The 121,896-nt window shown below is 39.0% G+C and overlaps 4 protein-coding genes and 1 long non-coding RNA gene across 10 annotated transcripts in view; 2 read left to right on the top strand and 3 right to left on the bottom strand.

The window, feature by feature from the left end:
- Positions 1 to 526: 526 nt before the first annotated feature.
- Positions 527 to 92,650, bottom strand: LOC137183590 (carbohydrate sulfotransferase 8-like). 4 transcript variants are annotated; one of them, XM_067590749.1, is made up of 4 exons: positions 92,338 to 92,650; positions 64,766 to 64,977; positions 5,430 to 5,470; positions 527 to 3,894 (listed from the first exon to the last, which is right to left on the bottom strand). In XM_067590749.1, exons 2-4 carry the CDS (start codon positions 64,950 to 64,952, stop codon positions 2,824 to 2,826), a joined length of 1,299 nt encoding a protein of 432 aa, XP_067446850.1. In that variant the 5' UTR covers positions 64,953 to 64,977; positions 92,338 to 92,650; the 3' UTR covers positions 527 to 2,823. The 4 variants fall into 4 exon arrangements, with proteins under 4 accessions (XP_067446850.1, XP_067446851.1, XP_067446852.1 ...); XM_067590750.1 differs by lacking the exon at positions 92,338 to 92,650 and adding an exon at positions 69,437 to 72,342; XM_067590751.1 differs by lacking the exons at positions 64,766 to 64,977; positions 92,338 to 92,650 and adding an exon at positions 56,063 to 56,281.
- Positions 64,989 to 66,841, top strand: LOC137183591 (uncharacterized). Its single transcript, XR_010928508.1, has 2 exons — positions 64,989 to 65,849; positions 66,495 to 66,841. It is a non-coding gene; the product is annotated as an uncharacterized lncRNA (long non-coding RNA).
- Positions 92,651 to 104,986: 12,336 nt separating the features above from the next.
- On the bottom strand, positions 104,987 to 110,237 carry LOC137183587 (proteinase-activated receptor 3-like). Its single transcript, XM_067590748.1, has 2 exons — positions 109,255 to 110,237; positions 104,987 to 108,000 (listed from the first exon to the last, which is right to left on the bottom strand). The coding sequence occupies exon 2, from the start codon at positions 107,985 to 107,987 to the stop codon at positions 106,992 to 106,994; it is 996 nt and encodes a 331-aa protein (XP_067446849.1). The 5' UTR covers positions 107,988 to 108,000; positions 109,255 to 110,237; the 3' UTR covers positions 104,987 to 106,991.
- Positions 110,238 to 110,249: 12 nt separating this feature from the next.
- si:ch211-218c6.8 (apoptosis facilitator Bcl-2-like protein 14) lies at positions 110,250 to 118,333 on the top strand. Of its 3 annotated transcripts, none has more exons than XR_010928507.1 (8): positions 110,250 to 111,718; positions 113,263 to 113,482; positions 113,800 to 113,838; positions 114,008 to 114,106; positions 114,956 to 115,014; positions 115,329 to 115,655; positions 116,262 to 116,602; positions 116,843 to 118,333. XR_010928507.1 is itself a non-coding variant. In XM_067590747.1 (8 exons), exons 2-8 carry the CDS (start codon positions 113,272 to 113,274, stop codon positions 116,292 to 116,294), a joined length of 735 nt encoding a protein of 244 aa, XP_067446848.1. In that variant the 5' UTR covers positions 110,250 to 111,718; positions 113,263 to 113,271; the 3' UTR covers positions 116,295 to 118,333. The 3 variants fall into 3 exon arrangements, 2 of the variants coding, with proteins under 2 accessions (XP_067446848.1, XP_067446847.1); XM_067590747.1 differs by having other exon boundaries at positions 115,329 to 115,451; positions 115,485 to 115,655; positions 116,262 to 118,333; XM_067590746.1 differs by having other exon boundaries at positions 116,262 to 118,333.
- A 775-nt stretch (positions 118,334 to 119,108) lies between these two features.
- Positions 119,109 to 121,896, bottom strand: part of tph2 (tryptophan hydroxylase 2 (tryptophan 5-monooxygenase)) — a 12,335-nt gene continuing 9,547 nt past the window's right edge. Inside the window, exons 9-11 of the mRNA XM_067590745.1 lie at positions 121,119 to 121,214; positions 120,656 to 120,789; positions 119,109 to 119,584 (exon numbers count right to left, since the gene is read on the bottom strand). Coding sequence (XP_067446846.1) covers positions 119,410 to 119,584; positions 120,656 to 120,789; positions 121,119 to 121,214 — 405 coding nt within the window. The 3' untranslated portion in view covers positions 119,109 to 119,409. The remainder of the gene's footprint in view (positions 119,585 to 120,655; positions 120,790 to 121,118; positions 121,215 to 121,896) is intronic.

The following is a 121,896-nucleotide window of genomic DNA, read 5'->3' as shown; positions in this document are numbered from 1 at the left end:
TTTAAAGCTACAATACTATTAATGTAATTAAAACTGCAGTATTTAATATATCATGTTGTATTTTAGTTATAACACTAATTAGTGTAACAAAAAATACAGTATTTAAAATTACTACGTTTTATTTTACAATTACAATATCATTAGTGTGAAGCGAAAACCTGGGAAACACTAAAAACACGTAATTTCTAATTTGTTTCAAATGTATTTATTATTATTTGTTTTTCATGCAAAACAAAGAATTTTAATATTTATACAAGAGAGCAGATATTTGAAGGTTATTCTAACAAGTTTGAAAATGATGTGTATCTCTTTAAATCTTGTATGAAAAAGTCTTAAGATAATGTGAACAGATGGCAGTGTACACTTATTTATTTTTAAAAAATGTGTAAAATCTTTCTGTTTTCTTTTGTTTAATTTATTTTTTTGTTTTCTTGTATTTGTTAGTTTGTTTCTGCTGCTTGGATTATTTTATAAGATGTTTGTGGGTTCATAAAAAGTAAAAAAAAAACAACAACAGACGATTCAATTATTAACGACTCTCACACATTTATTTGTAGTCACAGCAAACATTTTAAACAACTTAATGCATCGGGTGAAATGGCAGTGTTAAGGCTTAGAGGTCACACAAGAGACTCCAAAAGGCAGAAAGTTTTGATTCATGAATGAAACTGAATGTTACCATCAGATCTTTCTCTCGTTTCAGTTTTAACTTGGCAGATGTTAGCTTCATTTATACAACAGTCCAGATTTACACTTGTCTCTCTTCTTCTTCTTCTTTGTTGCAGAACAACAACTTTAAGGTGACAATATTTATATGATTGACATGTTTAGAGAAATTGATTTAAATAAACTTCACAGAAGTCATTACATTTGCATGTTGTTCGCCTCTCGGCTGTTTAATGGAGTTAGAATCAAGTCAACTGAAGGCTTCAGCAAAAGAAAAGGCAGAGTGAAGCTTTTATCTTCAGATGTTTGCAGACATCATATTCAAACTAATCAGAAATCATTTATAACTCTTTCTGCTCTACCAATCAGATGTTTCACTGGTTAAAAAAAACCCCATCATCATTGGTCTTCAGATGACGTTGAGGGACGCAGACTAACACCTGCAAACCAACTGTCCACGAATTTATAAGGAGACGACATTTCAGTTGCAGTTGGGTCATCAGGTCAAAAAAATCTTTAAACCTGCATTCAGTGATTTTTGTGGCCACAAGGGGGCAGCGGAAACAAGTAGTGAACACAACTATATCTGGCTCTTTAGCTGCTAAATGCTCCACTATGTTCACCAGCTAGTCTACAGCTAACTATGTCTGTTTAGTGCTGAGCAGGTAGTGTACAGTGACTTTCTTAGAGCTTTTTCTCTGAAAACAGCTGCCTGCTGCGGCTGAAAACAACACTATGAGAGCACTGAGAGTGAACCAAAACAGTAAAGTTGCAGCCAGACAGATAAACAATGAGCTGAAACTCACTATAAAGCTCCGTAAAGCCGAGAGGAGCTGCAGAGTCTCTGATAATCCTCTGTAGGTTCATCACTACGAGCCATCACGCATTGTCATTTTATACATTGCTGTCATGAAAAATTGATTGTAGCCTCTTTAGAGATGCAGCTGAGATCAAAAGGTTTTAAAACTTTTATTTATATATAGAGAGGATGAATCCTGCAGAGAGTTGTGTCATGGAGCAAGAACCTAAATATAATGAGTGGATACTTACCAACTAAACCAACTAATTTATACCAAATTACACCATCCTCTCTGTAAAATGTTCTAAAAATTAACTGTTAAATACCTGCAAATTACTCAGAAAATTTCCAGGAATTTGTAATAAAATAAAATTAAAATTAAGTGTTACCACCTTTTTTGTGATTTGTGTGATTAATTGGCTTATTTTGTCCCTCAATTTAGTAATTTTTCTATTAGTTGTTTCTCTGACTGAGAATTTTTTATCCATTTGGTCCCAACCGCAGCTGCCCGAGTCCTCACAAGATCTAACATGTTTGATGATGTGACATCTAAATGGCAAGAAATAATCATAATTACATAGCAGCATGAGAAGAAGTTAAAATCAATTAGATAGATTTTAATATTTTATATATTTTGTACGCAGCGTGAAGGATTTCATACATGAAACAATGTAAAATATTGTCGAGTGCAGTGGATTGTGTCCGACATCAAACTCTATCTGCTGATCGAACAAATCTTCTATAAAGCACCATTTTCATCATGACATCAGCCTTTTTTGTTAAATTTTTTGTTTTGTCTAGGTTGACGTGACGCAGCGATGTCAGGTGGACATTCAGACTATGAAGAGAAGAGCTTTGATTGGCTCCAGCAGCCAGAAGGCAACACGACGCGACACGAACCCTAAAAACTGTGGATCAAAGTTGGTGTTCAGACGTTATTCTGATGAGCCTCGAACTTCACTCTGCTGATCAGAAAAATAAAAACCGTCACCTCCTTTTAAAAATGATTTTTACAAACAAATCATTGAACACACATCTAACGTGACTATAGTGCATATTTAAAGCTCACAGGAACACGAGTTCATCCTGAAAAACGTCTCAAGGGCAGCATAGAAAACAGACAGAGGCGGACGTGTTCCTGTCACATCAGTTGCGTTAACAGAGTGTCAAAACGAGCTCTGTTTGTTGGATGCTGTCGCGCTGCAGTGCATTATGGGCTACAGCCATAGTCTGTGCACCTCCATAAAAACAAGAAGGCCAACTGTAAAAATAATAACTGAGGCGATGAAGTTCTTCACTGCAAAGAAACTTGGCTTCAGACCCCCCCCTTCCTCCTCCTCCTCCTCCTCCTGCACAGCTCAGTGCAGGTCTTTGAAGGGTTTGGGGTAGTTAAACATCAGATAATCCATGTAGTAGAAGTCGTAGGCCTTCTGCCTCTCCGTGGAGTTCAGCTGTGCAAAGTATTTCTGGGTGATGGAGGAGGAAGTCCTCTCTGCGAGGGGGTTTCTGTCTTTGAAGTCGGGGAAGGTGAGGTTCATCGGCGCTCCGACGCTCTGCAGCAGGAAGTTGGCTTCTTCTTCCAGCCTCTCAAACTTACCGATGAAGTTGTATCGGAGCAGGCAGGGGTTACACAGCTGACTGACCGGCTCCCAGTGGATGTCCATCCCCACCGGCCGACGCACATCCAGCAGGTACTGCACGAACTCCCTGAAGGTAACGCCGGCACCGGTGCGCAGGGCGGTGCGCGAGGCGTTGGCACGGTATCTGGAGATGATGGGGCGTCCGAACACGGGGTGGTAGTACGAGTTCGGACTCTCAAACTTGTCCCGGAAGGCCGACACCAGCCGCTCAAATGGCTCGCGCACAAACAGCACCTTGTTGTAGGAGCGCAGTCTCTCGGCGATGCCGGCGCGGTCGTAGCTCTCAAGTCGCTGCAGGTGGTTGGCATAATGCGCCACGTCGTGGGGAATGTCTCGCGTCGAGACGGCGCTACCGCCCAACACCATCAGCACACGCTTCCAGTTGGAGCAGCCGGCCTTGGGCACCTCGCAGTACAGCAGCCTGGACCGGTCCTCCACGTAAACCCGCGACACCTGCCGCTGCGAGACCAGCTGTTCAGTGACGCTCGGCTGGTATTTGGCACAAACCTCACTCAGCAGGCGGCGACGGGACTCCTGCGTCCTCGCCAGCTTCTGTCTCTGCTGCAGCAGCTGTTGTTCAACCTCGCCAGCAGGAGCGCTGGACGACACAATGCTGCTCTTTAGAAGCAGCTTCCTGTGGCGTTTGGTGACCGGCTGTTTGGAGCCGACCGCTGCGTCTTCAAGAGGGTCTGATAACCGATCAGGAAGAGATGGCTGAGAGTTTTCAAGCTTTACTGCAGCAACGTCTTCACTCTGCTCTGCATCAGCTGTGCTGCCTGTCACCAAATCCTGAAACACAAAGAGACAAAACACTGAGACACGAACACAAAGAGATTTAAAGGTTCAGTCATAAAAAACTATCACCTGCTTTTATTTAACACCTTTAATATACAGCAGATGTTTTATTAAATGTTGGCTGAACTTTATCAGGTCTGTTGATTCCTCCAGTTTATGTGAGTGAATAAAAGATGGAGGATGACGCGTCATGACGACGTCAGACTGGTTAAAAACCAGAGAACATGACCTGTTTTATTTTAAGTTTGACATTGTTGTGATGAAGTACTTAGATTTCTTGGATTTGCCAAAAACAGACACTCCTGTTTAGTCATTTATCCATTAACAATTTCTCAATTGATTTACATTGTGATAAAACATTTAGGGCTGAAACAATTAGTTAAAATATAGCAAATACTTTGATAATTGATTAATCGTCGCAAAAATGCCACAAATTCTCTGTTTCATCCTGTTAGATGTGAGAATCAGCTGCTGCAAACTAAATATATTTATAATGTTGGTTTAAAACATCACTTTGGGCTCTGCAAAATTATACTTCATATTTCAGTTTTATGACATTTTATAGAATAAACTATACAATGAAAATGAAATAATTAAAATAGTTGATAGTTTCAGTCTTAATGAAATGACATACTGTGATAAAGGGTTTTATCTCTAGTTTGTGTTTATTTGCATTTTATATTTTTAATTTTGCTTTCATTGTTGTTAATATTTGTTAATAATTGTCTTTGACTCTTTTAGAGGATCCATCTCAGGTCTTTACAGGACGGGTCAGGAAGCCAAATGAAGATTGTGACATGTTTTTCTTGCTGTAATCATTCCTCCTGTTCATACTGACCATTAGAAGATCCCTTCATAATGACCTTACAATGGAAGTGATGGAAATCCACAGTCCTCCTTCTGTACAAAAATGTATTTAAAAGTTTATCTGAAGCTAATATGAAGCTTCAGCGTCCAAATGAGTCAAATCAAGTAGATATCTTTCAATGTTACAGTCTTTTTAGTGCCAAAGTCCCTCTTTTTGTTACTATACTTCCACCTGCAGCTCAACAGGGAAACACTGTCCGAGGAAACACAAAGAGGGAATTTGATGCTAAAAAGACTGTAAATGTGTCAGATATCCACTTGATATGACTAACTCAGACTGATGAAGCCTCATATAAGCTTCACATCAACTTTTAAATGACTGTGTGGACACACTGTGGATTTTGGCCTCCATCACTTCCATTGAAAACACATTTGAAGGATCTTTTAATATCAGGTATGAACAGGAGGAATGATTACAGCGAGGAAAACCTCTTTCACTGTTCATATGGACACCTGACTGCTGGTTTAAGACACACTTGAAGAATTGTGAACCCGTCCTTTAAGTTTTAAATGATAAAAAATATCAATTTGCACATCACAGGACTAAAATGTGCAGGTGTTGTGATGCTGTGACAGTCCAGCAGGTGGCAGCATCTCCCTGTTGTGCAGATCTTGTGTTGGAGCAGTTTGTTGAGATCTGGCAGAGCTGCAGTTTGGCTCACCTTCTCTATCGGCCACCTGGGAGCCACCACGACATTCATGCCTGCAAAGAACACAAAGACGAGACAAACAACATGTAAGACATCCGATGACAGCTGATAATAACAGACAGCAGCTGTTCAGGAGTCAGTGTGTCCTTCACCCTACTTTAAATACTTTGTCATTGAGAAACTGCTGGTTTGAATCCTAGATTGGCTTCAAACATTTTCTGGTATTTTTGGAACATAAGACACGTAACACAGAATCAGCAGAGGGTGTTAATCAATAGTGAGTTTGTGACTGACACCTGTGAGAAAAGTTTATTCTAATAAACGTTACCTCTATTACACATGCACAAAATTATTAAGTATAAAAGTAAATTTACAGGTAAATTTACAAAAAAACCCAATAAAACATGATAAAGTTGAAGGAGAAAGAAATGTTAAAAAGATTTACTTTAATTCTTCACTAGAGTAGCAACTAATGATTATTGCTTCAATTTATTGATTAATCATTAAGTCTATAAAATGTCAGAAAACTGTGAAAAATCTCCTAGTTTTTGGAACAGTTAATTGATCATCAAGACAGTTGCTGATTCATTTTCTGTTAATTGACTAATCAATTATAGACAAAGGTTCACTTATGAGTTTGTGGATTTTTTACTAGAGCTGATCAGGAATTATTTTTACTATATTGATTAATCTGATATTTCTTGAAATTAAGTGTATCTGTTAGTCTGAGTATAATCTGTTTTTAATAAACATTAATATTAACCTGATCTAGTTAAAGCTGCAGTGCAGGACTTTTGTCTCCCCCTTCTGGCAGTGAGAGTAATTACAAAAACACTGTCGACACATGTTTACGTTATAGGCTCCTCCGTCGCTACTGTTGTGGCTGTAAAACAGTGGATCAATTGTGAAATGACTCGTTTCACTGTCAGAATTTGATTCGATTTGGTCTGATAACATTTGGAAAGTCTAGAAGAGTTGCAGTATGTATTCATCCAGCCAGCCACCAGATTAAAAACTCTGTTATACTGTGAAATACAGAGAGATTTATCTGGTGGCTTAATCAGTACTGTGTGACCTCGTTAGGTCTTGAATGTAGAGGACGTTCATTTATATGTAAAAATTCCACACTGAAGGTTTAAAGTCACTCAAAAATGTGTTTTTCTTCTTGTTCCTCCAGTTGAATGTTCGAGCTTCTCTGTGCAGAATGATGTATGTATAGAGGTTGTTTTCACTTTCATCTACTGAAGGTTGAAAGTTTTGTTTGTGCTCACTGGAAATCTGATTTTTTTGGGGGTTGGTTTAGTTTGGAAGCCGATCTCAGTCCAATATTCAACTTACACAAGTGTGATGTGGAAACCTGAAGCCTCCAGTGCACAAACACTGAGACTGGACTCTACAGAGACGTAGGAGACGTCTTGTGTCCAGTAGTTCAACTTTTGAAATCAACAACACTGTATTTGCATATTCATAGATTCAGGATTGTTTTTAATGAGGAAGGAGATGTCATTTTAGGGATTCTAAAGTGGTAATTATGCTCTTTTTTTGGAAAAAAAAACATATCAGACACACATTATTGTTCCACACAGAGTATTTTTATGTCCTAAAACATGTCAGGAGGGGATCTCTGAATTAAATTAGATACCAACCAAGCAGCTGTTGATTTCTGGCTTTCAATACTCAGTACATACTACATATTTCCTGTTTTGGAACAAGCGAAGAAGCTCAGAAGTTTAAATTAAGACTGGTGACTTTTGACTTTCTATATATTTCTTATTGTCAACAAGTTTCATGTGCAGAGCCAAACCAACAATGAATTGATCTGCTTACAAGTACTGTTTGTGTATCCAAAGGCTGATATTATGTTACAATGTTAGAGTTTGATTTAGCAGACGCTTTTATCCAAAACCACGTAAACACAAGAGTTAATACAACATATGCAAGGATCTAGTCAGGAGAGAACAACGCGAGGAAGCGCCATAAAGCAAAGTTCAGGTCTGATAGGATGTTGGTGCCAACAGGCAGCGCGTAGAGGATAAGTCCATCAGGTGAGGTGTTCGCAAAAGAGCTGGGTCTTTAGCTTTTTCTTAAAGATTGAGAGGAACTCGTTCCACTACTGGGGAACTACAGAAGGGAAGAGTCTGGTTAGCGACTTAGGGCCTTGTTGTGGTGCCAGGCACCTTTCATTGGCAGAGCGTAGTGAACAGGACGGAGCGTAGACCTGAATGAGGGAGTTCAGGTAGGTTGGAACAGTTTTATTTGCTGTTTTATAAGCCAGCGGAGGGACGGTGGGCTGGTTGAAGACCAGCTGTGTTACCACATTCTGGATCATTTGCAAAAGTTTGAACATGCATGGAGGAGGGCCTGCCAGTAAGGAGCTGCAGTAATCAATGTGTGATATTACGAGAGCCTGTACCAGGAGTTGTACTGCATGCTCAGACAGGTAGGGTCTGATCTTCTTAATGTTGTACAGGGCAAATCAACATGACCGAGCAATCGAGGCCACGTGAACCTTAAAGGTTAGTTGGTCATTGATCATGATGCCCAAGTTTCGGGTGGACTTTGTAGGCATGAGTTGAGCTGGATGGTGATCTGTTGTTGTATAGAGGGACTGGCTGGGATGACGAGGAGCTCAGTCTTAGAGAAGTTAAGCTGCAGGTGGTGTTCTTTCATCCATGCTGAGATATCGCCAAGGCATGACGAGATCTGAGCCATAGAATTAAGAGACTTGATTAAAGACTGTGTGCTCAAGTATTTTTGATAAGAAGGGCAGGGGTGAAACAGCTTGTACTTTTCAACCTGGGCTGGGTTGAGTGCGAGTTTCCTGAGCAGCGGGGAACACTCCCATTGTAAGTGAGGAACTGATGATGTGGATGATTGCTGGGTTAAGCGTGGGGGGAAATGGTCTGTAGGAGGTTGGATGGTATCGGGTCAAATGGACGAGAGTCCAGCAGAAGCTTGGAGACTTCCTCCTCGGTCAGAGGGGAGAATGAGAGGAGAGCAGCAGTAGACTGAGTCGGTCAGGCTCAGAGAACTGGATACTGATGGCAGAAACCTTATCAGTAAAGAATGAGGCAAACATGTCTGCAGTGAGCAGAGTGGAGGCTGGAGGAGGAGGAGGAGGCGGATGGAGGAGTGAGTTAAAACATATTATTCCTCTGTGCTGTGGAGCTCCGTTTGTTGTCCAAAAACTATTAAAAAACATGTCAATGAGTGAAACTGCTGCACTGGGTGACACGTTCCTTCATTATGAAGAGTTTGGTCATGCTGGTTTGTCTAGAAGCAGCTCCAAAGACTAATAGCAGCGATGACATTTTCACTCACCAGAGAGTAGTTCTGTGTAAGGCAGACGCCACTGAGCACGTGCAGGAACATAATTTGTATTGTAAACAGCTATTTAGATATTCAGATATTTTTCATGTCAGGCAGATGTTGGTCTCTGCATGTAAATCAGGATGGGGCTGCAGAGATTGTATATTATACAAGGAATGAAAGAAAAATGATCATGTTACTAATCTGGATGCTAAATGCGGAGGTTGCTGCTATCCGCCACAGTTAAACCTCGTATCAACACAGGGGAAACCTGTTTGTGCAGCCGAGCTGAAATATTCTGGAGAGGCAGCCGCGGGCCTGCAGGAGAGACGGTGTGCATTACAGATGCTGCTGCAGACACAAGAGCTGAGATTAGGTTTTGATAGAGAGGCCAAGTGTGTGTGTGTGTGTGTGTGTGTGACTGATGGTGGAGGGGGAACAGTGTAATAAATGTTATATCCGGTTCAAGGTGTGTTTCCCCACAAGACTCAAAAACTCATCTTTTATCATCTTCCTGCTCACCTTCACCTGAATATTCAAGAGCCATTGCAATATTTATTATATACTCAAATACTCTGAGTGGTCGTGTTGTACTTTAGTGTATTATACTGAAATTTGTAAGACCAACAGTCCGAAACTTAAAGATATTCAGTTTATATCGATACAAAGCAAAGAATGACGTCTTTATCTTTGATTTAAAAACGATTGAAACAGTTAATTATCAAAATAGGTGCAGATTATTTTTCGTACACATCTCAACATCCACATTAACTCAACACAATGACATGTTTATTATTATCTTAAAAAAATATGAAGAAGAGAACATCTTAATAAACTGCGGCTTGTTGAAAAGCTGCTGCAGGATCTTCTTCAGATCTTAAACTGACTTCAGTTTGTCACAGAACAGAATTCATCATCTCACTGCTTCTTTATGAACCTCTAAACGGCCCGAAACGTGACCGACATGCCTGTACAGTTTTAAACAGACCAGAACAAACATCAGTGAAGCTTCATTCAGTCACACAGGTGGAATAAATGAATAGAGGATCTGCAGCGTGCTTTGACTCTGACTTCTTCTGCTGCCTTCTAATGTTTATCACTTTTATTTTATGTCTTCATTCTCTGGTTCATATCAGCGTTTCCTCCAGATTTGTGCACGTTCACACTTTCTTTTATTCCGTCTATTAGTCAATTAGCTGCCTACTATTAAATTAATTGCCAATGAGTCATTTTTTCAGAATAAAATGTCCAAATTCTCTGATTCTAGCCTCTCAGGTGTGAATATTTTCAGGTTTCTTTAGTCCTCTATGACAGTAAACTGAATATCTTTGTGTTGTGGACAAAACATGATATTTGAGGACGTCATCTTGGGCTTTAGGAAACATTTTCACCATTTTCTGACATTTTACAGACCAAACTAATTGACTAATTGAGACAAAAAATCAACAGATTAATCAATAATGAAAATAAAGTTAAAAGTTTGTTTCCATTTCCTTTTAAAAAGCTCTTTGAGACTTTCTCCTGCATCGGTTGTGCTATAGAAACACATCTGTCTGGCCTGTATGTATTTATCATTCGGCTGCTGCAGCTTTAACTCAGTTTTAAGACTTTAATCAAAGTGTTAATAATTCACAAAGTTCAACTTGTTCTTGTTATAAATGGCTCCGAGTACGACTGCCCCAGTGAACGCTCCTAATTGCTTTGTCTTTTGTGCTCACACTGAAACTAATTATGAAACGTTTCTGTTTTGACAAACAATAAATGCTGAATTATTCTCCAAAATAAACACATTTGAAAAAAAAAAAAAAAATCACATGAAACCACGCAGGAGCCAGTAGAGCATAAAAAATATCCATAAACAGATTTCAGCTGAATCTACAGTCGCTGCTCATTTGGTGCTGAATTACATCAACTATCAAACACAAACATTTATTACAGAACTGAAACTTTGCCTCAAACATGATTTGTCTTTATTGAACTTTTTGATCCTTTTGTTTATTTGACATTTTTAAGTAAAGTAAAGAACGATGAGATATATTTGGTATTTTCTCAACATTTAAAAGGCATCTGCAGCAACAACAGGTGCAAAAGTTCACAGGTTAAAGGTCACCTGAAGGTCAAGTTAAAAGGTCCAACATGTGCGTTTCAGATCAATATATCACTGTCCATTAACCTGACCTTCCTCTAACCTTCTGCTTTTGTTTCATGCCAAACTTAAAAAATGAAGCCAAGACCACGTTTCCCATAAACCCTTTCTGCTTCTGGCTACTTCAAAGCTTTTCCATCAGTATTTGTGCTTGTTCGCTATCTGCTTCCTGCCTTTGTGATATGAAATATTTTCCTTTTGTGCTGCAGAAGAAGAAGTTGACACAACACTGAGATCATTATAAACAGATTTGGAACCAGACGCTGGTACAACTGTCGTCTTCGGCTGACCGTGATGTCAACAGCCAATCAGGAGAGACTCTCAGTGCTGCGCTATTATAACTGAACTAACACCAGGATGCACACTTTTTATTTTCACGGCTGTGTGTAAATATGATGCTTTTACATCACAGATGATGAACAGCAGCATTAAAGTGAGAGTCTGCAGGCTGTAGAGGAAACATCAGTAATAATGTTGAGTATTTATCAGAACTAAAAATAGAAGAAGAGGAAGAAGCATGAAACACAAGTTCACTCCGCTCTGAGTCGACGGTGAATATCAGTCAGTGTTTATTCAATCTGTTCTTTTCCTATTTTACTCTGTTTTTTTGTGGTGAACATGGAAAAACATCCGCTGCTTTTCATAAATTGTTGACGATTAACAGACTACTGTTAATTAACAACTAATAATTAAGGAAATTGCACTGCCTCCTGACAAACATCCAATCACAGAGCTTCAAATTCTGTCACGTGACTCGCTAATTGAAGCTAAAGACTACGATGTTGAGAAAACTGCAGATTAAATTAATTCACTTTGGATCAATTTTGGATGAATTCAGTAACCATGGCGACGTATTTTGTTCTCAACTGCAACCAGAAAGCGTTTTGAGTTTGCTACACCGCTGGCTGGCTTCTTCTCCATAGCAACAGCTAGCTGAGGCTCATGGGTATTGTAGTATTCAGAGTCGTCCGCCAAAACTAACAGAAAAAAAACAACAACTGATTTGTAAGAAACAAAGTGTAAAATAATTAAAACTGGTGTCAGAACATAAACATGTATGATGGTCACATGATCCAGATGAGTCTTGAGTTTCTGTGTTCAGTCACATTGAGGAGATTATTTAAAGAAATGTTTGAAATGTGAGAACAGAAAGAGGAAAAAACAAACGGCGACTATCACAGCTTGAGGCTGAAGGACCAGTTCAGACCAATGATTCATAACGAGACTGGATGCAACTTGCAAAAGAATCCCAAGATGTCTGATTGTAAACTAAAACAACAGACAAAGACGACTGTTTCCATAGCAACAACACACTAGCATACCACACTACTTCTGCATTGATACATTATATTAAGTGGCTTGTTTTTATAGCCTACAAGCTACGTTAGCATCTAAGAGCAGATTAAACGTTACCACTGTTTAGCTGGCGTTTTGTTTGTTAACGTTAGCTAACTTATTACATAAACATTAGCTTAACGTAAATGAAAAAGAACAAGACGTAGCTTACAGGACACAAACAGGGCGCTTGCAATTGAGCAGAGGGTGTTATTTTTGAATGCTGTTCTTCAAGAAGTTGGATGAGCCGGTCCTCCTTGTTCTCTGTCCATGAAATCCGCCATGTTTCCGTACTGGCCTGTGCTGTTTCCTGATTGGCTCTTAAACTGCACTTGGCGGTTTGACAAGGTAAGTCTTTTGAGACCCCGGGCAGCAGCTTCAGATGCTCTGCAACCAACCAGATCACACAACTACAATTTTCTCTGCGACATCATAAAACCGTTTTGTCTCGTTGTGAATCATTGATCTGATCGAGGCTGCTGAGAGACACCAGACGCTCCAACTGACTCCCGTTCAAAAAGCCTCAAATACTGAGTCAGTCATTGTTTTTAATGAGTCATTCTGGTCTCAATCTCTAAATTCAGACCCTCTAATAAACATGCTGGTGGTCATTTTGGAAATTATTGCTCTGTTAATAAGATTTGAAGACTTATAATAGCTTTGACGTGGGTGTTGATTGACAGCTGTGACTGACAGCCGGCTCACCTGCTGCTCTCCTCGGCTCACACTGAGCCAGACTATAGTCGCAGTATTTCCCAGGCTACCGGGAAAAACTCTCACTCTCAGAGATTTTTGGATCTTGAGTTTCTTGAGTGAAAAACCCCTCAAACAAACAAACAAACCCTGCAATGTTTTCATAACTTTTCACGCTGCATTACAAACATGAGCCTCCATAAGACTGTATGTGAAGTTTTCTTATTTTGAATGAAACTTCCTTCCTGTGGTGTTTGTTTGAGTTTCTGCTCTGTGAAAGGACTCGACGATGCAAACAACACACTGTTGACAGAACTCAACAGGAGGCAAACGATGCTCTAAATAACTCTGGCAGCATCACTGAATCTTAAATAGGAACACACACACACACACACACGCATGCACGCGCAAACAAAGAGAAAGGACTGCTACACACACATATTTTCACATTGTCTCACACTAGAGGCAAAGTCGTGATCTCAAACACAAAACACACACACACACACAAAGTCATGCGCACACACTCCAGATGGCCTCTCAGCAGCTTCCTGACACCGAAGGTTAGCAGCACCCTGCTCCGGACTGTCAGCCACCGCCACAGCCGCTGCCTTCTTCTTCTTCTGCTGGTTATTTATTACCCAGCCTGCAATTCACCACCAGCCGCACACGACACGAAGCAAACTAGAGCTGCAACTAACGATTCTGTTTATTATAATATAGTGAAAAAAAAGCTTCCTTATAGCTCAAAGTTTTGTCTTCAAATCTGATTAACAGTTAAAAATACAAAGATATTCAGTTTACTGTCATATATGATGCAGAAAAGCTTCACATCCTCATATTTGAGAAGCTGCAACCAGCAAATATTTTGAATTTTTGCTTTAAACTTTGACTAAAACGATTATTCACTTCTCCAAATAATTGTAGAGCCATAGAGCGACTATTCAATTAATCAGCAACTCTTTTGATCATCGATTCATCGTTTTGAGTCATTTTTTAAAGAAGAAAATGATTCCAGCTTCTTAAATGTGAATATTTTCTGGTTTCTTTGGTCTTCTATGACTCTAAACTGAATATTTAGTCATTTGAAGACGTGATCTTGGCATTTTCTGACGTTTTATGGACCAAACAACTAATCAATTAATCGAGACAATAATCGACAGATTAATCAATAATGAAAACAACAGTTAGTTGCAGCTCTATGTACGACACAGGAAAGCTTCATATCTGCACATCTGAGAAGCTTCAACCGGCAAATATTTGGAATTTTTGCTTTCAGAAATGATAATTATTTGCTGAGTGAGTGATTAATCGACTAATCATTGCAGCTTATTTTCATTATTGATTAATTTGTTGACTATTTTCTCAATTAATTGTTTGGTTTTTGGTCCATAAAATGTCAGAAAATGGTCAAAAATGTTGATCATTGTTTCCCAAAGACCAAGGTCAGGTCCTCAGATGTGTTGCTGTTTTGTCCAAAACCCAAAAATATTTGGTTTACTGTGATAAAAAAAACAAAGAAACCAGAAAATATTCACAATTAAGGAGCTGCAACCAGAGAGGTTCAGCATTTTTTATTAAAAAATGGCTAAAAACAATTGATCAATTATCAAAATAGTTGGTAATTAATGTTCTGTTGATCAACTAATTGACTCTAGTTCAATGCAATAAACTGTGTTCCAGTGTATTACATCATTACATCATACAGATGTCTTTACACATGCAAAACAAAACCTTTAATATTTAGTTTTACATTAATTATTACGAGTCAACACTGATCCAGTATCAGATCTGTGAATCAGGAACAGAACTGGTTAAATGTTGCAGGAAGTGAAAGTAAAGTGAGGATGTTTTCAAAAATAATGTCATAAATAGTTTTTATCAGTTGACTTGATCCAAAGTTGAGTGAACAGCAGGAAGTAAATCAATATTTGCTGTGAGCGGCTTTGTCTTTAAAACAGCAGCAGTTCTCCTCAGTGTATCAGGTACTGGGCAGGTCGGTTGTTCCTGCGTCTCGGAGACGTTGCCGCAGTTCTTCTTCTTCTGTGGATTTCGGCGTCTCGGCTGCTTCTGTCTCTTCATGTTAATCCCAGACTGACTCCGTGATGTTGAGATCAGGACTCTGTAGGGATCCTTGCTCTTCTTGTAGCTGGAGATAGTTCTTTATGACTCTAGATGGATGTTTGGACATTCAGGACCAATCAGACGCCTCTCTGCTGGCGTCACATTATGGATACAAATCTAAACATTTAAAGTACCTGAAACTTTTGCACAGTTCTGTCTATTAACCAACAAACTGGATTGTACATTAACCTAAATTGAGATTTGTGTTGGTATTTATGATGATAATAAACATGTTTATTGTTGAGCAGCCTGTTTCTCTCTCTGTACCTGACTGATTTTCATACAGTAATAAAACCTGTAAACATCAGCAGGCCGAGATTCACTGCAGCTTCCTCAGAGGAAGATGATGCACTGTCGACTGAATCCAGAGGAAATCCTTCAGTTTGAAAACTGCCTCTGAGCACAGACTGCAGGAATGACCATGATGTATCGCCGAATGCTCCTGCTGCCCCCCCACCTCCACACATAGACACACACACACATTCTCACACACACACACACACACACACACACACACACACACACACATATACACACACACTCTGTCAGCTTGACTTGGCTGCTTTCTGAGTTCAGTCCGTCAGCAGCAGCAGGATCTGGCATCTAATCGATGGTGGACGACCTCCGTGTAGGTCAGCATTTGACACACCCAACGCACACACACACACACGCACACACGTTTACTTAGGTCACTTCTGGGGACATTACACAGACTTACATTCATCTCCTGGAGACTTACCCTAACCAATAACCACTACCTGCCTAACTCTAACTCTTACCCTGACCTCAACCACTGACCCAAAAATCAGCATTTTCCCAATTGGGGACACAGTTTTTGTCCCCAAGTAACAGGTCTTTAGTGTCCCCGAAAGTAGGAAAAGTCAGCCTCCCTCCCACCTCTCAAGTTTTGGTTCCTTGAAGCAAAAGTTCCACATTTTGGGAGCATAAAGAATAGAAGAAGAAGAGTAAAAACAGGAGAAAACAGCTATAATGGCTCTACCCAAGAGGAACAAAATCCACCTACCAGCAGTGGTGGAAGAGTTCTTCAGACCCCTTACTGCAGTAAAAGTACATAAGTATTATGAGCTTGATGTAGTTAAAGTATTGCAGTAAAAGTACATAAGTATTATGAGCTTGATGTAGTTAAAGTATTGCAGTAAAAGTACATAAGTATTATGAGCTTGATGTAGTTAAAGTATTGCAGTAAAAGTACATAAGTATTATGAGCTTGATGTAGTTAAAGTATTGCAGTAAAAGTAGTGGTTTGGTCCCTCTGACTGATATATTATTATATATGACATCATTAGATTATTAATAGTGAAGCATCAGTGTTAGAGCAGCATGTTACTGTTGTAGCTGCTGGAGGTGGAGCTAGTTTACACTACTTTATATACAGTTAGCTAGTTTAGTCCAGTGGTTCCCAACCTAGGGGTCGGGCCCCTCCAAAGGGTCAGCAGATAAATCTGAGGGGTCGTGAGATGATTAATGGGAGAGGAAAGAAGAAAAAACAAAGTTCTGATACACAAATCTGTTTTCAGTTTTTGGACTTTTTCTCTAATCTTTGATTTTTGCTGAAATATTGGATCATTTGAACATTTATTGAAATGAAAGCATGTGAGAAGTTTAGAGGGAAAAATCACTATTTGGTGGAGCTGTTAACAACTCATAGACATGTGAAATGTGACCCCGACTACACACTGCTTTTTGTAAGACGTCAAAAGCCAAAAAGGTTGGAAACCACTGGTTTCATCTTTAACAATGTGTTGTATTTTAAAAGCTTGTTATATTATCCATTGTGTCAAATCTTCATCTGAAAAGTGACTAAAGCTGTCAAATAAATGTAGTGGAGTAGAAAGTACAATATTTCCCTCTGAAATGTAGTGGAGTGGAAGTATAAAGTAGCATCAAATGGAAATACTCAAGTAAAGTACAAGTACTTCTAAATTGTACTTCAGTAAATGTAATTAGTTACTTTCCACTACTGCTTAGCATTACCTCTAAAGCTCACATATTAACATGTTATATCTTAAGTTCATTCTGTTCTTTGGTGATTATGTGTTATTACGTTTAAAGGCCGTTTGGTTTCAAACTGAAATTGCACTGAAACTGCTGCTCTGTCAACATTTCTGATAAACAGGACGCATGTAATAAAAAGAGGATTTGACACCGTGTGTGTGTGTGTGTGTGTGTGTGTGTGTGTGTGTGTGTGCGTGAACACATTTAAAAGCAGCTGCAGATTTTTGAAGCTCCTGGCTCAGCGGAGGCTTTGAAGAAGGGTGTGTTTGGTTTTAGTGTCTGTGTGCGCAGGAGGAAGAGGAGGAAGAGGAGGAGGGGGTGCGGGGTGTGTCGGCAGGTGCATCCTAAACACAGAGGTAAAGTTTTCATCTTCTCGTCAGTCGGGCGACAGCTGCTTCAGAAAGAGCAGGGCAGCAAATGATTGTGAGCAGGAAAAGATTTAGACCTGCAGCTGCTGCAGTGAGGTGGTGAATTTAAAGAAGGGAGGGATTTATAATAACATAAACACAGCTCTTTTCTAAACTACTGAACACTTTCAGCATCACAAATTTCCTTTACTGTCTTTTTTCCTTCTTTTTAATATTCTTCATCTCTTCCTCACGGAGTTCAACAAAGCAAACAAAAAACTGATAATTGTTTATTTACGCTTCTCTACACAAAGAATTATTCTGATCGGCTCCGTTTCCAAGTTTCCAGGTTTTAAAATGAAAAAGAAATGAAGAGCTCTGATATCAGATCCGTTTAGGTTCAAGTTTGCATCCCTCATTTTAAACTCTTCTCTGATCATATTTTCTCTCAGATCCTCAAATCTGTTTTTGGACTTTTTCTCTAATCTTTGATTTTTGCTGAAATATTGAATCATTTGAACATTTATTGAAATGAAAGCATGTGAGAAGTTTAGAGGGAAAAATCACTATTTGGTGGAGCTGTTAACAACTCATAGACATGTGAAATGTGACCCCGACTACACACTGCTTTTTGTAAGACGTCAAAAGCCAAAAAGGTTGGAAACCACCGGTTTCATCTTTAACAATGTGTTGCATTTTAAAAGCTTGTTATATTATCCATTGTGTCAAATCTTCATCTGAAAAGTAACTAAAGCTGTCAAATAAATGTAGTGGAGTAGAAAGTACAATATTTCCCTCTGAAATGTAGAAAGTAGCATCACATGGAAATACTCAAGTAAAGTACAAGTACCTCAAAATTATACTTAAGTGCAGAAATCAAGTAAATGAACTTAGTTAATTTCCACCACTGGAAGTGTGACTCCCTTTACATGTTGCATTAAAATGTGTTTTAATGCAACGTCTCTGTCCACCTCTGGAGGTGGACAGAGACGCGTTGTGACCCCACTGAACACACACAACAACAAACATACAAACATACAACAACTACATCGGTAAACCAGTGAGGTAGCAGCCATTAGCCAGTTAGCATGCTCAGCTACTAGCAGGAAAGCAGCAAGAAAGCTTTGGATATTCATGACACTCATGGATGGAGTCAAAACCAGACCAAGTGTCGGCTTCTTCCCTCGCTTCCAAAAGCAAACAAAAGCTTCATGGATGGCTGCCATCTTTCTGTTTGTTGTTTTTTTGGACGTGTGTAAACAAGAGGAGGATGTGACGGTGAGTTGTTTGAGCTGGACACTGGAGACACATATTAATATCAGGTGTAAATGTAATCAGGTTAAATCGTTTCTAGATTATCAGGACCTCTAATCTGGATACGAGGTGTGAAGGGACAGTGTGACGAGCAGCAGACTCATGTGAGGACTGCAGCACAGATCCGCAGAGCAGCAGCGTACAGACTCTCTTCCATTGTGTTATCTGAACCTCACTCTCTCCTTTCTCTCGTCTCATTGTGCTCCCGATTTCCTCTCCTGCCTCAGCGAGTCCACAAAGTGCTTCTGACGACAGCTTTACCCGAGAAGTGCTAACTTTAGCTGAACGGCAGCTGAGTGAGGACAAAGCAGAACGGTGCGGCTCTCGGGTCGTACAGGTGTGTTTACTGACTCCTGACCCGGACCGGCGGTGGCGCTGCCTCCCACAGGAACCCAATTAATTACCCAGCCTGCTGAGCTCAACACCTGCTGCAGCCAATCCCCGGCAGCCGTGGCGTAGCACAGCTGAGGCCGGGGTGACCTGGGAATGTAGAGCGCTAATGATAGCATGAGGAGGATAGCTGCTGCTGCTGCTGCTGCTACTGCGGTCCTCCTGCTCTGCTTCCTACACACTCAAAATGAAAATACTGCTCTCAGCTTTTATTTTGTAAGACAGTATTTCTTGAGAGTGTCATAACCCCAAGAGATTAAAATAGCAGGTAATCCTTCATCTATTGTTATTGATCCTTTATTTAAACCTTTATTTAAACCTTTACAAAACCAGCAGGAGCAACATGCTCAGTGATTTACACAGTATTTTACAGACAGGAAACAGCTGCAGCCATTAGCCAATTAATCAATTAGTCAATCAACAGAAAATGAAGATTCCTGTTTTGTAAAATGCTAAATATTTGCTTTTCTGTTTAGAGTTTTAGACTGTTGATCAGATAAAACGGGTCATGTGACGACGTCGGCCCATTATAACTACATTATAATGGGCCTTTTTTCATTATTTATACTATATTATTTATTATTTATAGTCTTAAAACTTGAAACTTGTGTTTATTTATTTATAGTGTAACATCACCTGCTCACGTCACAGGTCGAATAAGAGCGACAGACACAAAACTGAAGACGTTTAGACGTAATAACTCATCGTGAAAATAGATTTATCGATAATGAAAATGATCAGTAGTTGCAGCCCTTCACAGGATCATAAAGGAAAAAAAAGAGATACATGGACAAAAGTATGTGGACACCCCCCACGTTACACCTGTAGACAAACTTGTAAACAAGCCTCCATTGCTACGAATTGAATAATTGCTTCTCCAAATTCTCTGATTCTTAAATGTGAATGTTGTCTTGTGACTTCAGTCTTCTATGACAGTAAATTAAATCGATTTGTTATGTTTTATGGACTGTTGTTCTGGACAAAACAAGATATTTTAGGATGTCACCTTTCTGAAACAGTGATCGACAATTTTCACCATTTTCTAAACAGAAAGAAAGAAAATAATTGACATATGAATCTGTAACAAATATATATAATGAATTACAATCTGAAACCAAAAAAATATCTATGGAGCTGTGTGTACGAGGGCAGTGTTTGAAACAGGAAAGAGACAAAAACTGGTGTTAAATATTCTATGCTTCAGATTTCTCTTCACTGGAACTAAAATCAGACTAAACCCTGCGAGGCCAAGGTCGTCCACATACTTCTGGCCATATAGTGGCTCACTAGTGGCCCTGTCAGACTCACAGGACCGTGTACAATCAAATATAAACTCATCTTGCCTGGTCTATAACTCTGAGAGTCCCTCTGGGATCAACATCAGCTCCTGTTTGGACACATTCAAACTAAATGACTGACTTCATGTTACTCTCACGGTCCATTTCAGAAACCTGAAACATCAAAATCTCTCCTGAAGCATGAAATTATAAAACATTTATTTGTTTTTTTTTTTTAAATCAACAAACAGCCAGAAGCTGCTTTTTTCACCTTAAAGGGGTAATATCATGCACATTTCCAGGTTTATATTTATATTCTGGGGCTCTACTGGAATATATTTGCATGATTTACAGTTAAAAACTCCTTATTTATCTTATACTGGACCTTTATGCAGCACCTCAGTTCAGCCTCTGTCTCAAACAGGCTGTTTTAGCTCCTGCGTTCTGATTGGTTAACTTTAGGAAGCTGTGTCACGGCTGACATCAACAAACTATGAAACAATCTATAGTAGCAGGATTTCACTACTTTTTCTTTACTTGGAATGTCAACTTCTTAAACACGTCTGTACATGTTCAAGCCGAAATATGAGAGTTGACAACGTGAAGAACACATGGAAAATCCTTAGCAACAACCTTAGCAACCAAGGCTACAGAATGGACGACTGTTTATGGGCATCCGAGACAATCTGACATCAGCTCATCGGCAAGGTAGAAAAAACTTCGAAGCGTTCAGAGCAGGTTGAAGCCCTGACTTTTGACCTTCAGAGAACATTTCAACACACGTTTTGACCTCAAGTTTTGGAAATTTGACCACGATCTGACATCATAATGGTACATAAACGACCAGAAAATCACAAAAAGCAGAATATGGCCCCTTTAAACATGTTCTCAACACACAGCAGCTTTTCTAACAGAGAGAGATGAAAACTCAGAGGTTTTAAATCCAATCAAACACAATCACACCGTAATAACCGACCAGTGCAGCTTCACAGAGATTAACAGCAGCCAGTCTGAACTCAGACACCTGAAACATATTAACCCTTTGAACCCCAGGATCAGGAATTAGGTTCAACACTAGGCAACATTTGATAGGCTTGGAGAAACTACAAACCTGCATGTTTTCAATACGTTTGTCTATTTCTTTGAATTCATTGAAGAATAAAATTAATTGGCATCTATGTTGATAATCGAATAATCATTTTCAGTCATTTTTTAAGTAAAAATGTTAATATTTTGCTGCTTTCAGCTGCTCAAATGCAGATTCAGATCCTCATTAGCGAGGCCTAACAGAGTTACAGCAGTTTATCTTAATACTCATTTGGTAAAACATGACTTGTATTTTAATTTTGTATTATAATTTACTTGTATTAATATTTTTTGAAGGTGCAGACAGATGATGTGGTCCTGGCGATAGGGGCATCAGATCAGAAAACACTTATATGTGTCGTTCTTGACTTCCTGAACAAACCACAGATTAGTCCTTTCATTTAGATGACTTGTTGCATTTCTGACAACGACGTGAAGAAGTTAAAAATCCTGCAGAGAGATAAAACGCAGCAGAAGTCGTCCTGAATAAGGTCAAAACCAGGAAACGACTCAAATCGGATGCACGTTAATGTTCTCACAGTAAGCCGAGCAAATCTGCTCTGCCAACAGAAAACAAACAAACAGCTCAGGACATCTGGACCACATCAGAGGATCTGGCATATATTTTATATTTGATCACACTGAAAACCGTCTCTGTTCAGCAGAAATATAACTTTAGTCTCAATGTGACGAGTGTGAAAATCGAGCATGGCCTCTTCCTGACACCGAAATACTTTCCAGAGAGTGAAAACTTGATGCTTATTAGTCTTTGGAGCCGTTTCTAAACAAACTAAAGTAACCACGCTCTTCAGAGATGAAGGAACACGTCTCAACTGAGGTCTACGGTGCAGGGGGAATAAGATATATCAGGCTTTGGATACACACAGATCAATTGTTTGGTTTGGCTCCGCACATGAGAAAAACAGAAAAAATCGCCTTATCATTTAACAGGGATTCTGACAGAATTAAATACTGTAATTAAACAACAAACATCCAAACTTCCCTCTTTAGTCAAGGCTCAATTTATTTGAAACACAATCAGGAGTCGAAGCTCTTTGAAGCAGCTTCGTGCCAGGATCTGTCTGAGATTTGAGGCCGGATCCACCAAAAAAAACAACTTCAGCTCTTTCCACCATCTAAAGCTTGAGCGAGGTGTCAAAACTGCCAGAAAATCCCCAGGAGCTGCTTACTGTAATTTCACAGGGATTAATATACCTGCACGGTAAAGGCCGTGGATCTGTTTAACGTCTTAATCCTTCAACCAAACATAAATCTTACAAATGCTCGCCAGATCTTGTTAAGATAAGAGCCACGTGCTGCAGGAGGAACATAATCAACCCCCCCCCCGCTCGCTCACGAGTGCTACCAAACATCCTCTATAATGTCTTCAGCTGTGGTCCGCTGGCTTCATATTTGCTGAGGTTGGCGGCGGCGGCGCCTCGATGCTTTTGCATCAGCGAGTAGAAATAAAGAGGTCCTTAGTGATATTTCACCGCAGAGAAATGAATCCCTCTGCATGTCCTCAGCCCGCCGCTCGATTGGTTTCTGCCTAATCACAGTCAAGATTGAACCTTCTGGGAGTTCTTTGTTTCCCCTCTGCGGCGAGGATTTCCAGTTCCAAAGTCAGATTACGTTGAAACTGTGACACACATTCAAATCTTCAGTAGACTTTTTGTATTAGTGCGTTCACCCTGAATGTGCAGGAGATTACAGCAGCGGTGTTTGGAAGGATGCTGAATACGGGAACTGAATTTCCTCCCAATCCTCTGAAACGTGGTCGACTCTCCGTGTGTTTGTGTTACTTTATTGTTTTTTTTTGAGGGATTGTCCGGAGGCTTAAAGAGGCTGACACAAATCTCTAAATAACCTCACAATAACCAGATGACCTCCTTCTTCTTCATATCAATGTAAATCTTCAGGATGAAACCACATGTTCATCACTTTGGACTGTTTTTTTATTTTTTTTTATTTTTAATATATTTTTGGGGGCATTTCATGTCTTTATTGGATAACAACAGTTGAAATGACAGGAAACGAGGGAACAGAGACAGAGAATGACATGCAACAAAGATCCGCTGCTGGAATTGAACCGAGGACGTCGCATTTATGTGACATGCGTCTTAACCAGCAGGCTACCTGGACTATTTGTGGATATATTGCCCCTGTATATGCTTTTAAAACCTTTAACAATACAATACTGTAACATTTCTGGCTTCATCTATCTGTTCAAGTGATGCTTTTTGTTGTTGAGACAAAGGAGACTTTTACATTAAAGTTCTTCACACTTTCATTCAGACAATGACAGGATGTTTATAGAAAAAGATATTTATGTTTGATGATATTTGGCAGACAGAGAGAACAGCTCTTAAAAAGTTTAGAGATATAAAAAGCAGCAGAGAGTTTCTTTGTTCTCTTATTTTGCTGTTGAAACGCTCTCCAGCGCTCCTCAGAGTGAATCCACTGATATATTGTCAGCTACATCTTTTAATGTGAAGAGTTTTATTAAGTCCCACATGCACATGACGTTCAGTTTCCGTCCTTTTAGCTCAGATGCTGTATGTAAAGCTGGATGCTCATTTATTCATCCGTGCAGCTTTTAGGAATGAAAATGTAAAATATGGATTGTGGTTGTAGGATCAATCTCCTCAACGCCTTCAAATTGGTTCTTTCACAGCGTTCGCTAGTTGATTAAACTGATTTTGTGCAGAAGAAATGATGATTGAGATTTTACATTTTATGTTAGAAGGCAAAACACATTTCTCTCCCTGCATGTTTTATCTTGTGTGGTCTTTACGTTCATCTGACAGCTTTCACTTCAGACTTGTGTCGTGTTCAAAGTGTTACAGAAACGTTTCAGGTCTCGCTGAGGAAGATTGACTCGAGACTTTAATGTGAAAGTGATGTCGAGCGTTTAGTCGGAAATAGAGACTGACATGTTGAACCGTCATCGGATCAAAGTGAAGGGCTGCATGTCTGAAAGGGGCTCTGGTGTCTAAACCACAAATATCAACCTCATGGTGGCGCTTGAGGAAAAGTCATGAGGATCACCAAAATCAGTAGGATTCATCCTCTGAGGAACATGAACGTCTGAATAAAATTTCATAACAATCCATCCAATAGTTATTGAGATATTTCAGTGTGAACCTGTGCTGCTAGCTGCCGGCTAAAAAGCTTTGTTCCATGAAAAGTGAAGCTCTCTCTTGGAGACCACACCGCACGCAGCTGCAGCTCGAGTTTATTTAAAGTATCTTCATATCTTTGAAGTCGACATGCTGTGTACCGTCACTGACGCTGCCTCGCTCCGTCTAAGTGCTTCAGCTCATTCCCCTCTGCACAGAGTGAGACAAAGTGTGACAGGATGGCTTCTCTCCACCAGCTCGCTCTGGAAGACTTTCAAGTCACGCTGAAACAGCTTCAAATATTCATAACCTTTCCATCAATAAAACATGGCCTTTGGTGAAGATAGAAAGGAGAGCACAGAGAGATGCGGCCGGGGGATTCAGAGGGAGGTAAAGAGGTGAAAAGCCTTTCCGACCACTCTGGAGACTATCCCCCTGCCAAGAATGATTCACCAAAACACCCCCGCATAGCAATGCTACAGATTTCTTTCTAACAATCAGATGGCAGCTCCGACCTTCACGTTCACAGCCAGCACCGCTCAGTCTGCAGGAAATGTTCTGTAAACAGTCATCTGGCTGACATTAAACTGCTCTGTGTCTGTTGTCATTCTGTTCACTTGTAGTTTGTGATATTCATTTAGAAAACTGGATATTATCTGCTGAGGTTTGGCACAGGGAGGAACAATCTCTGATATGACAACATTTAGCTCCTTTATCTCACAGTCCTGATTATACTGTGTTATAAAGTTTCATTGTTTAAAGCTATAATATGTAATTATTCCACATTAAAATGTCTAAAAACAACTAGACCTATGTTATATATGTTTCCAACAATTTTCAAACTCAGAGAAATCTGTAACTTAATCAAAGTAACGGATCGTTTCATTTGGTCGCCTGTCAATGGCGTCATACCTCCTCTACCAAAGAGTACCACCAGATGCATACGGCGGCGCTGTGTTTGTCCGCTACAATGGCGTCTACCAAAGAGTAACTTACACACATACAAGATAATACATCGGTGTTGTGGTTGTTCCACAGAATCTGTTATAAATTAACTTTTATTCAGTTTTAAGCCACATTTTCATGGTAAATTTAGGTCGTTTTTAACTATATCTTTTAGCCGGAAGAAGTATTTTAGTCATTGGACGTCTGGATCTTAAGTTATCAGAGAAATAAACTGGGCAAACGTTAGCAGCAGCTCGGCTAACAGCCCGTACTGGACGTCTGGTGGTCGCCGTACATCGTCGGAGAAACACTGATTTTTTTAGGTGAAACAGCTTTATTCAGTGTTTTTACCTGTAATCTCCGGGTCCTTTTGTTCTGGAGAGGAGGAGACCTCTGCGGGTAAAAACATCCTGAATGATGAACACCGGAGTAATCCTATCCCGCTGAAGCTTGTTATTTAACAACGAAGACAACAACTCCCATGATCCCTTGCTACTTCATACTGTCATCACACTCCGTTTTGTTATTGTTTTGATTGAGACCCCTAGCGACTGAAATTACATATTGTGCGTTTAAGTACTACTTCATTTACTTTATTTAAAACGTGTTTTTCCCCTCAAAGTCCCAGTTTGAGTTAAAAAGTCCCCTTCCACTTCAAATATGTGTTTTTCTTCTTGTTCCTTCGGTTGGATGTTTTTTTTATACATCTTAACACATGTCTGTATCTTTAAAGAAAGATTTCAAAAAGGACACAGTGTCCACTGATGTGAAACACATCAAATCATCCAACTGCAGAGCCAAAGTGTTAAATCATTTAAACTTAATTGTATTATCTGTGTTTGAGGGTTTATTGTTTAAGTTAAGTGGTGCATATTTTCTGCACAGAGTCCAGATGTGACTCTGATCTGAGTGTCACCACGTTCTTCATCCTAGAATGATCTTAAACAGCTTAAATGTTTTATTCTGGTTCATGTACGAAATCTGTCACACAATTTGTAACATAATTTACTCAACTGGTGGACTCTGGTCCAGATGGGGAACAATATTTTTTGAGTGACACATCGCTATCACGTCATCAATCAGCCGCCAAACTAGTCGCCACATTAAACAAGACTATTGTGAATGTAGGAGCTCTGATTGATAAAGTAAAACGTTTTGTTCAAAAGTAGTTGATACTGAAAAAAAGAAAGGTTGACAGTGAAAAACATGCATTTAAGGATGAGTGGACGGAGAAATATGTGTTCATTTTGCCCGAGGGAAGCACAAAGCCTACAGTATGTGCTTTATTTGTAGTGAAACAGTGGCTGTATTGAAGAATGGCAACGCAAAACGCCACCATGACACCAAACATGCCTGTTTTGAACAAAATTACCACAAAACTGAACCAGTTGAAGTCGTGATATCAACACTTCAGCAAAATAATTGTAAAACCAAATATTTTCAACAATGAATACAGTGAAGAACTCACTAATGAACACTTACACCAGTGTCTCCATCTGACCCTTCACACCTTTTTATGCTTTGTCATGTCTCCTATTAATACAAAATGCTGTTCATGTACAGCGTTCTGGAGTTTTTGAACTGAAATATCATTGTGTAATGCACCTTTACTGGACTTTTGATGTGGTGGAAATTTATTAAATGGACAACTAAGCCCTGTATTTGAATATCCCTGGTTTATAAAATATATAATTAATAACTTCTATCTGTCACGTCCTACTGGGACTTTTTCTGTTTTTTGGACTCTTTGTGTTTTTGACTTCCTTGGTTTTTGTTATCCTTCTGATGCCCTCAGACTTTTTCTGTTTTTAGTTGGACTTTTGAGGGGCTCTTTCATTTGCATTGCATTTGTTTCTTGGTTTTGGTTTTCTCTGTCCCCTTGTGTGTTCCTCCTGTGTTTTTTGTGTCACCTGTTTGTTTACGTTAGTTCCTGTTTTATTTTGTAATACTTCCTCCTTGTGTCTGATCATTTTACTTCCTGTGTTTGATTATTTCATATGTCTCACCTGTGTCTCGTTTCCCTCACCTGTGTTTCATTTGCAATCACTCCCTGTGTACTTAGTCCAGTTTTCAGTTCGGTCTTTGTCGTGTTGTTTGCTTCTGTTCTGCTTTTGTTCGATGTTCCTGTTTGATGTTCCTGTGTCTCCTGCGTTCTGGTTTGTTACGATGACTTTTTGCTTTTTTCATTAAAAAATATCTGCATCGGATTGTCCCTGCCTACCGTCTCTGCATTTGGGTCCACCTGCTCCACTCACCCACCCTGACGCTATCTATCCGTCTTCACGCTACTGTAGTGTCACTGTTTCAGTTCACATTTTCTGACACAGACAAGTCACCTGTCAACCAAATAGTGATTTTTCCCTCTAAACTTCTCACATGCTTTCATTTCAATAAATGTTCAAATGATCCAATATTTCAGCAAAAATCAAAGATTAGAGAAAAAGTCCAAAAACTGAAAACAGATTTGTGTATCAGAACTTTGTTTTTTCTTCTTTCCTCTCTCATTAATCATCTCACCACCCCTCAGATTTATCTGCTGACCCTTTGGAGGGGCCCGACCCCTAGGTTGGGAACCACTGGACTAAACTAGCTAACTGTATATTAAGTAGTGTAAACTAGCTCCACCTCCAGCAGCTACAACAGTAACATGCTGCTCTAACACTGATGCTTCACTATTAATAATCTAATGATGTCATATATAATAATATATCAGTCAGAGGGACCAAACCACTACTTTTACTGCAATCCTTTAACTACATCAAGCTCATAATACTTATGTACTTTTACTGCAATACTTTAACTACATCAAGCTCATAATACTTATGTACTTTTACTGCAATACTTTAACTACATCAAGCTCATAATACTTATGTACTTTTACTGCAATACTTTAACTACATCAAGCTCATAATACTTATGTACTTTTACTGCAATACTTTAACTACATCAAGCTCATAATACTTATATTGTACTTTTATTTAAGTAGGATCTTTCATGCAGGACTTTTACTTGTAATGAAGTATTTTTACATTGCTGTTTGGAACTTTTACTTAAGTAAAGGATCTGAATACGTCTTCCATCACGGCCTATTTATGACATAAAATCCTTTGTGAATAAAGTCTCAGAAATAAAGAAGACAGAAACCAAACGTTCTCCGAACTGTTTTCATTCTCAAACTCACAGCAGCTTGAATTGTCAGTCAGCTTCACAGTCTGTCCTCTGCAGAGTTTAATTTGAGTCAGTTCCTCCCGTTCAGGATGTCTGAGGCGCTTCGCTCCGTCACTTCCTTCACCATCAACGCGTCGACTGGAACGTCTCTGCACCGCATCCATCAACATTTTGATCTCTCTACGACCCCCCCCCCCCCCCCTCCCACCTCATACTCCATCCACCATCCACCATCCTCCATCTGCTGCCAACGCTACACAACACACACCATCAGTTCTCGCCCCCGTGGAAGAGATTTAATTTGGTTTCTATTTCGAGCTGCTCAAGAGGGTTTCATGAAGCTGTCTGTTAGCGAGCGCTGTTCACACCGGTCTCAGTTCTCACACAGAGAAACTCTGAACACTCAACTCATTGCTGATATTTTTATCTTCAGCTACGTTCGTGTTTCTTTTTTTTATTTCAAAGGTTTATTTTAAACATAAATATTTGTCAAACTCAGCTCCAGGCATCCAGCAGACAAAACACACACATATGCATGTTCTTATCCTTTTACTGCTGTATCCCTGTCTCTTATTAGCATTTTTACATTTTATTGATGTTTTAATGTTTGTTTTTGCTTTGTGACACTTTATATTTATGGTTCTGTGTAAACTGAACACACTCTGTACAGAGCAGTACACACAAACACATTAACCAGCAGATTACAAACCAAAGTTTTATAGGAAAATTACATAAAATTATATAAAATAATAGAAGAAAAGCTATTAGAAAGTAATGGAAAAATCACTGAAAAAAACAGCAACTTGCAACAGCAGTTGCTTAGAAACAAGAGTTGGTCCTTTTCTGTCCAAAAAGTTGAGAGGAGAAAATATTTGAAATCTGTCTGGTGTTCAGTTTGGAGCAGTTTGATAGTAAATGTTTATTTGCATTTCATCTTATAGAGAGCCAAAGTGAAACCAGAACTTCCAGTTTCTGCTCCAGAAGTAAGAAAACCTCATTGATAATCACATTAACATGTGTAACACTAAATAACTACACATCCAGAACCTTCAACAGTACGTCGTGTGGCTCGCTGGATGATGGTTTTTAGAAAGATGAACTAATATTGTTTGTTTAATATTTATGTTTTAAGGAACACGATATCCCATAAGTCCCAGATGTTTGTGAGCTAAATGTCACGTCTCATCCATGAGGGAGTGGAGTGTGTGGTTATTTCAGACGTATCTGTAATAACAGACAGAGACGAGTCTTTAGACGGCAGTGATTCAAAATGTTGAAATTACTTTCCTCTAAAGCAATTTATTTGAAAAAATGACTTTAGAAGGAAGCATTAAGTTTTATGGACAAAAAGTTATGAAGCTTAGCGTAAATTCATTAACTGTTCATTCATTTCCCTCTCCTCTCTCTCTTCCCCGCTCCTCCCGCTTTCGCATCAGCTGTTTAGGGGCGTCACTCCTAGTGATCAAATCAGATCGCTCCACCATTTCTAACCACCAATCACGGCTCACCTGTCAAACTTTAAAATCCATTTCCCTCTCTGTCGCTGTCAGCTGTCATTCCAGAGCAATCATTGCGACCCTCCTCTACCCCATCCATCCACCTCCACGGCCACAACCCGGAAGCTCTCTCCTCCTCATCCCAGATCACCATCTCGCCTTCTCCACTCCGTTACTTCAGCACCAGGCCTGAGTTCACCAGAAGCCGCTACCACACCACCAAGATCTACGCCTCCTCGTCACCACCAGTGTCTAGACTCCATCGGGGGGGGGGGGGGGGGGTTATCCTATACTACTCTTGCATTCACCTCCCCCCTTTCATATCCAGCGACATCACGATGGGGGTCTAAACGCCAAAGACTTTTCCACCTTCATCTATCATGCTGTTCAATAAATATCATTTACTTCTCTCCTGGTTGAAATGATGATGTAAGTACCTGATGCCTACATTACCCACAATGCAGCTCAAACTGGGCCTTTTTCACAGTAGGAAAACAGACACATGATCTCCTGTTAGTTATCATCTATGAAAGGTTTTTTATATGTTTATAGTTTTTTATACAGACAGTACTTCTCTCAGTCTATAGAGTATAAAAACACTGTGGGGTCACATATATTCACTCAGTTACCACATTGCAACTTTGGAATAATAAATTAGGCTATTTTCTGTGTTCTTTGTTCAAAGAGACTAATTATTCATATTTTTTTGTTCTCTGGATCAAAAGGGACTCATGACAAGGTCATTGAACCAATCAATATCAGTGCTTCATGATGACTTTGATGTTTGACATTTGATTAGTTCAAAGAATGACGAACTTTCTGGACACAACTCATGAACTGACCTAAGAGGAGTTGATATTCATTTATTTTCATATCAATGTCCATATTTGTAAAATTAATGTGAATGCACCAATACTGACCTGAAACAGTGCATATCAGACTTATTAAGCGTTTCCTTATTTTCAGTCATATATAGTATATTGTGTAATGTTACAATGTTGGATGTTCATATTAAATGTGGCCAATATGTCAAATAATGAGGTAAATGTATGTATGTAGAAGCTCTGGCTTCAGATGCTCTGAACGCTCATTTTACAACGTTTTTTTCTACTTATACATTGTTAAAAAATGCATCACCGTCCAGGTGCTGCTCCGCCGTCACAAGCCAGGTTTCCATCCAAATTTTATGCAAAATTTAACCAAATATCCTGTTTTTTTTCTCCATCCACTACTGTTCTGTGAATATTCATTACATCCAACTCAAGCGACAGTAAATACAAACAACAACAGGACTGGGTTTTTTCCCCTCAACCAAAAGTTCCAGATACTTTGGAAGCAGAGAAACTAAACTTGGAAGTTTAAGTCCCCGTTGTACAGTCCTGTTTGTGTTTCCAACACATCTGAGGAACCAGGTGGATGATGCAAATTAGATCCATGAGGAATTAAAAAAACGACAGCAGTGCTTGAAACGTAGTATTAACACATGAGGGAAAAAACCCCTCACAGATTTGTCTTGTTGTTCTTTGTATTCGCTGTTAGATGAGTCGGATGTGATGACTGGATGAATGAAAAGGAGAAGTGCAGAGAGCGTCTGTCACAGTAAACCATCTGTAGAGTGTTTGATGGTTATTTATTTCTGTTTTAGAAGGTAACAACATGAAATAATCAGAAAATAACGTTTTATTTCTCTCATTCATTGGCTTTGTTCTCGCTACCGCTGCTCCCTCTCTTCATTCACTCTCTATCTGCTGCTTGTGCTCTCTCTCCTTTTTTCTCTTTTTTAAGCTGACAACAAAACCTAACTTTACTTTTAACGTTACCAAATGATGAGAAATGTCTTCCCCTTGTTCTAAATCGATACTAGAGTATTTCCTTGTTTTATGACTGAGGCAGTCCACAAGTTGAAACAGCCGCACTGTGTATTTGACCAATAAGTGACGCTCATCCCTGCAAGTTCCTGAACTTTTGGAAAGTAAATCTCCCTGAAACTTCATTTAGACCCTCGTTCCTCCAGTGGAAACACAGGTAGAGACTTTTAGTTCAGAGTTTAGTTCCTCTGGTTTCAAAGTACCTGGAACTTTTGGGTGAAAAGGGGCTTCTTGACTGGAGTTCCTCCTGTTTTGTTCAACATAACATTAGCCGTGTTTCTGTTAGATTCACAAGATAATTTTAAGCTAACTTTTGAAATGTTGCAAAAAGGAAAGGTTAAACGTTCGCTACGTCATTATTTATTAGACAAATGAGTTTCCGTTACCCATTTTACCCATAAACTGTTTTTTGACATTTCCAAAATCCAACTCAAGTGAGCATAAAAACATTTTTGTGAAATTGAAGAAGTTTTTTTTTCGTATTTTGGCGTTTCCATTAAGCTTTTTTAATGCGATACTGTGCATAAAATTATCTTGATGGAAACACGGCTATTATCTTTAATGTTAAGACAAAAATTACATTTTTGGCATTTCTGAATCGATTCAGACTTGTAGAAGATCAGAATTGAGATTCTAATGTGAATCTGTTTTTTCACCTCTGAGTACTTTCTGCAAAACTTTATGAATCTGCCACCAGAAGGAGGTTAACAATGAGCAATATATGATAACAGATGGAAACTAATTGTTCTGACTTTTCCAGATGTAGAAGGACCTCCTGATCCGTGTTTGTAGCATGTTCACTGTTTATTCTCATGTTCTAGTAGTGAGTTTCAGTGTGTGTTTTATGGTAATTTATTCCGACTGTACTTTGCTTCTGTTAGCTATAGTATGTGGGAGTGTGTGTCAAGCTCACACACACACACACACACACACACACACACACACACACACACACACACACAGAGCTCTCCCTGCTTAGTGTATTATTCATCGGGCCTCTGTGTTATTCATAGGGTTGTGGTCGAGTCTGCGTCAGTTCAAGGCAATGACAAGCAATATGATGCCAGTAGCGGGCATGCTGCTGCAGAGAATAACCTGATGAATAAAACAGTAGCGGAGAAGTCATCCTCTTAGGTAAACCTGTGGATGGGTTGCTGTGAGAATCAGAGCGATGCCACAGCAAAGCTTGTTGCACAGCGGGAAAACAAACAGGAAGAAAAGAGAAAAGACTCACCTGTAAACTAACTCTCTATCAAACAGACTGACAAAGTTCTCAGCTTCACGTCACCCATGGTTTGTTTATGAACAGACGGAGGTTCGACCATCGCTCTCTTAAAACCGTTTAAACATCACCTGCGGTTGTGTCGCGTCAGCTGTGTTTAATACGGTGGCCCTGAAAGCTCAACACTCTGCAAATGAACAAAGCACCTTCATCAATTTGACAAGTTCACACACACACACACACACACACACACACACACACACACACAACATAACAGAAATCTCTCTGTTTTTACTGAGGCATGATTTTTCCATCTCATTTCCGTCGTTGTGTTGTGTTGCAAACTTGCAGCGTTTGTGTTTTTTGGTTTGTTTTTTTGTATTTTCAGCACATTTCTGTATTCATTTGTTTTTTCTCACCTTGCAGCATTTTTTAAGTGCTGTGTATGTGTGTCAAATTGATGACGTATTAACATTGCATATGAATGTTTTAGAAGCTTTTTCCCTTTTAATGTTTAGTTGATTATCATAGTTGCCATTACTTTTCTGTCAATCAACTAGTAGATTAATTAGCTCGTTGTTTCAGCTCTAGTTGGAAACTACACACAGTGGAAACAGAACAACATCTATCTCAGTACAGTGGAAACTGCTTATAGTGATCAGAGTTGCAGTGATCAACCGCTTATATGGATCAAAAAGCTCAGGACAGAATCATTCCTATACATGCTGTTTAAATAATTAGCTTATACTAATCAAGTAGTCTCCAGCTTGACCAGGCAGAGTGCATTAACTAGTTCGCTTATCAGGCTCTCAGTGGTTCAGAGTTCTGCCCTGAGCCTGGACAGCTCAGGATCCGTCACCATATCTCTGGAAAATACAGTCTCTGCAGTGGATAACCTACGACTGAGTTTCAAGCGCTGCCTTGGATTTCTGACAACCAGCAGCTGTAATCCAGCAATTACATGAGGTAAGCCGTTAGCGCCGCTAGCCGTGCCGTGGCGTCCACACGGCGGCTGTCAGTGGTTCAAACTGCCGAGATCAGGCCCAGCAAGTAATGTCGAACTGTAGATCAGTTGCAAGGACTATAAAGTCATTAAAAAAATAGCATTCAGGAGTCGGAGACCTGTACTGTATCATGAAACAGTCAATAAAATTCAGTAAATAGTGATGCTGTTATATTCATGTAATAAATATACAAATGCCAATTAGATGGTGATCTGCATGAGAAATAAAGAAAATGAAAAAAAAATCGGTTATAATAATCAACCGCTTATAGTGATCAATTTGAGCCAGACAGACATGATCAATATAAGCGATTTTCTGGTCAGTTGTGTGACAGTGAATCACAAGCAGCAGCACCTAAAGCTCACAGTTCACTTCTTTAATGAGCACAAAATGTGTAAAATAACAGTATCGTGTTCTTTCTGCTTTTCAGAGCATGTGTTGAGAAAGTTTTGTTCTCTTTTCTACTAAAACTTAAATGAGTTATTGCATTACAGTGCTGAGTTTGTGTTATTGTGCACCAGCAGGTCTCTGAGGTATTAATGCAGGATGTTGCAGGACTCATCTGAGTCTATAGAGCTCCAACAATTACTCCATTAACCCATTAATAAGCAGCTTTTTCAATAAAATAGTTTAAGTCATTTTTCAAGCTAAAATGCTAAATGTTCTCTGTAGTTCTGACTTCTCTACAGTAACTGCTCCACAGGATGCTGCTGCGTGGCTGTTTTAACGTCTCAGCAGCGTCTGCTCTTCTGCAGACACATGTCTATTATGGTTCAGAGGTTTTAAAGATGTTTTTCTTGTTTTACAGCAGACTGAATACACGTCTGCAGCTGGTTTAGATGCTACCAGATGCTTTGTTAACTTTTCTGTCATCATTCTAAATGTCAATACAGTCGATTTCACGGCTCAGCTGCTGTCATTAACCTGGATTTGTTCATTTTATTAGATGATGTCCTGATCATAAAATAATGATTAAATCTGCAGCAGCAGCTTGGTAATAACTGCTGTTTAACAAGAAGTATTTATGATGAAGTTTCACACTTCTGACATCTGACAACAGAAACAGAAAAATATGTAAATAAAAAACAACTATATAGTGAATTCATTAAAACACAATGATGTGATCATAGAGAGCAGCAGGAGACTCAACTTCTGACAAATAAAATGCATCATTCAAATTGTAACTTTAAGTCAACTGTCAATAAATACAGACATTTACATATATATATATGTATTCACCACTTCAGAGACGCGAGCCGGTCCGGCAGAAATAGTCTCTAGTCATAAAGATCATGGAGTGGAGAAAAGAAACGGACTCTGTGGACAAACACACACCGGATAGATGGGCAGCAGATGGTCTCTGGCAGCTGCTGTGGACATAGCAGGCGAGGATTATCTGCTTTTCTTTGTCGTACGTGACAAGAAGATGTCACCTTGGACTTAAGAAAACTGTGATAGCCTTTTTTCTTCAACAACTTTCTGACATTGTATAGATCAAACTATTAAAGGGGACATATGACACACATTTCCAGGTCTATATTTATATTCTGGGGCTCTACTGGAATATCTTTGCATGATTTACAGTTAAAAACTCCTTATTTATCTTCTACTGGTCCTTTATGCAGCCCCTCAGTTCAGCCTCTGTCTCAAACAGGCCGTTTTAGCTCCTGTCTCTTTAAGACCCGCCTCCTGATGAGACCACTCTGTTCTGATTGGTCAGCTTCAGGAAGCTACGTGAACAAACAGTAGCAAAATTTCACAACTTCTTCTCGTTCTTTACTGAAAATGGAAAATCGGATTCGAAATATGAGAGCAGACAACAAGCCATAGAACAACCTCAGCAACAAACACTATGAAACAGACGTTGTTTGTGGGCATGTGCGAACAATCTGACATCATCACCGGCAGGAAGTAGAGGTAACTTTGCGAATGAAGCGATCAGAGCAGGGTGAAGTTCCGGCCTTTTGACTTACAGGGAGCATCTTTAGTTCACCTTGTAACAGTCGAAATTGTGAAATGTATCTTTAAGACTCACTGTGTTGCCTAGAACTGTCTTCTTCTAACTCAACCAAGAAACACAGCCCAAACTGTTACAACCTCAAGTTTTGGAGCTACTTTGGATCTACTGTAGGTAACAAAATAAACACAAGGCTCATATAAATCCAAATCAGTGTTCTTCTATACTGTCCCCACAGGAGGAGAGCCATTAAAGCCGTGGTTGCACCATTTGAACAGCGCACGCTGCTGAAATTACATCTAATAAACCTACCGGAAATTAAATTTTAATGTGTGAATTCCAACACCGTTTTAATAATTCCACAACTTCAGCCTATTCGACCATAAAAGATTTATTTTTCACATGCACAAATAGTTGGAAGTTGAACAGAAATGGTGTGTTGATGCCATTTATTCTCCAACAACAACAACAACAACAACTATAACAACAGTACTTTCAGTTAAACATGAATGAATCTCTAGTCTCAAAGTGCATTTTTAGCCAAATTAAAATAAGCTGTAACTGTTTGCCATCACTTATTAATGAGAGAATGACATCTGCCTGCAGATTGAAGCCTAAACAGAGTATATACAGTATATAAATGACAGAAAATCAGAAAAAGTATGATAAATAATCTGCAGAATAATCAATAGTGGAATATAATTGTTGTTTGCAGCCCATTTTAGATCAAAATCTCTTTCTTAAGAAGAGAAATGTGCACAAGAGAACACAAACATGATGTTGGATTGACAGGTTCCTACTTCCTGCTGCCACTTTCAAAACAAAAAGAAGAATAAAGATGATGAACTGACTGTGCTGTATGTTCCTGTTCACACGTCTCATATAGAGCCTCACACTCTCTCACTCTCTCGCTCTATATATATACATCACATCTTCTCTAATTAGTGCAGATTATTCAAAGACACATCTGGAGAAACGTGATGAGGAGAAGTGAAATAACAGCCACAGCAGCAGCAGCAGCAGCAGTAGTGAGGAAAGCTTCTAAAAATACACCTGCAGTTATTATCAGAGGAGAATAAAACACTCCGATTCCCATGAGCCTCTGCAAAAACAGCTGCGAGCTAATAAACATGAGGTCATAGTAGACAGTTTTTACAAATATGAATGGATGTTTTTTTTTCCGGCAAGATGAAATCATCACTGCGCTCCGTGAACACACACACACACACACACACACACACACACACACACACACACATTCGTGACAGAATATTGTAACTTCTAAATTGAATTCATGGCTGAGAGTCTCAAAGGTGAGGAAGACAATTAGAGCTGCGGGGAAGCCTTTTATTGAGGCGGACAGCAGCGTGAGATAACGTAAGACTAATGGATCACACCCGGTCGTTCTGAGGTTATAAAAACATCCCGATGATCTAATCTGAACACTGTGTGTGTGTGTGTGTGTGTGTGTGTGACACCAGAGGAGGAAGAAGAAGCACTTTAGTCTGTTCTTCAAGTATGAACGTCACGACTGAAATCAACCTCTGATCTGTAGTTATTCATGTCAGAACATTTCATAACATTTTATTAGAGCTGAAATTATTAGTCGATCAATTAACTAGTTAATCTACAGAAAACTAATCAAGAAGTTAACAATCCACTAATCATTTCAGTCATTTTATCAAACAAAATGATTTATCAAAACAGTTTATCAAAGTTTTTCTCAGTTTAATTTGTTTTTTTTTACATTTAATCTATAGTTTTTCACTGTTGGTCGACACAAAAAGACTCATTTTATTCTGAAATTTTATTATAATATTGAGTCCAATCTGATATTTAAATGAAAGAACAGATTGTAATATATCCTGAAGTAAATGTTTGTGCTGAAGATGTTCAGTATACAGAGTAAATATTGTTTTATATAAAGTACTGTACAAACTTTAGACCATAACTAGTTTTTTATTTATCAACTAACTTGATCCAAAGTTGAGTAAACAGCAGAAACTTAAAGTAAATCAATATTTGCTGCGAGCAGCTTTGTCTTTCAAACAGCAGCAGTTCTCCTCAGTGTTTCAGGTACTCGGCAGGTCGGTTGTTCCTGCATCTTGGAGACGTCGCCACAGTTCTTCTTCTGTGGATTTCTGCGTCTCAGCTGCTTCTGTCTCTTCATGTTAATCCCAAACTGACTCCATGATGCTGAGATCAGAGACCATCTGCTGCAGGACTCCTTGTTAGTCTTGTAGCTGAAGATAGATCTTTATGACTGGAACTTTTTTTTAAAAATAATAAATGAATCATTTCTTACAGTGTGAAGGGACTCGTCATTAACCAGAGGGATAAATAAAAAAAGCATTTTCTGAGAGGTCAGAGGTCGACATCATGAAGAGACGCGTCGAACTGAAGATTTCCTGCTGGATCTGAGTTCATCCACCTCTCAGCTAACGAGGAGGTTTCTGATGCACACGCTGACGTCACCGTGATATCTGCTCTGAGGTCAGTGTGGGGTTTTTATTATTTTTATTTCAGAGTGCGTCACGTCCCTTATTATGGCTCCATGAGGTGTTTCTGAAATATAGTGCAGGCTGCATCTACTGCTGGGTCACATAAAATCTGTCCTGGGAGGAAACTTCACTCAAAATAAAGTCCTGCTGGTATAAAGATTTGTCATTATAAGCACATTATGAGTCTGAAGCAGGAAACTGATTTTTATGGTTTGGATTGTTTTTAATTTGAGTTTAAAGGATCCTAAACTACAAACATATTGTCTCACTCACATCACTCCACCTCAATACAGTGCAGATGAATAGACTTTCATTGAAAAATAATAATAATAATAATGAGGTTTATGTATGTGTGTTTTATAAGTGCAGGCATGAAAAGACCCGAAGGAGACTTTTCATCAACACCAGTTAGCTTCACTCACACTTATGTTTCATATTGCAGCTCAGTAGACACCAGTCGATGTTTGACACGTAGTCAACTGAAGGAAAAGACTAAATATAGATATATAGATACCTGTAAGTGATGTAGAGCTGCAATGATTAGTCGATTAACAGAAAATTTTAATCGATTGATCATTCAGGTCATTTTTCAAGCAGTAATGTCAAATATTTGATGGTTCCAGCTTCTCAAATGTGTAAACTTGCTGCTTTTATCTTTCTTATGTTGGAGAAAACTGAATATTTGGGGATTTTGGACAGTTTGTCGGACAACAAACACGACATCTGATGGCATCACGTTGTGCTCTATGAACTGTAGGAATGTGATTCTCACATTTTATAGACAAAACAATTAATTAAGACAATAATCTGCAGATATAATCAGTAATGAAGTGACAGTGAGCCTCTTTAACACAAACACACACTTCCTGCGTTCTTACCTCGTCTTATCTCTCAACATCACATGACACCAACAACTGAAACTGTGAAAACGTCTTTTTTTACGCACGTCTGTCTGCAGGTTGTTTGTGTGCGATGAGCTCATGTTACACAATGAATGAGTCTTGTTTTATTAAGTGAAGTGAGTGAAATGGCAAAGCTAAATGCCATCTGGCTAACCTTTCACTAATGAATGATGAAGATGTGAACAAAACACCATTAATGAACCCGGAGAGACGAACACAAGGATCCGCACTCTGTGGGAAATAAACGGGAGACACCGGCAGACTCGACGTTAGACGATAATTATCCGTCTCACGCTGAAGAGAAAAGGGAAACAAAGGAGTGAATGTATTACAGCGCAGTGTGCTCTAATCAGCTAATCCAGCCGCCGCAACATCACAACATGACCCCCACCGTCACCGCCACCGATACATCTTAGCCTCCGCAAAACGCCACGATACATACAATTATTCCACACACACACACACACTCACACTGACAGGCAGACATAGCTCCACAAACATGTTCATAATGAGGATGATGAAGAAGATGCTGAGCCTGATTTCTCTGGATCGTGCAGCTGCCGTTGTCACGTTTCGTCTGACTCAGCAGCAGACTTATTTGAAGACGAGGAGGAGAAGAAGAAGAGTGAGCGTTTGGTGGGTTTGTATCCTCCCACATGCTGAACTCTGACTGAACTCTTTACAACTAGGAGACACACACACACACACACACACACACACACACACACACACACACACACACAACAAAACCAAGAGAAATGTGGATGGTCCTGGTGCTGAGCCTCCCTCCCATTAAAGCTCCATCATCTGTCTGAGTGGCTGCACTCTGCTTCAGGTGAGCTGAGAATAAGAATTAGTCTGGGATCAGTGTCTCCTCTGCCAAAGGAGAAAGTGTTGCTCTGCTTGGTCTATAAAAGCACATTTAGCTGCTTTTTTATGAGATAACTGCCACGCCCCCCCCCCCCCTCACGTCAATCTGCAGCGGACGCTTCCTCATTTGCAATAAAGCTAAAACATCTTTTATTGATGCTGATCCATGAAAAGGAAGCCGTGTAGTTACCCTTAAAGTTTCTACTACTCTCTGACTCTAAATATAGAAACGTCTAGGGCTGCACTGATTAATCTGACAATCATTTTCTCAATTAATCAATTAGTTATTTGGACCATAAAATGTTAGAAAATTGTGAAAATGGCGATCACTGTTTCCCAGAGTCAAAGATATTCAGTTTACTGTCATAGAAGACTAAAGACACCAGAAAATATTCACATTTAGGAAGCTTCTTTCTTAAAACATGACTCAAAACAATTAATCGATTATCAAAGTAGTTCAATAGTTGGCAACTAAGTGATTAATCGACTGATCATTGCAGCTCTAGAAATGTCTATTAGATGTTTGTGCTCAGCATTCAGTGTTTATTTATTTCTGCACAACTTATAAGATTTCTGGAGTGAAGGACAAATCACTGTGATAGAAACAATCTCCTCACAAAGTCCTGGTAGTAGCATTTCTGGAGCTTTCAATCGTATCACACAGTCTTCTTCAGCGCAAGAATAAATCTCAACTTTTCAGTCAATATGGATGAAAGGTCCTTAAGGAGCAGAACTCCAAGACAGTAGCTGTGTGAACGCTGAGGAATCATCAATATGTGTTGTTAATGTCTTCACAGCATCTAAAACAGTTGATGAAACAACTGACAAGTTTAATCATTTATAAATCCTCAAATGATCTTAAAGTTAAAATACTAAAACATTCTCTACTGTCGAGGATTTATGTGCTTTTCTCTGTTTTCTATCATTATAAAATGAATATTTTGGGTTTTAGACTGTTGGTCAGACAAAATAAGACGTCACCTTGGACTCTGGGAAGTTGTCATAGACATTTGTCTGACACTATATAGACTGAATGATTGTATCATCTTGCTACAATGAATTCTCTTCACAGCGGTGCTCAAACAGTTAGTCCTCATTTAACAGATAAAGATTTGGATCATTTATTGACCAATAAATGATCCAAATGTGACGGTTTGTTGTTTTTCTCCATTTTAAATGATTATAAACTGAATATATTTGGGTTGTTTGGACATAAAAAGTTGAAGACATCACCTCGGTCTCTGGGAACTTGTGATTTAACAGATGATTTATTAGAAAAATGGTTAATAGCTTAAGAAATAATGAATCATTTGTTGCAGCCACAATTAGTCAATTAGTCAATCGACAGAAAATGAATCTGCAACTATTTTAATAATAGATTAGATTTAAGATTTCATGCTTTTCTTTATCATACATGACTTTAAACTGAATATCTTTTTGTTTTGGGCTGTTAGTCTGACAATATTAATAATTTGTTGCGTCACTTTTGACTCTGGAAAACTATAGCGGTCATTTTTCATCATTCTCAGCAGCATTTCTGTATTCTCTGTGTGCACTAGCTGTCGAAGCCGCCATGCTAGCTAGCGGCATGCTGACAGCTGGAGGGTGAGGCCACACAGTGACAGCAGTTGTCCTCACTGTTAGTTCGCATGCAGCAGAGCAGGAGGTGGGAGTCGGCGGGCCGCTGTCAGACGTTCTTTCCCCCGGCGGCGGCAGCAGAGTGTGGGCAGCAGCGGCAGAGATGGCTCCTCGGGGCCGCATCTCAATGTTCTCAGTGTTTCCTTCTTTCTGTGGGCGGCTTCTTCTAAACAAAGCTGATGCTGTATCATCAGGACTCAGAGCAGGAGGACCTCCAATCTTCTACATTTCCTCCTAATGAATCCACATCAGCGCACATTTACACACATCTCAGCCATGCACAGTCCAACTCAGATTAATATTTCATATTCAGGGGGGACATGTGGCCCGGAGACATCAGATCAGCATAGGACATAACCTTATGCAGATTATGAAAACGTTGGCAGGGACAAAATGAGCCGCGGCCTCTTGATTACCAATGAGCTGCTTCTGGAAGGTTGAGGGGGGTCACAGAGAGATCTCTTCATCAAGTCTCTGAAGGAGACCCTGACCTCAGATCACTGCTGACTCAGAGTATGCGTGTGTGTGTGTGTGTGTGTGTGTTGACAGCAGCTGCGGCACACAAGGTGAGGGAGGTGCACTACAGAGACATCACCTTGGATACTTTAAACAAGCAACACCAACAACAAAGTCTGCTGTGTATCATAGCCTGATATATCTTATTCCTTGTGCTCCGTTGTTGTCCAAAAACCCGTCTGTTACAGACTAATCAGGTCTAGGGGTTAACAGCTACATATCAATACTAGTCTGAACATGGAGAGTATAGAAAAAGGAGGAAACAGAAACTGTTGGACCGATTTCCAAGACTAGAGAAATAACTTAGACTATATAAAAATATGGACATAGTCAACATAACGTCACCCGTTGGTTTCTGAAGAGCAGTTTTGAAGCTCAAAGTGAGCCGCTCTGGCCGTTGCCATCTTGGCAGTGCGTGACTCTGCCTCATCAATCAAAAATGGGCAAAGAGGCGGGCTGAATGGCTGAAACAAGCCACCTAGTGGCTGGCGGACTTGTCACTCAAAGCAGCCATGTCCTTCATTATGCATAACTTTACGGCTTAATAAAATTTAAACGGGGAAATTAGCTGTATTGCCAACTGCCATTCAAAGAACTGCAGTTTTTGGCACTTCTGCATTGGCTTCAGTTGCTGCCTGAGAAATAGCCATGAGGTGGGTTAGCTTAGCGAGTTCACAGGCCCGTTAGCAGATAGTCGGTCCCTCAGACTAGGCCTAGCAAACTCTGGTCTTTGCTCTCTTGAGCGGCGAGCTCCATCTGGGCCTTTCAGTTCAGTTAAGCTTTAAGGTGTGAAAAAACTAGTTTCTCTCGTTACCAGTCATTTAACCGCCGTGCTCCTACAGCTGAGCCTCATCACGTCATTAGATAACTCCATAGTGACGTCCTTGTGATCAACACACAGCTTAACCACATCTCGTTATCTCTCAATGAAAACCAGTCTTAAGTGTTTAGGAAAAGTAAAAAGAGGAACTATTTATCTATCACCTATCACTCCTAACACCGTCAATAAGCAACACAAAGTCAGACAGACAGTTTGACATGTTGACCATCAAATCACATTTTGCACTTTATCCCCATTAACTGCCAGCACACATGCATCTACTGGTTGGCTCTCTCTCTCTTTCTTGTGGTTTTGCTGTAATCAGGAAGATCTCATGTTTACAAAAATATGGAGACTAAAAATGTCCTTTTTAGAAATCCATCTGGACTTTTCATGAAAAAGACACTTACTGTGCACTATCATCTTCAAACTTGAGGCAGCTATTCACTGGTTATGTTTTTTTTTACGGCCCCATATTGCTTCCACTTTTACAGACAAAAACCACAGGCAGTTATTTAGACTGAAAAGCACTTTTATTTTAGGTGGAATAGGCTAGAATGAATAGCAGGAACTCTCAGAGCAATCATACTGCCAGACTGCAAAAACACTCCCGCTGTAATATCAAATCTGCAAAGAAAAATAATGCACTTCAAAGTTTCTTCTGAGCATTCTGAGTTGTAAAAGCTGGTGACATCAACAAATGTACACACCACTACCAGAATGTATCCCTCCGCCGCATCTCAGAGAGGAACTACATCCTGCAGAGTGAATTTGGTTCTAAACAGACTGTAACTTGTCCCAAAACTCTCCACCGTCTGTTGTCACCTGTTGTACTTCTTTGAGAAATTTACAATGTCCTGATCAGAGTCTGATCAATACAATGAGCGTGAAAAATGGAGATTGTTTACTGTAAAGATACCTGCATGCATGGTGGCCTCTTCCTGACACAGAAATGCTTTCTTGACGCTGTTATTAATCTTTGGAGACATTTCTAAACAAACTAAAATAACCACGTTCTTCCTGGATGAGGAACATGTCACCCAGTACAATTGTGTGGCTCATTAACTTGTTTTTAATAGTTTTTGGACGACAACAGATGTCTACAGCACAGAGGAATAAGATATATCAGGCTTTGGATACTTTTAAGTGGATTGATTCATTGTTGGTTTGGCCCTGGACATGAGATTTAAAAAACAGATCATCACCAGCCTTATCCTTTTTCAAAAAAAAATACTCCAGACACCTGCTGGTCTGTAGTTTTCTGCCTTCAAACAACATCAAACAGAAGAAAAAGCTGAAGAACGTTTGTCCCCTGATGAAAACTGCCACCGAGGTTCCTCAGAACCCGAGGAGTGTGTGTGAGAGTGTGTGTGTGGTCTCAGCGGTTCCCAAGTTCTGTGAATTTTATAGTAAGAGACTTGAACAGGTAAATCAGTTACCATGACAACTATAAATTCAAGGAAGGAAAGGCACTACAACCGCACCAGCACATTACCATGCAAGTCAAAAAAAAAACTAAAAAACATCAATGCGTGGGAGTTTTTCTTTTTGAACAGAGATCAAAAGTGTTCACAAAGAATGATCCCGTCCGGAGATTTTTATTCATTAGAGCTGCAGGAAGCTTCTTAACACACGGCTGCTTCTACACTTCAACAACTCCACATGTCTCCGCTTCAGGTGGCGGCTCATGTCAACTGTCACAAATTCATTCTGAGAGAAACCCGATGACGAAATGAAACTCGTCTGTTGTTGGTTTGTGTGTCTGAACTCGACCAAAGATCATTTGTGAGGGAAGAGGCTCCACTCTGTGACATCACCGTACAATCGGTCGATTTCTGTAGTTCCAACAACTCCAACAGTCGTCTTCTGTGTAGACGATCACGGTCACATTCTCCACTTCAACTTTCCTTCAGATCGGATCGATCATGTACACTGATCAATCAATAGTTTTACAGCAGCACCTTCAGGATTTGGATCAAGTAGTTCCTGAAAAATACATTTCGTATCTACAGCTGTTATTTTAATGTGTCAGATACATATTTATATTTATCTAAATGTTGATTAAATATCAGATTGGACTCAGATCAGCATTGTGGCTGAAAACTAGGGTTGCAACTAACAATTATTTTCATTATCGATTATTCTTTTGATTAATCAATTAGTCGTTTGGTCTATACAATGTCAGAAAATGGTGAAAAACATCGATCACTGTTTCCCAAAGCCCAAGGTGACGTCCTCAAATGTCTTGTTTTGTCCCAACCAACGGTCCACAACCCAAAGAGCTTCAGTTTATTATCATAGAGGACTAAATATTCCCATTCGGGAAGCTGGAATCAGAGAATCTGGCAGTTTAAGGAGTAAAAACAATTAATCCATTATCAAAATAGTTGGCATTTAATTTAATAGTTGGTAACTAATCGATTAATCCTCCATTTGTTGCAGCTCTAAAGACACTTCATCAGGACATCTCATATCAGTAACAGTAGTTCATTTTATCCTGAAGGCAATTTAATAATTTTAAATTTCATCTCATTTCACTTCCAACTGTTCTTGTTTTAACTGACTCATTTGCTGTAAAGTTTAATTGCTTTATTTAACCTAAGGTTTTGAATATGTTAGCATTTGTACTAATTTTGGTTTTTTTTTATTACTTTTGCCTTTTTTCTTTTTTAATTTATCGACTTTTTTTTATCTAAGTATGTAATCTGTGTTTCTTGGCATCTAGGATGTGTTGTTTGCGCTTTGCTCGGCTATGTTGTAAATGAGGTCTCTACCTCAATATATTTCCAAGTCTGTGTGATGTATCAGAAACTCATTTTCAAAGGCTCCTTCTTCTTTCACACATCATCACCTCCTGGAAACATTATTGTTTATCTTTTACATTTTAAACGTACAGGCGTTCAGCTGACACATCAGGTTCAGGACGTTTTCAGTGTCCTGATAAAGGACACTCTGACAGGACGTGTGACTGCTGACTGACATGTTTTCTGTTGTATGTTTTGAACCTGTGACCTCCTTGTTAGAGGACAGCCTCCTTAAAGTCCGACTGAAATTAAATTGCTTTTTTTTGTCCCCTACAGCAACAAATCTGCTCTGTATATCACTTGTCCTTTGTTCTCCTTTGAAATCAGAAACCAGCGCTGTTCCATCATCTGTTTACATAGCTGGAGTCCATATTTCGATACAGCAAATCAAATCTTGCATAAAGCGATAACGTGTCGTTCTCTCATCGGCAGAGCGGACGGTCACACTGAGCCTGATTGCATCCTGCTACACAACACAAGAGCCACAGACTCTGAACAACAACATTAGTTTTCCTGCTAAAGTCTCCTTCTTATGTACTCACAAACATGAACACACGTCTTGTCCTGCAGCTTAGCTTTCATTCACCGGGGAAAGATGCACCGCTGATGTCAGTTAGCAGCTATATAGCTAATTAGCTGCTGCAGCACATTAAACAGCATGTAAACATACCTGCAAATGACACGTTGCTCTTCAAAATCCCTGTTAGCGACACACTGTCTGTCTATGACTTGTAGCTACAGCAATTTGTTTACTTTGTCTCCATTTGTACGGTGTAACACTAGTAGCCTGCCAGCTGCTGTCAACCAAACACAGACACCGACACGCCTCCCCAGCTGCTGTCAACACATAACACCCTGATAATCACCTCTATCCATTCAGATATGGAGATGATTTGTGCTGGATTGAAAACATCTGGACATTAAGAAATTACATTTCCATTTTTTCCCTCCTAGAGCATGTATAGTGTATATATGGCTGATTCTCACAAACCAAATGTGACTTTTTCACATCACACCTGGGCCACTTGCATATGTGGTCCTAGATCTGATTCATATGTGATCTCTGGCTCTGCGACCGCTGTCAGAACGGTCAGACTGGAATTCATGTGTTTTTTTTGTTTTTTTTAACGTCTCACTTCTCCGCACATATCGCCTGTCATCATCATTCAGTGTCGACACCTCACAGCTTGGTAAAAATAAACATGGAGGGGATCAACAACAGCGACATCATCCTTATCCGTATTGTCTGCCGACATCCAAAACAAATAATCCTGGACGTGTGTGCTGGCACTGTCACGTCATGCATGTTTATGATTTCATGTTATCGATGCTATTCTTGTACGCATGAGGCTCACATTTCAGGTAGTTTGTCTTTGTAAGTTTAGGACCTCAACGGTGGAGCCAGAGCCAGATACACGCAAACATGAATGTGAACCATAAAGACAAAAAAATTGGAATTGAGCATTAAGGTATGAGAATGAAGGAACTTAAAAATGAGTAAAATAAGAATGTCATCTTCCTGTGAGAGACAAAGTGTGGGATGAGCTCACTGCAGCTGTACAGGTTGTTATTTCTGTGTCTGGTTTCATTGCATCTCTTCAACCTTCTGTTTGTTTGCTCCACAAGCACACGAGCATCCGAGCTGTGTTCCCCTCTCTGATTTCTCTCTCTCTCTCTCTCTCTCAACCTATTTCCTCTTCCTGTCCTCTCTTGTCTTTCAGGCGTCTCTTGCTGGACACCGGCACCCATCCTGGAACCGCTCTGCTTCCCGGGCTGTCGGCGGCACTTCCTGAGGTTTTTGGATCTGGTTCCCCCATCCTGCAGGAGTTCAGCCTCACCTCCTGTCTCTCTCTCTCTGAATGACGTCTTTATCCTTCTCTCTCTCCTCTCCTCTCCTGTGTGTGAATGATGTCCTTTCTTGTCTCCCGTGTGTGTGAAAGGTGTGATGTGAGTCTCCCCTGTGTGCAAGTGTAGTCTATCCTCCTCCCAGGTCTCCATGGTGATGGAGGTCAGGTCCTATTCTGTTCTGGTGGCACCTGAAAGCTGCTTGACATCCTCTTCATCACATTCTTCATATATATATGTTATAAATCCATTGTAATTTTGTTACTCTGTTCAATACAGTATTCTGTAATTTGTGCTCTATTCTGTAGATACATTTATAGCACGTCTATCCGTCCTGGGAGAGGGATCCTTCTCTGCTGCTCTTCCTGAGGTTTCTTCCATTTTTTTGTATTAAAGGGACTTTTAGGGGTTTTTCCTCATTTGCATTGAGGGTCTAAGGACAGGGGATGTTGTGTTGCTGTACACACTGTAAAGCCCCATGAGGCAAATCTGTGATATTGGGCTATACAAATAAAATTGACTTGACTAAATGGTGGAGTTTCAACACCTAAATCTGCAGATTTCTTTGATTCACATGATCCATGTGAAGTGAACTGGTCGTAATAACCACTTCACTGTCTCTTCTAAGATGACAATCACAAATTAAGTGTCCAAAACAAGCAAACAAAAAAGGACAGAGCAGCTAAACTGAAAATATGTCACATATAGAGATGAAAGGACAACAAGTTCATGTGTGCGGTGTGTTAATCCACTGATTCTGTTGTAAATGTGTCTGTTCACAGAATTATTACGAGGCCCAGAGAGCAGAAGCTGCAGTAAAGAAGCTGCGACATCCAGTTTCAGATAAACTGAGTTTATATCTACAAGCTACAAACCAACAAGGTCACAGATCTCCAACCGATCCGCAGACGCTGTCCTGTCCTGTCAGCTGTTAATTAAGTTTCCCAGAGAGGCACGGCCGCATCATCATCATCATCATCATCATCATCATCATCATCAGTTTGTTAAAACGCTCATAGCTCTGCTGCTTCATTGTTGCTTCAGCCCTAAAACTGTTGGACAAATTCAATTTCAGACCAGCTAGTAGAGAAAAATGTGTTTCATTATAGTGTGCGAATGTTTCACGACTGTAAATTAACAAAGATTTAAATAGGGAGACTCTCGACGGACCGCTACGACCTACAAGTTACGGGTCACATGACCGACAGAAACAGCTGAAGCATCAGTGTTTTGGTAAGTCCTGTTACTTGTACTGTGTTTTGTGCCCCCCCCCCATGCTGGTCGTAAACTGCATCTCTTACATTTTTAATGGGTGTTATGTGCAGTTTTGGTTCAGTTGTATCTGGTTCAGCCTGATGTGGGGGGGGGGGGGGGTCGCCCAGGTTCTTCCTTTTTGTTTAGTTTGACCGGCTTCTCATTCTCTTTTCTTTTCGTTGTTTAATTTTGGAGTCATGATTATTTAAAGACAGCCCACAGACATATAAAAATATTCTACTTTGAATGATAATTTGTGTTAAAAATCTTATATCATCTCCTCCTTCTCCTTCATGTAAAAATCCAGAATCTCTGACTATATATTATTTCCCTGCTGGACACGAGATGTCTCCTCCTTCACTGTAAAGTCCGTTCTCAGTGTTTGTGCACTGGTGGAGGCTCCAAATTAGTCGCAATGTCATAAATCCTGCTGGTACGTCCAGGTGTTAAACTGAGATTTAAGACGAACACAGAGAAACTTTCCTCCTCTCAGCAGATGAATGAGAAAAAACAAACTCTGCACATACATCATTCTGCTCAGAGAAGAGAACAACAAGAAAAATGTTTGGTTTTTTTTTAACTGAGTGGGACTTTAACAAAAGATCAAATACAATAACCGTTAAACTCTGCTGGTAGTCGACTGCAGCGTGTGTCGTCACTAAACCTAATCAGCTGGTATAATTTAAATATGTTCGGCGCTGGAGGGCGTCTGTGACATATTCTGTGTGTGAGAAAGTCTTTTCCTCACCAAAGAAGATAACTTTTGTCTTTGAAGAAAGACATAAGACAAATAAAGCCTCTGTCTCGGGTTGCACAGCCAGGTTCGGGTCTCGGTACACGTGAGCATCACCTGGCAGGTTGTAGCGGTCCATCCAGTCTCCCGGTGGGAAACAGGAAGTGCTGATTGGATGTGGCAAGACAAATATTTGCAGTTATCCTCTGCCTTTAACATCCTCTTTAGTGCAGAGGAATAAGGTTCTCAGAGAAAATGATATTCATGTAAAACAAGGCAGAGCTTTAAGTAGAAACTCTGTGACCAAAGAGAATAATGTGCATTTTTATTTATGTTATTTATGCCGACATAAACAAGCTTTCTCTCTCTGAAGGAAAGCAGGCGGAGTGATTGTTAAAGCAGCTTTGTGCTACTGTTAGACCTCCCCCTGAGAACAGTAATTAAAGTGCACTGTTCAAATCAGGCGCTGGCTTGCTGTGACATGTTTTTGTTTGGACTGAAATAGGCCGCACATCACAAATGTCACACACCCACAGCCAAACTTTCAAATTGCATTAGGTCACTTAAGGGAGGAAATTGAATCTGCAGCACACACAGAGCAGCTCTGATATAATTTAATGTGCTTTCCCTCAGCGAGCTCGTCACGCTGCGTCTCTTCATCCTGCGTTTAAAGAAAAAAAAAAAAAAAACTGTTTTCAAGCTCAACTTATCTTTTGTTGGAAGCTGCTGCGTTTTTTTTATTTTTTTTATACAAAATGCATATTTACATACGTCTTCTCTGGGGCAACAACGATAAGGCTGAGACCAATTTTACATAATTTATTTTAATTTAAACTAGAAATAAAACAGTCTGACAGAAGCTTTCTGTGGGATTACTACACGGTTAAAGCAGTTTTTTTATTTCCAGTTGAATTCTGGCTTTTATTTGTGTAGTGTTGATCTTTTACTACAGTACAAGTACTGAAACTACAGTGTAACAAAACACCATTACAAGTTTAAATTCAAGCTGGTACTTCAGTAAAAGTACACAAGTATTATCAGCTTCATGCAGTTAAAGTATCATTTAAATTAACAGTTAAAATAAAATGTCTGTTATAATCTCCCAGAGTCCAAAGTGACGTCTTCAAATGTCTTGTTCTGTATGAAAACTCAAATATTATCAGTTTATAATGATAGAAAACAGACACGTCGGAGAATATTGACTGATTGTGACCTTGGATTATCAGGTTATATCTGCAGTCTGAGTGGTTTTGATATATTGAGGTTCAAAGTTTTGACATTCAGGTTATTATAACAGATATACAGTAGAGTTCTCTTTTATCTGTCAAAATAACAGACACCCTTAAATTAATCTAAATATATAATATCAAAATCCTGACACGTTTAATGAGGTTCTCTGGATGATCTGAGATCAGCTGAGGTTTCACAGAAAGTGATGATTCAGTTGAAAAGAAAAGTTTAGTCTTACTTTGTTTTAATTAACAAAATCAATGTATGAACTACTGACGGGAGAATTGATTTAAGCAATTTAAGCAAATTGGACATTTGGGGGTGATTTAGCTGCATGTTTTAAATGAAGACATAACGTTTGGTTTTCGCTGACAGATTTGAACCGATAATAAAGTTTTACCAACAAGGAAATTACAGACAATTAGAAAGAACATCCAAAAATGTTTCTACATTAATTTGCTGATATTTTCTCTCCTTGTTCTACTTTGGTGTTTTTTTGCTGCCGTCTCTCTGTCTGATGTTCTTCTCAGAGTCTTTCTTGTCTTTCTCTGCTCTCAAATTGACTTTATCGCTGTGTCTGTAAACGTTAAACAGACACAAACTCAGTCAGCAGCTGTTAGAGTTAAAATCAGCAGCGAGAAGCCTAAATGTATCTCATATCCTCACATATTAACATTTTTGGCTTTCATCGCTGTCGTCTTTTAAGTCCTCACAGTAACTTAAGTCGCTAATAATAACATTAATTATTGCTAACAACTGTGCTAACTGTGTAATTTAAAAAAAAATCTGCTTTTCACTGAGTTCAAACAAGATAAAACACTGACTTTCAGCTCATTTGGTGTTTGTATCAGTGACATTCATATTCTAAATAATCAATTTGGAGCTTTCAGAACTTAATTAATGATTTAAGGCTGTTTGCTGTGTACATATATGATCATTCTAAGGACACAACTTCTAACAGCTGAAGATAAATTTCATTAATTGACAATCATTGCAGCTCTAATGTAAACAGTTCAACATTTCTCCATGAAATGTAGTGGAGTATAAAGCCATAATATAAACTGTCTGTGCATGTTGTCTTATTTTTGTCAGTTTATGATCATTATCCTGTGTAGGGCTGCAGCTAATGATTATTTTCATTATTGATTCATCTGCAAAATTGTCATGATGATACACTTTGTCTAAAATTATTAAATTCTGAACCTGTAAAGTGTGCAGAGAAAGTAAAAAAAGTAAAAAAAAAATGCCCGTTATAGTTTCCTAGTACCCAATATGACATCTTCAAATGTCCAAAAATCCCCAAATATTCAGTTTATTATCAAGTATGACACAGAAAAGCTTCATATCTTCACATTGGAGAAGCTGAAACCAGCAAATATCTGCTTAAAGGGGTCTATATTTCTATTCTGTGGCTCTACTGGAATATCTTTGCATGATTTACAGTAAAAAAAAAACCTCCTTATTTATCTTATACTGAGCCTTTATGCAGCCCCTCAGTTCAGCCTCTGTCTGAAACAGGATGTTTTTACTTCCTGTCTCTTTAAGAGCCGCCCTCCCAACGAGCCCACTCTGTTCTGATGGGCCAGCGTCAGGAAGCCGCAGACTTCTTATCTGAAATATGCGAGTGGACGACGCCGACGACATCAGCAACAACAAGGGCTACAGAACGGACGGCGGTTTGTGGGAACAAGAAATCTGATGCCATCACAAGAATCCATTTGGTCCAATAACATTTGGAAAGTCTAAACAAGCTCCCCTTTCAAGTGAGCGAGGAACCAACAGGAAGTCAGCTGGCTCGGCTGGAGAAGGACTCTACTGAGCATGCTCTGTTGGCCCAAAACGGAAACATGAAGACTTTTTTTGGCTTCTTGCGCTACTGAGCAGCTTTCATAGAAATGCACGAGTGCCAGCTTTGAACGCAGAATCCCGTTCTTAATACATCCACAGTTCATAGCAGGCTGAAGCCCTGGATTCTGTCTCACAGGCAGCATTTTCACATTTAACATCCAACATCAGAGCAGAATAAAAACAACAGAAAATCACAAAAAGCAGGATATATCCCCTTGAAGTACCTTAAACCTGCACTTAAGTAAAGAAGTGTGCTCAAGTGATATTTCCTTTTTGGTGATGTAGAGGAGGATGTTCTTGTTGTATTATTCTGCCTGAAGGAAACTGTGGCATACATTTCATATTAAGAGCTGCGAGGGAATAATCTGTGTTCCCGCTCTTGAATGGCAGAAACTGGAGTGCAACTTAAACATTATTAGATTATTACAGAGCAGAGAAGGGAAGTGGGGGATCCGGTTTCACGGCTTTAACTGAGAGCCGCTGATTTAATTAAAGTAGAACAATCATCCGAAACGCCGTGTAAATTATCACAGCTGTTTGTAATCTGACAGTGCAGTTCTTCCACTCTGTGCGCGCTGAAATCAATAGCTTGCTATTCAATCGGGTTTTAGTGATATTCAATCATTTCTGAAAGAAAAGATGAAGAAGACGCAACAGCTGACGAGCTGCAGATCAATGACAGAGGACGCCAGCTCTAATTTTAGTTCAAGAGGAACATAATATTTCAATCAATGTGTTATTTAATATATTTATAAAAAAGAACAAAAATCAATAGTTAGGAAGACATTACTAAACCAAACAGACTGGAATCCACTTCAAATACCTGAAAACAAGCTTTTTATAGTCTGAAGGAGAAAAATACAGATTGACTTTGCAATGAAACCGAATCTTCTTTATTCCTCTTGTTGCTTTTTTTCTTTGCTTATCATATATTATATTTTATTCTGAGCTGTGTGCACAGCAGCAGCATTGTGTTTCATGTTTTTGTGTTTTTAACCCAAAAAAAAGGAATTTCCTCTTGTGGGACAATAAAGATCTGAACTAAAAAATACTAATTTCATCTATTTATCATAAATAATCAGTATATAAACATTTCACAAATGGTTTATAACACACTATGTAATGTATTTGTCTGCAGATAAACGTCCTCTTTCTCTTAGATCTATTAACTCTTTCCGCTGCTTCAGGACTTAAAACAACCTGTTCATGCTTTTATTTTGTGTGCTGATGAGACTGATCTGATTTTACGGGTCATTTCTCATTTCTTGTATCTAGTTTCTTATATAACCGCTGAGGGTTGGGGGTGTGGGTGGGAGACGGTGAGTGAGCTGTCTGTATCTGTGTATTTGTAGTGTATGTTTGTTATGTAACAATGACTTTGTATGTATTTGTTATATTCTGTATTTTGTGTTTTTTAAGGACCCTCTTACCTCTCAAGGAGCTAAATTCACATTAAAATATTTGTAAACAACTATAACTCTTCCTGTGACACCCAGAAGTAATGACTATAATAAAACACAGCTGTAATAATATAAAATATGTCTTCATAGGAGAAGTTATAATCGTTGACAAATATTATACATTAATAAACACTTTAAAATGTCCTTGTCATAATGTTTATTACATGTTTATGTACTGAGGAGGACTTAAAGTGTGAAAATCAATTAATAACAAACTATTAAACCTGAAACATGTGAGCTCTGCCGTGATCAATAATCCAGTTTCAGGAGTTTTCTGATGGATTGTGCTGCTGCAGGATGAAGAAGATGTTTTATGATTATTTTATGACACTTGATGTCTCTGGAAGGACGACTACGATTCAGTGTTTGAGCGCGACGGCACATAAAACAGCAGACCTGCTGCTGCTGCTGCTGGATGATCAAAAGACGTCAAACTTTAAAGGATTTTTTTTAAAAAGCTCCCTTTCAGGTTGACGATCATGTATGTTTGAACTGTCTTCTGAGTCGTGAATGGACATGAAACCTGCCCGACTTATCTGTATGAAAGACAACATGAACGCGATGTTCAAAGAACAATCAGAAAATCATACGTGTTCAGTTTCACAGATTTTGATGCGTGAATCCGTTTTTTTAGACGTGGAACGTGTTGCACTGCTGCTTCATCTTCACAGCTTCATTAAGACGATGACAGAAAGAGACACACTGCTGGAGATCAGATAATTAAAAAGTTTAACCCTCACATACAGCTCTGTTCTGAAAGTTTCATTAAGGATTAATCAGACATTTATTAATAACTGATGAGGTGTTTATGAATTAAATATAGATTTGAAGTTCAGAAGTTTAGTATAGAGACTAAATATGAGAGGATACTGAGAGGGGTCAGAATATAAACCGCATTAGAGGGTTTAAGATATAAAAGTAAATCTGTGTCTTTGTTCTCTGTCAGGCTGCAACACTGATGGATTTTTTTAAAACTTATTTTGCTGTTAAAGTCTTAATGAAGACAGCGAGTCCACTGATACTTTTAACAATATTAGAGAGTTTTGTAAAGTTCACATGCACCACAACCGAATGTTCATATTTTCATATTAATATTTTAATAAACAGAATATTTTGTGATGATACGACATAGAAACTTACCAGCAGTAAACAGTAGGGCTGTAGTCAACAAAAGAAAATCTTGGTCGACTAAAATCGTACATAATCTTCAAATAGCCACACATTTCTCTGTTCTGTTTCTCTGTTTTGTGTCCTCAGGTTATGCTAACCCATTGTTGCTAACTTTGGAGCTAACCCCCTTTACTTTTCCAGCACTTAGCGAAACAACAGACGTGACTTTTTAGCATTTATTAACTGACACACTGTAGTCTGTACTGTACATTTACTGCCAGACTGTCAACTTACTACTGACCTTTTCCTCTGCTCCGCTGGCATCCACCGTCACTTCTCTGCCCCTCGCTCTTTCCCGCTCGCTACGCAAACCTTAACGGAGCCACGTGACCAGTGGTTTCCCAGGCAACGACACAGAGGTTGACGCACGTAAAGGAACAGCGCTGCACAGAGATTCCCAAACGATGTCGATATCAAATATTAAAAAATATTTTTTTTGGCGTGGCAGGGGTTCTCGTTGTGTCATTATGGAGAAACACCGATCCAGTAAACGTTCAGTAACGGTCAATGAACGTTGAGAACCGTTAGACCCACCAGTCTCCATCTGGTTGGGCGAGTTCAAAGTTGTGAAAACAACGGGGGTGTTTTGAATACACCCCCGTTGTTTTCACAGGTAATTTGTTAGTCTGTCCCTCCCGCCGCAGGAAATAATGGATTAATCCTGGAAAGCTACTGATGTAGCACCTTTCTCCTTATGAAAATAACACGGAGATGATTCGACCAGTGAGACCACTTTAGAGAGCATATGGACCAACTAATCGACCAGTCGACCAGCAGACTACAGCCCTAGTAAACAGTTTGCATCTTACCTGCTAGCTTGCTGCTATCTTATCTCATCATAGTTAAAAGTTATTTATGGGTAAAAAATGTGGTTGAACTCCACAGTTTCTGCTCAGTAAACACAGACAGTGCTCATAAATTTAAGGGATTGAATGATCTGACCAATAATGTTTAGTATTGCTGAAATAGTAAACACCCAGGAGCAAAACAAATCAATCAGTATCTTCCTACGAACTAAAACTGCCAGTCAATGGGCCTTTTAATGAAATTAGCCGATCGTAAAAATGCAGCGGTCGCCCCACAAGGAGAAAATAGTTTTTTTATAGACTGATCTGATATGAGATGAAGCTTTGAACTTCAAATTGTTGGCATTAAGTTTCCCTCAAAATGTATTTGAGATGGAAATGAAGAAGTATAAAAGTAATTTCTAGGAGATGGAGTTGGCTGTTTTTATATTACAGAAATGTTTCAGGCCTCACTGAGGGAGACTTTTACATAAAGTGACTGGTGTTAGTTCACACGTGAAATTAACAGACAGAGTTTAAGTACTTTTATGTAACTTTCTCAAAAACTTCTTGGTTGGTCTTGTTTGTGGGTGAATGTGTGATTGTGTGTGTGCAGGTTTAAGCTGTATATCTGCGACTGAGTTAACTTTTATAAAAATGCTGATTTGTTCCACATTGATATTCAATAAATCATATCAGGTCTGAAGAGGCTTCAGTGGATCACTGTGGGATGAAACGCTGCTCCCTTCATTATCTGATCCAGATCTGATGTGTCGGAGAGGCCTCCTGCTGCTGCACCTCTCTGCTCCACAGTGACTGTGCACATTCAAGAGAGACACTTAATGAAGTCTGAGGCGGTGAGAGTCCGCTGGCTGGATAACGTATCGATCTCTCTCTGGACCGGCTCATCACTGTCGTCCTACCACCATCTGGACAGCTGCGGCCCAAGCGAGCGCTCCTCTCACATTTAGATGTTTCTGGATCAAAGTCCGGAGCCGATTTCTTATTTTTAACTCAGTTTTGTCACAGAGAAACATCAGACTGCTCAAAAATAACTGAATAAATGAATAGAATAAACATCAGACAGCACACATCAAAACAAAGAACAAAACATGTGTAGCCTAATGCGGCATTTCCTGTTTATAGAGTGTGTTTGTGTAGAAGTCAGAGCTGAGTGTCAAAGCTCAGTGTAGTGTCTTTAGCATCAGATTCATCATCATCTTCTCTGATCAGACAGCTCCTGATTTCAGTTTTAGTCTCCATTTTAATTAGAAAAATCAAGGCTGCAACTAACGATTCTTTTCATCAGTCTGTTGATTATTTTAACAATCGACTGATTAATAATTTGCTTTATAAAATGTCAGAAAATAGTGGAAAAATGCTCATCAGCCTCCAAAAGCCCAACGTGACTTCTTCATGTGTCTCGACCAACAGTCCAAAACTTAAAGACATTCAGTTTACGACGATAGAAAACAACAACAAACTTGAAACCAGTGAATATTTGGCATTTCTGCTTGAAAAAATGACTTAAACAGTTACTCAATTATCAAAGTAGTTGCAGTTTTTATTTTTTTCTTCCAGCTATTGTGGCTCCTTGTGTTTAACACATTTAATGTTCGTTTGATTCTTTTGTTCAGTGAAAAGGGTTTTGTAGAGAAACATGTTTATATTCCTGAAAGGAAGGCAAAATATCACACGAACTTCCACATGATTTTATTCACATTTTCAATTTGCACATAGATATAATAAAAATAGAGCAAAAAAGTTTGAACGTTTGTCAGAAGTGTAAAAGTTAATGTTAAGATAAAAGTAAAATGAGACAAAGTGCAACATAAACAGACTTAGTGAATAAATGATGACGTATATCAAATCTGAACTTCCAGCAAAAATCTTTTGCCTCCTGAAGTTTTAATGTGTGAATTCTAACACTGATTTAATTCTACAACTTTAGCCTATTCGAGCAACAAGTTTGTTCATCACAAACACAAACAGGTGGCAATTTAACAGGACTGGACTGTTGATGCCATTTTTTTTTTCTAAGACAACAACAACAGAACTTTCAACCAACCATAAATCTACTACCTATCATGTGTGGTTAACAAATAAAGGACGTCTAAGCTGTGTCTCATATCACATACTTCTGTTAGTACACTCTCATGTAGTGCACTGTGTATGCTATACATTACTGGCGTAGTGTGCGAATTTTGACATGGTAGTGTCGTCTCAAATCAAACACAGTCATTGCGCACTTACCGGAAATGATGATCGCAAATTAGCATTAGCTAGCGTTAGCATTCACGTTATCATTTGTGCTACCAAAGCATTACAGACTGATAAATTAACCCAAAAAACATACTGATGGCTTATATCTGACAACAGTATAGTGGTGCTCAGTGCTAAAAAACACATGTATAACTTACATTTGTATAATATGGCGATGTTCACCGTAGTTACAACGTCCCCGGCCGCCATTTCCAGTTTGAAAAGTGGTCCCTCCCCTTCCGCTACGTAGCCGAGATGGCGACCATTAGCCCTCAGTTAAAAATGGGAAAAAATAAAAATACACAAAGAATAGAGGCTTGTTCCTCACGTCGACAAAGAACACCTCATTCTTTCTCTTCGCTTCACAGTTAATATTCTCCTCTCGCCTCAAAACACACAGCTTTCCCCCCGCGGTGATTGTGACCACATGATCAGAGCTGATACGACGTACACGCAGCTCCATTTGGATTCACTCATGCATTTGGACATATTGACATAAAGACCCAAGATTCTCATCAGTAAAACAATAAAACTCTACCCGGCCGGATTAGACAGAGTAGAATTTGGACCTGATCCAACATAGCTCCCGGGAAGACCTGCAGTTGTTGGTATTCATCTGATTTACTGATAAATAAGAATGAATGTAAGGCAAGTTTATTTGTATAGCACATTTCAACAACAAGACAACTCTAAGTGCTTTACATAAAACATAAAAGGCATCAAGACAGAATGTGAAAGCAACACAAGGCAATATAAAAAGACATTCATTCTTCTTTTTTTTCTATTCTGACCAGCGTGGAGCTTTTCTCTCCATAGAGATCTTTTCTTACCAGAGACAATCTTCACCTTAGTGGGAGCAATGGCATCAATAACATTTGTAATGTTAGAATTGAATTATCTACAAGCTCACTGACTGAGACCCAATAAAGGGCAGGTGTGGAAGAGAAAGCCTGAATAAATATTTCACTGGTGTTTTCAGTGATATACCGTTTTCAGATTATCTCTGTTTGAACATTTGTGTTTCACGGAGATAGAAAACAACACAGGAATGATCAGAAAGAGCAACACCAGTCTCCACAACCTTTGAAATGTTCAGATAATTAAGTTCAAACGTAGCTGTCTGAACATTAGTTCGGTGTAGGGTACGATATATAATTTGATAATAAATTATATATGTTGTAAATAAAACTAAAAGCTACGACTACAATCACATCAAATTCCTTTGGCCATCTCTCAGTTTTAGAGGTAAAAATCTGAGTAAAAAGGGCAAAACTGTAAACCAGTCATTACATTACATATATATATATATATATATATATATATATAAACCTCTTCATTTATCTTACTGACTACGTTATTTTCTGTGCTTAGTTCACGTTACTTGATCAGCTAGTTTTCTTTATGAAACAACACTAGTGCTAGCGGGTAACTACCCTTACGTTGCTACTCTCAACTGCTACCTAGCTTAGCAGTTAGCTAAGCAGTTAGCAGTTCCAGACAGAATGTCTCTACAAGACATGCGGCGGCGTTTGTCCCTCCTCGCTAGCCTGGGTTCACTGTTCACCCAGGGGATAGACTCCGACATATCGCTTTCGTGCCACTCGGTTCCACTCATTTTACCGGTGGCTTATACAACGCTTTGCTGTAGAAAATGGGCGCATACTTTGACGTGCAAGCCAAAAAAATGGAGACTGACCGGCTGTTGTCACATTTATTTCTGCAGTGTCTGTTAGATCTATCCATATTGAGTTAAAAATGTCCTAAGTTTATCATCGTAATCGACATTACTTTTATTGCGATCCCGTATCGACATCGTTTTATCGCCCAGCCCTAGTTCGGTGTACAGATGCTGCGGGCAGAAACCTGAATATCATGTATGACACAGAAAAGCTTCACATCTTCACATTTGAGAAGCTGAAACCAGAAAAAAATTAGCATTTTTACTTAAAAAAAAATGACTAAAATGATTTTTTGATTATAAAAATAGTTGCATGTAAAGTTTCTGTAATTGTTGCAGCTCTACTCACATTATTCAAAAGATAAAAATAACTATTAATAGTCTTTCTAATGACTGTGTGAGTGTCACACTGAACTTATTACCCGGCTCTCATCATCACAGTGCTGATAAACAGACGAGCAGTTTCTCTCCGAGTCTCTTGTTTGCATCATTTGATTTGCTGACAGCACACAGTTTTCATATGAACACACACACACACACACACACACACACAATGGCAGCTGTTATTATTGAACGCTCACACTCCAACAATTACATCCTCCACTCCAGTTTCCTCCCAACAGCACAAAATCTGCATTTGTTTGACTCGTGAAGAGAAGGAAACCGAGCCAACAGCCGATGAAGACGTGTCACATTCTGCTCTGATGGAAACACAGACGAACATCATGTAAAACAACCTCTCAGCACTTTATTTGTTGATATTGATCTGTGAAATCTAATTTACTAACTCATCCACGTCCTAAATCTTAATTTTTTCACCAGGTTTTCTTTTTCAGTTCTTGGAAATGTCTGTATTGTATATTATTGATGAAATATGTGTATTACATGCTGTATATAGTAATTGTATTTTTGGTTTTAAACAACTAAAACAAAAAGTAAATCAGTACGATCAGCCTCTAGTCCAAATTACAGCACTAAGAACATCTAAAGGCCCATTCAGACAGGATTAATATCACAGAGGGGGGTGGAGAATCAAATATTTACCCTCCTCTCTCATAATTAAAGTTCTGGATTCTGGATGGCTTTTCAGCCTCAGATGAACTACAGCAGCTGCTCCTGTAACAGACAATGACGCTGCGCCAACTATAGATCTCCTATATAAGGTTGAAACCCCAAAACATTAAATGGGACAAGTCTATATTTATATTCTAGGGCTCTACTGGAATATCTTTGCATGATTTAAAGTTAAAAACTCCTTATTTATCTTCTACTGGCCCTTTATTCAGCCCCTCAGTTCAGCCTCTGTTTGAAACAGGCCGTTTTAGCCAAGCGGTAACCTCCGGGGCTGAAAAATGAAGCCAATGCGGAAGTGCCAAAAACCGCAGTTCCTTGAATGGCCACTTAAGGCTCCAAAAGCGAGTCAATCCCCATAAACCCCCATGTTAAAATGCCCAACTTTACAGCAGAAATAAACATGTTTACAGCCTGGTACAAAAAACAGTTTTCGTCTCTATAGCTAATTTCCCCTTTCATGAGTAACAGGTCCGCCAGCCGCTAGGTGGTTTGTTTCAGCCATTCGGCCCGCCTCTTTGCCCATTTTTGATTGGCTGGGAGTTAGGCAGCGTCACGTGCTGCCAAGATGGCGACGGCCGGAGCGGCTAGCTTTGAGCTTCAAAACCGCTCTTCAGAAACCAACGGGTGACGTCATGGTAACTACGTCCATATTTTTATACAGTCTGTGGTTTTAGCTCCTGTCTCTTTAAGGCAGCTCTGCTCTGATTGGCTGACTGTCTGGACCAACAACTAATTAATTAATTGAGAAAATAATTGAATGAAAATAATGAAACTAGTCACTGACCAGCAAAGGTAATACTGACATCACATCACCTCAGTCTGAACGAGGGGCTGAAGACAGACCTTTAAAAAGAGTCCTTAATGATTCTTTAAAATTCAGCAGCAGCACGACTGCTGACGAAGCTGCTGTGTGTCTGCGAGTCTGAATCGCAGCATCGACTCAAGATTAAACAACCTCGAAAACAGCGTCGGTCCTGCCACACTGTGACTGTTTCAGCCCGCCGTTTAAAACACTTTCACTGCTTTTCATTTCTCATTAAAGAAAAGAATCTCTTCTATTCAGACTGCGAACAATAACTGAATTATTCATGGACTACTGTAGCACAGAAACAAGTCCTCGACACACCCCAGACGCGCGGACGAGTCATCCTTCAACGCAAAAGCAGATCCTATTTAGATTATATCATTAAAACAGACAAAACACAGACAAACTACTTGAAGGGAGACAGTTCATCACATCAGCTTATCAACGCAATCTGATCTTCCTGTTTCTAAATGACGAGCGGTCACATGCAGAGCAGACAGAGTGACCATCACCAGTCACATTTAACATCCTGATTATAAAGTCTGTGAGGCGTCTCTCTCTCTTTTACCGCTGACCCTGATAAATTCGCTCCACCGTCACCATCACTTGTGCCTTTCAGGGTCACATTATTTATTTAGTAAACGCAGGGTCGTCCATCACTGATTTGTTCCTTGGTACGCGCCAGCATTCAAAACCATTTTCCTTTTATCTTGGCTGACATTCAGTTTAGAGAGTTGAGTGCAGAGGAGAAGACATTAGCGGCGATAGTGAAGAAAAGTGAGGCTGTTTAATCCCTCGTACAGTTCAGCAACTGTCGCTCACATCAAGAGGTTCAACTCCCCCCATCTCCCACCTATCAGTCTTCTCTCCCCGCTTTGTTTACAGGAAGTCAGCAGCTCTCAAGCTACCAGCAGATAAATAAAACCAGACTGGATTCACTGGCTGACTTCTGGAAGTAAAAACTTTTTATTGGGGTTTTATTTGACAGTCAGTGTAGAGGGAGACGGGGAACGCAAGGAAACAAAAGGTGCTCCGGTCCGCCACCTTAACCATTAGGCCGTTATTTAAATGGGAAAACCTGGAACGAACTTTTAATTTGACTATTTTCTGAGCTTTTTGGAGTGTTCTTCAGAGGCTGTGGGATTTAGGGGGGATTATAAACACATTTTGCACACATGCATTATTATTATTATTATTGCCTTAAGATTTTGTTTTGCTGTTTGGGGTTTTTTGCCATTAAGGTTAATCCGGTGTGTCGAGTGTATATTGTTAAGTGTTGTTTCTTAATAAGCCTGCATCCTCTGTGACGGTTGACTAAAACCTATTTAAAAGAAATAAAAAATATTAAAGATCCCCTCCAGACATGTATTAAGACATGTAAAATCACTCTGCTTGGAATAATAATGTGTGTCTGACACAAACAACGTTAACGTTCCTTAAAATGGCATCTATTCCTTCTCCCTAATTAAAAATTCCAGAGTCTATAAATATGCAAATGCATTTAGTTGCAGAAGTTTTCCTGCTGGACACTTCTCTGTAAAGTCTAATTCTCAGTGTTTGTGCTCTGGAGGCTTCAGGTTTCCACATCACACTTGTGTAAGTTGAATATTTCAGCAGATGAATGTGAAAACAAAGTCTACACATACATGATTCTGTACTCTGGCTGTCACTTTTTATTCACTTTTGTTCGAATGTAGGGAAATATTAAATATTCAAACTGTAATGACCTGCTTGAATTCAAAACATGCAGTATATAAGCGTAACCTCGCCTCGTGATCCAGCTTGACCTGCTGCACACTCTTTGACCTGTCAGTAAACTAAGCTAATAAATAAAAACTAGCGAGCAAAGCCGTGCTGATCGGAAAATCACAACACCGAAGCATCTGAGAGGCAGAGTGTGGAAGTAGTTTGGCTTCCACACTGTAGACGGCAAAATTACCAGCAAAGATGAGGCTGTTTGCCAACTTTGTATAAAGTAGCTGCCGACAAACAACAAATCCGAGGACTCAGCAGCTAGCTTACCACACAACGAACAGAGCTACATCACCTCTGCAACCTTGTCTGACACAGTGCAATCTAAAGACACAACACCACACAGTAAATTGTATCTCCAACACATTACAGTGTATGACTTGTGTGCAAATTAATTAAAACAAATTACTTGATACGTGACATCCCTATTATGTACAGCGAAGCTCAAACATCCAACTGAAGGAACAAGTAAAAAGACATATTTCTGTTTAAACGCTATAAGAGAGACCCGGCTGGAACCCCTAAAAACAAACTAAAAGTCAAACTGTGACACCGTAACGTCAGCGGACGGGTACACGCTGCACTGACCTGGCGTCTGCTGCTGGACCATCTCCGTGAGGTCCTGCAGGCGGACGAGCAGCAGCAGCGATCCGGCTCCCAGCAGCAGGAGGAACCACAGCGAGCAGTAGAGGGAGCAGGGCAGCTTCATGACCGCAGACAGCAGCCTCCTCCGGACACACGCAGCCTCCAGCTGCCTAAAGTCCACCTGGTTCATCCCAGATCAGCCCTGACCGCACAGCCTGAGGACACAGAGAGAGAGAGTTAGACCTCAGGACTCATCTATAAACAATATATCGATTGCCTCACACAGATAAGCATTTCTACACTGACTTTTTATGATTTCTTTTCTCAATTAGCTCTCAGTTGGTTTATAAAATGTCAGAAAATTGTCAAATATGCCTTAAGTGATGATAGAACATTGAAAATCCTCAAAATTAAGAAGCTGGAACCAGAGAATTTTTATCAAATTTGCTTGAAAAAATTTCTAATGTTTAATCAATTATTAAAATAGTTGCCGATTCATTTTATGTCATATGACTAATCAATAAACTGTTTCAACTTTTGATCAACTTTTCTCTTCAGTAGTGTTCAGTGAGTCAGGATTCATTTTGATCTTTTATTCTGATAAAAATCTAAATAGTGAAAAAGAGATTTATGGAAATGCTGTTGTGCATGTCAAGTTTGAAATATTTTACCATATGAAATACTTGATTAAAAATAAATAAAAAGATACTTAAAAGTCAGGAAATTATGAAAAAAAATATCTTTTTTTAGCTAATTTTGTGTGTAGCTAATTTCTGTGACATTCTGGTGAATATAAGTCCAATATTCATTCTCTTTTAGCTCTGTTTTTACTCTCTACCAACTCCTGAGGGAAATATCTGGCTCTTTAGCTGCTAAATGCTCCACTATGTTCACCAGCTAGTCTACAGCTAACTGTGTCTGTTTGCTGTTTGATGCTGAGCAGGTAGCGTACAGCGGTGCTACGAGAGCGCTGAGAGTGAACCAAAACAGTAAAGTTGCGGCCGGACAGATAAACAATGAGCTGAAACTCACTATAAAGCTCCGTAAAGCCGAGAGGAGCTGCAGAGTCGCTGATAATTCTCTGTAGGTGTCACATCTTGCCCAGACTTAAGGTGTTTTTTTGGTCTTATGTTGTGTTCTGTGGGGTCTCCTGGTTGTGCACATCTGTTTGGTCCCTCGGTTCATGGGGGTTTTCTTGTGTGATTTGGGTGGTGGGTTTTGGAGGACTGCATAATTGGTTTATTGGGTTGTGTGCTTGGGTTTGTGTTTGTGTTTGGTTTTGGATGGGTTAGTGTAGATGGCATTAAGTTTGTTTTCTGGGTTTTTGTTCTGTTTCCCTTGTGTGTTCATGTGCTCCTCCACACCTGCCCTGCATTTGGACTCGTTAGCCCTGCCCTGCTGTCTTCCCCACACCTGCCCTGTGTTAGCCTCGTCAGCCCTGCCCCGCTCCCTGTGTGTCCTCAGCCAATCAGCTCCCTGTATGTTTATTCCCCTCTCGAGTTCTCCACCCATCTCCCCACCTGCACCTCATCTCCTTGTTAGTTCAGTTTCTTTAAGTTCTGGTTTTCTGTTCAGTCCTGGTTGGATCGTTTTGTGTTGTTCCTTCTGCTAGTTCTGTTCAGCCCTGTTTACCTGTCCGTGACCATCCACTATTAAAAGAGTTTTTCATCATATCTGCATTCCGGTCTCTGCGTTTGGGTCCACTCCTGCATCTCCGAAGCCCTGACAGTAGGTTCATCACTACGAACCACAACCAACACATTACACACTGACAGCTCAGACATTGTTGTTGACCTCATGCGGACAGCCTCTTTTTTCCCTTGTTCCATTTCCGTTTTTTTTTTTTTTTTTTTGTCTTTTTATTTTACAGTTGATGAGTTGTGAAGTGAGAGGAGCTGTTTAAGGTGCTCCTGGTTCTGGAAGTAAAAATCTCATTAATGTTTCCTGTAGACAACCTTAAGTGACTCACAGTTTGAGCACTTTTACAGCTTGGATTGGCAGGAAACTCTCCCAAATAAATCATCAGTGGACTGTGGACATAAAAAATTTGGAGCAAAAGTTAACGACAGCTCCCAAGGTGCATTTCAGCAAAAAAAACCCTCCAATCACTGAGCTTAAAATCTAGTCAGGTGTGTTGCTAACAGCTGGCAGCAGCTAAATATTACAGTATTTTACAATCTGCAAGGTGAATCGATTCTGTTTTCATTTCTGTGTCACTTTTGAGTGAATTCAGCGACTCTGGTGTCACGTTTTGTTTACAACAACGAAGTGTTTTGAATTCATCACCGCTCAGACTGGTATGGGTGTTGTTAGCCGTTTACGCAAATCACGGACAAAACGTGATTTCTGAGAAACAAAAGTTGAAGTAATGGAAACTGTTGGTCATAATAAGAAACCTACTTATAGGATCGTTACATTATCTGTGAGAGTTTCTGTGTTCAGTGACATTCAGGAGATTGTTTAAAGAAAATGTTTAAATGGAAGTACAGACAGACAGGCGGTGTCTCCTGTGTCACAACTCTATTATAAAAATATAGATTACAGCCAGTTTAAGTGACATTTCTTGTGCTGTATCATATATACAGTAAATCCTGTGTACATCCTGCTGCTCTGACCCCGTTTTTCTCCACAGGGATCATTAAAGTTTCTTCTCATGGTGTCTGGCAGCAGTTCACCGACGTCCTGCTGGATCACGCTCTACGAGACTAATGGAGGACGGAAGAGCAGAGACGGCGAGTCAAACCGCAGGCTCGACATCGCCCTGATTTATGACGGGCGGCGATACATCGAGCCGAGGGAGAGGTTCACGCTGTGTAAAGGAAGATGATACAACAAACCGCTCTGCGAGGAGGAGGACAGTGTTTAACGCGCTGTTGTATCTGTGTGTTTTGTTTTTTTTTTTACTCTGCTGACTACAGGCTTCCTGCTCCCATGAGGCCGTGCAGGAAGGAACATCTGTTTCTCAGGAGTGCAGTCAAACAGCTTCTCTCAGCAGGTGTGACTACAGCTATGGAAATAAGCATTGCAGGCACACACACACATACACACCTCTCTTTCTAATCACACACACACACGTTCACACTACAGGCTGTGCTGATATTAATTTCCGAGGCTTCATGATGCTCTCCTGGTTCGTTCGGCTGCGTTTTGATCTCAGCTGGTCGCGCGCTCTCATTAGAAATCGAAGGAGTGAAAACACGAGTCTAAAACCAGTTTGGGAATAAACACTAACAAATGTGTCGTTTAATAAAATCAAAGACCTAAATAACTTCTGGATCACAGGGAATATAAGATTTCAGAGTGACTAAAGTAAAACGCAGCTTTTTCTCTTTTCAGTTTGGAAAAAAAAAATTCTTACTGAAGTCACACCAGAGGAAAACAGGAAGTTATCTTTGTTTATGATTCACTCTATTAAGCCCTCAGAGCCGAACCTCGCCGCTCTGAGATCATTTGTTTGCCAGACAAAGTGTCAAGACGACCGCAGATTGATTAATTATTTTAATTAAGGCTCCATCAAGCACTAAAAAGGCACAGAAACAGTGACTCTATCAGATCATATTGTTCTGAATTTTTAAAAAAAAGCCAAGTAACAGATAGTGCTGCTTTACTTCATATTTCTAAATGTGCATATATATACACACACAGTGTATTAGTCTAAAAACATCAATGAAATCTCCCCGTTTGTTGATGTAGTATGGAAGATTTCATCTGTATTTCCTTTTGGGTTTGGTTCCACCCATGAAGCAGCGGTTGGACAGTTTATTATTTTTCATTTTGGCATGACGGATGCGTCTCCAGTTCTCTAAAAATAAAAAAAGCTCCCTGCGCTTCCACATGAAAATTAATGACAGCTTTGTACTTAGTATTGGCTGCTCTGCGCTGAAACACAACGCTACCACTGACTGTTACTTTATAGATCATTTTTCTTGTATGTAGCCTAAAGCTGTCAGTGTTTCCATAGACGCGTGCAGTAAGGCAAGTTTATTTGAACAACAAGGCAATTCAAAGTGCTTTACAAAGAGCATAAAGGGCATTAAAACAGAATATAAAAGCAACACAAGTAAAAAGACGTATAAAAACAATTAAAGTGTTAAATTTGGAAGTAAAAAGAAGCTAAAAAGGGAATAAGATAGATAAAACAAGAGAATAAAAGTAAGAGAATAAGTAATAAGTTGTCTGTATCGGTGTATTTCTCTACACTGAGCTGAAAGGAGACATGAATAAGTTACAACACATAAATAAACGTAGTCCTGATAGATGATACATGGACTGATCAGTCTCTATATGGTCTATATGGTCTTTATGTTTGTAATATAACAAAATAACAAAACTGACTTATGGAGGAATTAATTTACTCAAACTTAAAGCCAACAGAAGAAACAGTCAGATGAATGATGAATCAGCATTTTGTTTCCTAATAACTGAAACTATCTGTCAGTTTTAGTGCAGTTACTGAGGTCAACGACCTTTTAACAGCTGAAGGAGGCATCGTGTTAATAGCGTTGTTGTGTAATGTTATTGCAGGTATTCAAAGATCTGTTATTGCAGGTTTTAATCTTGTGCTTTGACTTTTATTTTGTTAGGATGTCCTTTAGTTTATATTTGGATAATAAATTGTGCTTTTAAAGATATTTACAGAACAGTAATTCATCTACATACAGGTGGAAGTCAGACCTTGTTTGGATCATGTCTCTCCATCAACTTGACGTCTGGGCTGCTTAAACGTTTTCTTTAAATCTTGAATCAGCTGCACATTTTGAATCAGTTCTTTACTTTCTCCTTGTTTTTCTTTCAACACCGTTACATCCTGCGATTCTTCATCACTTCTGTTTCCTCTCTCCTGATTCCTTCACTCACTCGCTCTGAAAATATAAAAAGCTTTTCCTTTTAAAAGTCTGAGTGAAGCATGAGGCAGAACTTTAACGTTTTAATAACAGTAATTGTGGACAAAGGACACACAGTGGGAATGAAAGCAGCAGTCAAGTCAGTCAATTTTAAAAACTTTAAGCTTTTCACTGTAGAGCTGCTTACTTTGTGATCTTTTGTCTGACATTATGATTTGATACCACACATGACAGTTAATATCATATATGATCCTCTGATGGCAGCAGCGGCGGCTCCGGTCCGCCTGCTAGCTTCAGCACGGAGGGTTAGTTTGTTTTGAAACCGGCGTAGCACGAGTGGGCGGCGCTTTGTTGGTCCGTGTTAACAGTAACAGCCTCATACGTCTCAATGTTCAAACGGGAAACAAAACGAGCGCTCCTAGAAGCTACAACAGAAACTGCTGTAGAGTTACAGCTAACAGCTGTATATACGTCTACGCAACACACATATATAAACACGTGCGAGCCTATCACGCTCGCACGTGGTATACGTTACATTTGTTTTTATTTGGCGGGCCGTCCCTCCGAGGTAATGGTAGGGGACACACTGGCTGTAATTCTGCTCTGTTTTTGTCAGTTTTTTTTTCTTCTTCTGTTGTGATGTTGTGTTTTATGTATTATTGTGTCTTAAGCTTTGTGTTCCATTAGTTTGATATGCCTCTAATGTTCTTTAAAGCTTTTATTGAGTCTACTATCTCATTTTCTATTATTTGCTGTTATGGCAACCTCGGTACCAAAGGGAAAAATTCTCTTGATAAGATTGTGAAAGTGGCAATTAAGATGGTGGGAGCACAGTTTGGTGGTTTGATTCACATATTCAACAAGCAGGCGCTTAATAAAAATATGACCGTTCACTCAGAGAGCGTCCGTCCTCTTAATGTTTCCATCTGACCTTCGTTTAAGTTCCTCTACAGCCACATAAACAGGTACGAAAGTTCCTTCATCCTTGTCTCCATTTGAGCCTTAAATGCTGTTGGCAGGAGATGCTGCTGTTGATGATTAGCCCACTACCTGATGATGATGATGATGATGATGATCATAATGATACAAAGACAATTATTAATATTGAGGGGCAGTGCATTATGATTTGCATGGAATTGAGGGCTTATGGTTGAAATTTATCTCTGTACTGTTGTGTGTTTTTGTGCCGTATTGTATTTTTTTTTTTTTAGCGTTTTGCTGTGTGTTTTTATGCTCGCTGCAGCATAAATTGCCCACTTGGGACATATAATACACTTGAACTTGTTTTGTGAGTGTTTCAAGGACCCCCTTGAAAACAACATCTCAAGTGGTTTATCCTCATATAATACATATTCTTAAAAATGCCAGTTGTAATTTCCCAAAAAAGATGAAAGGTGACGTCTTCAAATGCCTCGTTTTGTCCAATCAACAGTCTAAAACCCAAAGATATTCAGTTTTCTATCATTTTTGATGAAGGACAGCATAATATTACCACATTTAAGAAGCTGAAACCAACTAATGTTTTGACATTTTTACATAATAATTACTTAAAACAGCAGATTAACTTTCTGTTCATCGACCAATCGCTGCAGCTCTTAAGATTCATGTTTTAGATCTGTGACATTTAGACGACATGATTCAGCAACAGAAAAATCAATAATGAAAATCTTTAATCATTAGTTGCAGCTTTAGCTTCAAATTTCATTGGAGCCAGGTTGAGGTTTTTATGGCAGGTGTCTTGTCGTGCTAATGTGTTAGTGGCTAAAAACAGACACAATCTTTCCAACAACAACACTGACACACACACACACACACACACACACACACACACACACACACACACACGCTCGCTCAGCAGTCACTACGTCAGCTGACCATAACTGGAGTCAGTCAGCTGATCTCCACCTGTTATTCAGCTTCATCCTGTTGACTGGAATCCAGGATCTCTTTTCTTTCTGGCACTGATTTGTTCCCCCTGTTGGTCCTGGCAGGCAGAGGACGATTCATTCTCACGTCTCTGATCAATGTTCATTCAGCTGAGTGATTCATAAACTCATTGATTACTTCAGTACACACTTATGATGTACGATGACAGAAGGACAGAGCCGACCTTTCTGAGCATGCTCCTGTTCTGCCTTTAGCTGCTCTTCTAAAACAGCACGTGTTGCACTATTTTTTTAGCAGCGTCTGTCAGTTTAACATCATTATCAACAAATACCTGATGGATATTTCATGAAATCCATGTTATAATGCTAACCGCAGGCTTATCAACATGCTAACGTTTACACTTTTTGATGCTAGTGGAAGCATATATTCAGAAATAGCTTACATCATGCTTTTCTGCATGACCTCATTTGTTCCCTACCCGTCTGCTCTCTGCTACCTCCTAACATCGGCTCTCTTTCCTGACTGTTCTGGGCATCGGATCCACTCTCAGCTTCACCTACACCTCCGACCGGTCCGTGGATTCAGCATCCAGCACAGCCTCCACTTCACCCACTCCCTTTGTGTGTGTGTGTCAGCCTCATGGATGTATGAAGAGAGCTGGATACAGTGATGGAGACTGGGCCGCGTTTATTCCTATGAAATTAGCTCAGTGGAAGCCAAAAAACGAATACTTTTCAGCCACTTCCTGCTGTAAAGAAATCACCTGGACGCAGCCAGCTAACGTCCGGTTTAGCCCTTCGCCAACTGGAATGGAGATAAAATGATTTAATCGTGCGACTCTTATAGACTTTCCAAGGCTTCACAGCATGGCGCGCGCCTCCTGGGGGCTTGAACTGCCTAGAGAGTCACACTAATGCTGTAAGTCCTTCAGTTACCTCTCAGTATTTGGAAGTAGGTAATTAGGGGAAGGTGAAAAAGACTGATTCACAAAATTGCAATCCTTATCTTCTACAATCAATTCACAAGTATCAAAAATTTTCAAAATGTTAATAAAGTTGACCTTTCTACGCTGGAGTTATCTTGTAGTTCAGCTTCAAAAAAGGCGGCATTTAGGCGCATTTTTTAAATTTAATGACTAAATAATTACCCTTGCGAGATGAACGTGAAGTACATGAGATTAACATTAAAGGAGCAGAGCAGCGATCTCCAGCAGTAACAAACGACACCGGCTGACCATCACACACTGCAGCACTTAAAAAAATTACATCAACTGTGGTGGAGGGAAGAAAATAACTGGCTGTCTGTTTCAGCTGCTCAGTGTCTCGGACAGTGATGGCTTTCCCGCACTTTTCTCCGCTGAGGGGTGACCTTCGTCATGATCGTTTATCTTAACGGCCATTTATGTTTCATACTGAACTTCAGGGGACTGGACAGCCGCCAGACAACGGCTCCTTTTATGCTGCAGTGTTCATCATCGACACGACTGTCAGGGTGAGCAAAGTGACGCACGCCACAACTTTTTTTCCTTCCTCGGACGGCAGGGAGGTGCGTTCGTTTTACAGTTCATGCGGTCAGCCAACACACCTGTTAACTCTGCCTCATTTCACAGTAAGAGACATCCGGTACTACAGCAAATCTACAGTTCATTTTCTGACTATTAAAACCAAACTGGTCCTCTGCACTGTCTGTTAATATATTAATGATTATTTTCATCATCAATTAATCTGCTGATAATTGTTCTGAGTAATCATCTGGTCTATAAAACGTCAAAAAACACTGAAAACTGCCTGTAACTATTTCCTAAAGCCTATTGCAGTGTTGAAATATCTTTTTGAAATGTTGTTTTTTTCCAACCAACAATGAAAAACCCAAAAATATTATATTTATTTAAAAATTTCAAGACCAAGAAAAGCAGCAAATTCTTACACTTGAAAACCTGGAACCATTAAATGAAAAATTACTTAAATAAATGAAAGGATTAAACACTCACATTATATTAACTGAACCCACAATAAACAATAACTAATTCCTATGCATGTCTGACACAAGCAGCTTTAAAGCAGCAACAGTATCATCAGTCTCCAGTTGAAACTAAAAGTCAGTTTATAATGACTTTGTTCATTTAAAAAGACGAGCTCGTCTCTCTGTTCAACCAAAATATTTCATGAAACCTAATTACCAGCTTTCAGTTACTGTGTGATGGAATGAAGCGAGTCTCAGGAGCTCTTTTGTTGCGGGGATGAGCGGCTCCTCTCAGCCTCGACTTCACACTCAGATAAAAACTTTAGAGGAGCTTCGGCGCTGCTCTGGGATGACTGACATGGATTCTGCTCTCAGTGCAGTGAAATAGAGAACGTCTTTTATCACAGTTGTATTGGTTTCATAAGGATCCTCTTTTGTTGCTATTGAAAACTATGCGCATGATAATAAAGTGGGACACAAATCCACATTTTGTCTGTTTTCTGTGCTCCATTAGGAGTCTGAATTAATGCTGTTTCTGATCTTGAGCCTGTTTGACAAAATGTGTTGTTTTTTTTTTTCATGTCATATCACAGAGACACATGACCATTTATCACAGCTAACTGCGGAGGCTAAATGAAAACCCAGGCTTCTGTTATTCATGCTACGTGTAATGTGTATTAATACTAGCAATGGTTATTGAGGACCAGTCTTAAACTGGTTTATATTGTATTTGCAGTGTTTTGGATTTTCTAAGCAGCTTGTTTCCTCACAGTCAGTCCAGTCTGCTCCCCCCAGCTCTAGCTGGTGACTGATTTATAGACAGGCTAATGCAATGAGTCAACTTTAAGTCAAGGTAACTCTCTTTATCAGATGCAACAACTCCACTGCCATTAACTTTAGAAAGTCATAGCATCAGGTAGCTAACATTTAAACGCTAACATTAACTTTAGAAAGTTACAGCCCCGGCTAACATTTAAACGCTAACATTAACTTTAGAAAGTTACAGCCCCAGCTAACATTTGAACGCTAACAATAACTTTAGAAAGTTACAGCGCCAGCTAACGTTTAAACGCTAACATTAACATTTGAAAGTTACAGCGCCGGCTAACGTTTAAATGCTAACATTAACTTTAGAAAGTTACAGCCCCTGCTAACATTTAAACGCTAACATTAACATTTGAAAGTTACAGCGCCGGCTAACATTTAAACGCTAACATTAACTTTAGAAAGTTATAGCACCAGCTAACATTTGAACGCTAACAATAACTTTAGAAAGTTACAGCGCCAGCTAACGTTTAAACGCTAACATTAACATTTGAAAGTTACAGCGCCGGCTAACGTTTAAATGCTAACATTAACTTTAGAAAGTTACAGCCCCTGCTAACATTTAAACGCTAACATTAACTTTACAAAGTTACAGCGCCAGCTAACGTTTAAACGCTAACACTACCTGTGTGCATATATTCAATCATTGCTGTTAACACATGAGTTCCTGTCTGGGGGTTGATGGTCAGTCAGTCACCAGTCTAGATCTCAAACACACTAAATAAATCAACAACCATAAATCAACCTTTAATTCGCTCTCCCTCCCAGTGACCGACACCCGTCCATGTTCACTTCACAGTTTTTATAAAATAAATTGATAGAGAACACATCCCATTAAATGAAGAGTATCGATAAGAGTAAAATCCTATCGATGCCCATCCCTAATTAACACACCACACTTGTTAGGTTACTTGTTTTTCTCTTGCATAGATGCAACTTTTACTTATTGCTTACTTTTGTTATTGTTTTTATTATAAGTTTCTACTGTCTAATTTTTCATATATTGAGTTATTTCACTTATTTTCAGATCTTTATATTTGATTTGTTTTCATTTTTCTTGTTTTTTGCACATTATGATTTTAAATTGTTTGTTTTATTGTTGCTGTTTTTGTGTGTTTTTTGATGCCGCATCAAAACCTTTGTAAAAAAATATTTTGAAATAAAAGGTTTTTAAAAAAGGACATTTTGGGGGGTGTGATGTTGTTTTTGTCATTTGAAAAGCTTTGGATGACTTTAAGAGAGAACATCTTTAAACTGGAACATTTGCATTTCCTGAAGAAAATGCGTGTGAGAGCTGGAAGCTGTTAGCTGCTACTGCTGCATCTCCCAGCTGCTGCCAGCTGCTGTGAATGATGAAAGCTGAAATACACTGGAAGCTGAAAGCTGAAAGAAATTACTAAAGCAATGCTGAAATGGCTGAAAAACCAGGTGATATCAACTGAAACGCATTGCTTTGAAAACTTGGAAGCTGAAATGTAAAACTGGAGCTGGGAGCTGAAACGTTGCTGAAACATCTAAAAGGGAAATGATGTCAAAGCTGGAAGGAGAAATAAAATGACTTTAACTGTGAAAAAAGAAATTCCATGTATAAATATCAGACCTAAAACTCACCAATTTCCTATTAAGATACAGTTACTGTCTTTTATTTTGAAAAAACCAGTTCCATCCCTAGTTACCTATTAACATACAGTGATTGTTGGGGGGTTTTATTTTGAAAGCCTGCCTCATTCTAACTTTCCTGCTATAATAAAGATAAAAAGATAAAAAATTGGAAATGACAGTTTGTGTGTGTGTGTGTGTGTGTATCTTAAAGAATGAAGATAACGAGCTCTCACACTAACGAGTAATGTTGGCTGCGTAAATCCAAGACGCTCAAGAGAGGAAAATACAGACCAGAGAGAAAAACAATAACTCTCCACAAAAATTACACCGACAACAAATCTGCACTCAAAACAACCCAAAGTCATTTTTCTGCTCCACCTGTGAATCTGCGATGGAGTTGTGATGATTCAGCACTCGAAGGTACACACAACAGCTCAAACTGAAGGTGCAGCTTCTTTCTGAGGTAACGTGCAGGAAATACAAAACTCTGCCAGCCGCCAGACACAAACACGTCCGATAACATCCCGTGTCTTCCTCATAGCTCTTACAATGTGTCTGCAGCAGGTTTTCCTCCTACAATATCTTTGACTGATGAGTCACAGCAACACAGACTACTGTTTTTCTGTATTTCCGTGCAGGATAAGGTGCTATATAAATACATTTGCCTTGTCTATTGATCTGACTACCGACAAGACAATATAACATCCAATCAAAGCTCCTTTCAGACATGCACTTCTTTCTGTAAACGTGATGGTAATTTCACATCACAGCTACTTTTAGAGAAAAGTCAACCTGATGAGTGAGAATCTTTTCAAGCTGCACACAATCATTCACTAGCAAAAAGTACTAATCTGCAACTTCAACACTCACAGTAAGACTCAACAATACGCAACGACAAAACAGGACGACTCTGGTAGTTAAGATACTCTGCATTAGTCTCGGGTATTTATCGGCTCCGGCTCTGATCGGCATTAATGTAAACATGACACCCGGATGGACACGCTCATTTTCGCCCTTTTTCTGGCACGATGCTATGACGCACGTTGAAGTTCTGGACGTTGGTGGTAAATAGACGGGAACGTTATTGTTTTTTACAGTCTATCTCAGCCACAAATCCCATCCGTCTCTGTTCCAGCAGCAGGCTCAAGTAAAAGAAATAAAAAGTTATCAGCGTAACATTTGTCACTGGCCTCCATGCTGCTTTCTACTGTTTACTAACCCTGCAGTCTATGGCAATGGTAAAGGAGTCAATTACCTACTTTTAGCAGGCTTACGTCAAAAAACCTGCATATACGTGCTAATTGTGGTGTAAAAAGGGTATTAGTAATATTATAAATATTTAGCAACTCAATCCACTAAACTGATGACCAGATGGAGATCAGACAAGGATCAAAACACTGTCCTGATTAAATTTTGTGGCAGACTCGCTCTTTTTTTCATCAAAGCCTAGTTTGTGATCGTATTCATTTTCTTGGGGATGTGAGTGGTTTGATTCTCGAGGCGGTGCGGCCGACAACGCTCACACCTGACCTTTTCAATGTAAAGTCGTTGATCTCAACCGTCCTCGAGTGTAGCAGAGAGAAGGAGAGACGTGGCGAGGAGGAAGAAAGAGTGTCAGGAAAATCTTTACACATAACCAAAAAAATGTAATTATTTTAGCCTATAAAATGTGAAAAATGGCCTCCATATTTCCCACGATGATGATGACGATGTCTTCAAATGACAAAATATATTCAATTTACAGTGATATAAAACACCACATGAGCTCGCAGCTATGTATAGAGCTGAAACAATTAAGTCAATTCAATTGAGTTGATTGACAAAGAATTACCATTACAATAATTGTAAGTCATTTTTCAAGCAAATATGCCAAATATTCTGTTTTCAGGTCTTTTAAACTGAAGATTTTCTGCTTTTCTGTCTCATATGATTGTAAATTCTCTAGATTTTGACTGTCGGTCGATCAGAACGACATCTGAATACGTCACCTGATTTAACTGTCATTTGTGACGAAGAAGAAAAACATCAAACCTTCACGTTTCAGGACCTGAAAAACAGAAAACACTGACTGAAATAATGAATCAATTATCAAAGAGGTTGGGGATTAATTTTCTGTCAATCAATTAATCTACTAATCCAAACAAATAAAACTCATTTCTTGTCTTCAGCCTTTTGATTATCATCATGAAGACGCTTTATTTGTTCTCTGTGTAAAGCGTCTTTTGTATTTTATGGTTTTATCCGAGATTTCTTACACTTAATTATTGATTTTTATAATTATGTCTGTTTTTAATTGTAATTCTCGTCTTTATGTAAATAAACTGACTCGACTAATTGTTTCAGCTCCACAACACAGTTTTGGAAAAATAATCAAAGCGATGGACGTCTGTAATCCTGTCTGAGAATCAGGTTTCAGCGTCCTCATTGAGTCAAACATATCGCCTGTTGACCTTTGACCTTTCAGAGCCTGTGGCCGCGCCGGGGCCCAGGACACTTTGATCAGGTTTTTACCGGCTGAGAGTCCCGCGGTGCCTGGATTAACATGACAGATGGAGAACTCACTCGGAGATCAATATCTGTCTGCAGCGCGCTCCGTCTGTGTGTCTGACGACCTGCAGACAAACACGGGACGAGGCCGGAGCGTCATCCGTCTCTCGCACTCTATCCACAAACGCTACCTCCCCGAGGTGGCTCATCAGCGCTCTGAAATAGGAAACGATTGGTGATATTGAACCGCTTCAGACGTGTCACGCTGTATCAATATTGTGACTGCAGCTCTCCCCGCTTTCATAACACGCCGGGGGGGGGGGGAGTCGGCCGGGAGCTGCGACGCGCCGTGAATATTCACAAAGTTGTGTAAAGTTGAACAAAAGACAAACATTCGGAGACCCAAAAATGTCAGAGAGGATTGGAGCTTATCTCTCCTCTCGCTCCCCGAGCAGGCTGCTGCCTGCAAGGTGGAGAGAGAAGAAGGCTGTGATACTGTACTCTGTTCTAACAGGGTCAGAGGAAATTACACAGCCAGGGAGTCGTTCATCACAATACGCTCGCCGCTGTCCGCTGACTTCTGCTTTAATGGCCGACCCGTCTTTTAAAGGTGAAGTCTGCTACAGCTAACACTACCTACAGACGTTCAGAGATGGTGGAGAAACTCGCTCTGTGATCACGTCATGCAAAATCCTGCATAAAATCCATTGGTTTTGCATTAAAAGGAAGGTTCACAATTATTCTGAGCATGTCTTAAAACAACAGTCAGGTGCCTGAATGAGCAGTGAAACAGGTTTTACTCGCTGTAATAACTCTTCCTGTTCATACTGATCAATGGGTGAACCCTTCTTGTTGTGCTTTCAATGGAAGTGATAGAAAACAAAATCCTCAGCCTTCAATCTGTATGAAAATGCATTGAAAAGTCTTTTTTTCTCTCCATGACAACACAAAAACACTGTCCAGGACCAGACTGCTGAAGCCTCAAATTAACTTCATTTGACTCATTTTGGCCTCCATTACTTATGTTAGAGGCACATTAGGAAGCCTTAATGGTCGGTATGAGCAGCAGAATGATTATAGCGAGCAAAACCTGTTCAAATGTTCATATGAGAGCCTGAATGTTGCTTTCAGAGCAAAAGATATTAAATTAACTGATATATATGTCTAAGAAAATCATCACCTGTCTGAATGAAGCACAACAAACCTAATAAAACCTCCAAACAGCGATGTACAACACAAACACGGCAGAGTAAAAAAAACAAAAAGGAGGAAAATGAATATAAATTCAACCTTTTTTTTATTATAAACTGATTAAACCTAATTCAACCCCCCCCCCCCCCCTCCCCCCACACTTCTCTGATTCAGCTGTTCAACACTCAACCTCTGTTCACCTTGAAGCCTCACAACAGGATGTCATCGTAATAAACAAATACACAGCGAGTTTTCAGTATACGTTATCCAATAAGATTATGTTTTCATCAGGGAATGAAAAGGGGATTAATCTACTTAGCTCACGTCCAAGGGGCTACAGGCCCTTTATTGTGGCAGAGGAGGTGGCTTATCAACTCATCGGATTTACAGATTATATTCCTGATTATATTATATTTTTTTTTATTCTTGTATGTCTGTCCTCTGCAATCATCCGGCAGGACTTATAATGTAGGTGCTACATTAAAGATTAGAAAACTGCAGCCCTGAACCAATGCTTCCAAAAATATATATCATAATAATAATAATAAAATACAAGGTAACTTTCAACAGGAGAGGAAAATGAACTGGAAGATCCATTTAGTAGCTGCTCTGGAGCTTTTGATTGTATCACATGATCTTCATCAGCGAATGGAGAAGCCCGGTTGTCATAAAACTGTAGAAAATTCCACTTTTTCTTTTTAAATTTCCATTTTCTTCCATATCGGATTCAAAGCTGAGCTCTGATCGGCTCAAGAAGATCATGTGATAGAATCAAAAGCTCCAGAACAGCTACTAAATGGGCCTTGCGGTGAGATAAATGTTGAAATCTGAAACTTTTTCAGATTATTTGGATCCAAAACACCAAAATTCTTGGTTGCTAAAGACCCACCGTTATAAAATCACCTCTTAATATCATGATAATATTGTTGTAACTTTGTATATCCATTTATTTTTGTTATATTTGAATTATTTAACCATCTTAAATGTCTCTATAAAGAACGTTGGTCAACCCCTTTTTGCTCTATAAATAAATTAGACTTCACCAGGTTGTAAACTAATCTAAGATCAATAATTCCAAACCAGCAATCAATTGATCTACTTACAAGTATTGTGTATCAAAGCCTGATAGATCTTATTCCTCTGTGACGCAGAGCTCCATTGATCTGCAACAATTACTCACATGATTTTTTTTCCATCCTCGATTAATTTTTCAATAACTCAATTAATCTTTTGGTGCATAAAATGTGAGAAAATTCTGAAAATATCTACCAAAATGTCTTAATACTCAAGATGACGTTTTTTAAATGTCTTATTTTGTTTGACCCACATTCAAAAACCCAAATATATTCAGTTTACTGTCACAACGGTGAGAAGTTGGAACAAGAGTTTTAAATATTTGCTAGAAACAAAAATGGCTGAAACGAATAAAAATAAAATTCCTGATTCCTTTTCTGTCCAAACAAATCAATTATTTGTAAAAAAAACACCAGTAGTCTGGGTGACGTGTTCCTTCATTGCCATGAACACACACACTGTAGTTTCGACTCACACACATACACACACTAGGGGTGTGCCCGCATACAAATACGCTATTCAGCAAAGCACAAATATTTGTTTCATACAAATATTTTTTAAAGTATTTGTTAGTTGGAGGTCTGTCTGCAATAAGGTGATGAATAAAGTTTTAGCTCAGTAGTCAGCGCAGTCATCTATGAACTGGTAGACTCCAGTTGGAGACCCGGCGTGAGGACGACCTCTGTCATAAGGTAGTTTATTCATCAACACTTTAATTTTCTAAAATTAAAAGTGTAATAAAAACAAAAACAGAAACAGGATTTTTAAGCCTCTTTCCACTTTTATTCAAATACAAATACAAATAATTTTGCTGTCTCGACAAATACAGATACAGATACAAATACTGGACCCTCTGCACATCCCTAATACACACACACACACACACACACACACACACACACACACACACACACACACACACACACACACCGTCCACAACGTGGATTCATCCGCTGCTGAAAATAGTCCCCCAAAAAATGCACCATTTCCTCCTGTTTGTTTGATAAAACTAGAAGATTTACACCTCGATTATTCCTAAATGACGAATACTAGCAGCTTTCTGACCGGCCTCATATACCTGCTAGTGTCTAAACATGAAACTACACATTTGTGAGGTGTTTTTAAAGATTTAAGCGGGAACCGAAGGGCTTTGAGCTGGAGTAGGACAGAGTTGAGAGACGGACGAACACGTTGTTGTTTAGTTGTCAAGAAGAGAAACAGCAGACTGCTCCTTTAACTGGATGAATCTAAACCGTGTTGAGGTGTCGACTGTATGACTCTTTAATGCGTCTTCAGCGCTGACCTAGAAACGACATTCCTCTGAGGAGCGGACATGTAGCTCCGTCTCATAATCATTATTATTATTATTTTATGAGAATAAGGGGAGAAATAAGCAAGAAGCGAAAGGCTAATTTAACTGTTGATGTAAATTACTTTCACTCCACACAACAAATTAATACCAACTGATGTAGAAACTACACGCTGTAGTCGCTGAAATCCAGGGATGGAGATTGTTGGGAGTTATTGTGTTAATTAAGTCCTTGATATAAAATGAGTACAACATGTTTTCCAAAGTCAGCAATTATAGAAAAAAAAACCAATAGACATGCAGCTGTGTGTAATAACTGGTGCAAAGCTGCAAAAAGTTAATCAATTTTTCATTTTTTTTTCTTCAGGTCACCTCAGTTTCAGGGACAATGAGGGACATTTTGTCCCCGGAGCTCTCTCTCTCTCTCTCTCTCTACTCTCTCTCTCTAATTTCCCGCCATGGACGCTACGTTTCCCGGCGTACATGACTCTCGAGAGCGGCGGCTTCAAAGTAAACGTCCTTGGCCTCTTCCTGAACTCTTGAAGACTTATTGCCAAATCATTTTCAGCAAATTCCGCTTCTCCTTTTGTGACTTGAGTCTTCACTAACCATTACAGCCGGTGAAAAGAACCCATTTTCCTTCTTTATGCTCCTTCTTTCTTTATTGCTAAGCTGCGGAACAAAAATGAAAGCCACATTTTCCCCCCGTTTTCAAACAGAAAGCACCACGGTCGCTATAACAGTGATGATTATGATGATATTACTGCTGAAACCTCTGAATCTGTCTAAAAGTATCTGTGTTTAGAAACGATTTCACTTCACACTCCGACACAAACAGGCTTCACTGCTCCTAAAAGAAGCAAAACGACTTTACAAACTGCATGTTTGTCACCGTAATTAACTTGTAGTTGCATCAATTTAACACCTTTAATTATTATATTTTTCTTTCTATTTCATTTCACTCAAAAGCCGGATTTGAATTAAATTTATTAACAGATACTGTATACCTGAGAGGAGGAAGAATTACTGTTGGATGTGTTTTTGTGTGCGTTTAATGAGCACATTACCTGAAAAGTAACAGAACATATCCCACAATGCATTGCACATCCAACCAGTGGCAATGGTGGACATTATGACACTTTATTAAGATATTTTGTCAGAAAGTAAACGGTCAGTTGTGTGATGTTTTGGGAGATGTGTCAGTCTGATCTATATGCTGGGGGTTTTTTGGGGAGAATAGACGGATATATCGGTAATTGGCGACCGGCTGAGTCCATCGCTGTTTCTCTGTTGGATGATTCAAACTAACTTACTATAGTGTTGTACAAGTAGTGTAGCTGCTTTGAGGGGTAGTTCAGTGTGTAGGTTGTGTGCAGAGTGAGTGTGCTGTGGAGAGAGAGAGAGAGAGAGAGAGAGAGAGAGAGAGAGAGAGAGAGAGAGAGAGAGAGAGAGAGAGAGAGAGAGAGAGAGAGAGAGAGAGAGAGTTTATCATCCTCCCTGATCTTCAGAAACTGTCTCTATCTACGTGGGGTGAAAAGTCAATGTGCAGTAAAAGCTGCAAAATATATGAAGTCTTGTCATAATCTGAGAGAAATCAGCTCTGTAGTAAATGTTTCTGTGTGATTACATCTGTAAAAAAAGCCTTTTATTATATTGTATTTAATATGATTGTTTATATTTACATGTTATTGTAAAATTATTAATAATCTGTCGATGTTTATAATTTTCTGTATTGCTTTGGCGATGTAGATGTCTGATCTGTCATACCAATAAAGCTTATTTGAATTTGAATTTGAGCAAGAGAGAGAGAGAGAGAGAGAGCGAGAGAGAGAGAGAGAGAGAGAGAGAGAGAGAGAGAGAGAGAGTGAGTGTATCGTGAGTAATGGTGAGACTGGTGAGCGGAGCAGAGAGTATGAAGTTAACAGCATCACAGTTTCGGCTGTTTGTCAGTGAATAAATGCTACAAACCAAGTTACTGTGTCTTGTTGCCACCAGATGATTAAAGTGAAGGAGGTGAGTTAGCCAAACCTGACCAGGCTCACTTAAGGTGGACTGACCATTAAGGTGGACCAGTGACAACCTCAGCCGCTCCTCTACCTCCTTCGCTCAGCCCCCCCCCCCCCCCCCCCTCAGTCACCCAGTGCGGCGGTTACACGCTCACTTTATTCATACTGATTGAAATCCTTGCGATTGCAGATTTCGGGGTCAGTTGTTCATACAGGATGTGATCTAATATGTGTTTACATGAGCCGATGAATTTAATCACAACAGCTGTGTGACAACAGTGTATATATAACTCTGGTCCACCTTAAGTGAACTGGTCAGGTTAGGCTAACACATTGCTGCTAACTTCAGAGCTAACTCCCTTCACTTTAATCAGCAGGTGGCAGGTGAGTCTTGAGGACTTGCAGCATTTATAACTGAACACACACTGCAGTGCTACGTTCACAGCTGCTAACTTCACACTCTCTCTCTCTGTTACCCCCACGTGGGGCAAACATGCACAGAAAGAATATATATTTATTCCAACCAGAGAGAGAAACAATCAGATTAAAGGTTTACATGGTTATGAGGCGCTAACAGTTTTCCTATTCGACGGATTATCAAAGGTCTCTTCTGATCGAGGTGGTCACATGATCCGTTTTTATTCCGACTGGGATATTATTCCAATTAATAGTGTAACATTAGAGTTCACTGATGTGTTTTTAATAGTTTTTGGACAACAACAGAGGAATAAGATATATCAGGCTTTGGATACACACATAATACTTGTTAGTAGATCAGTTCACATGAGATTAGTGGACAATAAGAAAAACATTAAAAAAAACTTGTCCTTTCACAATAAAACTCATCCACACAATGAAAATCACAAAATCATAAACAAGCGACTAACGAGCCGAGTCATTAACGTCACTAATCCTTTTCCAGCACACCGGCGACAGATGACCTCTTAATCACCAAATATTTGATGGCGGCGTTAATCAATACAAAGTTTTCCATGACTGGAATGTAAGTGGACTGATTAGGGGCCTTGATAACCTATCCATGAGTGCAGCGCTGACCGCCTGCTAAATGAGACGACACAAAGGCCCCCATTCATGCTCCCAGACTCCTCTCTCTCTCTCTCTCTCTCTCTCTCTCTCTCTCTCTGCAGTTGAGCTCTCGGAGGTCGTTCACAGATCCGACTCAAATAACAATATTTAACACCGCAGCCTCAGACTGCAGGAGAGAGGCGAGAAGAGAGAGAGAGAGAGAGACAGAGAGAGAGAGAGAGAGCTCCAAACTGCTGCACATCCGCTTGTTTTAAAAAGCATCTACGCTGCCATTAGCATAACGCTAAAAGATGCATGGTGGGGGGTCCCCGGAGTCCGGTTTCTTTGGAGATGGGAGGAAGTCATTACAAACATCCATCTATAACAGGCCAAGTCACATCAACATCACGCCGACCCGAGAGAGAGAGAGAGAGAGAGAGAGAGCTGACAAACAGCCGTGACCTTCAGGGGAAGAAAGTCTACAAAGCTGCAGCACCACTTCCTTTATTTCTGGAAGCAAAGGTGTCTTTTTTTTTTTTTAATGTATAATTAATGCATCCCACCCCAGAAATAACTACCCTTTGTAGATTATTTGACACGGAGGGTGAGTGTGGTTTCTTACTCGTTAAGCGTGGGCGGAGGGATAGTGTTTCCTCTGTATGTTCAGATTAAAGGTGCTTATGGTAATTGAATCCTAATACTGGTTCAGTGAAGGAGCGGTTCACGCAGAGTACAGCTGGAACGGAGCCTCCGGTCCTGCTCACGAGGACGTTCCGTGATACGCTTCACATTCTTTTAAACAGGAGATATAGTCGTACTGTATAATCCTTTACTTAAGCTGAGCAGGTTACTGCAGCACACACACTGCTTTCACACTTTATTATTATTATAATGTCACATATGTTTATACCAGGTGTGCTGATATTCTAAGTTTTACTGTAAACAGTGGTGAAATGTACTAAAGGTAAGAACCACAGCTGCAAGGATCAGTCCAAACTTAAATCAGCAACTATTTTCATAATAAACTAATCAGTTTCATCATTTTTCAAGCAAAGATGCCAAAAAAGTCCCTGCTTTACACTAAACTGAATATCTTTTGTTTTTTTTGGTGTTGCAACTAACTAGCAGTGAACTTGTAGTGATTAGTGGAAAACTGTTTTGATAATTGATTCATCTTTAAGTCATTTTTCAAGCAAAAATGCCCAAAAAAAAGTTGCTTTTTTCAGCTTCACAAGTGTGAAGATTTGCTGCTTTTCTTCGTCACATATGACAGTAAACTGAATGTCTTTTGGTTTTAGACTGTTGGTCGAACAGAAACCTTCAACTCTGGGGAATTATTAACAGGCTTTTTCACTCAATAATACTTAATCAAGAAAACAACCGTCACATTAACTGAAAGCTCTAAATCTAACTGTTATTTCTATCTGACGATTGTTTTCTTGATTGATCATTTAGTCTATGAATTGTCAGAATAGTACAGTGATAAAATGTCCTTTAGCTCAAGGAGACGTATTCAGATGTCCTGTTTTGTTCGACCAACAGAAACCAAAAGACATTCAGTTCAGTTTACTGTCATATGTGACAAAGAAAAGCAGCAAATCTTCACACTCGTAACGATTCATCAATGATCAAAATATTTGCCAGTAAATTTCCATCAACTGACTGATCGACTGATCTTTGCAGCTTTACGTTGTATAAAACAACTGAACAGGAGCTCAACATTTGGATTTAGTTACAAACTGAAGTGTTTGGATGAATTTATTCCTCGTTAAGACTTTTGCTAATTAAACTGTTAAAAAAGACAAAACAAGCTAATTAAAGACGTCATGATGTCATTGTTTCACTTTTTAACATTTCACTGACTAAACGATTAATCGATTTAAGAAGAAAATAATTAAGAGTAATCAATAATAAAAGCCCTGGTAATAATTGCTCTTCTTGTTGTTACCATGACGACTGTTGTTTTCAGAGGACACCATGAGCACAGTACCACACTACGCCTAGAGTAGAAAATAGAAACAGCTGTATAGATAAATATAAAGCCTTTATAACACAAGTTTAGTGGTTTATATAATTGTACAGATGAACATCAAGTCAAACATCATATTTATATTTTGTGTAACATCCTTTGAAGAAGTCTTGAACCTTTTTATATATATCCTACTAATCCTATATGTATCACTGTATATTCTGTTATACTATTATTATTATTGTATATCTATTATATATTTAGATCTGTGATGGTTAATTGATTGGTTGCCAATTATTAAAGAGAAGAAAACGTCCAAATTCTCTGATTCCAGCTTCTTAAATGTGAATATTTTCTGGTTTCTTTACTCTTAAATAACAGTAGACTGAATATCTTTGGGTTGTGGACTGGATGTCATCTTAGGTTTTGTGAATCATATATCCAACTATATTTTTCACCTTCAGTTGCTGCCCTGTGTGTTTTGTCTCTGTCAGATTAAAGCTTAATAAACGTATGTAAGAATGTAATGTAGGCTACAGTCTAAGATTCAACCACTTTATCATCCATTATAGAAACTCAAGGCTGGTAAATGATGAATTAATGGACTAAAGTGAATAAAACTTTATTGTTTTAACAGTTGTCCTCGCTCTGACTCAGCGTCTGTCACTGCTTTCTTTTTAAAGATAAATGTTTGCAGTCTGCAAACACAGGAATTAAAGGGCTGTTAATGTTTGAAAACAAGAAAAAAGAGCTTTGGGATGGATTAGGGTGATGGTGGGAGCCTCCTGTGATATAAAATTACTCAAATCTATCTCCTCGGTCTTTCTAGGCTATTTGAAAATTTGAAATGTGCAGCTGAAGTGCTAACAGTGTTGTAGCTTCTGTAGTCGCATTTCAGCCGGATGACGAGACGCTGGAAGTGTTGCTGGTTGTTCAGCATGTAAAGCTTCCCAGAGGATGGAGATTTACATCAGGAATGGCTGGAATTCATTTTTGGAGACAATCTTTCCCTCCGTTAACGGCAGGTGGTTATGAGTGTGTGTGTGTGTGTGTGTGTGTGTTCTGCACATTTTACAGCTGATTGTCTCCTTAATGAGACTCAACACAGCCGCAGGATTTTCAGCTTCTTCATCTTCAATCTTTGGATGTAGTTTTAAAACTGAAAGCGCATGTAAACATTGTTTATTTCTGTTAGCATCCAAACTGAACCAAGTTTACCAACTCCTGCACTGATTCAGACCAGAATAAACACACTAGAGGGATGATTTTAAAAATAAATAACCATAAAGAGTGATGGATAATATTTAAGTTTGTCTCTGAATCCAAATGAGAAGTCATCCTCATTACTGGAAAAGATGAAGGTTGGGTTTGAGGGTTCAGGAGATGGATTATGTCACTGAGGGTCTTCAGGAGTAGAGGAAGATGTGTGTTGCGGGCGGTGACGACGAGCTGCTTTGATTCACTGCGAGGTGCTCAGGACAGTCGGCTATTTATAGCTCCGAGGAGAGAAATAATTCAGCGCGATCGCAGAGCAGCTCGTTCACCTCCTCTCTGACAGAAGAGATGAGGAGGAACCAACAGATGAGTCCTGCTGCTCCTCCTCCTCCTCCTCTCGGTGTGACAGGTGGATATGAGGCTCAGTCCTCTGCTGCCTCGCAAAAAAAACCCCACTTTGCAGATTGTGGATGTTTTACTCTTGAATAAAGACGATCGGGTGAATCCACAGTCATGTCTCGTGATGACACGCCGCCTGTTTGATCCATGAAACCTGACGATTTGATTCGGACTTCAATCGTATGTCTCCAAATATCAGAGCTGCACTTAAAGAGGACATATTCTGCATATTTCCAGGTCTATATTTATAATCTGGGGCTCTACTGGAACATCTTTGCATGATTTATAGTTAAAAACTCCTTATTTATCTTCTACTGCTCCTTTATGCAGCCCCTCAGTTCAGCCTCTGTCTGAAACAGGCTGTTTTAGCTCCTGTCTCTTTAAGACCCGCCTCCCGATGAGCCAGCTCTGTTCTGATTGGTCAGCTTCAGGAAGCTGCGTCACGGCTACATTAACAAACCATGAAACAAGCTATAGTAGCAGGATTTCACCACTTTTTCTTGTTCTCAGCTTCTCAAAAACATCCCTACACGTTCAAATATGAGTGGACAACATGAACAATACATGGAAAACCCTTAGCAACAACCTTAGCAACAACCTTAGCAACCAAAGCTTCAGAACAGACAGCCATTTATGGTCATGTGTGATGAGCCGACGTCAGCTCGTCGGCAAGGTAGAAAAAAAACAATGCAAACGAAGCGTTCAGCAGGTTGAAACCCTGATTTTTGACTTGCAGGGAACATTTCTACATATATTCACCACAAGTTTTGGAACTTTGAGCATGTTTAGCATCCGACATCATAACAGAATATAAATGACAGAAAAATCACAAAGAGCATAATATTTCCCCTTTAACGATTACTTTCATCATCAATTTATCTCATTATTTTATCGATCAATGTCCTGATGAGTCCTTTAATGTTGATTATCTGCTGATACTGAGTCCGATACCTTAACTCAGACTTTTCAGACTTTGTTTGTATTGTGTATATATATGTATGTTATATATGTATGTGTGTGTGTTTGTGTGTGTGTGTGTGTGTGTGTGTGTATATATTCATCTCTAAACATTATGATTTCAAAGTTACCTGCTCTGCTCAGATCTGAGTGTTAACTTGGTTTTTATCCTTTATTGTTGCATTCTAATACATTTACTGCTGTTCTTATCTTTTTTTACCATTATATCTCTATTTATAATTGCATTTTTACATTTTAATGGTTGTCTTAATGTTTTGTTTTGGTTTTTTTTGCTTCGTGACATTTTTGTTTTTACTGTCCTGTGTGAACAGGATACAACGATCCTGCTCTCACTGGTCCGCCTTGTATAAATAAAGGTTGAATGAACGACTGAATGAATGAATGTTAGTGTCGCAACTAACTAGTAGTGTTGTAGTAGACTTGTAGTGATTATTGGAAAAATAACTGGCAACTGTTTTCATATTTCAAGCTTCACAGGTGTAAACTGAATGTCTTTGTTGGTTAAAGAAAACAAGACATTTAAAGATTTTCCTTCCAATTATAAACAAGCATTTTCACTCATTTCATACATTTTTTAGACAAAACAATTAATCAAGCAAACAATCATCAGATTAATTGAAAGCTTTAAAACTAACAATTATTTTCATTTTCACTTTAAAACATTTGCCTGTGAGTTAAATTTCTATCAACTGATCTTTGCAGCTCTACTAAATATGACTTTAAGTTGTATAACGCAGCTCCACATTCGGGTTTGTTACAAACTGAAGTGTAAATTTATTCCGACCACGTTCAGACTTCTGCTCTTTCTTCAAGTTTTTGGGGAAATCTAATTTTAGACTGTCGGATGGATAAAACAGGCATTTTGAATTCATCGGGGAAACTGTGATACACATTATTCACTATTTTCTGACATTTTTTTTTACAAAAATTGGAGATAATGATGAACAGTCATGGTTGAGCATTTGACTCCCACTCCACCGGGAGAGAGAGAGACGCTCTACAGTAGAAATCATTTGAAGAGTCATTTCCAACTGAGCTCAAAATACAACTTCACATGTGCACCGGCGAGTTCAGACAAATCAACTTTGCCTCCATTTTCTCTCTATTTCTGGACATATGAGGGTTTCATCACGACGCACTGCACAAAAAACTCAAACTGTGTTGGACTGTTGAGCAGCTGAGCTGAGCTGCAACCAGCAGCTGCAACCATCAGAAATAATTGGTTTAAGAGCAGACAGGTGGAGCTGTCGTATCCTGTGCATGTAAACAGAATCATCCAACACAACTCTTCCTTTTACCTTCTCCGCTTGCTTTTTTTTTTTTTTTTATCCAGCACTTGGTATCCAGCATATACAGCTTCAATCTCCTCCTGCACTGTTACAATCAAAACCAGCTTCAGTTTTCCAGATTTATATTGATTTTCCTCCTCAGTAGTTTTCTATCTGTACAGTCAACACAGAGAAACATGCAAACACTGCAACAGATCTGCTCTGTTTGGGCTTTTATATTCTTATATATATTATCTTTACCCGCCTGGTTCAGTCCAGTGACTCTGTGTTGTTGTTTTATCAAAGCTTCCAATTCCCTGTATGCAAATTTACAGCTCATTTCCTGGAAATGAGTATAAAGTCTAAAACAGAGTCATTTGCAGATGTTTAACAGTTAATATTTAAGACATTTTTACAGAGATGGTGGTGCAATTTGGTAGAAATTATAACTTTTAAAAGCGTTAAGTTGGTCTAGTTGGTCTTTTTTCTCTGACTGACAGAAAATACTTGGTTTTTTGTGTAGTTTTTTATGTGTCAAACTACATATTAGCATATTAAAAGCTCTAAAACAAGCACATCTCCCAGTGTACAACCCAATCACATGACCCTGTCAAAGAAATGTCTTAACAGCAGCTACTTTTAGGAAATTAGTGAAAAAGCATAAAACCACTCTGAGCTGAAAAAAAAGTCTTTTCAGACAGATAAAGAATTGTCAAGAGTCTAATTTAATAAGAAATGTATTAATTATTCATCTATGTATGAAACCAATTTGCTTGTAATGAATGGGTACTAACCAAATTAACATTTTATCATTTTCTTCTTATTTGTACCAAATGTCCCCAAAAAATAATAATTAAATGTCTGCAAATTACTCAAAAAAGTTACAGAGAATAAGTATAAAATCAGGGGACTAAATTCAAAACTGCAACCCAGCAATGACTCAACAATAAAACAACACGACTCAACAATAAAACAACACAACAACGACCAGAAAAAAAACAACAAATGTGCATCACCTGTGGGTGTAAACACAGCTTTTTACCAGCAGACTGGGTTTAAATGACAAATGAAAGCTTATCTCATGCTGGAGTAAAACATTAATATCACATAGTTAATAACTACAGGTGACTTGTATACCTGAGCCTGCAGCTTTTACATATTAACTAATCATTAACAACACAATTAAGCACCATTATGTCAACATGAACTCACTTTCAGCTTCCATTAACTGAGATAAAAATCACTTGAAACTGCCCGTTAAGCACCGGAGAGACTCTTCACACTCCCCTACAAATATTACCGGAACGTTTTAGTCTTTTTTTTTTTTTAAGGAGACTAACGGGACACCGGAGGATGCCAAATGGAAAGAGTTCACGTTAAAAAAACGATGTGGGCAGATTGAGCGGAGGCGATTTTTTTTAGCTAAAGGGGAAAAGTGAACTTAATCTCTGTTGTGGATTAAAAAAAAAAAAAAGCACCAAACAAACAAAAAGAAACGTTTCAAAGATGATTATTTCTCCCTTTTTCACTCACCTGTGTGGAAATCAGCATGGACGCAGGCGGCGGAGTTTACCGGTCCGTTGGAAACTCAGCTCCTCTCGGGTTTGTTGACCTCGCTTTCTCGAGACAAAAAAATACATAAATAAATAACGGCTGCAAACCGGTGACAAGACGAGCGGGCGGAGGCGTTAACGTCTTTTTTTTTAAACAAAAACGTTGAAATGTCAGGCTTTGTGGGATGAAAGTGCACAGGGGGGGAGAGAAAACGCCCAAAGTTGCGGGCAGAGAACCGCAACTGAGTTACTGAGGACAGGCGAGGCGGAGCGGGCAAGATGGCGCGTCAAGTTCATGGAGGAGAAGAAGAAGAAGGCCGGAAGTTCGACTCCCTGCCTTCAAAATAAAACTATGCATTGGCAATGTTTAGACTATTTAAAGGAGCAGTGTGTAGAATTTAGACTCCACAGAAATTGAATGTTATATTCACAAGTATATTTTAATTAGTGTATTATCACGAAAATAAGAAATAAGAAGGCACACTGAAAGCGTCTGACTCACGTGTTTTGAAGTACACCTGTTGTTTTAAAGGACCAGTGTTTAGGATTTAGTGGCATCTAGCGGTGATGTTAGAGACTGCAATCAAATGAATACCTCTCCCCTCACCCTCACCCTCCCTTCCAAGCGTGTAGGAGAATATGGTGGCTGTGAAACTCACAAAAAATGCAAAAGTCCCTCTCTAGAGCCAGTGTTTGGTTTGTCTGTTCCGGGCTACTGTAGAAACATGGCGGTCTCCGAGGAAGGGGACCTGCTCCCTCTGTAGATATAAAGGGCTCATTCCCAGGCAGTGATTCTCAAACATTTTCAAGTCAAGGACCCTTAAACTGACACAAATTAGACCATGGACCCCCATCTGATAAGATTTTTGCTTTTAGATGTTTTATTACAGAAAGTGTATAAAACCGATGACCAAAATAGCCATACATTCTGTCAATTCAATCAATTCAATTCAAATAAGCTTTATTGGTATGACAGATCAGAAATCTACATTGCCAAAGCAGTACTGAAAATTATAAACATTGACAGATGATTAATAATTATACAATATAAGTAAATATAAACAATAATATTAAATACAATATAATAAAAGGCATTTTTACAGATGTAATCACACAGAAACATTTACTACAGAGTTCATTTCTCTCAGATTATGACAAGACTTAATATTATTAATATTTTGCAGCTATTACTGCACATTGACTTTTCTCCCCACATAGATAGGACAGTTTCTGTCACTGTGTTACTTATTGATGGAATTATAGTGAAAAGAAAGTTTCAGGTGATTATGTACTATATACTTATGAATATTATATTCCATTCCTGCCAATGTTGCCCCCTAAATCTTACACATTGGTCCTTTAATGTAATGCAGTATAGTGTTTGATATGTTACTACTTCTTCTGCTCCCATAGTCATAACAGACTAATACTGGAATAAAATGTCAACATAGTTACTCGTTAGTTTTAAATCATCTTTGTATAAATGGAATTCTATTAAAAATACATTCTTATCTTTATTTTATTTCTATCAAAGGAAAACTAACTAGTGACCGGAAACGTCTTCTCTCATTGTGGCTGACTTGACTCAATACGCACGAAGCAGCAGCAGCAGTGTGTGTGTGTGTGTGTGTGTGTGTGTGTGTGTGTGTGTGTGTGTGTGTGTGTGTGTTTGTGTGTGCTCCTCCCTCCTGTTTCTATTTCTTGCTGTTTACCGGCGGTCCCCGGGGACCTCCGTGCCGCCGACACCGCTGCAGCGGCGCCGCTCAGAGCTTCAGAGAGCCGGGGAGGAGAGCATGCAGGCGGGCGGCAGGTGGATATTCGCAGCGTCTCAGATCTGTGCAGCGGAGCGGAGAGAAGACTGAAACATCACCAGCAGTATGATAATAAAACCCGAAACAGAAGATTCAGAGACTCCCAGCGGCTCTTATGAAATGAAAAATACTTTAAAAAAAAAAAAAAAAACCACTGATATGAATTCATGAACTTGCAGATTTCCTAATATTAAATGTTGAGTGATGATAATTTAGAGAAAAATAAACTCCAGCGTGTGTGATATTACAAAAGACTGGTTTGGTGTGGAAGAATTTAATTAGCCTGCAGGATAAGAAGGGAGAAGATCAATTAATGTCAATTAAATCCATGTCTGTGTTTAAGCTGCCATTTGTACACGTCCATCTTACTTTCTTCTTTCTTCTTCTTTATTGACATTTTCGTCGTTGGTTTTGTTTATTGTAAATAGAAATACATTAAAAACATTTTGCTAACACAATTATGAGATTCATGTGGATAAATATTAATCACTTTGGGGGGGAAATACTTCAAAATGGTTTTTCCAAAGTTTATAAAAATTTGAAAAATTAATGTGTGAAGATGATTAAAAAACAAAAAATAACATGATTTCTGTGCTTCTTGTTTTTAATCATATTTCCATTCAAAGACAGAAACTCAGTTCTGCTAGAAGATTTGCTTACAGTTTGTTTTCTAACTGCCAAGCATGAAGATAAATGGTGTTTACACGCATTGTTTTACTGCATGTACAATCAGACACTGTACCATACTGTGCTGTAATGTACTGTCCTCTACTGTACTGTACTATACTGTACTGTACTATATTGTATTGTACTGTACTGTACTATATTGTACTATGCTGCACTGTACTGTATTGTATTGTACTGTAATGTACTGTGCTGTAATGTACTGTCCTCTACTGTCCTGTACTGTACTGTACTATACTGTACTGTACTATATTGTATTGTACTGTACTGTACTGTACTGTACTGTATTGTATTGTACTGTACTGTACTGTACTGTATTGTACTGTACTGTACTGTACTATATTGTATTGTACTGTACTGTACTGTACTGTATTGTATTGTACTGTACTGTACTGTACTGTACTGTACTGTACTGTACTATGCTGCACTGTATTGTGTTGTTTTGTATTGTATTATACTGTGTCGTAATGTACTGTCCTCTACTGTCCTCTACTGTCCTGCATTATGCTGTACTGTACTGTTTTGTACTGTACTGTACTGTACTGTGCTGCACTGTATTGTGTTGTTTTGTATTGTATTGTACTGTGCTGTAATGTACTGTCCTCTACTGTCCTCTTCTGTCCTGTGCTGTACTGTACTGTAATGTACTGTATTGTATTGTATTGTATTGTATTATACTGTGTTGTAATGTACTGTCCTGTACTGTACTGTACTGTGCTGTACTCTACAGCACTGTATTGTATTGTACTGTACTGTACTGCAGGTGACCTTGTTATTCAGTACCTGGCTGGCTTGACTGACTATCAGCAGCATGTTGGCTGTTGTATTGATTTCTTCTTCATGTTGTTGCAGCGTGTTTGCTGTTGTTATCTTACATTACAGTGTTTACTCACGGCTTTCTGTGGCTGAAAATAAGACTTCATTGTTCTCTGTCATGTATCTGCCCTCTGACTGGAACATTAGCTGAAACCTGCACACTGGTGGTGACTAACATGACAAACTTTATTATGTCCTGGATTAAGTCCTGGAACATGTTGTGCAACACTTTTCTTGGCTTCACTATCAGTTTATTGTCTAAGATACAGCAGAGTGAAATTCAGACTAAACAATGCTTAGATTGACATTTTGGTGTGTAGCTGTTTCTGTTGAGGCTTTTTTCACACTAAGCCTGACAAAGATTTACAGAAAAAGGTGTGATTTTGAGCCTTCCACATTGGTGCAAATGTTCTCAGAAAGAAGTGGAACAACCTGCTCATGCCCTCTGGAGAAGGTCATCAACTCTACTGGCTTCTGTTTGTTTCTCCTGCTGCTGCGAGCCCAAACCTGCACGCCCTTTCTCAGAAACTGTAAACAGAGCGGTGTTGAGTTACCACATCATCTACAAACTGGGATGAGGAGGATCTCAGTTTTAAGCTGTATATTTTTTCATATATTTTTCACACCATGTGTATTAGAAACATGCATTATATACACTGTATGGACAAAAGCCTGTAGGGAAAAGGTTTGTGTTTGTCCCTTTTCTGTTTTAACAATAGTCAAGTTTCCAGAACATACACTCACCGAGCACTTTATTAGGAACACTTGTGCAATCAAATGCAAGCCAGTACAACAGCTCTGCCATAAATTCTACTTTTACAAGGTTTATACGTTTCCAGTTTTTGTTGCTGTTGCTGTTAACTTAGCTCTCCACCATACACTACAACAATTAGAGTCACCCTAAGCCTGCATCCTATTCATCAACTTCAGCTCGTCCTTCAATACAATAGACCCGGACAATCTCTTCAATAAACACCTGGACATGAATATTGACCCCTGTGTACGCCACTGGATTAACCCACTGGTTTAAGATGAATAGCCTTCATTTTGACCTCTGACCCTCGGCATTGGAGCCCCCCCCCCCAGGGTTCCTGTCATCCTGGCTGTTCCCCCCTCTACACAAACCACTTCACATCCCACCACAGCTAAGTCTCCCTTCTTAAATATGCAGACGACACCACCATAACTGGACTCATAAGTGTCAACAACAAAGATGGATATGGTGAGCAGGAAGCCCGAACAGTCACTTGGTGCCTTGGTGACAACCTCCAGCTCAATACATCTAAAACACAAGAACTCATTATAGACTTCAGGCACAACCCTCACTCCCCCCCCCCCCCCTTCCCACATTCACATCTCTGGAGAACCCACAACCATCACTGATTCATTCAACTTTCTTGGCACACACATCAGGAAACACACTCAAATGGAACATCAATACAGACTACATTATCAGAAAAGCCCAGCAAAGACTGTTTTTTTTCCTAAGACAGCTCAAAAAAAAAATCAAAGTAAAACAAAACCTCTTTCAGTTTTACACCGCCATCACTGAGAGCATACTCAGTCATCCATAACAGTCTGTTACGGACAGTCACACACACGCAAAAACTGCAGCACACGGTCAATAAACCGTCCAAGATTACGGGCAACTCCAATCAGTTGAATCACTCTATCACAAACCCACAATCAAAAGAGCAAAAAAACCTCTTCCAGCTGACGCCCTCTAGGAGGCGCTACAGGTCTCTGCCCTCCAAATCATCCTGCAAATAAGGACTCTGAACTCTTTTCACTGACCCTGACACGTGTACCTGCACTTAAAACCTGTGGGTCAGTCTTGTAAATGTTGTCTGTGTCTCTCTCTCTGCCTTTTGCTTTGTTCTTGGCTCAGGAACCAGTGGGCGGGGTTGGAGAGGACGTCAGCAAACTATCTGAACCTGGTGGTAGTTTAGGGCCTCCAGCCTATTTAGGTGTCTTCTTTCTTAACCTCTCTTCTCTTCCTTCCAGGCCTCCCACCAGCCAGATTTTGTTTCATTTGCACATATCACATACTTCACTCGTCCACAAATTTGCAGTCCTTACTGATATTGTTTGTTATATTATCTCTCAAGTTGACAATACATGTTGTTTTAGAGGCTTCGTCATGTGTGATTCCCTTTCTTCTGTCGCTGACTCTGAGCAAGTTCGTGACATCTGTGGTTTCTGTCTTGTGGTAATCGGTGAATATTATCTGTTGTGCTGGTCGTGAGTTTTTAATATGATGCTGATATCTATCTGTTTGATTTTATTGATAACTGTTGAAATGAACTTACTCTCCAGGCTGTACCGAAAGCAAATTCCACCAATCCGGTCGTGCTTTCATTAATAAATGACTGATTGATTGGTTGGTAATTCTACCTGAGGTTTATTATTGAGGTTGTAGTGGGAGGTGGTGTGTAATACATTAAAAAGTATCCTAATATTTTGTCCACCTGATTAACATATACAAAGGGGGGCAAAATATTATATTCCAGTACTGTGCTACACCGCCCACTACAACCTCAATAATTAACATAAAGTGGAATTATCACCTTTCTGACAATGTCAACAAAAACGGAAAATGTTTAAGCTGCATAAAGTAGAATTTACGTCACAGCTGTTTTATTGGATCGCATTAGATTGCACAGGTGTTGCTAATAAAAAAAATGCTTGTTGAGTGTATATACAGCATGATAATAATACATAAAGATCTCTTTCTGTTGTTATACAAATTATTATTATTATACCGACCACACACACATATAATGAAATGACAGTAAATGCACATCCACTTTGCCTCTACACAATGTCAGCTTCACTCTCTGTTTGTTTCAGGACTGTTGTATATTGTTGTTGTATATTCGTTATGTTATGTCTGTTCCTGTTTCATCACCTGTTGTTTGTCTTACTTCACCGCTAAAAACAAATAAAAAATATTTATACAAAAAAGATAAAAATCAATAAATGCTAATTTCAGTACTGATGTAAATTTTCAGGAGTTTATTAAAGTTTTCAATATGCAGTTAAGCAGGTGTTGAATGTTTTACTTGTATATTCATCAACAAAATCAAATTATGACAGAAAAAAAGAGAACAGAGCTTTTCCAGCTTGTTAAATCTGGATTGTTCTGCTTTTCTTTTTGTTTTTCTGTTAATGAGTTTCTCTAAAACGAAGCAACGGTTTATCCTGATGGAATAAATTTGACTGTAATGTTAAATCGGGGCGTCCACATACTTTTGGACACATATCATTGGGTGCAGTGCTCTGTGCGTGATCGCCCCCTGCTGGTGCATCTCCATCAGTGACTCTCTGTGTGTGTGAGTGTGTGTGTGTGTGTGTGTGTGGAGGACTCACACATTGACACTCAAGACTATAGAGTTCATTAAATCCAGGACAATGGCATCTGATGGCCACAGGGCAGAGATAACAGATAGCCAGCTCCTCTGCGGTGGCACTTATTGATCCAACTGAAAGCCTAATTCACCTGTTTTTCTCTCTGCCTCATTGTGGCTGCAGAGGAGAATACAGACATTATTGGAGACTCCTCTCTGCCTCATATTTCACCGCCGTGTCCTGAGGAGGATGAAAGAGTGCGGGCACCTCCTGACAATAGAGTATTGATTAAATGATACGGTGCATTGTTACTTTCAGAGATCCTGCGCCGCACTGCTCTCTGTCACAACAATGAACTCCATTAAAAGGCTGTTGCTGCCTGCTTTTCTGTGTTAATTTAGCTGTTTAGTTGATTGTTGTGTTTGTGAGTTTTGTCTCATGTCCTCAGAAATCCTGAATCTTTGTTCTGAAGTCTGCACACAACTTTTACTTCCAGGCTTCTCTAGAACATTCAGTGAGGAATGTTTTTATATGTTTTTTATATATCATTTGTTGTTGTGTTTTTTCAAAAAATAAAATCAGTCAAACACAAGCAGCCACATTTTCAAAGGCAGTGATAGAAAATGGAGAAGGTAAGAAAAATAATGTTATAATTTGAGCAAAAATCTTCTAACTTGCAATTAGGAACGCATGAAATTGTGCTTAAGATCTGTATAAACCACAAACCAACATGGAAATGGAGATTTTGTGATGTCTAAGTGATTTAAGCTAAATATCATTATATACTTTGATTATCTGTTTGTTCTTGTGTCTGTATGTATGTAGAGCATCATGACTCACCTTCAGTCTTTAATTAACTGTTCAACACAACACTGAAGTGATTTCTCTGGTCGACTTTCTAATAAAACGATAATAAAAATATATTTCACTAAAAGTTAAGCAGCTGTGTTCAGGGAGGAACTGTCTGAGTTTGTCTGAAATTTAAGAAATAACAACATAGTGCACACGTGAAGTAAACATGATAACATATAGATTATAAATTGATGTTAAAAAGTGGGCAAATATAAGTTTATTTTATTTTAAATATAATATATAATAAGGTACAAGAGGTAATTAGTCTAACCTGAGTTAAAGTCAGAATATGTTTTGATTTAAAAACGACAGAAGGTAAACTAAAATATTTAGCATAAGTTAAACAACATGTGCTCAAACTTCAACAATGATTATTTGTAGGCTTAAAGCTTAACAGTATTTTATTAATTTATTTTTATTAGTTTATTTAACAGGAACCATATGAGAAACTCCACATCTACAATGTCTAGCTGAAGCTAATTTGTAGCCCCAAACTATAAAAAAAAAAAAAGTTCAAACTATCAAAAAAACCCCAAAAAAACAAACAGAATCAGGATAAAAACAAGAAGACAGATAAAACAGACGTGTACGTGTGTTGTGTATGACTGCACAGACATATAGGTGTGATATTGTGTATGTATGAGTGTGTGTGTACAGTATGTAACCACACACTCACAGAGCACTTTATTAGGAACACCTTCTCAATCTGATTCAATCTAATACAACAGCTCTGCCATAAATTATACTTTTACGAAGCTTATATATGTTCAGTTTTTGGAAAGGTGATAATTCTATTTCATGTTTATTATCGAGGTCGTAGTGAGTGGTTTTGTTGTACTGGAGTGCATTATATTGAAGTGTTCCTAATATTTTGTCCCACTCATGTATGTTAATGCGGTGGGAAAAAAATTGCCAACACCTTTTATTGTTATTTTTTAATATTAATGTTAGAGAGTTCTCACTGTTGTGGTTCGTGGTGTTGCATGCTGCACGCTCATGGTGAGACGGTAGCTCATCGTTGTGACTCTCTGTACGAAGACGAGCAGGATAAATGGCAGCTGAAACACACCTGAATATAATTTCCCTCCACAGGAACAGACCGACAGCAAAGTCCAACCTGCTGCAGCTTCCTGTGACCTGCAGCCAGCAGCTGCCAGTGAGCCGCCGCAGGTCAGAAACATCATACATCTCACCATTTTAGCCACACTTTATTTAATTTACTTTTTATAGATTTTTTTTTATATAAGCATTTAATGGATAGCAGACAGATGTAGACAGGAAACAAGAGAGAGCCGCTAACATGGCTGCACAGACTTAGTCTTGTTCTCAGGTGATTTTAGAGATAAAAATTTTATTTGGATAAGACATTTTTATAAAACAGATTTATCATTTCACTCCTATAACAGCTTGATGTAGTTAAAGTATTGCAGTAAAAGTACATAAGTATTATGAGCTTGATGTAGTTAAAGTATTGCAGTAAAAGTACATAAGTACTATGAGCTTGATGTAGTTAAAGTATTGCAGTAAAAGTACATAAGTATTATGAGCTTGATGTAGTTAAAGTATTGCAGTAAAAGTACATAAGTATTATGAGCTTGATGTAGTTAAAGTATTGCAGTAAAAGTACATAAGTATTATGAGCTTGATGTAGTTAAAGTATTGCAGTAAAAGTAGTGGTTTGGTTCCTCTGACTGATATATTATTATATATGACATCATTAGATTATTAATAGTGAAGCATCAGTGTTAGAGCAGCATGTTACTGTTGTAGCTGCTGGAGGTGGAGCTAGTTTACACTACTTTATATACAGTTAGCTAGTTTAGTCCAGTGGTTCCCAACCTAGGGGTCGGGGCCCTCCAAAGGGTCAGCAGATGAATCTGAGGGGTGGTGAGATGATTAATGGGAGAGGAAAGAAGAAAAAACAAAGTTCTGATACACAAATCTGTTTTCAGTTTTTGGACTTTTTCTCTAATCTTTGATTTTTGCTGAAATATTGGATCATTTGAACATTTATTGAAATGAAAGCATGTGAGAAGTTTAGAGGGAAAAATTACTATTTGGTGGAGCTGTTAACAACTCATAGACATGTGAAATGTGACCCCGACTACACACTGCTTTTTGTAAGACGTCAAAAGCCAAAAAGGTTGGAAACCACTGGTTTCATCTTTAACAATGTGTTGTATTTTAAAAGCTTGTTATATTAACTATTGTGTCAAATCTTCATCAAATAAATGTAGTGGAGTAGAAATATAAAGTAACATCAAATGGAAATACTCAAGTAAAGTACAAACACAGTACTTGAGTAAATGTACTTAGTTACTACAGAGGTCTGGTAATCTCACTTCTTTCTAACTCCACACCACCACTAAGAATGAATTATCAGTGCAGTATGTAAATAACAATTAAACTAGTATGATACTGAAAGCCAGTTTAAACAGATGTGTTTTCAGCTGATGTTTAAATGAAGCAGCAGCAGCAGTCTGGCGTGTGAAGATGTCATTTGTCAGCACACGTGTGGTCATGTTTGGCTGCATGTGTAGACTTTGTTTGTTTTTGGGTTTTTTTTGTTTGTTTTTTTATAGAGTAGTTCATTCATTCACCGGCATGTTCTGCTTCTGCTTCTCCACTGAACAGGAAGGGACATCACAATGTCAGACGAGCAGGTTTAAACCTGTGCGGCAGGTTAAACAGAGGACGTGTCCTGGCTGTTCAGCACAGCTGAGGAAAAAGCAGAGACTGGATGTGAACGAAGAAGCAGAAACGACCTCAAACGACCAACAGCCTCTGCTGATCCACGGCCTGAGCGTGGAGCGCTACAGAGCCATCTACAACTCTGTGTTGGAGCCATCCGTCCTCTCTGCTCTGTCCTCATGTGGGAACGCTGTAAGCCTTTTATTTTTAACCAAATTGACTCTGCTGAAAGCCACAAAACACAACTTTTCAGTCATCATACCTGCTCTGTACTGTAAAAACACCAACTTATAGAAAGATTACAAGGTAGTCAGACTTAAAAATATAAATATATCAGCATTTAAGGTAAAAATGTCAGGCTGCTGCTTATTTCCTCGATTGACCGATTCATCTTTTGGTCTACAAAACATCCAAAAACAGTGAAAAACGCCCATCACATTATCACGGAGCACAATACATCAATAAATGTGTTGTTTTGTCTGAGCAACAGTCCAAAAATATTCAGCTTGCTGTCATGTAAGACCAAGAACAGCAGCAAATTCCAACTTGAGAACCTGGAAAATGACAAACAACTAGTCGATTATCAAAATAGTTTGAATTCTTTTATCTGGTAGGTGGGTTTTGCTACTTTTGCCAGGCTAGCTGTTTCCAGTCTTTATGCTAAGCTAAGCTAACTGGCTGTTTGTTTCCAGTACAGACAGGAGAGCGGAATCAAACTCTCAGATTTCACAAAATGTCAAACTGTTCCTTTAAAACTGTAAACCTGCAGTTAAGACTGTTAACATTTTACTGTTTCACATATTATTTATTGTTAAAAATCAATGTGAACAGTTGCCTGTTTCAGCTTTGATTAATGTAATTTTTCTCTTTAGATCTTCAACAGTTAGTCCGTTAATCGATTAGTCGATCAACAGGAAATTAATCACCAACAATTTTGATAATCGATTAATCGTTTTGAAAATTGAAATCGTTTCACAATTCTCTGGTTACAGCTCCTATAATGTGAATGTTTTCTGGTTTCTTTAGTCCTCTTTGATAATAAACTCAATATCTTTGGGTTGTGGACTGTTTTCAACAAATTTCTGACATTTTATAGACTAAACAACTAATCGATTAATTAAGAAAATAATCAACCAATTAATTGATACCGAGAGTAATCATTAGTTGCAGCCCTGTTTTTCTTTTTATTCCTTGTTTTTACCCTATTATTAGTTATTAGTTGTTAGACCAGCAAAACATGAGCATCAGTATGAGAACCTGAGTGTCAATATTCATATATCAATATCTCTGAAAGCTCGACCGTCAAAAACCTCGGAGTGATTTTTGATTCTCGTCTCATATTCCGGTCTCATATCAAGACTATTACCAAGACAGCATTCTTCCATCTTAGTGACATTGCCAAAATCAGACCTATTCTATCACTGTGTGACACTGAAAGTTTAATCCATGCATTTGTATCTTCCAGACTTGATTATGGTCATGTCCTTTTTTCTGGCCTTCCAGGATTCTGCAGCTAGAGTCTTGACAAAAAATAGAAAATTTGACCATATCACACTCACTCTGGCCTCTCTTCACTGGTTACCGGTGCAAGCTAGAGCTGATTTTAAGATTCCTCTTTTAACTTATAAGGCCTTGCATGGACTTGCACCACCTTACCTATCAGAGATAATTACTCCATATACACCAGCACGCCCTCTGCGCTCTCTCAACGCTGGTCTCCTGGTCGTTCCTTCAGTCAACAAAAAAAAACAGTTGGCTTCAGGGCATTTTTCCTGCCGTGCCTCATATCTCTGGAACGGCCTTCCATTACATGTTAAAGAGGCACGTTCAGTAGAAATCTTTAAATCAAGACTGAAAACCGACCTTTATTCACTACATTACAGCCTCCCCTAAAGCTTAGCCGGGCCAATCACCTTTTAACATCTATTTAACATTGATGTTTTTAATGTGGTTGTTCCACTTTTAATCGTTATTATTGTTAATTGATTACCGTATGTTGTTCTTTTTAACTGTGAAGTGTGTTGGGACCATGCTGCATGGTGATTCTGCACTTACTTCCTGCTATATCGCCCACAAATATCTATTCTGGCTGAAAAAAAGTTTCCTATGATACAGTTCTGTTGTCATTCTGAGTGTTTCTGCTGTCACTGCTCCTGCAGCACAGAACATTAAAGTCTGACGTTGTCTCGCTTGAAGGACTACGTCGCACGGACGCTGGAGCTGAAGCAGCGACTGTGGACGGCGCTGTGTCGACCCCAGCTGCAGGAGACGGTGATGGAGGACGGACGCGTGGAGGTCAAAGAAATATTTGACTTGACTTAAGATGAGATCTGAGGAAAAGAGATGTTTTATTCATGTAGAAATGTATAAATAAACGTGTTGTTAAGTCAGCCAGTGTTGAAACCGAAGAGAATTCATGAAAAGACACTCACTGGGAGGAAGTTTCTGTGTAATTGGCAGATATTTAACAGTTCTTTAACTGACAGATAGTACAGCTAAAGCCAAGTGTTTGTAGACATTTCTAAACAGACTACAGTAATTACACTCTTCAGGGTGAAGGAACATGTCACCCAGTGCGGCGTTGTCTCATTGACGTGTTTCTAACAGTTTCTGGACAACAACGGAGGTCTACGACACAGAGGAATCAGATATATCAGGCTTTGGATACACACATAATACCTGTTGGTGTATCAGTTCATTGTTGGTTTGGATCCAAACATGAGATTTGTTGACCATTAGAAAAATATAAATCACCAGCCAAATCCTTTAAGAATCTATTTTTATTAAGATTTTTTTGCAATTAAGGACCACATATGAACCCAGATATATATTTTGGATACTTATCCACCAAACCAACTTAAAACCAAATTGCATCAAACTGTTCTGCAAGTTACTGAGAAACATTTACATTTCCAGGACATTAGTATAAAAAAAGTACCTGTAAAATAAACCGTTACAGAAGTTTGAATAACCAAACTTTTATTAGTTAATAAAATAATCAGTTTTTTTCTTCACCACAGTTAAACCTCAGTTTGTTTTGTTGCAGCTTTTCTCATCTGACTTCAGCTCAGCCTGAAACATGACGCCCACTTTGTGTTTTACAGAGGAAATATTTGCATGTTTGGTTTTGTGAGCTGAGCAGGTCGGAGATGACGCATTTTTTTCCTGAATTACATGTAAAACAGTTTTCCAGGTCCGTCGCCTCCTGACTCAGAAATAAAACACAAAAAAAATTAAGGGATGAATTAAAAAAAAAGGCTCATAAAATAAAATCTGTTAAAGTTCAGTTATAATTAATTTTATTTTAAAATGTACACAAACACAAACAAAGGTACATTTACATCACATTTATGTTATTTATATTGTAGGCTGTTAAGATGTTAAATAAAGTTTTTCTATACAAACTTCATGGTGAAAAAAATTTCTGTTTTTGAAACTCTACTATGAGCCTCATCATCATATCACACCTACTTCTGTTTGTTGTCCATATCAATCATTTATAAATAATACATATTGTATAGTTATGTATATATTATGAATATTGTTATCTATGTATAATATTCTATGTATAATATCTCTAAAGTGATCTGTTCTCAGCTCGTCGTGACTTCTCTCCATCTTTGTTTGAGGTCCAGTGACTGTTGCACTTTATTTCTCTCTCTCACAGTCAGGATATGGTTAGCCTAGCTTAGCATAAAGACTGGAGGCAGAGGGAAACGGCTAGCTTGATGTATGTTATCTATTTTACTCGTACATAAACACAAATAAGACAGTTTCTGGTTTAAGAGAGATTAAGGTGCTGTAATATTTATTGGTATATATTATCAATCTGTCAAATACCAGTAGTGGAAAGTAATTAAGTACTGTATTATGTACAGTACTTAAGTACAGTTTTTAGATATTTCTACTTTATTTCATATGTAAAACACATCACTTTATAAAATATGCATTGTCATAGATTAGACTACCAACAGTATAAATTGTTCAAATTAGATCTATCTTCTGGGGCCATTTTGCATATTTTTATTTTATTTATTTATGTTTTAATAAAAAATGAGTATAAATATCTGTACTTTTACAAGTCAACAAGATGCATGAATGATCTATAAAGACGTTGGCAGGCATTTTTTCACTTTAGACTAAGCCAGGCTACCTGTTTCCACCTGCCTCCAGAGTGGCATGCTAAGCTAGGCTAACCACTGATTATGTACTGATTAAACAGTGAGTTGCTGTCTCCAGTTTTTATGCTAAGCTAACTCCAACTCTGTACTGATCACACACATGACATTGATCTTCTCATGTCACTCTCAAGTGTATTTCAAAATGCTGATCAATTCCTTTAAAGTGACTACTGGTTTACATAATATGATTGAATTAAATAAGCAAAGCATTATATAATATTATATTTCGGAGATTATGATCTGAATTATTTCTACTCTGCCTGTGTTTTGGAGTTTGGTGTTTGCCTCTCTTTCCTCCAGCAGCTCACCTGTCTGAAGCGGGACAGGTAGAACATCGGGCCGATGTACAGGCCGAAGTTTGGGAATGCCAGCAGGAACTGCAGGATGTTGCACTGCTCAGGGCTGATGTTCTCCGGATGTTTGGACACATTCAGCGCCATGAATGGAACCAGAGCTATCAGAGGAGAATACGCCACCACTGACGGCACCATCACAGCCACAATGTTCTTCAGAGCTCGTCTCTTCAGCGGCACGTTGGCGCCTGAACCCTCGCCCGGCCCGCTCTGACACAACACTCGCACGATACCCAGCAGACACAGCAGCATGACCAGGAACAGCACAGAGATAATGATGGACAGGTACAGAGCGATGGTGAGCACGCCAACAAAATATCCTAACAGCGCCACGGCCACGGTGAGGAGCCAGGCACAAGCACACAAGACGACACGGTATTCCCGCCTCCCGAGTTTCATGTAGGCGACGGGGCGAGCTGCCGCCATGTAACGCTCCAAACACATGAAGGTCAACAGCAGCGGGCAGCCAAAGATATTCAGAGCGAAGAGGGCTTCATTGACAGAGTGGGTCGTCTCAGAGCTCTCGTGTACGGTTGTGTAAATGTCCAGAGGCAGGCCGAGGCAGTAGAGGATGTCCATGACGGAGACGTTGACGCCCAGAACCTCAGACGCTGTCATCGCTCCCTTCCTGCTCGTCAGCATCCACATCAGACCTGCGTTAGCCGGCAGGGCGCTCACCAGCAAGAAGATCTTGATTCCGAACCAGCCCATTCTGCCACTTTGTAAGTGACAGTGACTCATCACCTCTGTGACACTGACCGTAGAGAAAACAAAGGACCAAAAAGTGTGGATGCCAAATGGTGCCTGGCCTCCACCGAGAGTATCATTGCCGCTGATGCTGATGTTGCTCGCATTGTTGGACGATATCACTGATGTTGTGCTTTGGTTTCCCATCGTGATGAGTCTCCTAGAAAGAAGAGGGAGTTATTAATTTATTTACTATTGAGTTTCTCCATAGGGCACAATAATAATTTATGATTTGGTAATTCATTCTCTTGATTTCCAGTAATATTATATTATATATTTTTCCCTCATCAAATGTCTTTGGTGTGGCACATTCAGTCAGACATTAGTTTGAAGGAGACGATGAACAAAACATTTATGAAGTGCTCCAGAAGCTATATTTTTATGAACTGGATGATCCGCAGTATCATCAAAGTTTTCACTGTGAGTCTGTTATTCTGTAGCATATGTTTAAGAGATCTCGAAGATAACACAAGATTGTGTTTAACAACCAAAACCTGGAGTATATCACAGATCTAAGGCCAAATCAAACTATATTAAATCCAACATAGATAGATACAAGATGCAGCACTCTCTAAACAATAACAGCACTTTGGTTAAGGTTAAAGATGGTGGTGTGGCTTGAATATTAATAAACACGTCATGTTTCCTGCTTCAAGTCACTGTAGACTTTTTCTGTATTGAACCAAGTCCATGATCTTTCTCTAACCTGCTGCCAGTGTCTAAACACAACCATAGTTTAATATTGCTGTTGTTTCTACACTGCAAGATCAGATATTTTAGTATAAAAAAAAACATTTCAGACACGTCCACTATCAACATTTTTGCAACTCGCCAAATACATTAATTAAAAACATTTTCTTATTATGTTGAGAGAAAACTTAATTACATTACGTTTCTAAGAAAACATTAATCGTATATGAACGTAATTTCTAGGAGACAGAGTTGCTGTGACAGGTCCTGAGCTCCGCACTATGCAGTTAAAGACATCAACACATACATGCAGAACTTTTTTTAGCATATTTGGAGCTCGGGTGATAAACAACACACGTGGTTTCGAAACTAAACATCTCATTATCATATGTAGTTAAAGCAGATAAATCGCAATTTACAGTATAAAAATCATCTCAGTTTTCATTTCTATGCAGATGACTCCCAGATCTACTTCTCTGACTCTCAACAACTGACCTTCCGCTAAGGTCAATTGTTACTGTTGCTAACCTGTCAATCTCCAATCTTAATGTTCCAATCTGTCATGACACGACGTGGTGGCAGATTTACCATCAAAATCCAGAATGTGTCTTCAATTACAGACAGAAATTGAGCTTCTCACATCCCCATAAACTTTAGTATTTCATCTAGTTGACTCTCGGTCTGTTTATTGAGACAAATTGCAGAAACCTGAGCACGAACTGACCTTCAGGAGGAAGATGGATGTCTGTTCTGTGCTGTGAAAAGTCTCTCTGTTACTCCTCCTCATCCTTTACACTTGAAAAAGAGAGACGACGAGACCCTCCCGGATGAACTTTGCATAGAGTGGTGGTCCATTTGTTTGTGGGTGGAGGTGGACTCTTTGTTTTCTGATTGTGAAACATTCTCCAGCATGCAAATGTCTCTGGAAAAGCTGCACTTGTGAGGGAGCGGCTGACATTTTCTGACATTATATTTACATACTGTGTTTACCTGATGTTTTTATCCGGAGCAGCTAAGGTAGAAGGTGCAGGGTTTTGCTTTAAAACACTTCAGCAAGGCATTAATGGATCAGGTTTTGTCCCCATGGCCTATTTGATGTGCAGTCAAACTCGGTATTAGTAAAGATGCTTTAAAGCCCCATTCAGGCTGCATGCCTGTTTGTTAGATGTGGTAATTTGAACATCACCTGCAGGTCAGTGATTTTAATCCAGTCCAGTCCACTGTTTTTCAGTGAACTTGCTGCTCCTCTTGTCCTTCTACTGCATTTTATCACCTCTCACATAGAAATTAGAGCAAAAAGAGGCTTCAGAACTTGCCTAAGAAACAGCACATTTTTAAGTTTCCTTCAGTAAGCCAGTGAGAGTTGTCTGTACATCCGTGGGTACATTGCGAACAGGAGCTGTTAATAGCTAATTCAGCACTTTTAATAGAGCTAATTTGCCAAAATGTAAATAAATATCAGCTAAAAACAGGTCTGAAAGAGAACAGCAGCATCTACTTGTAGCTAACATTACAACAGCACATTGATGAGCTTTTATGGGGTTTTGCTCTTCTGATGATTTTATTTTTCTCTCATCATGTTGGTTCCCAAATAGGTCTATAGATGGGTTTCTGTTTACAATCTAGGATGTTCGTGCAGCAGGAGTGCAGAAGATACGTAGCCAATAGCTTATATATAGACATTTTCAGTATTTAGAAATAAAGCAACTTGCTTGTTTTGAATTTGTATGACACTTAAGCATTTATGAAACTTTTTCTTTTTGCCACACACCTGAGACAGACATCTGTCAGACAGTTAAGTAACAAGCAGCAGTGATAGTGCTTACATAGACTACATAAAGTTAGCCCTACAGGTGTGAAATGAACTGTAAGTGTCCCAAACCATCAATCAGCAGCACGGGTTGAAAGTGCAGAAGCATTAAAATAAGTAATGGTAGCATGAAAACAATAAAGCACCGTCGGCAAGAAAACAATAAAGTGACGTTAAAATGAAAACAATAAAGTAACGTGAGCATCAAAAGAGTAAAGTAACGTTAGCATGACAACAAAGTAACGTTAGCATGACAACAAAGTAATGTTAGCATGGAAACAATAAAGCAACGTCGGCAAGAAAACAATAAAGTGACATTAAAATGAAAACAATAAAGTAATGTTAGCATCAAAACAATAAAGTAACGTTAGCATGACAACAAAGTAATGTTAGCATGACAACAATAAAGTGACAGTAGTATGACAACAATAAAGTAACATTAGCATGAAAACAATAAAGTGATGTTAGCATTAAAACAATAAAATAACAGCATTAAAGCAATAAAGTAACATTAGCATGAAAACAACAAAGTGACATTAGTAGTTCCTGTAAATCTCATGATGTCACTCAGAAACCTGTCTATATGTTGGTGTTAGCACAGTTTAAACAACAGGTAGGGCTTAATGACAGAAATACAGCCCATGTCAGTCCCTTCAGGAGATCGCAATTTTGTGATTGCAATAATTAACACAAATTCAAGAAATCTCCACAATATTTGTGAGAGCTTGCAATTTTGTTAAATTACCACAACTTTTCCGCATGTAATGACCAAATCAACAGACCGCTTGTGATTTGGACCAATTGTTGCATTTCGTGTTGTGGTTGCTTGCATCATCACAGCATGCATTCAGCAAGGATTCAGGAGTGTATTTAGATGGAAAATGGCCAAATCTCACCTGCCAACAAAAATTACACTATAAACAATTCCCAAAAGTTTCCAAATGAGGTTGCATTCAGTTAGTCAGAATAATACAAGTTGATGTTCAGACAGCAAAGATGGACATAATCTACCTCTAACAGAAAATGGACACTTTGGAAATTAAACCATATGTTTATGTAAATGGATTTATTTTAATTGCATTATTTACTTATTTTATTTGGTGTTAATGTTGAGGTGAAAGTTTATTTTGTGCTCGCATTGTCCCGCGGGCCCCTAATCAGTAAATCCGCCCCTGGACACCTCTTATCTGCGCGGTAAACACTTTCCCTTTTTAACCCAGGAAGCAGAACCTTTGTTGCAGTAACCGTCAGTTAATGAACTGCAGATTAAACGGTCGCTATCGACTTTGTATTTGGTTTGATTTACGAGCCGTACTTCCGCATCTGTCTCAGATATAACTGTGAGTTCAGGAAACAGCTGCTGCGACAAACACTCAACGTAAGTGCAACCTAAAAATATCGTTTTTAACACTCTGGAAATGATTTGAACGGTGTTGCTCACGGTTATTGAGCTGTTAGTTAGTTATCAGACTGCAGACGTTACATTCAGCGGTTCAGTTTAACGCAACAGTCAGTTTAATTGACACAGAGTAAAGTGAAAGTAATTAATGTTTCAGATAAGTTTCAACTTGTAACACACATGGTGGAAGAAGTATTCAGATCCTTCAGTAAAAGTACCAATACAGTAATGTAAAAATACTCCATTACAAGTAAAAGTCCTGCATTAAGTAAAAGTACATAAGTATTTTGAGCTTGATGTAGTTAAAGTATTGCAGTAAAAGTACATAAGTATTATGAGCTTTATGTAGTTAAAGTATTGCAGTAAAAGTAGTGGTTTGGTCCCTCTGACTGATATATTATTATATATGACATCATTAGATTATTAATAGTGAAGCATCAGTGTTAGAGCAGCATGTTACTGTTGTAGCTGCTGGAGGTGGAGCTAGTTTACACTACTTTATATACAGTTAGCTAGTTTAGCCCAGTGGTTCCCAACCTAGGGGTCGGGGCCCCTCCAAAGGGTCAGCAGATAAATCTGAGGGGTGGTGAGATGATTAATGGGAGAGGAAAGAAGAAAAAACAAAGTTCTGATACACAAATCTGTTTTCAGTTTTTGGACTTTTTCTCTAATCTTTGATTTTTGCTGAAATATTGGATCATTTGAACATTTATTGAAATGAAAGCATGTGAGAAGTTTAGAGGGAAAAATCACTATTTGGTGGAGCTGTTAACAACTCATAGACATGTGAAATGTGACCCCGACTACACACTGCTTTTTGTAAGTCGTCAAAAGACAAAAAGGTTGGAAACCACTGGTTTCATCTTTAACAATGTGTTGTATTTTAAAAGCTTGTTATATTAACTATTGTATCAAATCTTGAATCTTGTGAAATATTTTTTCTGTAAATTACAATTAAAGTTAGTTGTGTTTGTTTTTGCGGTTAGTTGTTAGTATACTGTGGTTGCATTACTATGTCATTGGTAAAGAGCGCCTCCTGGTGTTGTAATGTAGATGTAAAAAGTTCATTATTCAGCAGTTATTGAAGGATGGAGGTTGCCTTGCTGGTGATGCAGCCTTTTTGGGTTGTTAATTTAGACCTTTGGAATACATTTATTTGGATTATACATTTGTTTACTACAGATGTATTTTAGTATGTGAGATACGTTCCTGCTGTGTATAAGGAGGATTACTCATGTCCACCTGTAGAGACAAACGATTAATCTGATCTGAGTGGATTTCTGGGTAACCTTCAGTGGGTTGTAGAAATGTGTTAAAACTACAAACTAAAGAGGCGACCAAGTGACTCAAACTGAAATTGACGTTACAAATATGAAGATACAGTTGTTTTAGTTTTACAGTCATTACAGTCATCTATTTATTTCAGTTTTAATTGTTTAAATATATTTATATTTCTCTGTAAAGCTTGGTTGACTTGACTTTTTGAGTAAAAGCAGCTTCATGGTGTCATTTCTGTGTTCCAGTTGTTGAAAATGGCGTGGAGGTTGGCTGCGGGAGACATGGAGAAGAGTGAAGTGATGCTGCTGCTCGAGGAGTACTGCTCCAGGAGGTCACAGCAGAGGTCACAGCAGAGGTCACAGCGGAGGTTAAGGGCGGGGTTAGTCCTATCCAGCAGCGCTTATCACACGCACATAGAAACAGATCATGAAAGCGGAGAGACGGAATTCAGGTCAGGCCGGACAGGTAAACAGCAGTTTTTATTCTTTTTTTTTAACATTATAGAATATAGAAAGTATATAATTAGGGTTATAATTCAAAAATATCAGTGTAGTTTGATAGTTCTTCTTTATTGATGTTTGTTGGCGTATTACAGAGCAGTATACAGAATATTTAAACAGTCAAAGTTTGTACTTTGGTTCTGCTGTAAAACCAAATTGCAAGTATCTGTCTGTTTGGATGAACTCTCATCAGTAACGAAGTGGTGTACGTTATGATGATAACGATGTTCTGCTTCGATCAATGTGTCCAAAACATTTATATTGTTTCTGCTGACCACACAGAGCCAACTTTCCAGCCTCAGAGACTAGTGCTGCAAAGTGGTAAGTGAACACGTGAACATATATGTTGTATTTGTTTAGTGACTAGTTGAGTTTTTCCACATGGATAATTTCATATCAAAACACTTGGTATTAGTACTCACATTTACTCTATGTTATAGAGTTCCTATTGTAATATTTGAGGAAAACAGAGGGTTTAATGTGTTCTCAGATGAATTTGCGGACACAACGCGGACGACAGTGGCGGACCGGCTGGTGCAGATCGCTGACTCAGCACCGATCCCTGAGGTGGATGTGGAAGACCATGATGGTGAGCGTCCCACTTGGTGATAAACTGATATTCTTTGATACAAATTAGTTTTAAATAAGGATCGACTCTGATAGCTGGTTCCAGTCCAACACTAACAAATCTCTTGCTGCAGGTCCTTTAATTTCCTTGATTAATTATCAGGTATTTAAAAGTTAATTGTTAGGACATTTTACAGAGAGGCTGGTGCAATTTGGTACAAATGATAAGGAAAAACAGAAGAAAGTGTTAAGTTGGTTTAGTTGGTAAGTTTTCAGTGTTTAGTTTTTTTGACACATAAGTGTACGAGTATTTTCTGTCAAAGAGTTGTCAAAAGTCTACATTATTAAGATTTTTTCAAATTAACGACTACATATGAACCCAAACATAATGAGTGGGAACAACTAAACACTTTTTTCTGTTTTTCCTTATAATTTGTACCAAATTGTAGCATCTTCTCTGTAAAAATGTCCCAAAGATCAACAGTTATAGACCAGCAAATTACTCAGAAAATGTCCAGGAAATCAGTATAAAACGAAGGGACCTGTAAAATAAATAATATCTCTTCATCAAAGCTTTTATGTCTCCTCACTGTATTTTTATTAGCAAAGATCAATAGAAAACATACAGTTAGCAGCTTCTCGTGTTTAGCTAACTGTCTCTGGTTAAACTGAGAGACAGATTGATCAGCTGTAGCTAATTAATATTAATTCTGCAACGGCTAAAATACAAAGTTAGTTTGTTCTCTGGTTAACGAGCTCTCTGCAGTGGAAAGATGCATCTGTTTCGTTACTGGACAGTTAACAGTAACTTTAACAGTATTTTACAGGACGATCTGTGTGAGTTTTTAATCAGTTTCTTGTTTTCCTGCAGAAATCATTCAGAAAATGGTGGAGCTGATGAAAACATTTGGAGATGACATCAATAAGAAGGTGTGTGATGTAATAATGTAACAATCAATCATTTTGATAATTGATTAATCATTTAATTATTACTAATTTTTAAGCGAATGTGAATATTTTCTGGTTTCTTTAGTTCTTTATGACAGTAAACTGAACATAAAGACGTCACCTGGGACTGTTTTCTGACATTTTTTAGAACAAACGGTTAACAGATTAATTAAGAAAATAATAAATAGATGAATTGATAATGAAAATAATCTCCCTAATACACTTATTGAAATATTTAGATAAACAGACCTGAATGCACTCATCACTGCTTCCTGTCCTTTCTGTCATGACTTCAGATCAAGCAGAACATCTCCCTCCAGCAGCAGCTCCGCACGATGAACTATGACATGTTTGAGAAGCTGACCTCCAGCATGCAGAGCCGGGTGGGACAGGAGGGCCAGGGTGCGGCAGCGGCATCAGTGGAGGCGGCGGTGGTGGAGGCGGAGGCGGAGGCGGAGGCGGCGTCTGACAGGAGGATCCAGCAGCAGAAGATCGCCTTGGTCTTCGAGGTGACCAGCAGACTGTCGGCCATGGACTTAGTCCCCAAGAGGAGAGTGCTGAGCTTTGGAGACCGATACATCCAGCAGCACCACAACGCCTGGCTGCAGCAGCACGGAGGCTGGGTGAGCAGACCGTAGACGGGTTAAAGACTAGTGAGGACGACGAGGTCATGTCCTGATACTCTGTTCATTTTTATTATTTTCTACTCCAATGCATGCCCAGGTACAATACATTTATATATTTGTACAATATATATGTACTGTATATAAACATGGACACCTGCAGTATATACATATACAGTTAGTTAGTTAGTATGTCACGCACACGCCCACATGCACACGCCCACATGCACACGCCCACATGCACACGCCCACATGCAGTGCCGCCGCTCCGCATACGCAGAGTACGCAGAGCGTGTGGGGCCTCAAGTACCAGGCGGGGGCCCCCAAAATTAAGGTTGATTAGAAATGTCATGATAATTATCATGTTATTACATTTTAATACAAATTGAAAAAATATATAAATGAGTTATGGACAGGCCCGCCGTTCATTTTTTCATTGTGTTTCACTCAAGTCAGGCAAATTAGATGTTTTTACTTTTAGACTTTTAGACCTCAGTCATCTGAATGAAATAAAGTGTCCGTTTGAATGAAGATGCTGAAATCTACACTTAGTTCTTGTGTTTAAAGGTAAAATAATCCAGATGTTTTGTTCTCTGTCCCGTCCAGGAGGAAGTGTTTGATGTTGAAAACGTCGACTGAGCTGCAAAGATCTGCGACTCCTGAGAGAAAAACCTTCATCCACTGCAGAGACGGAGGTCACGATGATGCTGTGAACGTCTGAAACATTTCAGTTTTTTACTTTTGAATCAGATCTGATTTTTTTTTTTTTTTACAGTTAATTTGCATATTCATGTACATGTATGTTAGTATTGTTTGTCTTGTCTGACACTCGTCATAAATCTGACCTCATCCTTAATAATAGTAACTAGTGAATCTGTTAAGGACTTCCTGTTTTGTCTTGAAGACATTTCTCATTTCCAGTACTGCTGACTGGTGGGAAGTTTCAGGTATTTAAACCTCTGTTTACAGGTTGAAGTCACATGAAAACTTGTTACCTAGGTTACGTGCCAATGACCTTATTTGTTGTTGCTACTCACTTGACCCTGAAATCATTGCGGTCCACCATCATGAAGGACGCTTCAATGTGTTTATTTCTGCTCTGAGGATCAGAATAACTGATTCAGTGTTGTTAAAACTGACTGTCAGCTGATCAATAAGAGTTTCCTCATTTCCTTGTTTCCTCACAGCTTCAGCGGCAGAATAAGATGCAGGAGAAGTGAGATAAACACGGGTGCTAATGAAGGCTATTGGCTTGTAGCCTGTGACTTCCCGCTGAGGTGAGGGAAGGTAACTCTGTGTCACACGTTAGACGCCGAAGACCAAACAGAGTCAAATGTCAGAGTTCAGGTCTGTAGCAGTGATTCAGAGGGACGATGAAGCCTCTTGAATAAGCAGAGAAACATCTTTTAATCGGAAAATATCTGACTTTAGTTCCTCGCTGTGACTGCTTGAAGAAAGACAATCCTCCGCTCTCCTCCTCCCATACATCTGAGCAGGTTCACTGACATAAACGAGCTCAGAGTAACACGTCGACTGCACCAGTTTACACCAGCATTGATTTTTCTTTACAAAGAAAAATACACAATGAGAAAACTTTGAAATGTGATGGTTTTATCACATAAACTGACTGACAGCTCCTTTAATAGACTGATACCATAAAAATATCAATAACCCACCACTGAGCAGCTACAACAGCATTAAAAACTAAAATAACTGGATAAAGTCTGACAGAGAAATAAAGAGGAGATAAAAGATTTGATAACAGATTTGTTATTGTCTCAGTGAATCTGTGTATATTAAATCGTTGTAAATCAAAGATATTCCAGCAGAGCCCCAGAATATAAATATAGAGCTGGAAATGTGCAGAATATTTCTCCCTTTAATGGTTCACATTAAGAGGACTCGCTTTCTGTCCCCAAAAGGAGGCGAATCCCTGCACACACACACACACACACACACACACACACACACACACACACACACACACACACAGGATGTCTTTCTGTCGTTGTGAGGACCCTCGCTGACATAATGTATTAATTAGCTCCTTAACTTAGATTTAAATAGTGGTTCATTTGATGTGTTTCTTGTATATATTATATATGTTATAAATGTTGTTTCCAAACTATGGAGTCAACGTTTGTTCTCCATTCGATGTGATGTGATGTAACTGTGACGCTGGTTTAAGAGGCTGGTTGAACTCTTGTTTGAACTTGTTTCTATCTGAGGGTTGTTTACTGACCTCTGGGGTTATAATAGAGATATATTTGTCTACTTCCTTAGAAACTGTGTGCATCATGAGATACGTAGATGAGCTAAATTTGAAGGATGTTCTTGTTAGAAGTCATTGACCATTAAGTCTCTGTGGGATCATCTATCACCATTTAGGGAACTGACTTTTTAAAGAAGAAGTATAAAGCTGTCTGGGTTCATAATCTTTAAAGAAAAGGCCGGCTGAACAACATGCTTTCTCTCCAAAAACACAAGATAAATGTATTTTTGTTTTGTATTTTTGTATTCAGACATTTGTATGATTGTCACTGATTGATGGATTGTACGGTGTCTACAACTGCTTCAACAAGTAACAACAGTTAATAATCTCTCTTGTGTCTTTGTGAGATAACTTTTGTTATGATTTGGCGCTGGATAGATAAATAAATTGAACTGAAATTGAAAAATCGTGTTCTTGAATGAGCCATGCAAACATTTACACCACAAACATTAACCTGAAACCCTCAAAATGTCCTCACAATGCAGAAATATCCTCACTACGATGGTTTTGGATGAAACTTTGACCACGGAAACATAGAAAGACATGTACGTGGTTACCAGTAGAATACAGAATTGATTTGAAAATTCTTTTAATTACCTATATAGCACTACACAGGCTGGCCTCTACCTATATCTCTGAGTTATTGTGTCCCCTGACCACGGTGAGATCACTGCGGTCTACTGACCAACACCTTCTGTCTGTCCTGAAATCCAGGCTTAAGTTCGAGGGTGACCCCCCCCACCCCCCCCCTCTGGAACCGTCCTCCTCTAGTAATAAAAAACGCCGAGTCTGTCCATAATTTTAAGAAGCTCTTAAAAACTCACCTGTTTCATGAGCACTTATATCATAATGTGTGATTGCTCTCCGTGTTGCCTTCACTGTTTTTATTGTTGTATCTGACTTCTGTGTATTTTTATGGTTTTATTGTTTTTATATTGATATTATGTGTTTTTTTATTTTTCTCTCAATTGTTTGCCTTGTACAGTACCTCATAACTCTGGTTTTGAAAGGCACTTTACAAATAAAGTTTACATATTTACTTACTAGACACACACATACACTCATACACACTCATACACACTCATACACACACACTCATACACACTCATACACAGACACAGCAGTTTTAAAAGCAGCTTCTGGTGAAAGTGATGTGATAGAAGAAAAGAAATGAATACAGAGGAATATGCTTCACAACAAACATAAATAGTTTTTAATGCATCATAATTTACACTTGTATATTTTACTCTATTATATCTGCACTGTACAGAACCAAAGTCACGAGTTTTGACAATCTTCCAAACACACAGACGTTACAGGATGTTTCTCTGTTGTTGATTGTTAGTTTGATTCGTCCACTTTGCGTTAAAGAAAGATCATCAGGTGAGCTTTAATTGCTTTTATCTTAAAATGAGCAAAATGAGTCAAAGAAATTAAAAAAAATAAAAAAACAAACCCTGCAGAAAACATTAGTGAACAGCTTTATATGCCCATGTAGGTGTTCATCTTCCCCAGAGCGTCGCACACGGTGGTGAGGTCGCTGCGCAGGTCCTGAACCACGTTCTCGATGCCTCTGGTGTCTTTGAGCAGGTCGATGCTCTGAGTGTACGGGTTGTAATACACCGAGAACGGCCTCTTTATCGTCTTAGCAAACTCCCTGTTAGAGCGAGAGAAACATCATCAACACAACAGAGACACAGTCTCAACTGGACGCTAACATGCTGCTATCAGGCTAAAATAATCCTGATAATTCTCAACCAGGTTATTTGTTTCTTTGAAGGCAGTTTGAGGATTGATTTGTTAATCCTGGATAAAGTTATCTTGAATAACCAAAGCAAAATGAGTTGAAATCATGATCAGCGTTCATATGTACAGTATGATACATGTGTATAATATACAGACAATGTATTAATTAATATTATAATATTATTTAAAGACAATACAAAATATACAAGCAGTATACAGATTATATAAAAAGACAAACAATATACATAGACTGTAAGTGTGTGTTGTATTGCAAACAACAATAATGCGCTTCACCTATGGGAAATTGTGCTATTTGTACAATACAGTATTTGTAGATGTGAAACAGGGTTTAATAACTATCTGCATGAAAACATTGAGAGAAAAAATATTTTACAAGAGTAAATATAAGAAGGAATTTAATTCTAATGTGGTGTTTTTATAATTTATTCATCAAACTTCTAAAAATGACACTTCAGAACGCTGTAAAGAGCCGTTTGAGGAGTAAAACAGATGCTCTGAATTGTTCATGTTGCCTCAGATAATATTTTATTCATAATAATGATCATTTCTTTATTATAAAATCGTTCCAAAATGTCACATCTGGTTCTGTACGGCAGCCATCCGAGATTAACATCTTAAAATAAGGAGCCCGATCACTTGACGTCACTTTTCTTTCTTAGAGCTCAACAACAGATCAGTGAACTTCATACATTTACAGCACTGACTGATATCAAACAGTAAATTTTTCCTGAAAAGTTATGTAAGATGATCTGCTGACATCATCAGTTCTGGTTTTCAGCCTTTATGTTTCAGTTTGTCTGAGCTGAGAGCATTTCCTACAGCTATACGTAACCTGGAAATCATGATGTTAATTATTATAATTTGTGTAAACTAACTCACGTGTTTAAGGTTATTTTGGTGAATCTGTGAGTTTGCTGCATGTTATAAACAGTAAGTATAACTCGTTTGTGTTTTTGTTTACCTCATCTTCTCCTTGGCCTCCTCGAAGCTCTCCGAGACGAAGTAAACCTCCTGGAAGGTGGTGATGAGACACTCCTGGTTGCAGGTCGTCCTCGGGTCAAACATCTTCACACAGGCCTGATCAGACAGGGCATGCTAGGAAAACAGGCCACAACGATTAGGATAAATGATTCATCTTTTCAGTCACTCAAAAAAGCCAAATTTTTACTGGTTGCAGCCTCTCTCATGTGAGGATTGTGAGGATTTTCTTCGTCATATATGACAGTAAAATGAATATATTTGAGTTTTGGACATTTGAAGACGTCGCATTGGATTCTGGGAAATTACAACAGCCTTTTTAAAATATGTTTTTACATTTTATGGACAAAACAATAATTTAATCTAGAAAATAACATAATAATATGTGTGTTTGTGTGTGTGTGCGTGTGTGTGTGTGTGTGTGTGTGTGTGTGTGTGTGTGTTACCTTCAGTTCTCCGATAGATGACAGTAAACCGGCTCCGTAAGCTCTGAGCTGACCGTCCTGTTTGCAGAGTCCGAACTCAATAGTGAAGAAGTAACACTGTTCAGGACACACAGAGCAGTTACTACTGAGATATACTACAGGATACTAGAGTACAAAACAGTAGAACAGAGCAGAGTACAGTATAGTATAGTAGAAAAGAAGTGGAGTACAGTACAGAACCGGTAGGTATAGCAGAGTATACAGTAAAGTATATTACAGTAGAATATAGTAGAGTACAGTAGAGTACAGTACAGCGAGGACGTAGGTTTGGTACATTTTTTGTCAGACGGCCGAACTAAGTGTGTAAGTTCACTTTCTCTCTGTCTCACTTTCCTCTTTCATACGTACACGAGCACATAAACAGCCCGACTCTGCAAAACGTTTACTTTATTGAATATGTATTTACTGATTGCCTGCCTTACATTTTACTTCATTGATATAAATCTGAGACTAAAGTTGATATTTAAAATCGATATATCACAATTTGCTCAATAACTGTTACAGGAAAATAAATGTCTGATAACCTGCAGGTATGATGTGCTGGTTTTCAGATCTCACCTGAGACTCTGCAGCTGTGTCTCGCTGTCTGTTTGTTGATTTGGGCGACACAGATTAGTTTAATGACAGAGTCGCAGCAATGCTCAGACCTGTCTCTCATCTCAAAAACTTCTATTTGTTTTATTTTTCATTCTTGAACTTACAGCATCATCTTTCACTCACCTGAGAGGCTGCAGCTCAC

Source organism: Thunnus thynnus, chromosome 5, assembly GCF_963924715.1.
Source record: "Thunnus thynnus chromosome 5, fThuThy2.1, whole genome shotgun sequence".
Lineage (NCBI taxonomy): Eukaryota > Metazoa > Chordata > Actinopteri > Scombriformes > Scombridae > Thunnus > Thunnus thynnus.
Note: the sequence above shows the minus strand (reverse complement) of the source record. Positions and strands in the feature narration are given on the sequence as shown.

Bases quoted from the DNA above. Each gene is read 5' to 3' on its own strand.
- LOC137183587 (XM_067590748.1), bottom strand. From the start codon at position 107,987: ATGGGAAACCAAAGCACAACATCAGTGATATCGTCCAACAATGCGAGC.
- si:ch211-218c6.8 (XM_067590746.1), top strand. From the start codon at position 113,272: ATGGCGTGGAGGTTGGCTGCGGGAGACATGGAGAAGAGTGAAGTGATG. The intron at 113,839-114,007 runs GTAAGTGAACAC...ATGTGTTCTCAG, and splicing joins GAGACTAGTGCTGCAAAGTG to ATGAATTTGCGGACACAACG. The intron at 115,656-116,261 runs GTGAGCAGACCG...TGTCCCGTCCAG, and splicing joins TGCAGCAGCACGGAGGCTGG to GAGGAAGTGTTTGATGTTGA.
- LOC137183590 (XM_067590749.1), bottom strand. From the start codon at position 64,952: ATGAACCAGGTGGACTTTAGGCAGCTGGAGGCTGCGTGTGTCCGGAGG. The intron at 5,471-64,765 runs GTCAGTGCAGCG...TGTTCTTTGCAG, and splicing joins GGTCCAGCAGCAGACGCCAG to GCATGAATGTCGTGGTGGCT. The intron at 3,895-5,429 runs GTGAGCCAAACT...TTTGTGTTTCAG, and splicing joins CCAGGTGGCCGATAGAGAAG to GATTTGGTGACAGGCAGCAC.